At 46.1% G+C, this 142,309-nt stretch overlaps 3 protein-coding genes across 7 annotated transcripts in view; all 3 read left to right on the top strand.

Moving 5' to 3' along the window:
* The window catches only part of LOC130865321 (transmembrane protein 143-like), a 16,959-nt gene extending 7,689 nt beyond the window's left edge, over positions 1-9,270 (top strand). For 2 of the 4 annotated variants that reach the window (XM_057756333.1, XM_057756331.1), the window contains 4 exons: positions 1,617-1,811; positions 3,935-4,213; positions 7,563-7,752; positions 8,169-9,146. In XM_057756333.1, the coding sequence (XP_057612316.1) occupies positions 1,617-1,811; positions 3,935-4,213; positions 7,563-7,752; positions 8,169-8,392 (888 nt within the window). In that variant the 3' untranslated portion in view covers positions 8,393-9,146. Of the gene's footprint in view, positions 1-1,616; positions 1,812-3,934; positions 4,214-7,562; positions 7,753-8,168; positions 9,147-9,180 lie in introns of those variants that run through there. The other 2 variants (XR_009056092.1, XM_057756332.1) reach the window with 2 other exon arrangements.
* A 47,636-nt stretch (positions 9,271-56,906) lies between these two features.
* On the top strand, positions 56,907-69,508 carry LOC130865065 (E3 ubiquitin-protein ligase HERC2-like). Of its 2 annotated transcripts, XR_009056066.1 has the most exons (9): positions 56,907-57,037; positions 60,067-60,259; positions 62,465-62,647; positions 65,587-65,768; positions 66,174-66,321; positions 66,395-66,591; positions 66,881-67,111; positions 67,966-68,156; positions 69,377-69,508. XR_009056066.1 is itself a non-coding variant. In XM_057755915.1 (8 exons), the coding sequence occupies exons 1-8, from the start codon at positions 56,921-56,923 to the stop codon at positions 67,230-67,232; spliced, it is 1,284 nt and encodes a 427-aa protein (XP_057611898.1). In that variant the 5' UTR covers positions 56,907-56,920; the 3' UTR covers positions 67,233-67,292. The 2 variants fall into 2 exon arrangements, 1 of the variants encoding a protein (XP_057611898.1); XM_057755915.1 differs by lacking the exons at positions 67,966-68,156; positions 69,377-69,508 and adding an exon at positions 67,200-67,292.
* Positions 69,316-137,408, top strand: LOC130865163 (E3 ubiquitin-protein ligase HERC2-like). The gene is made up of 34 exons (XM_057756038.1): positions 69,316-69,508; positions 69,779-69,921; positions 70,130-70,211; positions 70,489-70,625; positions 71,825-71,923; positions 72,156-72,257; positions 72,362-72,545; positions 75,346-75,536; positions 76,416-76,460; positions 76,550-76,639; positions 81,034-81,209; positions 82,410-82,521; positions 85,495-85,576; positions 85,674-85,817; positions 87,151-87,241; positions 87,511-87,688; positions 88,829-88,973; positions 100,287-100,348; positions 101,544-101,616; positions 103,235-103,293; positions 108,512-108,552; positions 109,039-109,082; positions 111,631-111,721; positions 112,020-112,071; positions 114,853-114,939; positions 118,362-118,424; positions 118,854-118,933; positions 124,514-124,589; positions 125,580-125,674; positions 126,705-126,761; positions 132,315-132,386; positions 133,685-133,759; positions 135,719-135,782; positions 137,327-137,408. The coding sequence occupies exons 1-27, from the start codon at positions 69,316-69,318 to the stop codon at positions 118,893-118,895; spliced, it is 2,808 nt and encodes a 935-aa protein (XP_057612021.1). The 3' UTR covers positions 118,896-118,933; positions 124,514-124,589; positions 125,580-125,674; positions 126,705-126,761; positions 132,315-132,386; positions 133,685-133,759; positions 135,719-135,782; positions 137,327-137,408.
* The last annotated feature ends 4,901 nt before the right edge of the window (positions 137,409-142,309 follow it).

Here is a 142,309-nt window from a genome sequence, read left to right as displayed (position 1 = left end):
TGCTGGGACCCAGGTTGCTGAGCCACACCCCAAAACCTCAACAGGGGATTCTAGGCAAGTTTTCTACCATGAACTTTATCAGAAGCCTCTTCCTTCCATTCCTTCCTGCCTTTTCTTCTTCCTTCCTTCCTTCCTTCCTTCCTTCCTTCCTTCCTTCCTTCCTTTCTTTCTTTCTTTCTTTCTTTCTTGTCTTTCAAGACAGGGTTACTCCGTAGCTCTGTAGACTAGGCTGGCCTTGAACTCACAGAGGTTTGCCTGCCTTCACCTCCTGAGTGCTGGGATTAGAAGCGTGCGCCACCACCACTTGGCCTCTTTCATTCATTTTTGAGACAGGATATTGCTAAGTTGCCCAAGCTGGCTTTGAGCTTTCCCTGTTCTTGCTTCTTCTTCTTTAGAAGATGGGAAGACAGGCCTTGGCACAAGGTCCAGATTATGTTATCTTTTTTTTTTTAAAATCATATCAGGGAGGTTAGCAGGTACAGCCATGGGAGGGGATGTGGGGGAGACCTGGGAAAGCATTTACTTTCCTCACTATCCTGGAGGCAGGTGCCATCCAAACCACATTGTGCTGGGCCACACCAGGCAGGCCTGGGATGCTGGGAGCTCTGTTGGGGTTCCTGAGAAAGGCAGGGAAGAAGCAGAAGCTTGGGACTGCACAGGATGAGGCCTTCTGCAGGCTTGGTGTGGTGGGCTGTGCGTGGTCTGGTGCCTCCGAGGAAATGGCCCCTGTGGGAGGACTGGAGGCATGTAGGCAGCTTTCAACCAACTGATCACCTTGCCAACCCCAGACATACTTCTGGCTGGGGCTCTGCTGCTGCTGGGATGGCCATGCCTTCCACAGCCTGCGAGGTTTCGTTCTGACAGAGTCTTTCGACAGCCCAGGCTCACTCAGGCTCACTCGTATGTTAATCTCCTGAGCACTGGGATGACAGTGTATCCCACCATGCTTAGCCAATACCTCTCCCAGTCCTCTTCTTCAAGGATTCTCCAGCCAAAGTACGGGAGGCCCAGTGCCCTAATGTACAAATTTTAAAGCACTCACAGTTCATCAGGCCACGTACGGTTTGAGGCTTGCCCAACAAGTAGGAGTAGAAGTTCACGGGGCAGCTGTCACCTCCATTCAGTCCCTCCATGTGCCCTGGCCCTGGGCGGCTGGGAGGTTGCTCTCCACCTGGCAGTCCGGCCTCCTGCAGCTGCCTGGGAGGAGGAGAGATGCACTCAGGGCAGACCTCGGAAGCTGGCGATGTGGGTGAGCTTGTCCGCACATTGTTTTATTGTTTTTTTGTTTTTGTTTCTGTTTTTTGTTTTTCGAGACAAGGTTGCTTTTTGTTTTGAAACAGGGTTCTCACTATGTTGCAGTGGCTAACCTGGAACTCTTTATGTAGGCCATGCTGGGCTTTAACTCACAGAGACCAACTTGAGTCTGCCTCCCAAGTGCTGGGATTAAAGATGTGCACGCCGCCGCATCCAGCTGCACAGTGTTTTAGGTGTGTGTGGCAGGGTAACACTCTCTCTTGGAAGAGAGCATAGCACACCGAGCTCTGGGCTTTCCCAGGCCCCAGGGGTCCATATCCCTGTGTTGTAACCTCCCTGTTTTTCCTGTTGTCTCCCCTCAGGCCTTGTATGACCCCATCAACCCTGACAGGGAGACCCTGGACCAGCCATCCCTTTCTGATCCCCAGCGTCTGTCCAGTGAGAAGGATGTGCTCCAGGCTCTGAAGCCCCTGCTGGCCCAGGCCAACTTCTCTGCACTCTCTGAAGATGCCCTGGCCTATGCACTTGTCGTCCATCACCCTCAGGATGAGGTCCAGGTACCTGTCCCCAGAGGAGCCATGTTTGCTTACCTAGAGAAAGCACCCCTCTTCCCCAGCCACTTTGGTCCTCTGCCGGGAACGGGTTATCAGATGAGGGTCTTGGCCGGGTGCGGTTCTGCCACCTGACAGTTCTGTGCTAAACAGTGTAAAGCTCATTCCGTGGGCTGGAAAGGTGACACTTGTTGCTCTTGCTGAGGACCCAGGGTCTGCTTCCCCCACCCACATAGCCTCTTACAGCTGCCTGTGATTCAGTTCCGGGAGACCCAGCACCTTATCTGGCCTTTCAGGTGGGCACCAGGCATGCCTGCAGTGCACTTACATACGTGAAGACCAAACACCTGTACATATAAAATAAAAATAAAACTTAAAAAAATTCATAGGCTGGTATGGTGGTACACACTTTTAATCCCAGCCTGTGGGAGGCAGAGGCAGGTAAGAGTTGGAGCTCAGCCTGGTCTACAGAGTGAGTTCCAGGCCAGTCTTGACTATATAGTGAAACCCTGTCTCAATGCAACAAACAATAACAATCAAAAAACCTCTCTGTCTTCCCTTCTATAAAGTCAGCAAAGGTGAAGAAATACTAAAATCTTCCAGTGCTACATTTTAGAGAACTTTAAACTGTATTTTTTCTAGACATATTCTGTCATATTTTAGGATGTGATCTGCCAGTGGCGGTGGGACATGGTTTAAGTGACAATATCTTGTCTTTGTAATTGCTTCATAAACGGAAACTCTTAAAGCCAGTGCTGTCGTAGATTCTAAGCAGTTTCTTGTGTGCAGCCCCAACCCTATGCAATGTACAACATGGACCATGCACACTGCATATTCAGCAACAGAAGGCAGGCTCCATTTCTGGGTAGGATGTGTATGCTGGCACCCTGCCCTTAACACCCGGCTCATGTTCAGCTACCTCTGCTTCCTTTTTCCCCCTTGGCAGGTGACAATAGATTTGGATCAGTATATCTACATGCAGTTCTGGGCCCTGGGCCAGAGAGTTGGGCAGATGCCCCACATGTCCAGTGTGGGCTCCAAACATGGCTTCTTCAGAAAGTTGCCCCCTGTGGAGAGGTGAGGAGGCCCTTGTTCCCCAGTTGCAGCAAAGGGGAGCAAGGTTTGAGTTGAGAGGGGATGATAAGTCAGTGTCTGGCTTTGGTGTCTTTGGCCAGGGAGAAGTCCAGAAATGGGAGGTATGATTGTCAGAATGCAGCCTTTTCTTCCCAAGAGGAAGTGTGAACTACTGTCTCTAGAAAGAGTAGGGGAGGCCAGTCATCTTCATTTTCCAGATGAGGAAAACTGAGGGCCAGAGAGGGGAGGCCACATCCCGAAGAAGGTGGCACAGCCATGCTCTGGTCCAATAAGAATATAAAGTGACCTCCCTCCATGGCTGAACGTGTAATCTGCTTCTGACTCCTTGTGATTAAGTAGCTTTCTAAAGGCCATATAGCATGGAGACATGGAGTTTTAGGTGTGTATCAGTCAGAGCTGATTATATGTGTGTGTGTGCATATATATAATAAGTCATATATATAATGATCTGTTAGACTGGCTTTCAGGCTGTGGTCAGGGTAGTCCAATCATGGCTGCCTTTGATGGGAAAGGTGAGAATCCAGTGTTTGTTCAGTCATGGAGGTTTCTGGAGAGCTGCTGAAGAACCCTGAAGTTAGTACTAACCCAGGAATGAGTTTGCCAGTGGGAGTGAGAGCAGGCAGGCAGAAAGCAGAAGCCTCCTTTCTCCTGCCCCTTTATTTATTTGTTCTGAGACATGGTCTCCCCCTATGTTGCTCTGACTGGCCTGGAACTCCCTATGTAGACCAGGCTGGCCTCAAACTCAGAATATCTGTCTGCCTCTGCCTACTGAGAGCTGGAATCAAAGGCGTGAACCCCCAACCCCCAGGCCTTCTATACGGGCTGTCACTAGAGTGTGATTGCCAAGTTTAGGGTAGATTTGCCCACCTCAACAATCCAGTCAAGCACGCCCTCACAGGAGTGCCCAACAGCTTGGGTTTTAGTTGATTCCAGATGTGGTCAAGGTGACAACCAGGAGTTGCCATCACAAGGTGAGACGCTCTGGCCCTAACACCCCTCACCCTGCACTCATCCCCTCATCTCTGGCCCTCAAGAGATATTTCAAGCGTGTGGTGCTGACAGCGTGCACTAAACGAGGGCACCTGGTTCTGAAGAGCTTCAAGGATACCCCGCTGGAGGGCTTAGAGCAGCTGCTGCCAGAACTGAAGGTGCGCACGCCCATGCTGCAGCGCGCCATGCTCAACCTGATGCTGGTGGTCTCGGGAGTTGTGTTCTTCGTCAATGTGGGCATGGTGATACTGTCTGACCTCAAGATGGCCACCTCCCTGCTGCTACTGCTCTTTGCTGCCTTCATGGGCCTGAGGGCCTCCAAGGTGAGCACCCTTGGGTCCCTGCTGCTTGAACTGCCCGGCCAGGCCCCCCAGTACTTTCCGTTATTCCACAACCTGTTCCTGGTGCCCGATGCCCTTACATCCTCCTTACTTCATTCACCAGCACCCTTCACCCCAGACAGGGCTCCTACCCCCTGTGCCTCAGTTTAAGAGCAGAGCAAAGGTGTGTACTTCGGAGCCTGCCGGACTGGATCTGGATGTGGCTGCTGTCCCACAGCTGTGTGGTCTTCAGTCAGTCGCTTGACTTCTCTCTGCACGGTGAGAATGGTGCCAGGGCCTGCGGTGAAGGGTGGACGGGTTGTACAGGGATGGACAGAGATGGCAGGAGTCAGTGTGAGCCTGCCACAGTTCAGGAAGTACTGTCCAGGGTCACTGCTGAGGTGATTATGGTTTCTACAGTGGGACTCTTTGTTTCCCACGTTTCCTTCCTGGAGGGCTACTGTGATCAGTAAGAGAGCCCCAAAAGATGGGTTTGGAAACTCAGGGTCTGGGCCAGGAAGTTGCATATTTAATAACCTTCCTTGCTGAGCTGCAGCATGGAGTTCAGGGCCTCCTCAGAGAGGCGTTGCTCAGGAGCTAGGATTCAAGAACCCAACTTGGTGGCTGGAGAGATGGCTCAGAGGTTAAGAGCGCTGACTCCTGAGTTCAATTCCCAGCAACCACATTGTGGCTCACAACCAGTAATGAGATCTGGTGCCCTCTTCTGGCCTGAAGGCATACATGCAGGAAGAACCCTGTATACATAATTAATAAGTAAGTCTTAAAGAAAAAAAAAAAAGAACCCAACTTGGGTTCTCTTTGCCATTGCATGCCCTGTTGGCTGAGATGGGTGAGAAGGGTGGCATTTCTCAGTTCTTCCGGGTTACAGTGCCCCAGGAGTGCAGCTTGCTGTGAGCTCGGCATTCCGTCATCTACCTGCCAGCTCCTTAGTTCTCAAGTTGCTGTCGGCAGCTTTTAATCCTGCAAATGATGGCCAGGCCATCCGGGCCACAAGGGGAAGCAGGGAGAGGGGTGTACAGCAGGGTTTTAGACAAGGCCCAGCGTGGCCAGGGTGGCCCATGGGCACACATCTAGGCTTCTCCTCAGGTTCGCAGGGGACACAGTTTAAAAGCAGGGAGGAGCCAGGCGATGGTGGTGCACACCTTTAATCCCTGCACTCGGGAGGCAGAGGCAGGTGGATTTCTGTGAGTTTGAGGCCAGCCTGGTCTACAGACTCCAAAGCTACAGAGATCTCAACCCTGTCTCGAAAAACAAAAAACCCAAATAGAGAGGAGCTGCAATGAAAGGGGTGACTGAGAGCAGGGGTCAGCCCAGTGAGGGCGTTCCAGTGTTGTGGGGAGAAGACACTGTCACTCCTCAGCGGGCCTTAAAGGAGCAGAAGGGCCCAGTTTAGCCAGTTCTGGTACTCTGATTACCCGTTTATTCGTACTCCACTGGGCCCCAGCCATGGCCTCCCACCAGAACTCCCAGCCATCTATCTCTGTCCCTAATTATTCATTCCTTCTGGGCTTTAGTGTCCCCGTGTCTGCTGTACCACAGGCCCCTGTCCTGGTCCTTTCCCGTCTCTACCTCTGTGGAACCTTATGCTCTCTGCCTGGCTTCTCAGCTCCTGCCTTGGAGCAGGATACAGACCCTTTGTTTCCACCTTGAGTCTCTGGCCAGCTGGGCCTGAAGCAATGGTTCTCACTGGCTGCTATGGCCAACGTCTCCGAAATCTGCTCTTTGCAGGGCTACCATTCCTTTTCACTGTCTAGTGAGCATACTGTTCAGCGAACCTCATGGTTGGTTACAATCCTTCAACACTCTAACCTGCACCCCAGTTCCTTCTCTTTGTGTATTTGTGACACCTGACCTCTCCTGCTTCCCAAACTCTGCACCTTGTGTGCCGTCCCCTCTGACTAACTATTCTCTCTCACTGGGCTGGCCACCCCTGTGCATTCCTTGTCCCTTGCCCAGAGGCCATCAACCCCGATGGGTCTCTGGACACCCTACCCTATGCTGCCTTTGCTGTGCCGAGCAGGACAGGAGCAACCCGGAGGTTGCAGAGAAGTGTAGGTCCCTCCAGCGGGGTGCAGGCTGTAGAGATGGGTGGGTGCATGGGTTGTAGGAGTGTAGGTCTCTCCAGTGGGGTGCAGACTGTAGAGACGGGTGGGCGCATGGGCTGTAAGAGTGTGGGTCCCTCCAGCGGGGTGCAGGCTGTAGAGACGGGTGGGCGCATGGGTTGTAAGAGTGTAGGTCCCTCCAGCAGGGTGAAGGCTGTAGAGATAGGTGGGTGCATGGGCTATAAGAGCCTGAGGATTTATCTGCTCTCTGCACAGTGTTTTCTAAGAACAGACTGTGGGGTATTGCTCATTTGAAGAGCCTGAGGGGACAGGGGGCATGTTGGCACAGCAGCGTACAGGGAAGCTCAGAGCTGAGCAGGGGATGTGGAGATGAAGCCAGGGAGGAGGCAGGGAGCAGGATGGGCCAGGGACAGCCAAACTGGCCAGGAGGGATGAGGATGGTGGTAGGGTGTGGCCTGTGACACAGAGAAGGTGGGATTACCAGAACAGGGACTGGGTAGTGGGGGAGCATGTTCGCATGGGTGGTGTGCTCCATTAGCCATGAGAGCTCTGCACTTCAGTCTTGGCAGGTGATTACAGGAGACCCAACTGTTCCATGCATGGTGGCCCTTAGCACAGATTCCTGCCTCTGTAGCAATGGACTCCAAGGCAGGGGTAGACTCGTTGGTGTGCGCTCTTAGGAAGTCCATCCACACAGCCATGTTGTGAGGCCCCCAGCTGTGTCAGTTCAGGCTGAACTCTAGGGACAGGTGGGTATAGTAGCTCCGTCCTTACGCTGTCTGTCCTGTGTACTGACTTCCTGGGTCCTTGCAGCACCAACCTTGTAGTCAGACAGTGCTCTCGGGACCACTCTCAGTCAAGGGCTTGAAGCTGGTCGGGGATGGCAGAGGCAACACAAAGGCCCAGGATTACCTTGAGCTCTTCCATCCTGGCTAATGTGGCAGAGGGCTGGGAGGGTGGAGGGTCCAGGCTGTACCCAGTGTTCTGATTGTATCACAACACCCCAGTCTCTGTACTGGGTCACTATAAAGCAAATCTTAGGCATGTCATCTGGGCTATGGAAGAACACTTGACAAGGATGTACTGGTATTGGAATTGCCTAGGCTAGAACTCATGTTTAATATCTTTGCACAAACCCATTAACATGTTGCCAGATAGCAAAGCCGTGGGCCACTGGCAGCGGGGTGCATTTTGGCCTCAGCCCCAACGCAGGCTCCAGGGCACTCTGGTTTTGAGGAAGCCCTGTCTCTAAGCCTGTGTCCCCACAGGTGTTTGGGCAGCGTAGAAGTGCGCAGGCGCTGGAGCTGGCGCACGTGCTGTACTACCGCAGCACATCCAACAACTCGGAACTGCTCAGTGCCCTGGCGCTGCGCGCACAGGAGGAGCACATCAAGGAGGCCCTGCAGGCTCACAGCTTTCTAGCCCACTGCCCAGGGGGCGCCCAAGGCCTCCCTGAAGGTAAGCCCTCTCTGATGCCTAGGTCCTCCTGCCGTTGCTAGGCCTCCCTATTCCCTCCCAGGTCCTCCCCGCTGTCCCCTATGCCAACCCTTCGGTCCCCAACTCCTCCTTACTGTCCCTCAAGCCCTCCTTTCTGTCCCTAGGCTCTCCCTGCTACCCCTGGGCTCTCCCTGCCCAGGTTCTCCTTAATGTCTCCTATGCCAATGCTGCTGTTCCGCAGGCCCTCCCCACTGTCCCCAGACCCTCCCCACTGTCCCCAGGCCCTCCCCACTGTCCCCAGGTCAACCCTGCTGTTTGTTCTCCATGCCAACCTGCTGGTCTTCGGCTTTCCCTGCTGTGCCCCATGCCAGCCAGCCATGTGTCCTTCAGGCCCAGGTCTTGTCTAGCTCCGGCTTGAACATAGTCTTTCCCCGCAGAGACCTCCAAGTGGCTACAGTCTGAAGTGGAGAGCTGGCTTCTAGCCCAGTCAGGCTGTGATGTGGCCTTCAATGGATCTCGGGCCCTAGCCCACCTACAAGCCCTGACTCCCAGCTTGGGCTTGTTCCCACCACCTGAGTTGCCACAACTTGACCCACGGGTCCTAGACACTCCAGAGGCCCCGCAGGCTGCTGCGCCCGGTGGTAGCTACCCCTCATCCTGACCACTTAATCACGTCCGGTACTGGCAGGGTGCCAAGCTCCGCCTCCTCCATAGCAAGGTGTCAATCGCGGCAACTGTATCTCCTGCCCGGACTCTTGGTTGTCGACAAGGCCATTATTTCTCCTAGGCCATTAGTTTTGCTATGCTATGCACTTAAAGAGTAGTCAGTCAGGGCTGCTGGCAGTTGCTAAGCAGCCTCCTGAGGCCAGCCAATCAAAGTCGTGTATCTCAGCTTGTATTTTATTTCTCGGCCCCGCCCCTGACGGGAACCTCACCCAGGCCGGGTGGAGGGGGCGGAGTTTGGGGAGGTTTGACACAGCTGCTGGATTGCAGCTGCTGGAGTTGACCACTGTGAGCCCAGCTGGGCTGTGAAAGCTGTGCCTGGAGGCCCTGCTTCATCTTCCGTTTAGCCTGCACAGGAACTAGCTGCCACACACACCTGGGCGGGGCCCACTGCAGCTGACAAGCCGTTTGGTCCTGGCACATCGAGGGTGCGTACACTGGGCACTTCAACCACGGGCAGCCAATCAGAATTCCTGGAGGAATTCTGCGAATCCATGTGAGATGAGCCATCTGTTCTGCAGCTGATCCGTCCTGGTTGAAGGCAATGGGAACTGCCTGGCCCAAAGAAGACGGTGGGCCTGCAGCATTCCGCCCCAAGATCACTCCAGCTCAGACCCAACCAGCCCTTGCTGCAGAAGCCGCTTTGGTATGGGTCTCTCTACTGTGCAAAATTTATCACTTTACCTTCTTCCAAAGGAATAAATAATGTTTAATAAATCTGGTCAGTGTGGCTGCAGGTGAAATCGGGTGGTCAGAATCCTGGAAAGAGGGAGTGGCGGGGTCCCAGATGGGGGTCTCAGAAGGCACTGGTGTCGGAGGAAAGCTTTGTTTGCAAGAGTCTGGACCTCAAGAAGACCGGGCACGGCAGTGCAGACTGTTCAGCACACAGTGGGACCCAGCCTGAAGCAGGTGAAATCCTGGGAGGCCCAGCGGTACCCACTGCCTGAGTAGAAGGGGTGTTACATTGACTCTACAGTGGCCTGTGTGGGTGTGGGAAGAGCTGGGTTCTGGGAGGGAGGGGAGAACAGTCTGCAGTAAGAGACAACTCTTTCAGTGGTTGGGGCAGAGACAAGATGTGGAAGAGATCACCAGCTCAGAAATGAGAGCAGCCTGGGTCCCTGAGAGAGGCCACACAACTGGAGCAGGGAGAGGGCTCTGAGACAGTTCTAATGCGGTCTTCAGGGAGGAACGGGGTCATCCTGATCTTACCTAGGTCAACTGCCCTCAGGAGGCTGGCTCCAGCTGGCGTCCCAGGGCGGAGAACCTGGCAGTTGAGCTCTGACTGAGACTGAAGAGGAGGGCTGCTGTTAGGGAGGGAGGGAGGAAGGGAGCCGAGCTAGGACCGTGGTTAAACAGATTTTATTCTCTAGACACACAGCATTCATTCACGTTTCTGCAGGTGGATGTAGATGATACCGCTGACCAGGGCGAGGGGGAAAGCCACCCAGGCCAGGGCGAAGCAGTAGCCGAAGCTGCCCCCGCGTGGGGACTTTTCCAGGATCTCCTCAGGGTGGATGGCGTAGATCAGTGCCCCAGAGAACACCGCTGCACCTGGGGAACGGGAGCACAGTGTGAGGCTGGCAGGGCGGCTGCACTGCCCTGGGCCCTCTGCAGTACGCCAGACCTCCACAGGCACCCAGCTGCTGCAGCGTGGCTTTGGGTCTCCAAATGCCCATCTGTGAAATAGGCCGTGGCAACCATCCATCCATGGGATTCTTCTTGAGTTTTTCCATGAACCAAACATACAAACATGAATAGGTAAAATGGGCGGAGTTTCCCAGGGAACCCAGGAAGATGTGTCCCAAACCACCATGATTAACTCAGCCCTTTGCACCTAGAGCCAAAAAATTAACAAAAAAAAGAGCTGTGTGTTCAAATCTCAGTGACCTCTTCTTCATCCCCAGAACCCTTCAATCCTCAAATTATTTGACCTTTAAAAAAAAAAGTGTGTGTATGTGTGAAGGGGGGGGGGGCAGAGAGATGGCTCAGTGGTTAAGAGCACTGGTTGCTCTTCCAGATGTTCTGAGTTCAATTCCCAGCAACCACATGGAGACTCACAACCATGTGTAATGAGATCTGGTGCCCTCTTCTGGTCTGCAGGCAAACATGCAGACAGAACATTTATACATAATAAATAAACAAATCTTTAAAAAAAGTGGACCTTGACTTGATGGCCCACACCTGCACTCTCAGCTACCCAGGGGGAGGCAGGGAAGGATAACTCAAGCCCAGCCAGGACGACTTAGTGAGCCCCTTTTCCAAACAGAAAGAGGGTTGAGAGTGCATGCCTAGAATCCACCAGTGTAGACTTGTCTGGCATGCCAGAGGCCTTTGTTACATCCCCAATATTGAATGAAGAGAAAATGTGAACTCCCTGAACAAGAAACAGCAGTTGGCGGATAGGTTTCAGAGCTTTCCTTTCATGGTATCTCTTCTGTGCCTCCATTCCTGGAACCCAAATCATGTACCAAAACCTTCTTCTCTAAAGTCCCAAGGCCTCCGCGGCACCTCTTGAGAACTGGGGTCACTGAGGCTGTCCTTGGGGGAGGGCCTGGCGAGGTGGACTCCCATCCCCTGATCTCGGGGAAGTGCTTACTGGTGCAAAGCTGGCAGAGGCCAGTGGCATAGAAGAGCCCTCCTCTTTGCATGGTGTAGAGCTGGAACATGAAGAGGATAAAGGACAGGCAGCAGAGGACCAGAAAGAGCACCATGAGCACCTGCACTGCCTTCAGCCAGCCTGTAGGGGGAGACAGTGTGGTCACAGCCCACCCCCCACTTCCCCGCTTGCTGGTTTCTGCCAGGCAAGCTTCAGGGGTCTATGTATCACAGGGATCACAGACCACACAAACCCTCCCTGATGAGCTCCATCCTCACCCTCACCTGCCACCCTTAGACATTTGGGAGGAGGCAACTCCATGCCTTTAGAACTCTGGCCTTTTCTGCTCTCCCCAGCTGCAGGGAACGGCTCTCACACGCACAGCACCGCTCCATGATGGAGGTGGGTCTTGTATTAATCTGTTGCTTTCATTGGTTATTTAATAAAGAAACTGCCTTGGCCCATTTATAGGCCAGCCCTTAGGTGGGTGGAGTAAACAGACAGAATGCTGGGAGAAAGAAGCTGAGTAGGGGGTGGCCATGATTCTCCCACTCCAGACAGATGCAGGTTAAGATCTTTCCTGGTAAGCCAGCTCGTGGTACTACACAGAATATTAGAAATGGGTTAGATCAATATGTAAGAGCTAGCCAATAAGAGGCTGGAACTAATGGGCCAGGCAGTGATTAAAAGAATACAGTTTCCGTGTAATTATTTCGGGACATAAGCTAGCCATGCGGGCGGCCGGGTGCCAGAGACGCAGCCCCGCAGCTTGTATTACAACAGAGTGGCACCCAGCGTGGTAATGAACGCCACATAAAAGCTGAGAGGGCTTAAAAAGGAGAGAGAGAGAGAATTTAAGACAGCTTTTTGCTGTTTGTGGGTTGCGTGCGGCAAAGAAATTGTCCTGACTCAGCAACAGGAAAAAACTGGCTGTTTTAAAATGCCGGCTTTCTGGGCCATGCTGCCATTGCGATCTCTGTCTGGCTCCTGCAGGAGACAGAGCTTTTGAATGGAGCATTTAGAGTAAAGTGCTATGGCTTGCTTGATGGCAATGTGGACTGCTTTGTGCCTGGAACTGTGTGTGGCTCAGGGGCACCAAATGGCTCTGAGGCAGGAGCGGCTCAGCTCCGCCATGCTGAACTGTGCTGGTCTCAGGCAGGAACTACCGTAATTACCATAATAACAGCACAGTTAAGGTTTGGACTGAGCAGGACACAGGCGGTACCGTATTACCCCTACATGGTGCAACTTAAGTTTTTGAGAAGTGCTTAATATTTTAAGAAATGCTCCTGGATAGTAAAAAAATTACAGATTCACAATAGAACTGATTCAGACACTGTTGGATGAATGTACATAGGCTTGAGAGAGAGAAAAATATATATATAAAGAATAAAGTTAATGTCTTAAAAAAAGGGTAAAGTCTTTAAAGAGACAGAGTACAGATAGTTATAGATTAAAAGAAATAAAGAAAAATAAGCCACGTAAAAATGGAAAATTCACAGAGAGTCTGGATACTTTGTATTATTGTGTTTTCTTTAAAATTTTTGACTGTAAAGGAGCTAAGTACAGAGAGACATTTCATTATATGGGCTGCCAAGCTAAACCAGAATGGATATAAGGGTATTATGATTTCAGAATATGGGTCTAAGGATATGATGCTTTGGAGAGGGTCTTCTTTTATTTTCACAGAGGATGCGACCCTGTGGATTTCTTCTATCCCAATATGGTATGATAGACCACGCCCTCCTGAAAGGTTACGGTGAACACCCTCAAAAAATTACTTCACTCAACTGCCAACTGAGATGACCCTGGCACACAGGTTATACAAAGAAAGACCTAATTAACGACGCCCCCATTCAGCAGGAAGCAGTTTGGAGAGAAAAAACTGCGCCCATGTTCCCGAATATTGTTTATAACTGTTCTTTTACATTTAAAGGGGGAAATGATATAGATATGAATAATTTGCATTGGTATGGATTATAAGGTCAATTTTGTTATATGTATATGCATATTTCTAATATTGATTAAGGTATTGTGATTGTGTAGTTCATTTAAAAATGTAACGTATATAGGTTGTTAATGGATAAACATCAATAATAGTCAAGCTTGTAGTCATGTTAGTTAGATTTTCTAGATGTGTATAGATACATTTCAGTTAGATAGGCATTCTTCATATCTTTCAAAGGCTACAGAATATGGCATTTAAATGTTTCAATAACTTAGGACTGTTCATGATAGTGAGATACATCTGCTCCTGGCAGCACCAATCTACTTCAAGAAGAAGATGGGCATCGAAGAGGCTCCTTATGGAGTTTGATAGCTATTTGGGTAAGAAACTGCTCTTGCCTGGACTGATGCATAAGCTGGACACAGAGAACCTGCAGGGAGAGGACTGCTGAACTTGCCTGAAGGTGAGATGGTCTTTTGGGGTTCCTGACTCATGAAAGAGTCTGTGAGACATTCTGCAGGACACAGCAGAAAGTGACTGAACTGTCTTTGGAATTTCCTGCTTGATGAAAATGTCTGCTGGATACTATGGGCCTGAAGGCTGAAGATGGATGCCCCAATGGTACAAAAGAACTTTGGGTGACTGTCCAGGCAGTGAGATGTCTCTGTCATTTCTAGAGTTTTGGATCTCTTGTTTACTTAGGTACTATTATATCCTTCTGGAGTCTTTGATGGAGTTGAAGAATGGTTAGTTATAGTTATAGTTTTCCTTAGTTATGATAAAAGATAAAATAGATATAAATATTGTAACTGTAATTCTTGCTTGATAACTGTTTTGCTATATGTAATCTTACTATGTTAAAGTGAAAGCCTTTCTTTTCTGTTTAAACAGAAAAAAGGGGAAATGATGGAGGTGGGTCTTGTATTAATCTGTTGCTTTCATTGGTTATTTAATAAAGAAACTGCCTTGGCCCATTTATAGGCCAGCCCTTAGGTGGGTGGAGTAAACAGACAGAATGCTGGGAGAAAGAAGCTGAGTAGGGGGTGGCCATGATTCTCCCACTCCAGACAGATGCAGGTTAAGATCTTTCCTGGTAAGCCAGCTCGTGGTACTACACAGAATATTAGAAATGGGTTAGATCAATATGTAAGAGCTAGCCAATAAGAGGCTGGAACTAATGGGCCAGGCAGTGATTAAAAGAATACAGTTTCCGTGTAATTATTTCGGGGCATAAGCTAGCCATGCGGGCGGCCGGGTGCCGGGGACGCAGCCCCGCCGCTCATTATTACAACAGCTCCATTTCCTTACAACTTTGGAAAGCCTTACCTTCTCAGAATTCAGGGAGCTTTCTCCCCATTTCTTAAGCCTGTAGCGTGTGGCCTCCACCCTTTCTGATCCATCAGGACAGAGGCAGTGGCCTTTCCATCCAGACAGGCTCTGGTCTACAGAGCGAGTTCCAGGGCAGGCTCCAAAGCTACAGAGAAACCCTGACTCAAAAAACCTGAAACCAAACCAAAACAAACCAAAAACTCCAAACCCAAAACCAACCAAACAAAAACAGAAAGCAAGCAAGCTGGGCATCTCTCAGACTTAGAGCCTGTTGCCCACAGGATGTAGTGGGAGTGCCACCCACCTTCTCTCCTGCATGGATCTTCAGGGACACACACTGCACAGCCAGCGGCAGCTCTGGTCGGTGTCTGAGCCCAAAGTCCCAGAACTCAATCTGTCCCCGTGTAGGCCAGAGAGGCCGGGCTGCACAGGCCTGGGTCGGGGAACAGGTTGGACACAGGTCAGAGGAGTTGTCCTAAGCTCCTCATGGGGGGTCTGCCCCTCAGAGCCTCAGTTTCCCACACTACACCTTCATTTGGAAATCACTCCAGGACATTCGAGCAGCGTCTTGTTGGTAGGACAAGGTCTCAGTATATAGCCCAGGCTAGCTTCTAGCATGCTACCTAGCCAAGACTAGCATCTAACTTTGCTGTAACCCAGACTAGCCTCCAAATCTCTATTTAGCCCAGGATATATATATACTCCAACTCTCTATGTATAGCCTCTCAGAATAGCCTCTAACTTGTTATGTAGCTCACGCTAGGCTCCTGCTTGCTTTATATAGCCAAGATTGGCTTCTAACTTACTATATAGCCCAGGCTAGCCCCAATCTGCTATGTAGCCCAGGATAACTTCAAATTTCCTATCCAGAATAGCTTCTCACTATGTAGCTCAGACTAGCCTTAACTCACTACACAGACCAGGCAGGCTCCCACCTAGCAGCGATCTTCCTGCCTCAACTTCCTAAGAGCTGAGATTTAGTTGTGAGCTGTTGCGCCCAGCTTGACGCCACATCATTGACCTCGCTGCTCTGTTCCCGTGGCATTGTGCCATGAGAACCCTGGTCTGTCCTCGGCACCCGCAGTTGTCCTGGCTTGTCACTAGGTTAAGAAATCACTCTACCACCATTGTTGGCCTGGGTGATGGCCTCACCCTGTCCTATGCCCCATTGCATGGCTGGAGCATGGCTGTCAATTTCACGTCACAAAGCTGAGGGAACGCCCTTCCTGCTGCTGCAGTGACCTGTCCTGCTACAGCAGGAGGCTTCAGACTCTCCACTCTCGCGGTCAGTCTGGCTGTCACTGCCCACAGGGATGCTGCTTCCTGGTAGGAAGGGGCAGGCATCCTCCCTCTCGTCACCTCTTTGGGGATGTGGGTGTAGTCCTGCACGCGCTCCACCACCACCATGCTGTTCTCCAGATCTGTCCAGCTGCGGACCACCCACTGCAGGGTCTGTGTCACCTGGTTTGAGAAGACACCTCAGCTGGGCTCCTCTGGGTCTCATCAGGTCTTCCTGGCCAAGTGCAAGGGAAGGCAAAGAAAGAGGGACTGTAGGCACAGGGAGGTTGAGGACCTGGGCCCTCAAGGGTGGGACTGGGCTCTGGCCTATAGGACAGACAATAGAGGAAGCAGGGGGCAGCACTGTCCCAGACAGGACCAGAGAAGGTGCCTGGCCTCTCCAGGACTCACATAAGACCCAGTTCTGTGGGTTCCATTCAGGCAGCTTCTACAGAGGGGCCAGGCCTTCCCTGATGTCCATCCCACTGAGCCTCTAAGTGCTTTGCTGGGGCGAATGAGCAGTTCTGTAGCTGGCCCTGCTCTCATTCCTCTCCCTCTGCTGGCTCACAGGGACAGCCTGCCACATGCCCCCCATGGCCTCTCTTGCTGCTGCTGGTTCTGCCCAGAGCACTGACCCTGAAGGAGATGACCGGTAACTTACAAAGATGCTCTTAGAGTAACACCTTCAACTGCTGCTGCGCAGATGAGACAGAGTGTATGTGCACGCATGTGTACAAGAGTGTGCAAGATACAGGGTAAGACGGTGTGTGTAAGGGGAGAATTGTGTATAAGAGTGTGCGAGATACAGTGTAAGATGGTGTGTGTAAGGAGAGAATTGTGTATAAGAGTGTGCAAGATACAGTGTAAGATGGTGTGTGCAAGGAGAGAATTGTATATAAGAGTGTGCAAGATACAGTGTAAGATGGTGTGTGTAAATCATATAGTCATCCGCCTGGAGAGGGGAAGTAGACAAGATTGCAGGGCAAAAACTGGGAACTTGCGGGTGAGGTGGCATGGGGCAAAGGGGAAATGGGATGAGAAACATGAGAAGGGGAGGATGGGAGGAGCTCGGGGGATTGGAATGGTTGGGATACAGGAAGGGTGGATACGGGAGCAGCGAAGTATATAACCTAACTAAGGGAGCCATCTTAGGGTTGGCAAGAGACTTGACTCTAGAGGGGTCCGCAGGTGTCCAGGGAGATGTCCCCAGCTGGTACCTTGGGCAACTGAGGAGAGGGAACCTGAAATGACCCTATCCTATACTGATGAATATCTTACATATCACCTTAGAACCTTCATCTGGCGATGGATTGAGGTAGAGACAGAGACTCAATTTGGAGCAACGGTCTGAGCTCTTAAGGTCCAAATGAGGAGCAGAAGGAGGGAGAACATGAGCAAGGAAATCAGGACCACGAGGGATGCACCCACCCACTGTGACAGTGGAACTGATTTATTGGGAGCCCACCAAGGCCAGCTGGTCTGGGACTGAATAAGCATGGGTTGAAACTGGACTCTCTGAGCATGGCGGACAATGAAGGCTGATGAGAAGCCAAGGACAATGGCACTAGGTTTCGATCCTAATACATGAAATGGCTTTGTGGGAGCTTAGCCTGTTTAGACGCTCACCTTCCTGGACGTAGATAGAAGACCTTCGTCTTCCCGCAGGGCAGAGAATTTGGGCTGCTCTTCAGTATCGAGAGGGAGGGGGAATGGTGTGGGGGGAGGAGAAGAGGAATGGGGATAGGGGGAGGGGAGTGGGGGGAGGGGGCAATATTTGGGAGGAGGGGAGGGAAATGGGAAACGGGGAGCAGGTGGAAATTTTAATTAAAAAAGAATTTAAAAAAAAGATGGTGTGTGTAAGGAGAGAATTGTGTGTAAGAGTATACAAGATACAGGGTAAGACAGTGTGTGTAAGGGGAGAATTGTGTGTAAGAGTGTACAAGAAACAGGGTAAGACAGTGTGTGTAAGGAGAGAATTGTATGTATGTGCAAGATACAGTGTAAGACGGTGTGTGTAAGAGGAGAGAATGTGTAAGAGTGTGCGAGTGTGTAGAGACTATGTGTAAGAGTGTATATGTGTGTAAGAGTGTGTATGTGTGTGTTTGTGGACACAGGCATTCTAACCCAGCACTGCATACTGTCAAGCACTAACAATAAACACTCCACTGGACACCTCTCAACATTCTGCCTGTCTCTCCTAAGAGGTAGAGTGCTGGACCATTACTTGGATGGGCACACAGAGGGTCTTGAGCCACTTGCTTGAGGTCAAACAAGGTTCCCTAGTGCTGGGCAGTGGAGAACACTCCAGCAGGGCCCATCTGTCTCTGTTCTGCCCACCTCCAGCAGGGGTGGATGCAGGAGTACCTGGAGGGCAGCTGAGACTGAGAATCCCACGAGGCCGGCACTCAGGTGAGCCTTGCTCAGCACAGCACACAGAGTGGCCACGAACACCAGACCATTCCCCAGGAGCTCCAGGTTGGCAGCCAACCACCTGTGGAGGAAAGCAGGGCTCAGCAGGACGAGCAGGACCCACTTCTCTGGTCATGGTAGACGCTCAGTACCCACTGGGGGCCCCACAATGGGACCTAACTGCCTTGCCCAGTGACCCAGCCGAGGGCCTGGTACATGTTGGGAGTTCCACAGAGCTTCCTGTTTTGGAGACGTCCTCTCCCTGGTGGGTGTTTGGCTACATGTACACGTGTGTGTGCAAGTCAGAGGTCAGTCTCAACTGTCATTTGTTGTTTTATCTTCGGCACAGTGACTGTGCCTTAATCTTCTGCTAGTTCAGCCAGTTATTGTGTCCGTGCAGTTATGACCTGCTTCCCGGCAGCGGTCCGGCCACTCAGGCTGAGGCTGGTGGGAATTCTGTTCCCGTAGGCACCGGCTCTGCCTCTGCTAAAGGTAGCATTAACTAAATCTCTATCATCCTATTTATAAATAAATCTTGAGCTTCAAAGGCTGGGGTGAAAACCTGCTAGCTCAGAGAGGCTGGGTAGCAACTAGCTGACCTTTTCCCCTTGCTGGTGTCTCCCAAAGAGAGCATCCTTCTGCTCTGCCAAACAAAAAGGCTGCACCACTCCAGATCCCTCCCATTCTGTTGCATCTATCTCTTCTCAGTGCTCTCTGACGCTCTACGATTGCTTTCTGTTAACTAGCTGCTAACTCGGCTTCCTGATCCAAGGTAACTTTATTTAATTAACACAAATGCAAACTCGGGGTTCACAGTGTGATCGAATGTCCCCTAACAGTCATTCCTCAGTTGTCATCCATCTTGAGTTTGTTTTTTTTTTTTTTTGGCTGTCCTGGAACTCACTCTGTTGAATTTAGAGATCCGCCTGCCCCTGCCCCCGAGTGCTGGGATTAAAGGCACACCCACCAGGACCCAGCTCTTCCTTCCTGTTTTAAGACAGGGTCACTCATTGGCTTAGAACTCATCAAAAGAGTTAGCTGGCTGCCCAGTGAGCCTCAGGGACCCACGTGCCTCCAACCCAAGCCCTCTCTCCCAAATGCTGAGGTGACAGGCTCATGCCACTACACCTGAGTTATTGGTAAGGTGAGTTCGAATGTGGACTTGAGCCCACACCCTCTTACTTCAAAGGCAAGCTTGTTACTCATGAGCCGTCCCAGCCCTGGCCTGCCCCCTCATGAGGTCAGCTCCAGCACTCTCTCCTGGGAGCCTGCCCTGACTGTTTCTTTTTCTCTCACACCCACTGACCTCCTGTCCCTGCTTCTCTCACCAGACAAATCGTTTGATTTCACCAACTGTTGTCACCATTAGGAGTCTTGGGCTCCATGGGGACAGAGATCTTGTTTTCTCTGTCTCCAGATTCAGTCCATAGCTCAGCGCGAAGAATGTGCTCAACAGTACATTCTGAACGGGTAGATCCAGCACGCACCTCTCACTGGGCCCTGCTCTACCATTCGTTTGTCTGCTCGTTCATTTAACAGATAGCGAGCAGGTATTATAAGCAGGCACGCTCAGGGAGCTCGGGACCTTGACGGAACAAGTACCTATCATGTCCCTGGGAGCATCACAGGTGATGCCTGGTCCCCCGGCTGCAAGGGGAGACGACACTGTTTCCATTTGACAGCTGAGGAAACCAAGGCTCGGGAAGGGCTGGAGCAGGACCAGGTATGCGGTACACATGTTAGAAGCAGGCTCCTTGGAACTGCTGGATCCTCACAGCTGCCTGAGTGTGACAGCAGATGAGTGAGCGAGGCTCAGAGAGGGTGTGGCAGCACTGATGAGTGAGCGAGGCTCAGAGAGGTCGGGTAACTTGTCTAGCGGCTACCTGCTTGAAAACAGCCAAGCCAGAAGTCGACCCCATATTGTGCTCTCCCAAAGGAGATTAAGGACGGTTGATACCAGCTGCCTTGTCACCAAGGGAACGGGTTGGGACTGTTGTCTGGCAACCGCACTTCTGTTTGTACCTCCAGTCCACTGGATGTCAGAGACCCTGTCAGCTCTGTGTGATCAGGTGGTCTGAGGGGGACCCAGCCTCAGACTGTCCCCAGCTTGTAGGACTGTGCTCAAGCCATTTGACCCCTCTAACCATGCAGCTCAATTTTTGCGGGGAGGGGCTTTCCAGGTGTACTCTCATCCCAGGCTCTTCCTACCTGTCAGCCACCAGTCGGGGAAAACTGACCCTCTGGTTCTCATCCATAAGGGCGTCGTGCTGTGCCGTGAAGGGTCCCTGGGCCTGGAAGGCCCTGACTACGGGACTGCCCTGGAAGGTCTCAGCCATTTGGGAACACACAGATGAGTAGCTGGATGACTCCAGGCGTCTCAGCTGGCAAGATGTGGCCACATAGAGGCTCTGTGGTGGGAGGGGGGACAGGGACGCTGAGAGGGAGCTCTCAGAGAACAGGGAGGAGCAGGTATCCTCTGTTGTCGGCCTGCTTGGTGGTGAGGCAGAATAGAGGCCAACTAAAAGACCTCAGCAAGATCTGGGCTCTGAGCTCTCCGTACCTGAAACCCGGCATAGAGGAGCATGAGCGGCAAGATGGCCACCATGGCCAGAGGTGTGGCCATTGACACCGCTAGGCCGACCTCCAGGAGGCCGAAGGCATAGGTCAGCAGCGACCTCAGCTTGTCCGGGATGTCCACATCACCGTGTCCGTCTCCTTGGAGAAGCGGTTCAGCAGTCTCCCGACAGGCGTGCACTCAAGAAGCCGATGGGACAGCGAGCTACATCCCACAGGAGGCTCCGGAAAAGCAGAGCGGAGGCTTGGACCCCTCCCAGGAACACCGCAGCCATGGAGGCAAACAGTCCGAAGGCTACAGAGGGGCCTTTGAGTAGAACCTGCTGCTGGGTTAGGGCAGGTCTCCCAGCACCCGGTGACTGTCGTATGACCTACTACTGGGGTGTAGCATAGGGTCTCCCCAAACTCATGCCTACCCCAACCTCCAAATGCAGCCTTATTTAGAAATACAAGTTTCATAGGTACAATAAAAGAATATTCTAGGTTTTGGGCAGGGACTACACCTGTGTCCTTCTAAGAACTGGGCACAGACAGGAGGCAGATGTGCAGACACAGATAGAAACTGGAGTGGTCGGCCACAGCTAAGGGAAACAAGGGGTCAAGAAGCCACCACATGCAGGAGAAGAGGCTGCAAGGGGAGGGGACTCTACTGTCAATCATGGTCTCACACTACAGAGAGGGCAGTCACATGACTCAGCTAGCCAGTCAGAACACGCCAGCCATGTGGGTCACTGTGATTGGTTCATGATGGTCACCTGACTTGTAAATGGCCAATCAGAACCTTCCCTGGTGGATGCGGGCTGAGCTGGAGCTAAGTGCTGTGGACTGGGGATGTTGAGGTGGCCTGTTGCCGGCCAGGTACTATTGGGTCTTTGGCACCTGCTCCCAAGGTCCCCCTCACCCCCACCCCAGGCTTCTCCAGGACCCAGCTCCTCTGCTGGCTGGCTGTGGAAGAATACCTTTCCTTGATTCTAGAGACTGTCCAGTTCTTTTGAGATGGCACGTCTCATGTAGCCCAGGCTAGCCTTGAACTTGTGATGTAGCAGAGGATAAGTATAAACTCCTGATTCCCCTGCCTCCACCTCTGGAGTGCTGAGACTTCACAGGTGTGCCACCACCCCAGGCTAACCTGAGGTAGCCAACATGCAGCTGTGTGCCACCCAAACGTGAGTTCAAGTTCATTCCAGCTTAGTTGATTGACAGCTCGTGCTAGTGGATGCAGTGACCGTCTTGAAAGTAGCTTTTCCCAGATGAGACAGCAGGTTTACAGACATAAGGGTCCCTGGTTTACAGACATAAGGGTCCCTGGGTCGGGGAGGCTCATGGCACCTTCTTGATGTCACCACAGTCCTAGTAAATCGTGCTGAGGGTGCTTTGTGTTTGCAGTGCTGAAGCCAGGACCTCACACATGCTAGGCAAGCACTCTATGCTAAGTTCTATATCCTCAGATGCCCCCGTTTACTTAAAATTTACATTTACTTTGTGTGTGTGCGTGTACGTGTGTGTGGACGTGTCCATGACATAGCATGTATGTAGAAATCAGAAGACAACCCATGGAAGTCTGATCTCTTCTTCTGCCACACGGTTCCCAAGAGTTATGTCAAGTCAACAGGTTTGGAGGAGGCTGTCTTTGCACTGGGCCACCATGTCTGTTTTCACTTATTGTGAGATAGTATCTCACTAAGTTACCTGGGCTGTCCTTGAGCCCAGGGTGGCCTTAAACGTGTAACTATGCTATCTTCAGCCTCACAAGTAGCTGGGGATACAGGAGTGTGTCACTATTTCTGACAAATTCAGCTTTCATGATGGGGCCAGACCTGCATGTTTCTTTTTACTGTGGCCATGTTTGAAATGTCGGGGAGTCGGGCTAAGGACAGGGAAGTCTGGAATAGGGAGGATGAGGTTCAACAAGGGCACCATAGATGATCCTTGCAGGGACATGAATGCCCAGTACCCGAGTGTGGGGTTGTGAGGACTGCTACAGAAACAACAAAATAGTGCCACTGCACAAGTCAAGATCCTGATGCAATATGGCAGTATCACTTCGCAGCCCGGTGTCCACGGAAAAGGGCACATGGGAGCCCTTTGCACCTTGCCTTCTGGCAGAGGCAAGCCTGCGATCACTTCAGGAGTTATTGCTATTTTAATAGAAGGAGTTGAGTATGCAGGTGCATACCGGCAGTCCCAGCATTTGGGAGGGAAGTCGGGGATCTGGAGTTTGTGGTCAGCCTGGGCTCTGAGGAAAGACTGCCTCGAAATGAACAATAAATTGAGCTGGGCTGGCAAGAAGGCTCAGCAGAAGGACTCGCCGCCGAGGCTGATGCCTGGGCATACCAACTCTGGGATCTGTGTGGGAGAAGGAGAAAACCCACTCCTACAGGTGTGACCACACGTGTGCTGTGGTGCTCACGTGTCCGTGCACACACTGAGAATAATAAACAAACATGTGTTTTTTAAAAGTTCCTGAGAAGAAAGGAAGGAAGGAGGGAGGAAGAGGAAAGAGGGAGGGATGGAGGGAAGGAGAAAGGAAGAGAAGAAGGAAGGAGGGAGGAAGGAAAGGAAGGAGGGAGGAAAGGAGGAAGGAGGGAGGGAAGGAAGGAGAGAGGGAGGAGGGAGAGAAGGAAAGAGGGAGGAAGGGAGGAAGGAAAAGAAAGAAAGAATGAAAAAGAAAGAGGAGAAAATGGGGCAGTGAAAGAGGCCAAAGAGAGTGCCCTGGGGAGGGGTTGTAGCCTGTGTTCAGTTGTGATGAATGTGGCTGTCTGGAGGTTTGGGGCAGGTGATTGAGGCCATTAGCTGGCTAACTTCAGAGATACCTTCTTGGTAGGGAAGAGCTGTCCTCAGGCTACATCAAGGACCTGGGATGGCTGCTCCTAGAATGTCCTGAGCAGACATCCAAGGACAGGAGGGGGTGGAGTGGGAGCAGAGCTTTGCTCACTGACATAGGGTAGAGCAGGCTGGCCTCGAACTCACAGAGATCCACCTGCCTCTGCCTCCTGAGTGCTGGGATTAAAGGTGTGCACCACCACGCCTGGCCTCATCCATGCCTCTTTTAATCTTTTCTTCTGTTCCTTCCTTCCTTCATCCCCCATCTGCTTTTATCCTTTCTTCACTCTCCCCATGCACACATCTGTCAGTTCATGCCTGAACATCTCCCTCCTCCCTTCCTCCCTATTAAACATCCATCTCTCCACCCATCCCACATCCACATCTGCCCTTCCACCTCATCTTACTCAGCTTCCTGTGCATCACACTGCCACTAAGGGTCACTCTCAGGGTGCCAGCTGTCATGATGTCAGAGGATCTGTCCCCACCTTCAGTATCCACAAGGTCCAAAGACCCTCAGCCTCCCTCGTACACTCGCCCACCTGCTGCTGCAGAAACCCACACTGCCTGGTACATGGTGGCCTGTTGTTGTCAAAGTCCAGCTTCACAGTGAGTCACAGGTGCCCTGGACACAGAGGACTGGTGGGAAGGGAGGCTCCCTCTAGGTGACCCCATCTGTGTGCTCCGCCAGACTCCAGCCCAGCCTGCCCTACAGAATGGGAAGAGTGCAGCCTAGCCCTGTCATTTCCAGCCATGTCGAGAAGTTTTCCCGGGAGCCAGCCTGCCCTGCTCTACTGACTGGCATCACCCGCTTGAAGGACTTGTCTTAGAACTGGCCATGAGGAGCTTAGTGCCTTGTTCACTGGCAGATTGTTTGGGGTGGGTGACTTATCCATCACTGAGCCCATGGGGTATTCAAAGGCAGCCCCACCCGTGAGTTTGGCTGCCCCTCTGCCTGAGGTACAGCAGCCATAGCATCCGGTTTGTCCTCAGCCTGGGCCTCTCTTGCTCGGCACCAGAGAACCCACCTTTCTGGTCTGCTCTTGGGCCTCCCACTTCCAAGAAAACCTCCAAGGTCATCACTGGTGGCCTCAGCATGTGTACCTGCAAGGGTCAGGGATATCAGTGAAGGGCATACCAGGGAATCCAGATACTGGCTGGGACACTCACTGCTGCCATGCCCTAGCCTCTCTGGAAAACACTTCCTAGCGTGGTTGCTGCTGCTGCTCTGGCAACTTTTCTTTGCTCTCGACCTTTCCCTGGGGTCACGCAAAAACACCATTCATTTATTCTCATTCATTCATTCATTCATTCATTCAGAAGATACTGAGCACACGCTATGGAACTGGGAAAATAGCATGCTGCCCCTGCATCCTTATCACACTTGCTCAGGCAGTTTATTGTGCCTAGCCTGTTCTTTCCTCGCTAACTCAAATGATATCTCAGGTGCCAAATTCCCCAGGAATAACCTCCCATCTGATGTTACCCAGGTTGGATCAGAAATATAAGCAGAAATATAATAGCTTAGCCCCAGATCTGTGAACAAGAAGTAGCCGCTATTATGAACCACTGAAATGTGGGTGATGTTTGTTACACAGCACTGTCACAGTAAAAGCTGTCCAATACAAATGTGCAAGTTCTGTGCTCAAGGTCCCATCTCCAAGCTCACGATGACACAGTGAGTCAACAGTTAAGTGTTGTGGTGGTTTGAATGAGAATGAACCCCAGAGACTCACACATTTGAAGACGTGGCCACCAGTTGTTAGAACTATTTGGAAAGGATTGGGGAGTGTGGCCTTGGAGGAGATGCGTCGCTGGGGGCAGGCTTTGAGAATTTTCAAAGTCTGAGTCTTTTTTAGTCTCTGTCTGTCTGTTTTGTGATTTGTGTCTCAAGATGTGAGCTTTTAGCTACCATGCCCACCTGCCTGCCGGCATGCTCTCTATCATGATGGTCATGGACTCCAACCCTTTGAACTCTAAGCCCCAAATAAACTCTTTTCTTCTCTAAATTGCCTTGGTCCTGGGGTCTTATCACAGCAGCAGAAGAAATTAAGACAGTTTTTTGTATTTGTATGTATGTGTAGGTGTGTGTATGAGGGTATGTATGTGTGCATGCATGTGTATTTGTATGTATGTGTAGGTGTGTGTATGTGGGTATGTATGTGTGCATGCATGTGTATTTGTATGTATGTATAGGTGTGTGTATGTGGGTATGTATGTGTGTATGTATGTGTATTTGTGTGTGCATGGATGCAGAGGCTAGAGGACGGGAATATTGTCTACCATGTTTTGTAAGACAGTCTCTCACTGGCCTAGACCTCACTACTCAGGCTAGGCTGATGGGGCAGCAAGTCCTATAGATCCTCCTGTCTCCATCTCGCCAAAGCTGAGACTATGGGCTACCATGCCGAACACTTTACAGGGATGCAGAAGACTGAACTCAGGTCCCCCTGCTTGCAAGGCAAACACTTAGCCAACCGAGCCATCTCCCCAACCTATCATGGAGGGCCAATGCTGAGCAGATGTTTCTAGAAGAGGCAGTGCCCTAGACCAGGGGTAACATTAAAGCAAGGCTTGAGACATGGGGGACAGCAACAGCCAATGAATTCAAAAGCGTGTTCTCTGGCTCCTAGTAGCTTGGCTTCATGGCCCAGCACTGATACTAACAAGCCACACACGAAACCGTGGGCCAGTTTCTTAACTTGCAGGCCTCGGTTTCCCCATGTGTGAGATGGAGACAGGCACCGTGCTGACTCACTGAGCTGTAATGAGTGAAGGGTTTCTCACTGTGTGTGTGGTGGTTTGAAAGAAAATGGCCCCCAGGGAGTGGCACTGTTAGGAGGTGTGGCCTTGTTGGATGGAGTAGGTGTGGTCTTGTTGGAGGAAGCGTGTCACTGTGGAGGGGGACTTTGAGGTCTCTTATATGCTCAGGTCACGCCCAGTGAGGCACCACTTCCTGTTGCCTCCAAGTAAAGATGGAGCCCTCACAGCAACTTCTCCCCGACTGTGTCTGCCTGCACACCACCATGTCTCACCATGATGACAATGGACCAAACCTCTAAAAATGTAAACCTCCTCAATTAAATGATTTCCCTTTACAATAGTCGCCTTGGTCATCGTGTATCTTCATAGCAAGAGAAACCTAAGACAATGTTCATGGCCGATGTTCCTCTGGAAGTTTGTTATTTACCCTCTTGAATACAGAGGGACCCTGGGACCAGATGCTCTTCATAACATGTTTAGCATAGACACTGGGTGGGACTCCCTGAATTCTACTCTGACTATAGACACAGGCCTCAGTGCTGTGTACAAGGACAGTACTGGTTCCCCCACTTTAGAGGGCCCTTGTGAGATCAAATGAAATGTTGTCACTTAGGGGCTGAGGAGAGGCTACATTGGTAAAACTTGTGTCACAGGTATGAAGACCTGAGCTCCCCGCCCCCCAGAACCCACACAAAAAGCCAGGCATGCTAGTACCATGCCTGTAACCCCAGCTCCAGGGACAGAGAATCCCTGGAGCTCACTGGCAGCCAGTCTAGCTGAGTCAGTGCACCTGGGTTGCAATTAGGTACCCTGGCTCTAAAAGCCAGGTGACAACTCCTGAGAATGACGGCTAAGAGTGACCTCAGGCCTCCATCGACATATGCATGCACACTGGTGCACACGTGTGCCTACACACATAAATACACAGAGAACCAAAAGTGTGGCAGAGACACTGTGAGCCCCAGGCAGTGTCCTTGGCTCTTTGTGGGGGAGGGGTGGTCTGTCTGCAGGCCCAGAGCAGCAGCAGAGAGGTCCTCAGGATGAGTGTGGTCAGGGCGCTCCACCCCCATCAATGGGACCCTGGTAACCTCCAGAGGGCAGCCAGAGCCAGGCACAGAGATGCAGTGCTGCCCAGTCAATACCTTCTCCTCCTCCTGCGTGCTGTCTGGCTCCATCCAGAAGTCCCACTAGGGCTCCGTTTCTGTTCAGAAGGTCCTGGTAAGAGCCCATCTCTGCGATGACACCATTGACCAGCACCAGGATCTGGTCAGCCTGGGGCAGGACGTGTAGCGTGTGCGTCACAAGGATCCGAGTCTGGGCAGAGCAGAGACAGAAGTTACATGAGCTGGAGTGTCCCCGAGTCAGAAAGGAGGAACAGGTGGCCCTTCCTGTGTACCTGCCCGTGTTCTGGAGAATACCATGTCCAAAGAGAATAGTGGGTGTCTCAGATCAAGAAGACCTGGGCTTAAAGTGAACCTGAGAGCTTCCCATTCTGATGGGATGGGGCGATCTGAGAAACCCACCTTAAGATCAAAACAGAACGAGTGAAAATACTTTTTAAAATGTCTTTTGAGACAGGTGTCACGTATACCAGGCTGGCCTCTACTCACTCTGTACCCAAGTGTTCTAACTTCACTGTGACCAAAACACTTTAGGGAGAAAAGGATTTATTTGGCTTACACTTCCAGGTCACAGTCCATCGTTGAGGGAAGTCAGGACAGAGCTGCAGGCAGGATCCCGAAGGCAGGCCTTCTTGCTCTTCCCTGTGGTGTCACCTCCACTCAGGGAACTCCCTCACAGCCCAGGAAGTACAGCAGGACCCACTGGGATGCTGCTTACTGGATGGCTCCCCTCACAGAACAAGGCGCACCTGGCTTCACTGCACAACCCAGGTCCCCTGGCCCAGGGATAGTGGGGTGGGACTGCGGGGTGGGCTGGGCCCTCTTACATCAATTAACAGACGTGCCCATAGGCCAATCTGATCTAGGAAATTCCCCAGTCAAGGCTTTCCTCCCAGTGGACTGGGCTGTGCTAAGTCAAAAACCAGTTAAAGCTGGCCGAGACACTAAGGATAACCCTGAGTTTATGATTATCCTGCCTCCAAGTCTCTGGTAGGATTATAGGCATTCACCATGGCTGTTCAGGAGGTGTTGGGGATGGTGTTCAAGGCCTTGCACATGTAAAACTACCACCGAGTGGCAACCCTGGTATGCGAATACAGTACACTTAATACACCAAGCACTAGAACTCAGCCATGAAGTGCTCCTCAGAGCTTGCTTTTTCCTCCTCAAGATTACACAGCAGAAGGAGCCACAGTTCATGAACACCAACTAGCACTAGGAGAAAGAATTGCTACCCAGGAAAAGATCAAAACCCTTTAATTTTTTTTTTAAAGTTAAATATGTACCACTTTGAGATCGTCATAAAACTGAAACATTATAAATAGTTTAACCACAAACCCCCTAAGAAAGAAGTAAGGGTAAGCCACTGAGATTTGGGAAGCTGTTTGTTACACAGTGTTGTTGCAGGAAAAGCTGACAGATACAAAGAAGAAAACTGGACTGGAGAAGGGCTGGTTAGGACAGAACTCACAGGACTTCCTCAGCTTCTCTCTGACACACACTTACCGAACCCTGGAGGAGTCCACTGGGTCCAATGACCTGTTTGAAGACACGCTGGCTGACATGGGCATCCAGGGCCGCCAGGGGATCATCCAGAAGGTACACAGCAGGCTTTCTTACACAGCCCGAGCCAAGCTCAGTCGCTGCTTCTGACCCCCAGAAAGATTCATGCCCTGGGAACATGAGACAGGGACTCATATACACATCTGCTGGTGACATCAGAATGACTGGGTGGCCAGGGAGGCAGAGGCAGGCAGATCTCTGTGAGTTCAAAGCCAGCCTGGTCTACAGAGTGAGTTCCAGGACAGCCAGGGCTACACAGAGAAACCCTGTCTCAAAAAACAAAACAAAACAAACAAACAAAAAACCCAGCACGACATCGGTGAGGGACAGGCCTGCTCATTCGGGGACAGCTCAAGGCAACTGCTCTTGGGTCTTGCTTGTCTCTAAACACTGGGCCAGAACCCTTGCTGGCCTGAGCCTGTTCTCCCCTTCCCAGTGTCCCTTCCGGAGATGCTGGGTTTTTTTGCACTCTGTCTCCTCCCTCTCTGCCCAGTATTTCTTCCCTTTCCTCAACTGCTGACATGTTCCCTGAGGACGCCACTCGCCCCCTTGTCTAACTAACTTATTTTCATTCATTTACTGACTGCCCTTGGCTGAGGGGATCTAGCAGCGAGCGTCCACTCTCCTGACCCTTTCATCCAATGAACACGTGATGGGAAAGGGGACAAGAGCAGGCCTGCCTCAAAGGTGACGCAGGATGTGAGCCCTGTGCGTTCTATGGGAACAGCTTTCCAGCTGGGGCACTGCAGGAAGAGTGTGCTTGGGAGATCAGGTGAGCATGGGGGAGGGGGGGTCCCTGTAGCTGGAGAGAGCAGGAAGTATGACGGGAGATGAGGTAGAGGGAGAAATGGGGTCACACCGGGGCTTACTGAGGCTGCTCAAAACTTTGGCTCTGACTGAAGGCAATGGGAAGCCCTGAGAGTTCTGAAAGAGGGAGGGGGGGACTTGAACTCTTGGCACGACCCTCTGTCTGCTGGGCTCCGAAGGGAGAAAGGATGGAAAGTAGGGGCCTGAGCCAGCTGTGGTGGCTCATGCCCATCGTCTCAGCACTCAAGAGGCTGGGGCTGTCTCAAACCAAAACAAGAGGCTAGCTGGGTGGTGGTGGTGCATGCCTTTAATCCCAGCACTTGGGAGGCAGAGGCAGGCAGATCTCTGTGAGTTCGAGACCAGCCTGGTCTACAAGAGTTAGTTCCAGGACAGGCTCCAAAACAACAGAGAAACCCTGTCTCAAAAAAAACCAAAAAAAAATAATAATAATAATAATAAAATAAAACAAAACAAGAGGCTATAGCTCAGAGGTGAAGCAGTTGCTCAGAATCTGCAAAGATTGATTCCAGCAGTGATTTCCAGTTCCCTAACCCAGGGGCTACTCCACATTTTCTAGGATGGGACAGAGAATAACTTTTGTAAAGTTTGAGGGCCATTTGATGTCTGTCCCAATTTCCTAGCTCTGAAGTAGTCATAGATCATAGGCAGTGAATAGATGACTGTGTCCCAATAAAACTTTATTTACAAAAACAAATAGGGGGCCGGCACTTAGCACATAGTTTTCTGATTCTGTGTGTTCAATAGCTTCAGATGCCTGTGTCCTGTGTGGGGACCATCTCAGCTTAGAGACTTTGGTGAGGCAAAGAAAGGGGAAACAATCTGGCTAACATTACTCAGCAGGGCATTCTGCTCTCCTTTTGTCTCTGTTTTAATTTTTAAAACCAATTTCTCCTTAATAACGGAGCAGCTGCTATGTGTTTGGCTTTGAGCTGGGGCCTCCTTCACGACACCCTTTCTGTCCCTATTGTCCCTCATCATACTATCCCCAGGTCAGGGAGGTATTTGGACCCAGGGGCTCTTCACCTGCTCCCCTATTGGGCTGTGGACTCCTGCAGGGAAGCTGGCCACATCAGACTCCAGAGCACAGGCTTCCAGAACTTTCTGCAACCAGGGCAGGTCCAGCTCCCGCTTGAAGCACACATTCTCCACCACTGAGGTATTCTGGACTCAGGCCTCCTGGGGCACATAGGCCACGGAACCCTGAAACACGCTTCGCAGTTGGTAGCTCATATGAGAGTAGGGGATTGGGTGCTCAGAGGGCAGGAGGCTAACAGTGGTTGACAGGGACCTGGACTGTGAGGGAAGATATGAGGGATCTCTGAGGATACATCTCAGTGGCCAGGGCAGGGAGGAACAGGGTGGTCTTACCTCAATGCTCATAGACCCTTCTACCTTCAACAGCTCCCCGAGCAGGGCAGACAGCAGGGAGGACTTCCCAGCCCCCACTGGGCCCACAACAGCCAGCAGACAACCCTGGGGCACGGTGAGGTTGATCCTGACAACCCAGGGGAAATACAGCTCTGAAAGGTCAGCTTGGGTGTGTACAGAAGCAGGGAACCCCAAACACACCCGCCCCATCCTGCTGTCAGGCCTGGGGAGACCATTAAGAGGATACACAGGGCCGTTCCTCCCCGATCCTTGTCTGAGTATCTGAACCGCCTTCCCTCTCACACCTGAGCACGTCACATGTACACTGTGCCTGCCACACAAGCGCTCACAGACATGCCACAAACATTGGTGTACAGAGTCACATGCACAGGCAGTACACAGATGTAAGCGCATGCGTGTGCCCATGTGTACTACTGTATGCCTATCCACGCACACACGCACATGCACACACAGAGAGGACATGATGTGATTGCTTGGCTGTTGTAGCCTTGCTCAGGCCTCTGCCTCTGCCCTGCCTGCTCCTGTCCATCCCCTGCTGTCAGCCACCACAGGCTCGAGTTCCTCAGTGCTTAGTTCTGCTAAACACCCTACAAGGCCCAGGACAGTCCACAATGAGGAATTCTCAGCCCTAAATAACAACAGAGCAAGACTGAGAACCTGGGCATGCTCTTGCCTCGGGGTCTTTGTTCTCGGCCTTTTTACTGCTCAAGAAGCCTTCCCCTGACCTCTGGACCCTCAGCTGGGATGCCAGCCTTTCCATACTGTGGGCTTTGTCGCTTCCTGGGCCTCCCTCTGTCCCCAGCATCCAGGATAGAGTACATGGCAGGTGCATGCCCAGTGGACACTCGTGGGTGTGTGGGCAGAGGCAGAGAGAGATGGCCAGGTTTCCTTTGTCTTTGTGGGGAACAACGACCTTGGAATTGACGCAAGAGGCATAAAAGGAGGTCACAGCTGATGAGGCTGGGCCTCAGGCCTGTGTCAGCCAGGCGGGGAGCAGAGCAGTATATCCTGCCTGATGGGGGAGGCTCAGGTACACTTTTTCCCTCTGTAGGACTGTAGCATGCAAGAACCCTTGCCTCGGGCTGGAGAGATGGCTCAGAGGTTAAGAGCTTTGCCTGCTCTTCCAAAGGTCCTGAATTCAATTCCCAGCAACCACATGGTGGCTCACAACCATCTGTAATGGGGTCTGGTGCCCTCTTCTGGCCTGCAGGCATTCACACAGACAGAATATTGTATACATTATATATATATATATATATATAATATATTTAAAAAGAACCCTTGCCTCTCTGCACAGAAACCCAGCCTAGTCTAGCCTAGCCTCCAGCCCCAGGTGAGACTCCATTTCTCAGAAGTCAAGAGCATTTCTTTTTTTTTTTAATAGCACATGGGAATAGGTTTACATTGTTTGCAAAGAAATTCTTTTTTTTTTTTTTAGGAAGAGCAACTATTTATTTATTTATTTTTAAATTTTATTTATTTATTTTTTAATTAAAATTTCCGCCTCCTCCCCGTTTCCTATTTCCCTCCCCCCTCCTCCCACATATTGTCCCAATGGCTTTTTCTTAAATTTTGTCCCCTGCCCAGAGGCTCGAATTCCGAAGTGCAGCCCACAGAGCCTCTCGGGTGTCGTCGCTATGGAGACGGTCAACTCCTTTCGGGTCCGTAGGAGAAAGGGGAGGGTGCGAGCCAGCGTGCGCGTTCAGGAGTCCCGCCTCCCGGCGTCGGCGGTTGGCTGTCCTCAGCGAAGAAAGCGGAAGTGGAGGGGAGGGGCGGGCCGGGCTCCGCCGCGAGCCCATTGGCCGCGGCCGTCCCGTGGCCTCGCGCTATTAGGCGGGCGCCGTCGTGCGTCAGCCTGCGCTTCGGGCCGCAGACCGGATCGATGGCTCGCTAGCGCCGGCCGGCTCCCGCAGGGAGGGTTCCCGCAGCCGGCTGGCGGAGCGGGCGGCGCCGCGTCTGGCCGAGCGCGGGCCGGAGCAGGGCGGAGCGGCCGACGACGGGCGGCGCCAGGTCTGGGAGATCCGGGCGAGTGGGGCCCGGGAGCGCGGCGGGCGGAAGGCGGGCGTTGGCGCGGACGACAGGGCCTGTGCGCTTTGGGGGGCCGCGACCGGCCCGGCTCTGCCTTGAGTGGTCAGGCGATGGTTGTAGATCTCTCTGCAGACGGGACTTTTGTTTATTCCCCACACCCGTGACTGCTGTAGGTAAAGCGGCTGATGCACCGTGGTGTCATCGGTCGTGGCCATAGTGAGTTTTCCTGGCGTGTGTGTGCGCGCCCCTTTGGGATTTAAGGAGTGGGGTGACATTGTGCGGTGGTCGACTGTGACCACTCCAGGGCTGGCGACTCCACCTCCAATGGAAGGGCTTCCTCCTCCGGTTCTTGGTCCAGCTTTCCCTCTCGAGCTCTTGTCCCCCGCCCCCCCCCCCCCAGCTCTCCTTTCCCCCTTTTTACCTTCTCTGTCTCTGCCGCGTTAAACTGCAGAACGGTGTGAGTAACCGTTTCATAAGCTATGGGTCTCCAACGTTTCTGTTTGACTTGCAGGCCCGACCACCGGGAGGAAACATGCCTTCTGAGTCCTTCTGTTTGGCTGCCCAGTCTCGACTTGATTCCAAATGGTTGAAGACAGATATCCAGGTGGGGTTGGCGTGTTGTGGTGTTCTTTGTGTGTCCCCGTCTCTATAAAGTTTCTGGTTAAGTAGAACATGTGAGTGGCTAGCAACTAGATGTTGTCTGAGGAGGGTTATTTCTCATAACTTACAATGTAACGTTCATTATGACTGTTGAGGTAGATGGATCTGGTCTGAGGAGGGTTCTTTCTTTTTTTTTTTTTCTCTGTTATTTTTTTTTATTTTAATAAAATTTCCAACTGCTCCCCGTTTCCCATTTCCCTCCCCCTCCTCCCACACATTGCCCCCTCCCCCCGCTCCCCTCCCCCATCCCCCCTCCTCTTCTCCTCCCCCCAGTCCATTCCCCCTCCCTCTCGATACTGAAGAGCAGTCCAAATTCCCTGCCCTACAGGAAGACCAAGGTCCTCCCACTTCCATCCAGGCCCAGGAAGGTGAGCATCCAAACAGGCTAAGCTCCCACAAAGCCAGTTCATGTATTAGGATCGAAACCTAGTGCCATTGTCCTTGGCTTCTCATCAGCCTTCATTGTCCGCCATGTTCAGAGAGTCCAGTTTCAACCCATGCTTATTCAGTCCCAGTCCAGCTGGCCTTGAAGAGCTCCCAATAGATCAGTTCCACTGTCACAGTGGGTGGGTGCACGCCTCGTGGTCCTGATTTCCTTGCTCATGTTCTCCCTCCTTCTGCTCCTCATTTGGACCTTAAGAGCTCAGACCGTTGCTCCAATTTGGGTCTCTGTCTCTCTCTCGATCTATCGCCAGTTGAAAGTTCCTGTGCCATTCTCCTTGGCCTCTCGTCAGCTCTCATTGTCCGCCACATTCCGAGAGTCCGGTTTTATCCCATGTTTTTTCAGTAGCAGTCCAGCTGACCTTGGTGAGCTCCCAATAGATCGGCCCCACTGTCTCAGTGGTTGGGTGCACCCCTCATGGTCCTGACTTCCTTGTTCATGTTCTCTCTCCTTCTGCTCCTCATTATAACCTTGGGAGCTCAGTCTGGTGCTCCAGTGTGGGTCTCTGGCTCTATCTCCATCCATCACTAGATGAAGGTTCTATGGCGATATGCAAGATATTCATCAGTATGATTATAGGATAGGTTCATTTCAGGTTCCCTATCCTCAGGTGCCCCAATGAACTAACTGGGGACATTGCCCTGGGCATCTGGTAGCCATTCCAAGTTCAAGTCTCTTGCCACCCCTTAGGTGGCTCCCTTACCTAAGGTATGAGTTTCCCTGCTCCCCTATCGAACCTTCCTTTATCCCCAATCACCCCGATTCCCCCAGTTCCCCTCATCCTCTCCTTCACACTTTTCTCTCCCCATCACCCCTCATCCCCATCCCACCCCACCCCCAATATTCCAATTTTTTGCCCATCAGTCATGTCTATTTCCCATAGCTGGGAGGATATCTATATGTTTTTCCTTGGGTTTACCCTCTTGTTTAGCTTCTTTAGGATCACAAATTATAGACTCAGTGGCCCCTATCCATGGCTAGAAACCAATTATGAGTGAGTACATCCCATGTTCTTCTTTTTGGGTCTGGGTTACCTCACTAAGGATCGTATTTTCTATTTCCATCCATTTGCATGCAAAATTCGAGAAGTCATTGTTTTTTACCGCAGAGTAGTACTCTAATGTGTATATATTCCACACTTTCTTCATCCATTCTTCCATTGAAGGGTATCTAGGTTGCTTCCAGGTTCTGGCTATTACAAATAATGCTGCTATGAACATAGTTGGACAAATGCTTTTGTCATATAATAGGGCATCTCTTGGGTATATTCCCAAGAGTGGTATTGCTGGGTCCAGGGGTAGGTTGATCCCAATTTTTCTGAGAAACCGCCACACTGATTTCCAAAGTGGTTGCACAAGTTTGCAGTCCCACCAGCAATGGATGAGGGTACCCCTTTCTCCACAACCTCTCCAGCAAAGGCTATCCTTGGTGTTTTTGATTTTAGCCATTCTGACAGGTGTAAGATGATATCTCAAAGTTGTTTTGATTTGCATTTCTCTGATCGCTAAGGAGGTTGAGCATGACCTTAAGTATCTTTTGGCCATTTTAACTTCTTCTGTTGAGAATTCTCTGTTCAGTTCAGTGCCCCATTTTTTAATTGGGTTAATTATCCTTTTAAAGTCTAGTTTCTTGAGTTCTTTATATATTTTGGAGATCAGACCTTTGTCTGTTGCGGGGTTGGTGAAGATCTTCTCCCAGTCAGTAGGCTGCCTTTTTGTCTTAATGACAGTGTCCTTTGCTTTACAGAAGCTTGTCAGTTTCAGGAGGTCCCATTTATTCAATGTTGCCCTTAATGTCTGTGCTGCTGGGGTTATACATAGGAAGCGATCTCCAGTGCCCATATGTTGTAGGGTACTTCCCATTTTCTCTTCTATCAGGTTCAGTGTGTTCAGATTGATATTGAGGTCTTTGATCCATTTGGACTTGAGTTTTGTGCATGGTGATAGATATGGGTCTATTTTCATTCTTCTACAGGTTGACATCCAATTGTGCCAGCACCATTTGTTGAAGATGCTTTCTTTCTTCCATTGTATACTTTTAGCTCCTTTATCGAAAATCAGTTGTTCATAGGTTTGTGGGTTAAAATCCGGGTCTTCTATACGATTTCATTGGTCGACTTCTCTGTTTTTATGCCAGTACCACGCTGTAATAGAGTTTGAAGTCAGGGATGGTAATGCCTCCAGAAGTTCCTTTATTGTATAAGATTGTTTTGGCTATCCTAGGTTTTTTGTTTCTCCATATAAAGTTGATTATTGTCCTTTCAAGATCTGTGAAGAATTTTGATGGGATTTTAATGGGGATTGCATTGAATCTATAAATTGCCCTTGGTAGAATTGCCATTTTTACTATGTTGATTCTCCCAATCCAAGAGCAAGGGAGATCCTTCCATTTTCTGGTATCCTCTTCAATTTCTTTCTTCAATGCCTTAAAGTTTTTGTCAAATAGATCTTTCACTTCCTTGGTTAGAGTTACCCCAAGATATTTTATGCTGTTTGTGGCTATCGTGAAAGGTGATGATTCTCTTATTTCTCTCTCTGCTTCCAGATCCTTTGTGTATAAAAGGGCGACTGATTTTTTGGAGTTGATCTTGTATCCTGCCACATTACTAAAGGCGTTTATCAGCTGTAGAAGTTCTTTGGAGGAGTTTTTGGGGTCGCTCATGTACACTATCATATCATCTGCAAATAATGCAAGTTTAACTTCTTCCTTTCCAATTTGAATCCCCTTGATCCCCTTATGTTGTCTTATTGCTATTGCTAAAACTTCGAGAACTACATTGAAGAGGTATGGAGAGAGTGGACAGCCTTGGCGTGTTCCTGATTTTAGTGGGATGGCTCTAAGTTTCTCTCCATTTAATTTGATATTAGCTGTCGGCTTGCTGTATATAGCTTTAATTATATTTAGGTATGACCCTTGTATCCCTAATCTCTCCAAGACTTTTATCATAAAGGGATGTTGAATTTTGTCAAATGCTTTTTCAGCATCTAATGAAACGATCATATGGTTTTTTTCTTTCAGTTTATTTATATGATGGATTACATTGATAGATTTGCGTATGTTAAACCAGCCCTGCATCTCTGGTATGAAGCCTACTTGATCATAATGGATAATTTTTCTAATGTGTTCTTGGATTCGGTTTGCCAGAATTTTGTTGAGGATTTTTGCGTCGATGTTCATGAGTGAGATTGGCCTGTAATTCTCTTTCTTGGTTGGGTCTTTGTGTGGTTTTGGTATCAGAGTTACTGTAGCTTCATAAAAGGAATTTGGCAATGACTCTTCTGTTTCTATATTGTGAAATACATTAAGGAGAATAGGTATTAGGTCTTCTTGGAAGTTCTGGTAGAATTCCGCATTGAAACCATCTGGTCCTGGACTTTTTTTTAAAGGGAGGTTTTTGATAACAGCTTCTAATTCTTCACGACTAACAGGTCTATTTAGGTTGTTCACCTGGTCCTGGTTTAACTTTGGTAAATGGTATTTATCTAAAAAAGCGTCCATTTCTTTTACATTTTCCAGTTTTGTGGCATACAGGCTTTTGTAGTAAGATCTAATGATTCTCTGAATTTCCTCTGTGTCTGTGGTTATGTCCCCCTTTTCATTTCTGATCTTATTAATTTGCAAATTCTCTCTCTGCCGTTTGATTAGTTTGGATAGGGGTTTATCAATCTTGTTGATTTTCTCCAGGAACCAGCTTTTTGATTCATTGATTCTTTCAATTGTTTTCTGTGTTTCTACTTTGTTGATTTCAGCCCTCAGTTTGATTATTTCCAGTCTTCTACCCCTTCTAGGTGAGTCTGCTTCTTTTTTTTCTAGAGCTTTCAGGTGGGCTGTTAAGTCTCCAATGTGTGCTTTCTCTGTTTTCTTTAAGTGGGCAGTTAGTGCTATGAACTTTCCTCTCAGGACTGCTTTCATAGTGTCCCATAGGTTTGAGTATGTTGTTTCTTTATTTTCATTGTCTTCAAGGAAGAGTTTAATTTCTTTCTTTATTTCTTCCTTAATCCAGGTGTGGTTCAGTAGTTGACTATTCAGTTTCCATGAGTTTGTAGGCTTTCTGGGGGTAGCATTGTTGCTGAATTCTAGCTTTATTCCATGGTGATCTGATAAGATACAGGTGGTTATTAATATTTTTTTGTAACTGTGGATGTTTGCTTTGTTACCGAGTATGTGGTCGATTTTTGAGAAGGTTCCATGAGCTGCAGAGAAGAAGGTATATTCTTTCCTATTTGGGTGGAATATTCTATAGATGTCTGTTAAGTCCATTTGATTCATTACCTCCATTAATTCTCTTATTTCTCTGTTAGGTTTCTGTCTAATTGACCTGTCCATTGGTGAGAGAGGAGTATTAAAGTCTCATACTATTAATGTGTGCGGTTTGATGGCTGCCTTGAGTTTTAACAATGTTTCTTTTACGTACGTGGGTGCTTTTATATTAGGGGCATAGATATTCAGGATTGAGACTTCATCCTGGTGAATTGTTCCTGTTATGAGTAGAAAATGTCCCTCTCCATCTCTCCTGATTGATTTAAGTTTGAAGTCAACTTTGTTAGAAATTAGTATGGCCACCCCTGCTTGTTTCTTAGGTCCATTTACTTGATAAGCCTTATCCCAACCCTTTACTCTGAGTAGGTGCCTGTCTTTGTGGTTGAGGTGTGTTTCTTGTAAACAGCAGAATGTTGGATCCTGTTTTCGTATCCAATCTCTTAGTCTGTGCCTTTTTATAGGAGAGTTGAGTCCATTGACATTGAGTGATATTAATGACCAGTGATTGTTAACTCCGGTCATTTTTTAAGTTGTAAATTTTGTGTGTTCCCCTTCTTTGTGTTGCGCTGGTGAAGGGTCTCTAGTTGTCTGAGATATTGTGGTCATTGTTGGACTCCTTGGTTAGTGATTTTCCTTCTATTACTTTCTGTAAGGCTGGATTTGTGGCTATGTATTGTTTAAATTTGTTTTTATCCTGGAAAATTTTGTTTTCTCCATTTATAGTGAACGAAAGCTTGGCTGGGTATAGTAGTCTGGGCTTGCATCCATGGTCTCTTAGTTTCTGCAGTACATCTATCCAGGACCTTCTGGCTTTCATGGTTTCCATAGAGAAGTCAGGTGTAAGTCTGATAGGTTTACCTTTATAAGTAACTTGGCCTTTTTCCTTTGCTGCTCTTAGTATTCTTTCTTTATTCTGTATGCTTTGTGTTTTGATTATTATATGGCGAGAGGATGTTTTTTTTTTGATCCAGCCTAGTCGGTGTTCTGTATGCTTCTTGAACCTTCATAGGTATATCTTTCTTTAGGTTGGGAAAGTTTTCTTCTATAATTTTATTAAATATATTTTCTGGACCGTTGAGCTGCGCTTCTTCTCCTTCTTCTATTCCTATTATTCTTAGGTTTGGTCTTTTTATTGTGTCCCATATTTCCTGAATGTTTTGTGATGAGAATTTGTTGGCCTTGCTGTTTTCTTTGATCAGCGTCTTTATTTTCTCTATGTTATCTTCAGAATCTGAGAATCTTTCTTCTATCTCTTGTATTCTGTTGGTTATGCTTGCTTCTGTAGTCTCTATTCGTTTACCTAGATTTTCCCTGTCCAGCTGGCCTTCTGTTTGTGTTTTCTTCTTTGCCTCCATTTCAGTTTTTAAGTTTTGAACTGTTTCCATTATCTGTTTGATTGTTTTTCCTTGGTTTCCTAGGGTATCATTCACTGATTTACTCAATTCTTCAAACTTTCTGTTATACTTCTCATCCATTTCTATAAGGGCATTTTTTACATGTTGTTTAAGGGCGTCAATCACTTTCATAAAGTCAATTTTATCTACTTCTTCGTGATTAAGGTGTTCATGTCCTCCTGTTGGGAGGTCGCTGGGTTCTGGTGGTTTCATATAGTTTTTCAGATTGTTAGGTGAATTCTTGCATTGGCGCCTGCCCATCTCTTTCTCCGAATGCTCCCCTATGGATCTTCTTTTACCGGATCAGGTCTCCTTGCCTACTGATGTACCTTCCCACTGATGGCTCTCTGCAGTGATAGCTCTCCTGGTGCTCTAGTGATGTCTCTCCTTGCTTGTTGCAGGCAGGCCAGTGAAACAAAGGAAGTCTCCTCTGCCTACTTGCCCTGAGGATTTGCCCCCAGCGCCAGACAGACTGAGATGGATGGTGTTATGTGCCCAAAGAGGAAAGAGGGCAGAAGGAAGAAGGGTTCCGGATGCAAGCTGGGTGGGACAGGGAGAGGCAGTATGCGGGGTATAGAGCCCCTGCAGGGAGCCCAGGGAGTATAGGGAGGGGGATGAGGAACTTCAGAGTTCCCTGTCCAGGGCTGCTTCCGCCGCCGCTGGTCACAAACTCACCCCACTGCTGTCTCTCCTGGTGCCGAGATCAGATCTCCCTGCAGGTTGGGTAGTTCGTAAACAAAGCGCCTACCTTGGTTGGTGCAGGCGGGCCAGTGAAACAAAGGAGGTCTCGCCTGCCTACTTGCCCTGAGGATTTGCCCCCAGCGCCAGACAGACTGAGCTGGATGGTGTTATGTGCCCAAAGAGGAAAGGGGACAGAAGGAAGAAGGGTTCTGGATGCAAGCTGGGTGGGACAAGAAGAGAGAGGCAGTATGGGGGGGTAGAGCCCCTGCAGGGAGCCCGGGGAGTATAGGGTGGGGGATGAGGAACTTCAGAGTTCCCTGTCCAGGGCTGCTTCCGCTGCCGCTGGTCACAAACTCACCGCACTGCTGTCTCTCCTGGTGCCGAGGGAGGGTTATTTCTTATAACTTACGATGTAACATTTATTATGACTGTTGAGGTAGATGGATCTGGTCTGAGGAGAGTTATTTCTTATAACTTACAATGTAACGTTTATTATGACTGTTGAGGTAGATGGATCTGGTCTGAGGAGGGTTATTTCTTATAACTTACAATGTAACGTTTATTATGACTGTTGAGGTAGATGGATCTGGTCTGAGGAGGGTTATTTCTTATAACTTACGATGTAACGTTTATTATGACTGTTGAGGTAGATGGATCTGGTCTGAGGAGAGTTATTTCTTATAACTTACAATGTAACGTTTATTATGACTGTTGAGGTAGATGGATGTGGTCTGAGGAGGGTTATTTCTTATAACTTACGATGTAATGTTTATTATGACTGTTGAGGTAGATGCTATGTGGTTATGTTTTAATTAAAGTCATTTGTAAGTGCAAGAAACTTGAGAGCTAGTTATGCAATTTTTCAATTTTTATCTGGAGTCTTTTTTTTCTTAAGATAGGGTTTCATATTCCCAGGCTGGCCTTGAACTCTCCATGTAGGTGAGGATGACCTGAAATCCAATCCTTTTGCCTCCACCTCTGGACTGATAGCGTTTCAGGCATGTGCCACCTTGTTGGGTTTCTGTGGTGCAGTTAGGCAAGAGCTTGACCAGTTGAATGCCATCCCAGCTCTTGCCAACACTCTTAGTCAAGACGTGGCTGTTGTCAGTTTGATTTTTCCTCTCTTATTTTTAGACAGGGTCTTTCTATGCACCTCACCGTGGCTGGCTGGCCCCTGCCTCCTGAGTGCTGGGATTAAAGGCATGTGCCACCTTGCCCACCAGTGTTTGTTTCTTCCCGATACTTTTGAGAAGATTGTTAGCTGTGTGGGGAAGCAGTGAAGTGATGTGTAGTAAGTTATCATTTTCTGCGATTTTGTGTTTCTGCTTCTGGAGAGATGAAAGTTTGGTTGAGCTATTGGTTTTACATAGATTACAGCTGTAATGAAGAGGAATGTTCAGATTTTTGCACCAGGAATATGAGAAGCAGAATGCTGGCCTGTGTCTGTAATGTTTAGTAAAGGAATTACAAGTGTCAGGAGATTATGAGATAAATGATCACAGTAAGAATTTTGGGGCTGATTATGAGCTACTTGCTGTTTATACATAGTGTAGAGGGGTACTTTTGGACCTCCGTTACCACAGACATGAAAACGTGTCTGAGAGCCGGGCGGTGGTGGCGCATGCCTTTAATCCCAGCACTTGGGAGGCAGAGGCAGGCGGATCTCTGTGAGTTCGAGACCAGCCTGGTCTACAAGAGCTAGTTCCAGGACAGGCTCCAAAACCACAGAGAAACCCTGTCTCGAAAAACCAAAAAAAAAAAAAAAAAAAGGTGTCTGTGTCCTTTCCTCTTCGGGGGCTAACCACATTAAATAATTGTCAGACAACTCATTTTTATAATAGTTTTGCTTAGAGTTGATTTTGTAGCATTCATGACTGTAAGGTAGTGTGAGCAGCCTTTGACCATGGAGTTTTGTAATCAAGTTTATTGCCTCTTATTGATTTCCTAGTCCCTTCAAACACTGAATGTCAGTAGATAAGAGGTGTTGAGGACTATTGTAGGTGACTGTTGTAGATGACAGGTGTGTTGAGGACTGTTGCAGATGACAGGTGTGTTGAGGACTTTTGGAGATGACTGATGGACTGATGTAGATGACAGGTGTGTTGAGGACTGTTGCAGATGACAGGTGTGTTGAGGACTGTTGGAGATGACTGATGTAGATGACAGGTGTGTTGAGGACTATTGTAGGTGACTGTTGCAGATGACAGGTGAGTTGAGGACTGTTGGAGATGACTGATGTAGATGACAGGTGAGTTGAGGACTGTTGGAGATGACTGATGTAGATGACAGGTGTGTTGAGGACTATTGTAGGTGACTGTTGCATATCACAAGTGTGTTGAGGACTGTTGCACATGACTGATGTAGATGATAGGTGTGTTGAGGACTATTGGAGATGAGAGGTGTGTTGAGGACTGTTGTAGATGACTGTTGCAGATGACAGATGTGTTGAAGACTGTTGTACATGACTGTTGCAGGTGACAGGTGTATTGGGGACTGGTGGAGATGACAGGTATGTTGAGGACTTTTGCAGATGACTGTTGTAGATGACAGGTGTGTTGTTGAGGACTGGTGAAGATGACTGTTGCAGATGACAGGTGTGTTGAGGACTGTTGTAGATGACAGGTGTGTTGATGACTGTTGTACATATGTGTTGCAGATGACAGACGTGTTGAAGACTGTTGTACATGACTGTTGCAGGTGACAGGTGTGTTGAGGACTGTTGCAGATGACAGGTGTGTTGAGGATTGTTGTAGATGACTGTTGCAGATGACAGGTGTGTTGGGGATTGTTGTAGATGACTGTTGTAGATGACAGCTGTGTTGAGGACTGTTGCAGATGACAGGTGTGTTGAGGACTGTTGTGGATGAAAGCTGTGTTGAGGACTGTTGCAGATGACAGGTGTGTTGAGGACTGTTGTAGATGACTGTTGCAGATGACAGGTGTGTTGAGGACTATTGCAGATGACAAGTGTGTTATTCATGGTGTGAAGATAGATAGGATTGAGCTAAGGAGACTTAAGTGGTTTGTTACTTACCCTTTGTTTGTTGTTTAAATACCTCTTTTTTGTTTAACTATTTGTGTCTGCTTTCTTTTGTCTTTTATAAGCAGGTTAGATAGGTGAGAAATAAGTGATTTCTTATGAAATATTGAGAGTCAGACAAACTTTAAAAAACTTTAAAATTTTATTTTCTCCTGTGTGTATATGACAGGTGTCATTGTGCTCGTGTGCAAGGGTACACATGTGCCACCCACATGTGTAGAGTTAGAGGACAACCTCTGTCGGTCCTGAACGTTGATGGTGTTTGAGACAGGGTCACTCTCATTTGCTGCTCTGTGTGGTCCAGGCCAGCTGGCCCATGTGCTTCCACAGAAATTCTCTCTGCCTCCTGTCTTCCTGTAGTATTGGATACCGAGATTACACACATGCTCTGCTGAGCTTGGCTTTTTATATAAGTTCCACAGACCTAAACTCAGGTTGTCAGGCTTCTTAACAATTGCTTTTTCTTGCTCAACCAACTCCTCACCCCAAGACAAATTTGCTTTTTGTGATTGGTATACTTTGAGACACTTGTTGAGGTCAAGAAAATGTTTTAAGGGCTGGGGGTTTATAGCTCCGTGGTAGAGTGGATTCCCAGTGTGTTCAAAGCCCTGGTTTAGATTGTTATCAATGCAGAAAAACCAAAAACCTGAAACCATACCCAAAAAACCCACATCAAACAAAAACAGAGAATCTACTCCCTTTACCTAATGGGGTTGTGTTTCCCGCCTTAGTAATCAAACTGAATAACTGCCAAATGTGAGTTTAGTATTTTGATTCAGAACTAGCTTAATAATGCACTGATTGTCTCTGAAGAGTCAGATATATATAAAATGAATCACTAGTCATTCTTAGAGTACATATCACTTTATTTATTCAGTGGCATACTAGTATTTGACCCTTCTTAGACATTAAAATAAATTTTTTAAAGTCTTCCCATATCTCCCAAGAACAAGTGACTAGGTTTTGGTTACATGTCAGAGGGAAATGTGTTTGGTGATACAGATATGTAAATGGCTTGTGCACTTTCTCTATCATTGCTTACTAAATATGAGGGATTCAGACTGGGCAATGGTGGCACAAACCTTTAATCCTAGTACTCGGGGGTGGGGGGGCAGAGACAGGTGGATCTTTGCGTTCGAGGTTAGCCTGGTCTACAGAGCTCCAGGACAGCCAGAGCTACACAAAGAAACCCTGTTTTGAAGAAAAGAAATATAAGGAATAAGAACAATAATAATTGTTCTTCTCTAAGGCTTAGACCCAGTGTCCCTTTTTGGGATCCTGGCAAACCCACATTGCACATACTCATCTTATGCTGGCCGACTTTGCCTTTTGTGTGGAAGGTGGAGTATGTGTTGTCTTCCTGGATTGGGAATTTCCTTATTTCCTCTTAGGCTTTTGTATTGACATACAGTTAATAAATAGTATTTGTGAAAGATATACGTATGTATTTATACGTGTAAATTTTAGCCAGTTCATTTTTATAAGCTTGTTTTGTTTGAAATACCCAAGAAATGTTAATAACTTTAGAAAGGAAATGCTTTTGAAGTATGAAAAATTTAACATGTGTATAATAACATAGAATCTTGGCATAGATACATTATTTTGGATATTACAACCAGCAGTTTTTAATATAGTGTCCATTGTAGGCCAAGAGCTCACCTGGCTTTCACACACACACACACACACACACACACATACACACACATACACACACACACTTATAGCATTGTGGGCTGGGGAAGTGGCTCAGAAAAGTCAGAGAAGAGCTTGCTGGGCAATTGTGAGGACCCAGCTCTGATTTCCACCACACACGGTGGCTGTGATGACCCTTTTGTCATCTCAATGCTGAAAGGCCAAGGCAGAGTTCCCAAGACAAGCTCAGTAACTGGACTAGCAGAATGACAGGCGCTGGGTTCAAGGGAGGCTTTCTGTGTCAGGAAACAGGGATCGCTGATCTCAGCTTCTGGCCTCCAGACACATTTGTATGTGCATTTGCACACATCAGTCCACCCATGCATGCATATACATGCCAAGAAACTCTCCACACTTGAATGTTTAGCACTCCTAATTTTTATGTAGATTTATTGGGGCATTTAGTGTTCATTACTCTCGAAAAGGCAATATAATAAAAGGGTGAAATGTATGACCTTATTACTGTTTATCTGAGCTGATGGTAGTTTTTCAGTGAGCCAAAAAGAAAATTACTTACAGGACATAGTAGTACGTTATACTTTCAGACTTTTGTTTCTTAAAACTTTTTTCTTTTGTCACTCTTGATGGAAGACTAAGGTTATGTCTTTGAGCATGAGACTAGATAGAAATTTGTTGCTCTTTCTTACATAAGCTACTTACATTTTCTATTTAAGGATTCTTTGAAATGGCACATGAAATTGGATATGCCTGAAGCACTTTTTTTAACCTTTTCATTTTGAAAATAGTGATAGACTCAGAAAGTTGCCAACAACATAGTAAGATCAGTGTGTTCCCTTTAACCAGATGCTCCCAGCGTTATATTTTGTTTCACTGTGGTATACTATGAAAATCAGTAGTTTGCATCCTTCCCGTTCATATGCACAGTTCTGTGCCCTTCTGCCTTAGTGTCAGTTCATGGAGCTGTCACCACCCGAGTGGTGTTCTTGGTGCTACCCCTCTGTGTCACTTCCCTCACAATCTGAGCTCCAGCACTGAGAATCAATCTGGTCTATCAAGTTATCTTTAGATTATCGTATGGTGCGTGGTTTTTCTGAGGTCAGCTTTGTTAACTTAGCATAATGCCTTTAGAGTTTTTGTGTTAACCTGTAGTTAAATTCTGGATCACTTATTTATCTGTATTTGGCACATAGTCATCAATTCAAAATGATTAAGCTCAAAAGTGCACTTAAGAATTGAAGGTTGAGGGCTGGAGAGATGGCTCAGAGGTTAAGAGCATTGCCTGCTCTTCCAAAGGTCCTGAGTTCAATTCCCAGCAACCACATGGTGGTTCACAACCATCTGTAATGAGGTCTGTTGCTCTCTTCTGGCCTGCAGACATACACACAGACAGAATCTTGTATACATAATAAATAAATAAATAAATATTTAAAAACAAAGAATTGAAGGTTGACTATAAATGATGTCATATTATGCTTAGACATGTCAGTAGATCCAAAGGTGTATGCACATGGACATCTGATGAGTGCTGCTCCTAGGTTGTGACTAACTGGCTGGTTGCTGATATGCTGACATAAAAGAGTATGGTGAATGTAGGGAATCTGATGTCTTTGGGATTCTCTTTCCCTGTATCTAAGTATAATCGCCTCAATAGAATAGTATTGTTAATAGACCTCCATAATGAAAGTTAGGGTTTGCTGTTTTTGTGTATGACATTTTGTTGGGTTTGAAGCATTGAGCAGAGTTATTGACTTGGGTGTTCCTATGCTGTTATTAAAAAGAATCTTCAAATACAAACTTGGCTCTGCTGTTCCAGTTTAAGGAACACATGCAAAAGACAGGGCTTCACTATCTGGCTCTTAGACTTCACACCTCACACATCCACAGAGGAGTGCATCCTCTCTCTCTGCAGGACCAAGACTTGACATTCACAGCCTCCACAGAGGAGTGCATCCTCTCTCTCTGCAGGACATAGATGTCACACTGCGCACATCTACAAGGGAGTGCATCCTCTCACACACAGGACCTAGACTTCACACTCACAACTTCCACAGAGGAGTGCATCCTCTCTCTCACACAGGACCTAGACTTCACACTGCACACATCCACACAGGAGTGCATCCTTTCTCTCTGCAGGACCTAGATGCAAACTTGTGCTCCTCTCTCCTGCAGTGAGTTCCTGTTAACTACCTCCAAATTCTTCAGTTTTATGCAGTGTAAAGTAGTTGATAGTGATTTGCTATAATAACTTTTATAGATAGCGTGGCTTTTTATTGATGCTTTTGATTATATGCACTTTGTAAATCTTGTTAGTCATTTTTAAATTAAAAAATATTTTTATTTTTATGTGTGTGTCCTAGTGAGCTTATGCCAGGAGTGTACGGGTTCTCCCAGAGTGCATTTGATCCCCAGGCTGGAGTTACAGGCAGTTGTGCACTATCTGACATAGGTGTAGGGAACCAAACTCAGGGAAAAAGGACACAAACTGGTGGGACAGGCTTATAGCCCCGGCTTCTTGGGAAGCTGAGGTAGCAGGGTTGTAAGTTCAAGTCCTTTCCCTGGGCACCTCAGTAAGGCACTACCTCAGAAATATCCAAGCGCTGTGGGGAGAAAAGGAAAGGCTGGGAAGACTGGAGGTGGAGATCTCAGTGGTAGGGTGGAGTGCTTGCCTCACGTGAGATCTGCCTGGACTTGAGTGAGTACCTCAGGAAGGTTTCTCCTGGCTCCTGAGGAATGAGTAGAAAAAGGAAGTTCTTTGATATCATATGACTATAGACCTGCATAGAAATAGTGGCCTGGTGTGGTCATGGGAAGCTCTGCCTGGACTCCTGTGTGTTTAGGGGATAGGAGCAAAGACTGGGAGAGCATCATACAGATAAAGTTCACACTGCCGTATTTTACATCACTCTATCGGGTCTTTCTTCTGAGACAGGGTTTCTCTGTGACTTTGGAACCTGTCCTGGAACGCATTCTGTAGGCCAGACTGGCCTCGAACTCACAGAGATCTGCCTATTTCTGCCTCCCTAGTGCTGGGATTAAAGGCGTGTGGCATCATCATCATCTAGCCTACTTGGGTTCTTTCTATAGAACCTTTAATGCTTTTTTCTGCTGAATCAGTCACCGATACCAACCTCTTGAATGATTCTGTCATTTGCATCAATCAGTTACTCTGGCTATAGGTTGGTGTATTTTTGCTAAAATGTGATTAAATGTTGAGCATTATAAATGTTATGCTAGATTTTGTTTTACATCTTTATTTTTGAGGTTAATTTTATGTTTCCTAAGTTGACTTTATAAATTTTTGATCCAACTGCCTCAGCCTTCTGAATGTCTGGGACAACAGGCATCCATTATAGTACCTGGCTGTGGATTTAATTTTAGCTTAGATTTTTTGAAAAAGGGATAAACAAAGGTTGGTGAGAATGGGGTTATGGTTAATGTACAATATGTATGTGTATGAAAATAAAAAATCTGAATGAGTTTTGCTTAGGCATATATGTCATTTGCCTCAGATCAGTTTTGGTTCCAAGCTCTGTCTTAGTGCTTAGTTAGGTTGGTCCATATAGCCTTTACTCTTAGATAATTTGTCTGAACCATTGCGGCTGGGCCCTTCCTAAGACTAGTGATGCTTGGCTGGGGGATGCTCTCTGTTGCACTTGGGTTGTGCTGCTTGAGGACATGCTTCATGTCTATCTGTTGGCTATCGGTTCCTTCACATTGTGTTCCTCAAGACGTCCAGCCCGTGCCTTCCAAGAAAAGATGACTTGCCACGTACGCAGCTTCTGTCCCTTGCTCTCCTGGGGCGATGCCAACACATTTCGATCACACACAGGGACCTGATGACAGAACAAAAAACTTCCTGCCAAAGTCCAACGTGGGAGCTCTGGCTCTATAGATTGGGGCTGACTCAAAGGCTGCTGCGTCGCTGTAGGCCCATCTCCCCAGTGGGGACTCGTGGACACTCACCCTGGAGCCTGATAGATGTGCCCGTCCCCTCTCTTGGTGTCTGTGCACTATGTCTATAGTCTCGAGGAGGGTCCTTGTAAATCTCGGTAGTTTCAAGGACCTTCTGAGACTTGTAAGTTAATTACTTCTCAGTTTTCTGAGCTTCCCCTCTTCCTTTCTGGGTGGAAGATTTCAGTTCTGAAAAACTGCTGCATAATTGTGGTGGTGGTCTGAATGAGTGACGCCCTTCATAGGCGTACGTATTTGAACATTTACTTGGTCCGCAGTTGGTTGCACTGTGTGAGATGAAGCTTTGCTGGAGAAGCGCTGCGCTGTGGGTGGGCTTTGTGACGTTCAGCCTCATCCTACTTCAGCTCTGTCTTCCTGCTCAGCTTCCTGCTCCCATTGCTTGCTCTCATGCTTCTCCTGCCATTATAGACTTCCTCTTTTTAAAAAAAAAATTATTTATTTTTATTTTATGTGCATTGGTGGTTTGCCTGAATGTATGTCCATTTGAGGGTGTAAGTTCCCTGGAACTGGAGTTGTGAGTCACCATGTGGGTGCTGGGAATCGAATTCAGGACCTCTGGAAGAGCAGTCAGTGCTCTTTAACTGCTGAACCATCTCTCCAGCCCCATTATAGACCTTCTTTCCCAAGGCAAAATAAGCTCTTCTGTAAGTCACTTTTGGGTCACAGCAACAGAAAAGTAACATAACGGTCTTACACCACCCCGGTGATTAAAGAATGGATTTATTCCCTCCCTCCCTTCCTCTCCTTCCCTCCCTCCCTCCCTCCCTCCCTCCCTCCCTCCCTCCCTCCCTCCCTCCATCTTTCCCTTCCTTCCTTCCTTCCTCTCTCCCTCTTTTCTTTCCTTCCTTTCTTCCTTGTGAATGTAGCATCTGCTCTGGCTTAGTCTTTAACTATTGAAATGTTTCATCTTTTTTTGCTGTTTTCTGTTTTTGAAGCTAGCCGTCAGCTTTCTGTGTAGCTGAGGTTGATCTTGAACTTCTGATTTCCTGGTCGTACCTTCTGAGCGCTGGAACTGCAGGCATGCATCACCATACCTGATTTATGCAGTGTTGGGGATTGAACCTAGGGCCTCTTAAATACTAAGCAAGTGTTCTCCTAGCCCACATTTTTACAAATTCACTTTTGAATGCCAGTGTCTCAACAATCTAGACTGTATTCTACAGCACTGATAGGTGATAGACTGATAGCCAGTCTGTGGCAGTCCTAAAGTGCAGTTGGGGCTGAACATATTGCCCACTGTCTCTATTGGGATGTTGGCATTTCCTGTATCTATCTGAGATTTCCAGATTTAGCCTTCTCTCCTGGAACACTCTGCTGAGATCTAGGTTTATATTCATGGCATATTAGTGGGAGAGCCGTTGATGGTGAGTAATTTATTCATTGAGAAAAGGTTCATTTTGACTAGGAGCTTTGAAGATTCCACTTCATGGCTGATTGACTTGATTGTTAGGAGCTTTGAAGATTCCACTTCATGGCTGATTGACTTGATTGTTTTTTCTGTACATCATAGGGTAGCGTGTATAGCAAATTTGATCATCATATCAGCCAAGAAGCAGAAGGAAGACACATAGTTTGGGGTCCACAGTTTCCTAAGTAACTAACCAGATGCCCCAAGTAGGATCACTGTCCTAGTCAGGGTTCCTTTTGCTGTGATGAAGCACCTGGAAAAGCAAACTGGGGAGGGAAGGGTTTATTTGGCTTACACTTTCATGTTGCCGTTCATCAATGAAGGAAGTCAGGACATTAATTCAGGCAGGGCAGACCTTGAGGCAGGAGCTGTTGCAGAGGCCGTGGAGGAGAGCTGCTTCCCATGGCTTGCTTAGTTGCTTTCTCAGAGAACCCAGGACCACCAGCCAAGGGGTGTCATCACCTTTAATGGGCCTTCCCCGTCAATCATCAATAAAGGCTTGCCGACCTGCATCCTGATCTTATGGAGGCATTTTCTCAATTGGGGTTCCTTCCTCTCAGATGACTTCAGCCTAGGTCAGTTGAGTGTGAACAAACACTCTAGTCCCTTTCTGTAATAGTAGCCCTCTGAGGACCAAGCTGCAACTGAACTTTGCGGGACACTTACCTAAACCGTAGCATTTACGTAAATCTCTACAGTTAAAAGTGAACCAATTCCCATTCCTGTTTTTATTGTCTGTCTTTCCTTACTTCTCACACCCGATCTGAACACTGATCTGAACTTTCCTTGTCGTGGTTGATTGGCTCTTGGCTCTGACTCTTTTACTTTATGTTTTCATAGTTTCTTCCTCTTTCTCCCCCTTTAGACATGGAGGCTTGAAAAGCTCCTGGGTTCCCTTGAGATCCGAGCATGAAGGTTGGATGTAACTCCTGTAACATAGCACACCACCTGAGCCTCAGTACCTGGCCTCTTTGCCTGTAACCATGTGTGTGCACACACTCACACACATTCCTAAATTTAGCCTGCTCAGTCTATATAATGTTACTTCTGTGTTGTTTTCAGGGCTGACCACTTGGTACTGGGTAACTAATTGGTGTGCTCTGCCTGAGGAAGACTGTGTTCCACCCTCAGCACTCCTTAGTTCCTGTAGCTCTTGTACAGGGTCGATGTCCTGTGGGCTTTTCCTTCCATGTTAGCATGTTTGTTGTTTTTGTTTGGCTCAAAAGGTATTTTTAAAAAAATAAACCTGGGTTATTTTGCTTGTTTCCAGTTACAGGTTTTGTTTTTGTATATTGTAACTTGAATTAAAGATAAATGTTTATTTTATCTGTATGGGTGTTTTGGCTGCAAGTATATTTATGCATTAACAGCAAGCCTGTGAACCACCATGTGGGTGCTGGGAATCCAACCCAGGTCCTCTGGAAGAGCAGCCAGTGTTCCTAAGTGCTGAGCCAATTCTCCTGAAACAGTTTATGTTTCACACTTAGAAGGAACACTCACTGCTTTTTATATTCTTTGCTTCCTCCATGTTCCATAAGTGTCTCCTCATACATAATCACTATGTCTTATTTTTGATTTATCTCTTCAGAGCATGTGTATGCATGTATGCGCCTACTCCCCTTTTGCATGTCACATGAAATTTAGTATAGTGATTATCCAAAGCAGTCTTGAGGGAAAAGAGCAATTCTGGAAGTTTCAATACTTAGTTCAAGTTATACTATATAGTGATAGTAAGACAGACACCATGATAATGCCACAAAGCCTGGCTGTTAGAGTGCAGCAAGGAGCCACACAGGTAGACACATAGCTAGAGCCGTCAGGTTTCCAGAACGATGCTGAAAGCTGTGACTCTACGGGGAGAAGGCTGAAACTTGTCCTCTGCCTTTTATCCTGTGTGAAAACCAGTGAAATGGACAAAGGCCTTACTGTGACACCAGAAACTTTGAAACTGCTAGTGGGAAATAGTGTGGAGATACTTGAAAACACAGACATAGAGATTATTATTTAAAATAGTACCTCAGTGGGGCTGGAGAGATGGCTCAGTGGTTACCCATTCCTGTACATAAAACCTGCCATTGTGACACATTCCTGTAATCACACAAGGAAGATTAGAGCTGGAGGCTGGACTAGGATGCCTAGTAAGAGCCTGTTTAAAAAAACCAAACAAAAACCCAGATCCACTAATGAAAGTCAACATGGTGTACAGTGACATAATGTGCTCTTTCACCGTCCTGTTTTTGTTCTTTGATCTTTGACATGTTACTTGGTTTTAAGTAAAGTAAATAGTCCATTGTTTTGTTATTGAATAATTGAATAAAATAAGGGGAACCAGGGTTTTTTCTCCCTCTATATATAATTCTTTAAGACCCTGTTGCTGAAGACACTATACATTTTGCACACAGAACTTGAAGAAATTGAGCTAGAACTGACTTGAAAGCCCCTCTGTGAGGACTTACTCTTATTGTATCTGAAGATATATTGTAAGCTTCCAAGGGACAAAAGGAATCAGTAGTCCTACCCAGCCATGAGACCTGCAAAACACAGCTATCGCAGGCCCACTAAGATACCCCGTGGTGCAACAGTTGAACTTTGATTTTGGAGTAGCTACCAGCTGCCCAATTGTGTTTGCAACCAGCTTAGTAGGCCATTCGTGCCCAGTACTGTAAACCTACTCAACTACCTGTGCCTGGAGTAAACTGATGTAATTTTTAACTGTATTCCAGTGCTATCCCTGTATCTACAGGTGAGTGTAGTTCTCACCCCTTATCAAGGAAGTTTCTTTGGTAGCAGACAGAGGCAATTACAGAAATTCACATCTGGTCAGACTACAGAGAGAAATAACCGTGATTGACACAACAGAACACCCTCACCTAAGGCTAAAGGAACATCATGGAAGAGGGGGTGGAAAGGTTGTAAGAGCCAGAGGACCAGGGGCCTCCTATGAGATAGTGTCTCCTAGATACAGAAGGGATGTTGTATCCATAACAATGCAGCAGTGGTGTTCTCTAAACAAGTCTCTACACAGTGTTAGCACCAGTGGATATGACAGTGTGGATGGGGAGATTTCACAAGGCCCCACCCCACATCAAGAGCTATGGGTAATCAATGCCTGCTGAGAGAATCAGTTTTCTTCAGTGCTGAAACCCCTGATAGGTTATCCGCTCCCAAGGTCAGTTCTAAACACATGAGCAACATTAAATTGACTTAGTAAGTAGTGTATATTTTATATGTGTGTATAGATATGTGCAATATATGATATATGTAGATAGCAATAATTGCAGAAGAGGAGGTCATGAATTGAGAGGGGCACATGAGTTGGAGTAGATTGAGTACTCATAACATTTTCAAAAACAAAAAAATTAAAATAAAAAAGATTTATATGGATCTCTCTTTAAGTTTATCTTTTTGTATTTGCCAGCTCGCATTCACAAGAGATGGACTCTGTGGTCTGTGGAATGAAATGGTTAAAGATGGAGAAATTGTGTACACTGGGACAGAGTTAACCCAGGATCAAGAACTCCCTTCTAGGAAGGGTAAGAGCTTTTAATGAATACTTTTTTATTTTGTAAATATCATTGTAATTGCATTTTAAAGTAATATTTTAAAAATGTGTTTGTGCCTGTGTGTGCGTGCGTGTGTGTGTCTGTGCGCATGTTTGTGTGTGTGCATAGGTGCTATGGTGTGCATGTCGGGACAACTTGGGAGTTGGTTTTCTCTGCTGTGTGAGTCTTGTGGATTGGACTCAGATCGTCTGGTTTGGTGGTAAGTGCCTTTACATGCTGGACTATTTCCCCCTCCCCCTTTAAAAATTGCACTTATTTATTTGTGTGTGTAAATTGCGTTTTCCAGAGACTGTAATATGCTAGAAAAAGCATTTGAACTTTGATCTTGATACTTTGTTCTCCTTTTGATGATTTTTGTCTAGATGTTAGTTAATATGCCAAGCTGTCTGGAGTTTTTGTTTGTATTAACTAGTGTATAGCTTGTAGGAAGTCATGAATAGCTTCTCCTTTAAATTTTGAAACAGATCTTCCTACTAACTATAGATGTTGATTATTGTGAGATTGGGTGCAAATTATTCATGAGTAAACCTTTGTCAGGGAGGAGTAATCCTGTTGAAGCCTCTAGTGCTCAAAATTCACCATGACTCATGTGTTCTTGCTGTGCCTGGCCATTGAAATCAGCACCAACACTGAAAAAGGACATGGATGCCAGCACTTACTCCAGATTGTCTATCTGAAAAGCCTGGGTTGAGACTCACTGCAGAGTCTGTTGAGTGTCATTCCCAGTATAAAGGCATTGGTACTGTTAGAATGTATGACTTTTCTCCCTGTGGAATGAATTGGTTACAGCTGACTGGAAAGTGTAGGAGGAAAACTATTACTAGGTTATGTTTTTGGTTACATCATCTATTAGAGTGAGCTCTGTTTCTTGTGTTTATGTGGAAGTTTCCATATACATGCAGACTCTCCTAAATGTATATACAGTGAGTGGATGCAAATTCATCCCCACAGTCTTTGGCACTGTGCCTGTTCGCCGTTGTCTCTCATCTGCCTTCCTCACATGCTTCCTGCATATTGTTACCTTGAGTTTTTTAATTTAAAAGTTTTCCTTTATTAGTGTGTGTTTGTGTGTGTGTGTGTGTGTGTGTTTATATTTGCAAGCAGGTGCACATGAGGAGGTCAGAGAATAACTGCAGGAATCAATTCTTTCCTTTCATCTTGACTTTTGAGGTAGGGTCTTGTTTCTGCTTCTCTGTGGCCCCAGGTTAACTGGCCCCAAAGCTGAAAGAAACAAATACGAAGCAAAATTTACTTTTTGTATCAAGCCTAGGGATTTGAGCTTGCTAGCAAACACTGTGGTCATGCTGGGCAGACACTCTGGGCTGTGCTACACTAGCCTACAAAACTTGTTTTCAGTAATAAGGCCTCTTAGTATTTAGGATATGGAGCAGTTAGGGTTGATGTACAGAAAACGTTAGCAAAACAGCATTTGAAGTTCAGCACACAGGATTTTGCAGAACTCTTAATTTTGTTTTCTTTGAAATTGGTCAACTTACTCCTCTTGGGCCTTCTCTTTTGAATCATTGGCAACTGTCTAGGACCTAGGCTCAGTGGTTTGAACAGAGACGCCTTGGATATATGGTACAAACGCCCTTCAACAAATTGGCGCCCATGTGGCCAACTAAAATCCACTTAAAACCTGAGAGGGCTTGCAAAGGAATTCTAGACACTTTAAAAAACAAAGTTTAGTTAACAGAAAATTTGTGATTTGGTTGGTGTGAAACACAAACATATACTCTAAGATATAGTATATATGTATATATATGTAATTTATGTGATTATTTTAGTTAGAGCCTTTTATGACAGGACTTGTTGACATTTTAGGGCTAAGATTCATCCCATCTTCTCTTCACAGCCATGTGTGGGATTTCAAGGCACGTATTACTGTTTGAGGCTTTACAGTGGCTTAAGGTGGTAGTTTTTTCAGCTTTTCTTTTGTGCCTCAATGCTCCTGAATTATATTTCAATGATAATGGTCCTTCGAATGTACTTATTATTGGTGTGTGTGTGTGTGTGTGTGTGTGTGTGTGTGCACGTGCCATGGCAGGTATGTGGACATCAGAGGACAGTTACCACTTTTGTGTGGGTTCTGGAATGGAACTCACATTGTCATCTCAGTGGTAGTGGTCTTTATGGCAGTGGTTCTCAGCTGGCAGTGGAGGAGAACATCGGACAGTTAGAAAATGATTTTAGAGTTATCTCCCTAGTTCTTCCTGTGGTCGTCCAGCAGTTTTGAGCCACTGCATTAAAGCAGTTAGTGTGAAATCCAAATAGATAAATGCTAAAGACATTGAAATCTAGTAAGACATTGAAAAATGTTAAAGAAAGAACTTCATGCTTTAAAGAATTTGAAAATCCCTTATATTGTATTCTTTCATTATTGAGTAAACTATACTGAATCATTTGCAGTTTTTTTAAAAAAATAAAATATCGAGTTACTGATGTATGCTGTAACTTCCCATGTTTGGATAGAACGTTTGTAGAGATTGGCAAGAAATGCTCCCCTGGCCTCCTCTCTTTCCTTCTCTCCTTCCCTTCCTTCCTCCTATCCTTGTTTTGAGTCAGGGCCTCTCTCTGTAGCCCAGGCTGGCCTGGAACTTACTGTGTGGCCCAAGATGGTCCTGAACTCATGTGCTGGGGTTTATAGGCATGAGCCACCATGCCCAGATTGACTGTTGCATTTTGAAAACCAATTATGGACATAAACATTTTTAATTCTCCAGATGATGGTGCTGATACTCAGAATGGAACCAAGAAAGAAGATCTTACTGACAAAGAGAAGAAGGAGGAGGAAGAGATGCCTGCACCCGTGTATAAAGTCAAATCAATCCTCGAGAGTTGGGTGTGGGGCAAGCAACCAGGTATTATACTTTCTGACATAAGTGGATCAGGTTTTTGTTTGTTAATGGAATTTTCTAAAATTAAAACCCATATTACAGTAAAATAATGTCTGATATAAAGTATAAGAATAAAATGTATCTGATAAAAATATAACCATTATAACTAATTTTTAAGCACACAGTTCATATTCTGGTACAAAAGTATTACCACCCATATCCATTAAACTGTCCTCTAGCCCTCCAGGCAGCTACACTTCATTCTTCAATAGTACTCCATATAAATAGGCTTAGTCTTTATTCTTCTTATCTAGTTTATTTTGCTTAGTATGTATTTAAATTTATCTATGATGTAGCCTTTCTGGTTTTTCAAGACAGGATTTCTCTGTGTAGCCCTGGCTGTCCTGGAACTCATTCTGTAGATCAGGTTAGCTTTGAGGTCAGAGATCTGCCTGCCTCTACTTTTTGGGTGCTTAAATAATATTTCACTGTTTGTGTTTGTGTGCCTACTTTGATTATGTTCTGCACTAGTTGGTAGACTGTTGGGGTGCTTCTCTCCACCCCTTTTTTGGTAATAATAACCTTTATTTAAAATAACTTTAATCTAGGAAACTCATTGATCCAGACTCTTCTGGATTTTAGTCTTCATTGAGAAGTCAGATATTATTCTATTGGGTCTGCTTTTATATATTTCTTGGACTTTTTCTCTTACAGCTTTTAATGTCCTTTCTTTTTTGTATATGTTTAGTGTTTTGGTTATTATGTGTCAGGGCAGTCTGTTTTCTTGCCCATTCTCTTTGGTTTTCTATATGTTTATTGGACCTTGATAGGGATCACCGTCTTTAGGTTGGGAAAAGTTTCTTCTGTGATTTTGTTGAAAATATTTTCTCTGCCTTTGATCTGAGTTTCTTCTCTTTCTATTATGTTTATTCGTAGATTTTGTCTTTACATAGTGTTCCAGACTTTCTAGATATTTTGTGCCTGAATTTTTTTGAATTTAACTTTTTTCTTTCCTTTTTCTTTTTGCCAGGGTATTTATTTCTTTTATCTTGTCTTCAATGCCTGAGATTCTATCTTTCATCCACTCTGTTGGTGAGGCTTACCTCTGACGTTTTTGTGTGACTTCCTAAATTTTTTAAATTTTAGTTTTACTTTCTTTTGGGATTTTGAGTTGCTGCCAGGTGTGGCCATTGGGAGTCCTGGGTAGGATCTGTTCCTTGGTATTGGGGCCTGATATGAATGCCTGGAGATGAGCTAAAAGGGGAATGAGTGGGTCCACAAGAAGGAAAAAAGCTGGGTCTACCATGAGGTTTGACATAGAATAGAGTTAGAAAGGGTGACCAGGCCCCTTCATGTGGTCTGCTACAGGCTGGGATGAGACTGACGAACTTGCCATGGGGGGAAAGTTAAGATCACCTACTGGGTTCCCAGGCAATGGCGGCCAGTGAGTTCCCAGGTGAGAGTGTCCTTGGGTATTGGAGGCTGACACAAAGGATGAGGCTGGGTGAGAAAGGCTGGGTCCTGCCAGCGTCTGCAGAGTTCCCGGGGAATGGAAGGGGAGGAAAGACACTTGCAGATGGTTTCCTGCAGGGTTGGGGGTGAGACTCCAGTATAAGTTCTTTAAACTTAGTGCTGATCAGTTCTTCTTGATCTTTGTGCTGTGTGTGTGTGTGTGTGTGTGTGTGTGTCTGTCTGTCTATCATGTGTGTCTCTGTGTGTCAGGATCCTTCTGTGTAGAACAGTCTGCTTTGAGCTCATGATCCTCTTTAGTGCTAGGATGATATGATGTCACCACATTTTCTGGTGTGTCTGTAAAAACATAGCACATTGGACGCTGGGAAGATGGCTCTGCTGTTGAAGGAGTACTTCCCCTGATGCTGAGAACCCGAGTTTAGTTAGTTCCCAGCACCCGTGTTTGCTGCTCTACAACTGCCTGTAACTCCAGCTCTATGGCACCTGCTGCCACTGTACCCACATGTGCAAACCCACGCTCAGACATGCAACTTACATATAAGTGCAATTTTTAAAATAGTAAAAGTAGGACATTGCGGCTAATTACAGGCTCAGCTGTTGTTCGGCATTCTGACAGGTCCTACTTGTGACAGTGTTGAGGAGGACATGAGTGCTTCTGCCCGGGGAGCCTCTGCTTCAGTGTTGGAGGAAACAAGGAAGGAAACCACTCCTGTTCAGCTCCCTGTTTCAGGGCCAGAACTGGCTGCTATGATGAAGATTTGAACCAGGGTCATGAGAGGCGTGGACTGGAAGTGGGGTGACCAAGTACTCAGAGCTTTCATTAACATCTTAGCACATCTAACACCAAACAGTGGAAGTTGGAATAGGTGGCTATCTGAACTCAGGACTTACAAGATTAATAGGTGACTTATTGATTTCTGAGCAATAAAATAGAGGCAAAAGACATGAGGACAATATTTTCCTTCCCGTGATGTCACATAGATTTTCTCAGACACACTGCTAAGCATGGGTTTGGTCTCCGTATTCTTAGAAATTAAATTGTCTGAGATCAGGTAATGGCACCCTGTCAATACCTTTCTCTCTTGGGATACTTGACAGAATATTGCTAAAAGGCCTAGTGATTGAGGTCATTGGAAAGGCCACTTTGATTGCTGGGACACTCACTATGCTTTGCTCAGAGAATCCCTTAGTTGACAGAATTCTTTTCTTTAATAAAGGAACATGAGCTTGTGATTTCATGGCATTTAAAAATGATATGATTGCCAGGCAGTTGTGGTGCATGCCTTTAATTCCAGCACTTGTGAGGGAGAGGCAGGCAAATCTCTGTGTTCAGGACCAGCTTGGTCTACAGAGTGAGTTCCAGGACAGCCAGGGCAGTTACACAGAGAAACCCTGTCTTAATCCTCCCACCCCACCCCACACAAAGTAAAAACAATGATAGAATCTATACATTTTTTTAGTTATATTTGGGTCAGGAGGAGGCTGAATGAAAATCTCTGTACAGAATCAATACAGGAACCATGGTGGGTCCAGAACAGGACAGTCACTTTCTTACCTGGTCTTTGGTTTTGCTGTTTCAGGATGGGCCTCCGCCAGGCTTAGGCCGTGTAATTGGTGAGCTGGGAGAGGATGGCTGGATCAGGGTCCAGTGGGACACGGGCAGCACTAACTCATACAGGATGGGTAAAGAAGGAAAGTATGACCTCAAGCTGGTGGAGTTGCCAGTGTCATCACAGCCCTCTGCAGAGGATTCAGACACAGAAGATGACTCAGGTGGGTGACTCACAGAATCCTTTAGGTCAGGGTAGCGTGGCAGATTGTTCATGAGTTGGGTGGCTGTCCTTTCCCTCTGCAGAGTTAGAAGTGGTCAGAATGCATTGGAAGACATTGCTCTGCTTGCCCCTTAAACACATGATTCTGGTATAGATGGGTAAAGGGGCTCGGTCCAGTAGCCTGGACAGACTGACGCATCTTCACCTTTATTTTGTGCTTCCTGATGCCCTTCCAGAGTGGGGTGGAAGATAGAGTGCAACATGCTTGTTAAATTGGATCTTAACGTCTTTTTATTTGTTTTTATATGTGTGTTTGTGTGTCTTACTTGTATGTGATAAGTTAGGGGACAATTTGTTGGGGTCACTGGTGGCAGGTATCTCTACCTGCTGAACCTTGAAACAGTAACAACAACAAACCTATTTATGTACTTATTTTGTTTGAGGACGCTTTGTTTCTTCCTCCACCAGCTTCAAGGTATGGCCCTGTTGTAAGGAGAGTGGGTCGCTTGTTTGTCCCGGCCACCTGGCTAGCTTAACCTGAAATAACCACACAGAAACCGTATTAATTTAAACATTGCTTGGCCATTAGCTCTAACTTTTTATTGACTAACTCTTACATATTAGTTTAACCCATCTCCATTAATCTGTGTTTTGCCACATGACTGTGGCTTACTGGCAAGATTCTAACCAGCGTCCATCTCAAGCAGAGAATCCATGACTTCTCTCACTCTGCCCTTCTTCCCAGCATTCAGTTCTATCTTTTCCTCCTACCTAAGTTCTGCCCTATCAGGCCCAAAGCAGTTTCTTTATTCATTAACCAATGAAAGCAACACATGAACAGAAGAACCTCCTACACCATGGCCCCACCTGCTTCCTTTAAGTTCTTCCCTATTCCTTGATAGTTGGAGGGTGTGCTAAGAAGAGAGCTCCTGGCGTCGAATGTGAGAGAATCTGTCCCATAAACTGCAGTGGGCTCAGAGCGTGCACATTTAGTCTAAGATGACAAGTGCTTATCTTGTGGGTGGGTGTTGGCTATACTGTCAGAGCATCTGAGCTATAGTGTGTGGCTGTGGACCACTTGTAGCCCCTTCTTCTTCCCAGCTGTATGGGAGTATTTGTCATTGTGGAGTGAGCCAGGGAAGAGGTGGCTGTGTGACAGAGCCGTGGCCTCCTTGTCCCACAGCTGGACTGACTGGCCATGCACGTGGCTGCTCAGGGGATGCTGCTGCTTTGTCTTTGCTCCCATTGTAGTTCCTAGACATTTGATAACTTGTCGTTTTTGTTTGGTTGGTTTTGATTTTTTGAGACAGGCCTTCTCTGTGTAACAGCCTTGGCTGTCCTGGAACTTGCTCTGTAGATCTCGAACTCACAGAGATCCACCTGCCTCTGCCTCCCAAGTGCTGGGGTTAGAGGCGTGCGCCACCACTGCCTGGTGATAAGTTTTCTTTTTCAAGATACAAAACTTTGGAATCATTTTATTGCTTATATAGTAAGGTTGCTTAAACACAATATTACTCTGAAATCTCATTTTCTAGGGTGGGGTAGATAGCTCACTTCGTAAAGTGATTATTCTTATGTAAACATGAGGACCTGAATTTGATCTCCAGCAAAAGGTTGGCATGGTAACATGCATGCTTGTAATCCCAACTCTGGTTGGTGTAGATCTATTGGCCAGACTTGTAAACTTAATCAGCAAGTCACAAGTTTCTGTGAAAGCCCTGTCTTTACAAACAAAATGGATGTTACCTGAAAAAAAGACACTGGAGGTTTTCCTCTAGCTTCCACACTCTCTCTGCACCTGCACCTCCTCCTCCTAAATCTCATTTTCTTTGAGGAAGATGGTAGCAAAAATGGTCAGGTAGCCAGTGGCAGTGGCAGGAGGCTTAGACAGGAGAATCTCTTGGACCCAGGGACTTGACTTAGACTGGGTAATATTGTGAGAGTCTCTTGGGGAAAAAAAAGAAAGGAGAAAGAGAATAAATTTTAAGTTTCCTTTTTTATTGTGAAGGTCTGTTTCATTTTCTAGCATTAAAAAGAAGTTTGTTAGATCTCTGTATCTTCTTAATTTTTCTGTGAACCTAAAACTATTCTAAACTTTGTTCAGTTTTTGTAAAGAAAAACAGAGTGTGGTATTAAGTACCTTAAATGACACCTCCAGATGATTTTATTCAGGACGGCTGTTTCTTGTTTCCACTGTCCTTTTCAGAAGCTGAACCAGGAGACAGGAGCATCCACCCCACAGCGATGATGCTGACCAGCATTATTAACTTACTGCAGACTCTGTGTCTGTCCGTCGGTGTCCACGCTGATGTCATGCAGAGCGAGGCCACCAAGACTTTGTGTGGACGGCTGAGAATGGAGGTGGAAAGCGGAACAACAGATGAGCTATGTATGACATGAGTCAGTGTGAGAAAGCCTCAGTGTGCATGCGTGTGTGTGAACCTCTCGTGTCTGTATGTCTGGGGGCCAGTCTGGGGGTGAGACTGTGAGTCAGGTGTGTGTAGTGAGGCCCCTGTGACTGCTGGACCTCAGCATTATAGACATGATGTAGCAAACAACAGAAAATTTCACTAGGGCTGCTTCCTTCTGAGGCTACCAGAGAGAATGTGTTCCAGGCTTCTCTAATACTGGTTTGCTTGACAGTTCTTGACTTGTAGGCATGTGAACATAGTCTTTGTCTTCTTGTTTACACTCTCCTCTGCATGTGTGTGTTTGTGTGCACGTGCTTCAGATTTCCTCTTTACAGGGCTACCAGTGGACCTCACCCGGTCTATTTACATCTTCCCCTTGTGAGATGCTAGAGTCAAGGCTAGCACTGAATGAGGGCGGGCATGGGATGGGGGAGGTGTATGTGTGAGGACTACTCAGCCTCTAGTGCTGCTCCCTTAGAGCTCTGGAGACCAGGGATCCTCACGGCAGGCTCTCAGCAGAGCCCTGCTCCTTCCCTTTGCCTTTTCTTTGGACATCTTGTGCTGCAGACTTCACTGCTGGTCTCCTTGTCTTCTGTGCACTCTGCACTACTTATGTCCTTCTCTTGTGGAAATCTTTATTTGCTTTGGGCCCAGCCCCTTCCTGCATGTTATCTCAGTCTTTAATATTAATCCTCAGAGACCTTATTTTCAACTAGGGTCAAATGCTGGTGTTCTGACTGAGTACCAGTGTAAAAACAGCAAATATCACTTGAACTTGGGTGGATGTTTCTGGTTGCCTGAAAGTATGTATGACTGTCAAAGGAATTTGGAGCATGTGTAGCTGTTAGCATGCTTGTGAGTGTGAATGCACACAGATGTGTTTGGATACATTTCTGATGCGTGCGTTAGCTCTGTGTGAGTAAATGCTAGTGTGAGACAGAGTTTGTTTGCCACCGCTGAGCGTGTCAGTCAGAATTCTCTAGAGAAACAGAACTGACAAAATGAATCTATCAGTGTGAAAACAGGGTTATTAGAGTGGCCTACAGACTATGGTCCAGCTATTTCAACAGACAGACCAAGCATCTAGTGGTTGTTTGGTTCACAAGGCTGACTGTCTGTACTGGCCTTCAGTGTATGCCAGAACCACAAAGAAGTAGGGTCTAATGCCCATGAGGGCAAGAACTTCAGTGAGAGAGAGGAGCGTGAAAGAACAGACGCTTCCTCCTTCCATGTCCTGTAAGTAGGCTCCACACCAGAAGGTGTGGCCCAGATTTACGAAGTGTCTTCCGACTTCAAATAATTCCATCAAGAAAAATTCCTGCCGGGCGGTGGTGGCGCACGCCTTTAATCCCAGCACTCGGGAGGCAGAGGCAGGCGGATCTCTGTGAGTTCGAGACCAGCCTGGTCTACAAGAGCTAGTTCCAGGACAGGCTCCAAAACCACAGAGAAACCCTGTCTCGAAAAACAAAAAAAAAAAAAAAAGAAAAGAAAAATTCCTCACAGCTGTACCTAGCATCTCTGCTTTTAGTTAATTCCAGGTCGTCGGTTAGCAACCAATAATAGAATCACACTGAATGAGTGATCTTGTGTTGGAAGCATGAAGTTATGTGTATTTGAGTGTTTCAGTGTGGTTGTGTGAGTATGTATGTACGGGAAGGTCTGTGGACAAGTAGCTGCGTCAGATGTAGTGGGAATGTGCTTGTGTGTGTCCCACTTGTGTGGTTGCAAGTGTGTGAGAGTGTCTGTTCCTGACTGTGAGTGCAAAACCAAGTATCGGGAATGAGCATGCATGAGTGTCCGTGCCAGTGAGAGTGAGGGCGTGTGGGTGTGGGCTGGGGGGTAAACATAGGCACAGATGGCTGTGATAATATGGGAGCAGGTGTTGAGTGTTAGCTGAGCACATGCATGCTATCAGTGTTGCTGTTGTGAACGAACATAGAGCAAAGGTCAGACTTTTGAGTGTGTCACTGGGAGGAGGCTTGTTTGTTGATAGAGGGAGAAAGTGAGCACATATATGTGCATAGGTGGATGAGTGCAAATGGATGTGTATGCGTATTTTAGCATGAGTGATTGTCTAAGCATATGTCTTCTGTGTAAATAGGAGGGATGTGTGCAAAGTGTGTCCTTTGCTTCTGTATGCAGTGTATGATTGTGAGTCTACTAGTGATTGCAGTAGTAGTAAAGGTGAGAGCTTGTGTGAGTGACTGTGGCAGACAATATTTGAATATGTCTCAGAAATTTGGAGTTAGTGTCTAACTATATATGTGAATGTTAGTATGTGAGCTTGTGTCTTAGCTAAGACATGGGTCTTAGTGAGCTCGGAGGGCAGGAATGCAGTATGGGCTGGGGGAATTGAGTTGCTGCTGCCGCTGCTGTTGCCATGGGAACTCAGACCACAGGCTTCACATCCTAACTTGAGAGAATAGAAAGGCGGACATGTTCTTTGGACACTGGGAAGTCAGGAGGAGTAGAAAACCTCGTTCTCGTGGGCATATTAGAATGTCCCTCTAATCCAGTCACTGGAGAAGTAGAGGTAGGATCATGTGTTCTGGCTACATAAGAAAAAAACAAAGTAAACTTGGATTGGGCATTTTATGATGTCAGTCAAAATTGTGGGGACATTTAAGGCACATGAGATTAAGAAGTATAATAGCTGCACACTGTAAATTACTGCTGTTAGAAGTGTAGAAACAGGGTAAGTAGGTTAACTAGTCTGATCGCATGCATTTGAAAGGGTTAAAATGATGCCATGAAATGTTTTTTGAGCCAACTTAAAGCCTTTCTCCACTCCTGTCTGAGTCCCCTTGTAAGGCAGCTTATTGCCCAAAATGAATTGGTAGGTAATTTAACTGTGAGGGTTGTGCTCACGCTTGGTTTCTGGACTCTTGGTTCAAGCGTGCCCTGTCTCCTCTGGCAGCTCCTCCAGACAGACTGGTGTGCAGGGAGCAGCACCGGAGCTGGTGTACACTGGGCTTCGTCCGGAGCATCGCACTTAGCCCACAGGCCTGTGGGGCCCTCAGCTCCCCAAAGTGGATCACGCTGCTCATGAAGATTGTGGAGGGGCATGCGCCCTTCACTGCCGCCTCCCTGCAGAGGCAGGTAATGTGCTGCTAGCCAAACCCAGCTCACTGAGGGCAGTCCTGAGTGAAGCTAGACCTGGCAACCATGCTTCTTCATGGAGAAAATAGCCACAGGTGCAACAGGAACCTCCTGGCCTTGGCTGCTGAGGGTCTTGATTACTTCAGTCCCTTCAGTTGCTAAATAAGCTTCTTCGTCTTTTCTCAGTTGTTCTCGTCTGCCCATGAAAACAGTAGCACGGTTGCCAGGAGTTAAGTTTAAAGAACAGTTTCACTTCAATTCATGCATTTTGAATTCCTGGTAGTCTTTCCTGTTAACCGTCTGATTAATCATGAATGTCAAAGTTGCAGATGGTTAATTTCATTAAGGGATAAAGAAAAGAGAAGGTAACGCTGTCTGATATCATTTTGTGTTGTGTTTGAGCAGATCTTAGCTGTCCGTTTACTACAAGCAGTTCTTCCGTCATGGGACAAGACGGAAAGGGCACGGGACATGAAGTGTCTGGTGGAAAAGCTGTTTGGCTTCCTGGGCAGCTTGCTCACTACTTGTTCTTCTGATGTCCCATTCCTTAGAGGTGAGTGGCGGTGCGTGTCCTTGGTGCCCCTGTTTAGTGAGTGCTGTGCAACTTGGTTTTCTCTCTGCTTCAGAATCCACATTGAGGAAGCGGAGGGCACGACCGCAGGCTTCCTTGACTGCCACTCACAGCAGCACTCTGGCTGAGGAGGTGGTGGGGCTGCTCCGCACTCTGCACTCGCTCACCCAGTGGAACGGCCTCATCAACAAATACATTAACTCCCAGCTCTGCTCCGTCACACACAGCTGCTCTGGGAAGACTCCAGAAAGGGTGTGTTCCAGGTTTCCAGCAGTGTGCTGGGATCCTAGCGGTCAAGTTATCTTTAAACACGAAGCATTTTTATTTCATGTTTACTTAAGGGCATTTTGATGGAAATAACTATTAAAGAAATTAACAATTCAGATAGGCATGGTGTATGCCTGTAGGTTGAGGCAGATGGTTTGCCTGAGCTCACAAGTCTGGGACAATGTAGTGATGCTCCTAAAGTGAATTTATACATAGTGAATGAGATAAAGGACTTGAGTTTAGCTACACTTCACACTCGCTGTCTCCCTTCTAGGCCCTGCTGGAGGACTACTTCCCAGACTCTGAGAACCTGGAAGTGGGGGGCCTCAGGGCAGTGCTGGCTGTGATTGGAGGGATCGATGGCCGGCTGCGCCTGGGAAGCCAGGTCATGCATGATGAGTTTGGAGAGGGCACAGTGACTCGCATCACCCCGAAGGGCAGAATCACTGTGCAGTTCTGTGACATGCGCATGTGCCGAGTTTGCCCGTTGAATCAGCTCAAACCGGTATGTAGCTTGGTGGAGCTCTCGAGTGTTAGGGGTGGCACTGAAACTGGTGTGTATGTCAGAACCTGTACTTTATGTTGTCTTCTAGGAAGCTGTCTGTGTGAGTCAGGAGTTCACGTAGCTTTCCTTCTGCGCTAGCTTGTGCTTCTAGGAAAGGCCCGTCTCAGGGAGCATACAGCCAGGGACTTTTAGACATAAAAAGAGATTGACATTCTATAAGGTAATTTTAAGTATTTAAAATAAGAGTTTCTAAAATGTATTTTTATTGAATAATTTGGCTTCTAAAAATGATTTTTTAAAATAATAATCTTTAGTTAGAAAAATGCTTTTAATCTTGATTTTAATCGTGGGGAATGCCATAGCTTAGCTAGCTGCTGTAACCCAAGTGCCCATGCCTTAGGACAGTAGAGAAGGTTATATAATTCTATGTAACCCAAGTGCCCATGCCCTAGCACAGTAGAGAAGGTTATATAATTCTATGTAACCTAAGTGTCCGTGCCTTAGGATAGTAGAAAAGGTTATATAATTCTATATAACCCAAGTGCCCGTTCCTTAGGATAGTAGAAAAGGTTATATAATTCTATATAACCCAAGTGCCCGTGCCTTAGGACAGTAGAGAAGGTTATATAATTCTATGTAACCCACGTGCAATTTGACTATGTTTTTTTTTTTTTTGGTTTTTTCGAGACAGGGTTTCTCTGTGGTTTTGGAGCCTGTCCTGGAACTAGCTCTGTAGACCAGGCTGGTCTCGAACTCACAGAGATCCGCCTGCCTCTGCCTCCCGAGTGCTGGGATTAAAGGCGTGCGCCACCACCGCCCGGCTAAAGATTTTTTTTTTTTTTTGGTTTTTCGAGACAGGGTTTCTTCATCAGCAACTCTTTGAAGGATTTTGTGCCCTTTCTTCAGCTCCCTGCTGTGGCCTTTAGCCTAAACAACCTGCCTTTCATGGAGCCTATGCTTTCTGTCTGGGCTGAGTTGGTGAACCTTGCTGGAAGCAAATTGGAAAAGCACAAAACAAAGAAATCAGCAAAACAGGCCTTTGCAGGTCAGTGCATAGTGTTCCACGGTAAAATAATCTGAACTGGCATTGCTTGTCGTTTTATCAGAGTGGGTTTGTGTGACTGTTGGAGCCTTGGAGTTCACGTAGCACTTGTGGGCTATAGTTAGGAAAATAAAGTACCTTTTAGGTTTGCCGTTGACTTCAGATGTGGAACCCCATCACTTTGAACTGCCAGCACCTATTCTTAGCAGACTTTTAGGATATCGGGTTTGTTTCTCTGCTCATGACATTCTCAGGGTCAGCCCTAAAGAACTTTGTCTTTGGATTCTCTTGACTTTGTCTCTAACTGTGGTGGGCAGCTAGCTTCCTTAAAACCTTTCCTCCCTTTGGGTCTGGGTAACCACTCTTGGGATTTTCCTCTTCCTGCCCTTTGGTTATGCTCGGAGTTTGTTTCTGTTTCTCTTGCTCTTTATACCATTGAAATCTTGTGGTTTCCCTCGTAACCCCATCTCATTCTGTCTCCTCTTTGAACATACTCTCCCTGTTTACTCACCGTATTTGTTGTTGCTCCAACGTCTGTGATGGTAAACACCTTTAATTTTGAGTCTGCAGTTCACAGCTCTGAGTGGACGGCCTGTGAATATAGCAGCCCTTTGTCTCAAATTCAGTCTGTGTTCTCCCAATTGTCTCCGTTTTTGTTCATCATAGTGAACAAACTGGTCTGCCCGCTGGTCCAAGTTTAGTGCTCAAGGACTCATCTAATTTCATTTTCTCAACCTACACTTGCCGTGCTGTCCCTAAGGCCTCCTACATCCCCTGCTTAGGAAAGTTGCTTCTCTCCTGCATAGGCTATTTTGTGGTCCTTGGTCTGCTGTCAGACACATGTGGCACGGCTTCCTATCACTGCATCAGAGAGCTCATCCTAGGGAAATGACTTCAGTTAAAGTAGATGCTTTTGACAAAATTCCTCCTAGGAATATTGCAAGAAAATATGAAAATGTTTTATTTGTGTCTGGTTGAAATTTCAGTAATTTGGGAAACATTTAATGATAGCAGGAAATGCTTACATGGTTCTAGCCTTCAGTTCAATGCATTAAGATAGATACCTAGGGCGCCGAAGGAAGGAGACCTAGGGGTCAGAGGTCACAGTTGTTGGTAATCGGTTCATTCCTGAAAGCCACACCATTGCTTTCCCATTGTAGCGATGGCACGCATTGTGAACATGAGCTGGATATCTGGTTCTGACTGGTTCTTTTGTTCCATAGGACAAGTAGACTTGGACCTGCTACGCAGCCAGCAGCTGAAGCTGTACATCCTGAAAGCAGGGCGGGCGCTGCTTTCCCACCAAGACAAACTAAGACAGTATCTACTGTCTCAGCCCGGGACTCTACATGCAGGTATCTTCTTAACAGGGAGTTTTACGTAGATGTGACAGATACTCTAGTGGAAACATGTACAAGGAGCATGAATTAGCAGTTGATAAAAGGAGAGCGCGTGCCTGGTGTGTGGGCTGGCTGCGCTGCAGATGCAGTTGTCAGCTATGAGACCTGTGTGTCTGAGGACTGATGCCTGGCTGTGTACAGTGCAGGCAGGCCAGCACACTACCTTCAGTAGAGGTGGGTTGGCTGTTGAGAAGTAGGATATACAGATTTTGTTTTCAAATTCAGATGATGGAGCAGCTGCATCCCCTGACCTCGGGGACATGTCACCTGAAGGGCCACAGCCTCCGATGATCCTCCTGCAGCAGTTATTGTCCTCAGCCACCCAGCCATCTCCTGTGAAAGCCATATTTGATAAACAGGAACTTGAGGTACACTTGTCTAACCTTGATAGCTGTAACTCAGTATGGTTAACTGTGAATGACTGACTGACTAGCTCTAACTGAAGCAGTCCCCTTCCCTAACGTGCTTTATTAATTCATTTTGAGATGCACTCGTAAATCTGTACTCTGCAGTGCAGCTCATGGAAGATGCTCAGATGGTCGAGGGCCCTTCTCCTAACCTTCCTTGTTTGCCTAGGCTGCTGCCTTGGCCCTCTGTCAGTGCTTGGCTGTGGAACCCACACCCCCTTCCAGTGCAGGCTGTGAAGACTGCAGCTCCAGTGAGGCCACCACCCCAGTCTCTGTACAACACATCCATCTTGCCAGGGCGAAAAAGCGCAGGCAGTCGCCAGCGCCTGCTCTGCCTATTGTGTGCAGCTCATGGAGATGGGATTTCCTAGGAAGAATATAGAGTTTGCTCTGAAGTCGCTCTCCGGCACATCTGGGAATGCATCTGGTTTGCCTGGTATAATTTTTCCCTGTATATGCTTGCTTGTTTTTTGGGTTTGAAGTACAGTGCTATTGGTCTTGAAGGTAGCTGAGTGTTTTTGCTCTTAGGTGTGGAAGCCTTGGTTGGGTGGCTACTAGACCACTCTGATGTCCAGGTTACAGAGTTCTCGGATGCGGACACAGTATCTGACGAGTATTCAGACGAGGAGGTGGTGGAAGATGTGGACGATACCCCATACCCTGTGGTCAGTGGTTCCACGTATCCTACCAGTCTTACACGATGATTCTGTGTTACTTTTCTCCATCCCTCAAAAGAGCCAGTGCATGCCCTGTGGCTAGTTGTGCAAGCTTTACCCACAGCTCTGCTATGTAGAGAACAAAGTTGTCTTTTGCCGCTGAGATAATGATTGGTTTTCCTCTATTAAATTCCTCTTAGTTTTAGAAGCCAATGAGAACAATTGAGTGCTGTTGGGTAGAAGACACTGGACAGCCGTGTCTGTTGTGGTCACAGTTACTCTGCAGACTGAAAGAAGGAGGATTGATTGAGCTGAGAGTTCAAAGCTGTTCCTGGCAGTATCATTAGACATTGTCTGGCTAAAATACAAATAAATATGCTGAACCCTCCATAGTAAGAGGATCATGAGTTCAAGGATGGTTTTAGACTAGCCTTGGAAGTATACCAATACTCTGTTTTTAAAAGTCAAAAATACGTGCCATAGTGCTGCATGCTTGTAATACTACTTTGGAAACTGAGGCAGAAGGATCAGGAGTCAGAAACTAGCCTGGGATGCATACTGACAGCCCGTGTAAAGACAACCATTTAAATACGCAATCATATTTTGTGTGATATAGTGATTTTTTTATTTGAAACAATTGTTTTATAAAATTCATTTTTAAAAGCTCTGGAAAGTTTTGTTTATTGCAAACTGTTAAGATTCATTTTGCCTAGAATTATGGCTAAGAGGTTAAAAGCACTTGTTGCTTTTACAGAAGACCTGTGTTCAATTCTCAGCACCCACATGATGGCCTACAACCATCTGTAACTTCATCTGTCCTCTGTGATGCCAGGCATGCTTGTAGTGTACATACATCTATGCAGCCAAAACACTAATATAATATATTTAAAATTTTTTACAAAACTTTATTTTACATACTGTGCTATTGCTGATAAGGTAGGAAGATTTTTATAATGAAAGTACAGTATTGTCTACTGCATTTGTTTATATTATGGATTTCAGTACTTTTGTTTGTTTTTGTTTTTGTCAATAGGGTCTCATTGTGTAACTAACTGGCCTGGAATTTACTATGTAGGCCAGAATGACCTCAAATTTCTAGAGATCCATCTGTCTCTGCCTCCTGGGATTAAAGGTGTGTGCCACCATGCCCAGCTGACAGTCTTTCTTATGTGTCTTTTTCAATTTGTTTATGTGTTTATGTCACTTAGGCTGCTGGTGCTGTTGTGACTGAGAGCCAGACTTACAAGAAGCGTGCTGACTTCCTGAGTAACGATGACTACGCTGTGTATGTGAGAGAGAACGTTCAGGTGGGCCTTGTTCGTCTTTCATCTGCTTGAGCACCGCCCATATGCTGGCGCACAGGCCAGCCTGATGGAGGCAGCTCCTCAACGTTCTGTCTTCTTTGGTGACTCTAATTTGTGTCAAGTTGACAAACTAACCAGCGCAATATTTTTAGCTTATTTCTGGGTCCTAAATAAAATCTTTACATTGTATCTTCTGTCTAGGTGTACTTTACTGCACTTTGCATTTCAATTTCAGGTGGGAATGATGGTTCGATGCTGTCGAGCATATGAAGAAGTGTGTGAAGGTGATGTGGGCAAAGTCATCAAGCTGGACAGAGATGGATTGCATGACCTCAATGTGCAGTGTGATTGGCAGCAGAAAGGGGGTACTTAGTGGGTTAGCTATATTCACGTTGAACTCATAGGTGAGCACACTCCTTTTTAACACATTTTATTTCTTAGAGACACGGTTCCCAGAAAGTTAGCACTAATCATAGTGTGTTTGCCAAGAACTCCTTAGGTTATCCCCCACCGAATTCTTCTTCTCACATCAAGATTGGTGATAAAGTACGGGTCAAAGCTTCTGTAACCACACCAAAATACAAGTGGGGATCCGTTACTCATCAAAGTGTGGGGCTCGTGAAAGGTAACAGCCAACAGAATGCTTTGTTACAGACTATAGTTTCCCTTATTACTGTGTGCATTAACATTTCTTTTTACCATGCTATAAAAGTTTGATTAATATGTCTGAGAAATACAGTAAAGGCCAGGAATAAACAGACATAAAAATAGCCAGGTTAGGGGAGCAGTTGGAAATTTTAATTAAAAAAGAATAAAAAAAAAAAATAGCCAGGTTAAACAGACGAGTGCCACCATTACTTTATGTTGCTTTCCCAGGGCTTGGCCATCGTTAGAACTTCCCAGGTCGCGCAAGAACAAATGACTTCTTTTATATTTTAATTTTTATTATAAGTATTTTTCTTTACTTAAAGGATTATTTAGTCAGGCGGTGGTGGCGCACGCCTTTAATCCCAGCACTTGGGAGGCAGAGGCAGGCAGATCTCTGTGAGTTCGAGGCCAACCTGGTCAACAAGAACAGGTTCCAAAGCTACAGAGAAACCCTATCAGTTTTTTTTTTTTTTTTTTGTTTTGTTTGTTTTTTTTTGAGACAGGGTTTCTTTGTAGCTTTGGAGCCTGTCCTGGAACTAGCTCTTGTAGACCAGGCTGGCTTTGAACTCATAGAAATCCACCTTCCTCTGCCTCCCAAGTGTTGGGATTAAAGACATACACCACCACTGCCCAGCTGCTTAAAAGATTCTTGTGTATCAAAACAAAAATATGTTTAAAAAAGCATTTATGGCTGCTAAATCAGTGTTTTGACAGAAGATTGTTCTTAAAGGATGGAAAGTTTTAGCATTGTTAATGTGGTTTATTTCCTAATATATGAAGGGACTAAGTTCAGTTTTTGACCTTTATAATTAAAAACTCGTTAGTATGGAGATTATAAGCACAAATAGAAGATACGAGCATCTGTACCTTCTCATCGGTGCAGCCACAGAGAACTCACTCTTGCTCTGCTGGAGCTGGCTGATGACTAAGTGCCGTCTCATTGCTAAGGAGCGTTCTTTAAGGAATGGGAATGCCTACAGCACTTACCACAGAGCTGCAGTGTTGAGCTTAGGTTTATGTTGACTGTAAAGTTGTCTCAGGTAGTTTCTGTCCTGTGCTAGCTGTCTCTACTATGTATTTCCAAAACCATCTGTCCATCCAAACAGACATTAGCATTTAACTCCCTCATCTTGTCTTTCCTATTCCTGCTGCCTTAGCTAGGCTTCCTGTGGCTGTGATAAAACACCATGATCAAAGAAGTTTAGGGAAGAAAGGGTTTATTTAATTTTGCAGTTTACAGATTTATAAACTGAGCAGGAACCTGAAGGCAGAAACTAAATCAGAGGCCATAGAAGAGTGCTGTCTGTTTGCTTGCTCCCATCCCAAGACACAAACAGATGCTTGCCCACCCATGTTAATGGCTGCATCATTCACATGGAAAACCAATCTTTTTTTTTTTTTTTTTTTTTTGGTTTTTCGAGACAGGGTTTCTCTGTGGCTTTGGAGCCTGTCCTGGAACTAGCTCTTGTAGACCAGGCTGGTCTCGAACTCACAGAGATCCGCCTGCCTCTGCCTCCCAAGTGCTGGGATTAAAGGCGTGCGCCACCACCGCCCTGCTGGAAAACAAATCTTAAATGGCCATGAATAAATACACAGATAAAAACACTTGATATACATATTCAGTGGAAAGTTGTGACTATCAACTGTGTAAGACACATTCTGATGAAACATTACAGCACAGAAGAACCCTGAAGACAGTGGGGTAAACTGAGCCTTTAATCAGCAGGGTTGGTTTGTCAGATGTTAGTGATCAATTCCTATTTGAGCTCACTTTTATCAACTGTCATTGACATAGGTGTATGTTGAGCTGTAATCTAGTGAACAGAGGACAGAGACACCTCCCAAATGTGACGTCACTTCATAGTTCACTCTTGTCTGTACTTCCTGCTGGGATTTCAAATGCAGCTCGGCTCCTGGAGCTGCTCACAACCCTCTTGGGCCTTTCTGATAGCAATAAAGGGAGCTGTCAGATCCAGGCCGCGTCTCCTCTGCACACTTCCATTTATCCCTAGCCTTCTTTAGTTGCTGGCCTTAATTCTTTTCTATTTCATTATTTCGGTACTTTCAAACAGAGGTTTGTTTACTTTTTTTTCTTTTGTCTTATTCTTTTTTTTTTTTTTTTTTTTTTTTTGGTTTTTCGAGACAGGGTTTCTCTGTGGTTTTGGAGCCTGTCCTGGAACTAGCTCTTGTAGACCAGGCTGGTCTCGAACTCACAGAGATCCGCCTGCCTCTGCCTCCCAAGTGCTGGGATTAAAGGCGCTTTTGTCTTATTCTTTTAGTTGGGAAAGGCTAACTGAATTTCAGAATTCACCATTAATGGATGTGTAAATACAAAGTTGATCTTTAGCGCTGCATTTATAAAAGTATTATTATTATTCTTATTTTTGTAGTCAAGAGACTGATTCTGGGGCATCCTGTATACCACACACACATTCTCCCACTGAACTACTCTCTCAGATCCTAAAAGTCATTCTAATAATATTTTTTTGTGAACTGACACAGGTTGTTTGGAAATACATTGCCCTGTTATTATCTGAGAAGATTTATGTGGAATGAATTACAGCATTATACAGACCTCATTTCTCAAATTGATACAAAGTAATATTGGATAGCTTTTTGAAAGCCATTTTTGGTATTAACTAACGGCTCTTTTTAAATTTAAAGATATTTGAAACTAGCATAGTTAGAAGCACTTTGCTGTGTAGTCCTCTGGTTTCTCAGACATGGGGGCTCTGTCCAGTCCCATAGTGTCTGTCCTCTGTCTGACCATGCAATAGGGCAGTCTGCAGTCTTCTGTGGCCGTTCCGGAAAGCAGCTGAAGCTCTGTCACAGCAGTCAGCCTGGAATGCTGCTAGACAGCTGGTCGCGGATGGTGAAGAGTCTGAATGTGTCGTCCTCTGTGAACCAGGCCTCTCGTCTCATTGATGGCAGTGAGCCCTGTTGGCAATCATCTGGATCCCAAGGGAAGGTAATGTTTGTGGGATGTGTCAGGAAACACTCTGATTTAGAAGGTGGATTTTAGACCTTTGCATTGAACTGAGAACTTTTAGCTTTGCAAATACCCTCTCAGCGCTCATTTTAAATTTCAGGTCATTAAATAATTTTAAACATACAGACTAGTATATTGTGTATTATTGTTAGATTTTTAAACACTGTGAATACAGATTTTATTAAGTGACCAGTTGAGTAACCAATTATTTTATATATTTTCATATGTAAAATGTTAATTCCTATTATACTCCAGGTTACAAGTTTTTCTGGCATACAAATGAGTTTTGGGGATTTCACTAACACTGTTTGTACCTTGTGTGCCAGCAGGGCAGATGTGATGGGAAGGGAAACGTTTTCTGTGACCCAGTCTAGATCCTGGTCAGAAGTCTGTAAATGTACCATTTATGTGACTTGGACTGAGACTGCTCAAATCAGCAAGTGGTGGGAAGGGATGTTCTTTCTTCCAGAGTAGGGGTGAATCGTCACACTATATTTTACATTTAAAACTCAGGTTCAGGCTTCAGTGATATTGTTTTATATTACTTTGTTTATTGGTGTGTGTGTGCGTGTGTGTGTGTGTGTGTGTGTGTGTGTACGCACGTGGAGGTCAGAGCTCGTGGTTTTCTACCATGTAGGTTCCTTGGGGTTGAACGCAGATCATCAGGCTTAGCAGCAAGAGCCTTTGTCTTCCGAGCCATCATGCTAGCGCCTAGTGAAGACTCTTTAGCAGCTAAATATAACTTAAATTTCGGTAACTGAGCATCTATTTTTTTTTTCTTCCCCCTTTAAAAAAAGCATTGGATTCGTTTGGAGATTTTCCCAGATGTTCTTGTTCATAGATTAAAAATGATAGTAGATCCTGCAGACAGTAGCTACATGCCATCCCTGGTCGTGGTGTCAGGTAATTGAATTCGTTTCCTCTAAAAGAAGCCTCTCCTAACGTTTAATAAAGATTGCTTGTTTGATTTCTTTACTTTTCTTTCCCCCCAGGTGGAAGTTCCTTATAACCTAATTGAACTAAAGACTATTAATATCAACCAAACTGACACCACCGTGCCCCTGCTGAATGACTGTGCCGAGGTGAGTTGAGTTGTAGTGACCTGTTTCTTTCTGTGTGATTGTGTGTAGCCCATGGATGGCAGCTATGTGTTCGCACTTAGATGAGTTTTTTTCTTCTTAAATGATTTACGTTCCTTAATACCTTATTTTATACAATTACCTCTGGGAAAGAAACAAAACCAACTTCACTTTTCCCTATTTTTGGTAATAAGCATATGTTCATATTCCTAGTGCTCTCTAAAAAAAGCTTTGATTGGAGTTTTTCTTTCTTTCTCCCTCCCTCCCTCCTTTCTTTTCTCTCTCCCTTCCTTCCTCTCTCTCTCTCTCTCTCTCTCTCTCTCTCTCTCTCTCTCTCTCTCACAGGGTTCTCTGTATAGCCCTGGTTGTCCTAAAACTGGATCTGTAGACCAGGCTGACCTCAAACATACAGAGATCTACCTGCCTGCCTCTGCCTCCAGAGTGCTGGAATTAAATGCATGTGTGACCACCGTCCCTGGCTGAAGTTGCTCTTTACATCCATACATATTTGTCAACACCTAATATCTTTTCCTTAAGGTAGATTTTCTGACAATATTTGTGATATTGAAATTGCTTCTTTGTTGATGTGCCTTTGCTTCAACTGCTGAACCTGTGAAGTAATAATAAAATATCTTGCAGAAAGAATCTGGGTTTGTTGTGTCTCTTGAAAAGTCCGTCTGACAGATTTTCTGTACACATGTAGGATGGTTGTGCCCTCTGCACATGGTCTCTTTGCTGTGCAGAGACTTCAGCTGGCTGTGCCCTCTGCACATGGTCTCTTTGCTGTGTGAGACTTTAGCTTCTAGTCATTCTGCTTCTTAGCTCTGGGGCTCTTAGCTCTACTGTTGGTGTTCTGTGTAGAAAGTTCTCATGTATAGCTATACCAAGTGTTTTCTGTGCATTTCCCTTTAGCCATTTCAGTGTTTCCAGTTGCTCTCCTGTTCACTTTAAGTTGCGTGTAGGGTGAGAGATAAAGATCTCATTCTTCTACAGGTGGGCATATAGCTGTGTCAATCCTCTGTTTACTAAGTTTTTTTTTCGGTGTTTGTTTTTGACATCATTTCTTGAAAAATAGCGGTGTGCATTTATTTCTGAGTTCTCCATTCTGTTCTGTTTGTCAGTGTGTTTGTTTTTGTACCAGGACCATGTGGCTTTTGTCACTGTAGAGTTCAGTAGAATAATTTGAGGTTGTATATTATGATGCATCTGGCAGTGTTCTTTCTGCATAGAATTACTTTGACTACCCAGTTTGTTTTTATATTTCCATATGAGTTTAAGATTTATTTCTACTTCAGTTAATACATCATTGCAGTTTTGAAAAAGCTTATATTGAACCTGTTAATTATTCTTGGTGACAGAGCTGTCTTTATGACATTAGCTCTGCCAAGACAGGAGCCTGGGCGTGTTTTAGTCACCTAGTGTTGTCTTCAGCGTTTGTATACTTACCTTCTGCTGAGAGTTCATTCCTAGATTCTCTCCCTCTTTTAAGAAAATATGGTATACAGGATTTTTTCTTTTGAGTTCCTTTCTTAGCAAGTTTACTATTGTTGTATAAATAAAAGCTATTACTATTTGTGTTATCATTTTGTATACTGCATTTACCAGGTCTTCTAGTTTCCTATTAGACTCACTGTGTCTTAAGTATAGAGTCTTGCCATCTGCACACTAATATTTCAAGTTTTTAATCCCTTTTTATTTCTATCTTGTTGCTATAGCTGAGATGATGAACATCATATTTTATAAGAATGGAGGAAGCAGGTTCTCTTGTCTTGTTCCAATTGTAGAGGAGATGTCAGTTTTCCCCATTTAGTACGGTGTTGACTCTAAGTTTGCCGTATCTAATAGCCAATATTACTATATTGGGGTCTGTTCCATTTATTCCTAATTTCTTCAGGGACTTTTATCTTTAGTTCAACTCTGTAAATTGCCTTCTCTGTATTTATTGAGATGACGATGTGGTTTCTGTTTTTAAGTCTATTAATATGTTATATTATGTTGATTGATTTGCATATATTGAACCAACCTTTCATCTCTGGAAGGAAACCACTTTGATCAAGGCATATAATCTTATTAATGTGATTTCGACTTTAGTTTACAAAGGCGTTTTTATATCTGTTGATAAATAAATTAATCATGGTTCCTTTGGTTTGATATCAAGGTGATAGTGATTTAGTAAGATAAAATTGATACTATACCTTCCCCTTTTGTTTTGTGAAATGTTCATAAATGCTGATGGGTGTCAGATTTCCTTTACATATTTGCTATTACTCATCAGTAAACTCATCCAGTTCTGGGCTTTTCATTGTGAAGGGTTACTTATGTACTGCTTCCACTCTTTTAAAGTTATGAATTTGTTTATATTGTTAACATCCTGTAGATTTAATTCCTGTAGGTCATATGCACTTAGAAATTTTATCTCTTGATTTTCAAACTTGGAACACACATTTTCAAAGTATTCTCTAATGATCTTGTGGGCTTCATTGGTGCCTGTTTTAGTAATTTCTTTTTCAGGTTATCCCATGGGTGATGGAACATTGTACACTTGTTGTAGGAGCTTGAAATTTTCCTTCCCCATTTCTTCAGTGAGTCACTGTTCATTTAAAATGTATTGTTTAGTCTTAAAGTATTTGTGTGTTTTCTAAGGGTCACTGTGGGGTGGGTTTTTCCCATCGCATTCAGGGATTATTTCTGCTCTCTGTCTGCCTGTAACATCAATTTTTAGAGAATGGCAGGATACCTGTTAAATCCACTTTCTCAGTATTTTATAGAATTTGGAGCCCAAAATTCTGGGTATTAAATACTTACCTATAAATTTTTACTTAAAAAAATTAAATAATTGTGTCCTCTTGAATTGTTCTCTTTATTAGCATATAGTGACCCTCTGTGCTTTATCACACCTATCCTATCATCCATCTATCTATCTATCTATCTATCTATCTATCTATCTATCTATCTATCTATCCATCGTGTGTGTGGGTTTGGGTTTGGGTTGATAGATTTCTCACTTTTATTTCATATGAATTCAGCCATGTGGGTTGTCTTCACTTGGGTTTATATTCAGGGGGAAACTGGCTGCAGTAACATTTCTGATGTTTGGACAGTAGTACTAGTATTAGCTGCAGGAGTGAGTTCTGTGTCCCTTACTTGTCCCTATAAGATTTGGAGACAGGGACACTAGCCTCCTGGTTGGGAAGAATGTTGCAAACTCACAGGGATTAAGAGTATCAGTATTTTAAGTAGTCAGTGAAGGAACTGTGGAGAAAAATAGAGTAAGAAGGAAAGTATGTGGGTTAGAGGTTTAAAAAAAGCAGTAGAAAACAATGTATATTAGATTTAGAGAAATGAGACATGGATCTAAGAGCCTTTTCCAACATGATATAAACCACAGCATATTAATCGACTACTTAAGGTACAAAAGTATGAATATGGAAGAATTAAATTCTTAAAATGAAAAAAGATGTATGTGTATAAAATAGGTTGCTAAAATCAAAAGATTACTGATAAAAAGCCATACTGGATAAAAGAGAAGAGGTACTGTGTTCTCAGGAGTGCTTCTGGACCCTGGGAGGGGAGAGTCTGTCCCTGTGTTGTGTGCATCAGGGTCTACCACCAACTCCATGGAGCCCCTGTACCTCCTCCTTGCTGTGACCTGGCTGGGGCTGTCACAGATCTTAGCTTTGTACACGCGCCTGTGCTTCTGCCCCTCTACACCGTCTAGCTTGGCATTTGGTGCTTCTGGCCAGATGCTGTACCATGCTCCGGGTTTTACAGCTCCTTCCCTGAGTCTGATTCACTTGTGTGTGATCCACAATCCCTACTCTTCTTTTCCGGTCAGGCACAGATTTGGCTCAGTCTCTGGCATTCTTTACACTTCTCCACTGCCTGGCTGTGAGATTACCTGTTACTTCTCCAGGCAGTGGTGGGGAAGGAGGATTTTAAGTATTGGAAGCGTTCAGTTTCAGGTTCTTCCACCTCTTTCTAGGGTGTAATTTCCCGAGGTCTAGTTAGCTTGATGTTCTGACTCCAGTTTGAATTTCCAGCAGCTCACACTTGTCTGTCCTGGCAGCTCTCATGCTTTCCCTGGGAGCTAGGAGTCCCTTCAGGGCACTTGCTGGCAAGATTCAGCCCTGACCATGCTCCTTGGTGTGGTCAGATGAACTAACTGGCTTCTTTGGGGGCAGGAAATGAAATCCCACTCTGTCTTCTTCCTGTTTTCTGTAGTTCTTTATGTTATTTCTCCATTTTATTCTTTGATTTCTCCTTTTATCTTGGCCTTCTTCTACCCAGACTGGTGAAATCACAGATGTATTTTGTAACCTACAATCTTCCCAGAATGTCAATGTCAGTGTCTGTCTTCTGAGTCTGAGGTGTCTGTAACTTGTCATTTTCTCATCCAGTATCACAGGTACATTGAGATCGCAATAAAGCAGTGCAGGAGCTCAGGGATCGATTGCAAAATTCACGGTCTCATCCTGCTGGGACGCATCCGGGCTGAGGAGGAGGATTTGGCAGCGGTTCCTTTTCTGGCTTCAGATAACGAGGAGGAGGAGGATGACAAAGGCAGCACTGGGAGGTGAGAGCTTCTTCCTCTGGGACTGGCTGCCTTCTGTCCCATCCCCAGATTGTGAATCGTGCCTACTAGGATGCTTAGTCGAGTTGTCAAAAATAATATCTTGCAAGAAAATAAAACATAAAAAATGCACATTAAAAAAAAAAAAGACCATTAGAGAGAAGATTGGGGAAAAAAAGCTTACTTTTGTTTTTAATCTGAAACGTTCTGGTCCTGTTTTGGTTTAAATCCCTGTAGCTTCCTTTTGTTTTCTGTGCTAGATCATGATTTTCGGTAGACACGGTACGGCACATTCTATTGCTAGCTATTTTACTGTTAACTTAAATGTTTTAGCTTTTCTTTATTATGGTAAAATACACTAAGCCTGATTTTCCACTTCTGCAGTTTTAAGCTTACAGCTGGGTGGCATTAAGGACATGGACGTTGTTACACTGCTGACTCTGGGCTGTCTCGAGGCTCTTGTGTATAATTCCTGTGCAATCCTAGGACTTCTTCTTACCTGGCTCTGTAGGTGGGGATGCCTGCTGCTGTGCTGTCATTCTGTACGTGTGTGTGCAGCAGCTTCTGTGGGTCCGTCCTGCGGTGGACGGTGACACTGGACAGACTCCCCTGCACCAGCGTGGTGTTGGAGCTGGGAAGAAAGGGGTTGTGTGGGACTGCAGCGGAACATTGTCCCGACAGGAAAGCTCAGTGCTATGAGACAGGCTGTGTCGGGGGACGAAGATTCTTCCATTGTGTGTTGTTCCATGTCGTGTGTGACAAGGACTACTTTAGGCTTCCTTTGGAGTCCTGACAGAAACATTGTGCTGATCGCTTTCCTCACAGTTGAGCTTTTGCAGATGGGTTAGTGCGTGTGGGGTTGTTCAGACAAACGTGCAAAACACATTTCAGTGTCTCCAACACTGCTCCTGCCGTGCTGGCTTCCTAGTAGGGCCAGAGCCTTCCATAGGCGGTGGACGCAACTCAGGTGACCAAACGCATTTTGCTGTAAGTGACTTTCAGTGATGTAAGGAGACAGAGAGCAGCTCCGTCTGTACTGCTGCTCAACACATGCTCTTGTCATCAGTGCCACAGCTCTGGAGCACTTGCCTGTATACAGACTGGTGGTTTCATGTGCTAAAGCAAGTCTTTGAGAAGGACTCCTTACTTGGAGGAGCTCTTTATGTTTTAAATGCTTTGTTTCTACCTTTGTTTCCTGTCTAGTCTCATTAGAAAGAAGACTGCCGGGTTGGAGTCAGCTGCTACAATAAGAACCAAAGTGTTTGTGTGGGGCCTGAATGACAAGGACCAGCTGGGTGGGCTCAAAGGCTCTAAGGTACCTACCCCGTTCCCTGTGCCTGACGGCAGTGCTTGCGGCTTCTGCCTGAGGCTCAGCAAGGCAGGCTCTTTAACCCTCTTTCTAGATGTGGGTTCTGAGTTCAGACTGTGAGCTGCTTCTCTCCTTTATATACAATTGTATGGAAAGAATGCTTTGTGAGCACAGAGAAATGGAACAGTAGATCTGTGCACACTTGTCATTGTGGAGTGGCTGTGGGTAGAGACCCCCTCCCCCCTCCACTCATTGACACACTCATTTTTTTTAAAACGGTTATTTATTATGTATACAGTATTCTTAGTATTCTGCATGTATGCCTCCAGGCCAGAAGAGGGCACCAGATCTCACTACAGATGGTTGTGAGCCACCATGTGGTTGCTGGGAATTGAACTCAGGACCTTTGGAAGAGCAAGCAGCGCTCTTAACCACTGAGCCATCTCTCCAGCCCTCACTCATTCATTTTTGTATCCTGATCATGGTTTCCCCTTCTTCCCCCTTTTACCAATTCATTCATTCATTCATTCATTCACTTATCATTCATTCATTCATTCACTTATCATTCATTCATTCATTTTTACATCCTGATCATGGTTTCCCCTCACTCCTCTCCACCCAGTCCTTCCTTTCACTGTTGATTAATCCTGAGACTACTGGGCAGTGGTGCTACACGCCTTTAATTCCAGCACTCAGGAGGTGGAGGCAGGTGAATCTCCGTGAGTTCCAGACCAGCCTGGTCTACAGAGCGAGTTCCAGGACAGGCTCCAAAGGTTTTCTGTGTCTTGAAAAACCAAACATTTGCTTCTATGCTTATACTTGATTTCACAAATAATTGAGTTAAAGGCTAATTTTTGAAGTGCTTACTCACAAAAAAGGTGACATTTTCCAAATAAAAAAATAGAGTAACTCTAACAAACAATGCATCTGAATTAGGACTGAATTAATTGTACATTGTATCTTGTTTGATGAGGTCCAAAAAACCCAACTTACTCTAATTTTTAGTATTGGGGGACAACTTCACCTGATGAGATCTGTTCTTTTTAGTCTCTGTGGTGACAACATCAGTCATGTGCCTCTGTCACCGGTATTACTAGGAAGCAGAGACTGCTGGAACTCACTTACTTGAACTAATTTATATTGTTATTTAGGCAGCCTTAAATGACATTTATGTCCTGAGGTCACAGATCCCCATTTTGCAGTGGTTAGGTATAGGTATATTGATGGTTAGGTATAGGTCAGGTATAGGTATATTGATGGTTAGGTATAGGTCAGGTATAGGTATATTGATGGTTAGGTATAGGTCAGGTATAGGTCTTATCTGGACCAGAGCCTTTTTTACCTCACACTTCCAGGTTATAGTCCAGTCCATTCATAATGCAAAACAAATCACCATATAATAATACAGGGTTTCTTAGGCAGGATTTTTAATTTTAACCACATCTATCACAGTGAAAAGCAGAAACATGTAATTTCCTTCCTTCCTTCTTTCCTTTCTTCCTTCCTTCCTTCCTTCCTTTGAAGGAAACAGGGCTCACTATATATCCCTGGGTGGCCTGGCACTAAGCCTGCAGTCTGGGCTGCCCTATACTCACAGAGATCCTCATCTGCCTCTGCTTACCAGACTTTGAGATAAAGGATGTGCCACACCATGCCCAGTTAGCACAGTTTCTTATGTATGTGAGTCACAGTCAGAGTGAGCAAGGCTGTGACAGAACACCTCAAAGAAGCACTCCCATGAAGACAGGTGTGCTTCGGTCCACATTTCGAGAGGAACACAATCTGTCATGGTGGCAGCAGCTTACTTACTGCATCTGAGCAGATCAGGAAACAGAAGACTACAAGCAGTCTGTGGTGCTGTAACGCTCCAGGCCAACCCCCAAGTATCTCATTTCTTCCACCTAACTCCCCCTTGTTGTAGAGTCTCCAGTTCTCCAGAATAGACCACGACTGGAGAGTAAATGTTCAAACACATGAACTGGTGGGGCATGTTGTCCTCAGGTCATGGCATGCTTATTTCTTCTTAGACCTTTCAGTACAAAAATGTTCACAGGTACCAAGGTAGACAGGTTTAGAGTTGTGACTTCTCTTGTCCTCATTTCAGACTCCAAGTGTTGTCCACAACTGGCTGCTCTTTGTATGTTTTCATGCATATGGCAGTTCCTTAGGCACCATATGCTTTCATTAGTCCCAAACTCATTGCTTGGGCTAGGTTGGCTGACCAGCAAACTCCAAAGGATCTAGCTACATTTCTTTCCCAACAATGAGTAAGCACAGGACAGCTGCCTTTCTTCTCCAGCATTGAGAGTATAAGCACCGAACAGCACCACAACTGGAGGTTTCTCTCCTGCCTGCCAGTTCGAGGCTTAATATTAATTATAAAAGTTCGACCAATGGCTTAGGCTTTTACTAGCTAGCTCTTACATTTATATTAACCATTTCCATTGATCTGTGTATCTCCACGTGCCCCATGGCTTACTGGTAATGCTCTGGCATCTTACTCCTCCAGCAGCTCCTGACATTGCCCAGACTCCGCCTTCCCGCCTATTCAATTTGGCTTTCCCGTCTCTCTGTATTCTTCCCTGCCATAGGCCAAAGCAGCTTTATTCATCCACCAATAAAGGCAACATATATTCGCAGCATACAGAAGGACATTCCGCATCACACCACACTTGGTTCTTTTATTGAACTCTGGATTGGACTCAAATCCTCATCCTTGCATGGCGAACCCTAGACTGAGTCTTCTCCCCAGCCCCTGATCTAATTGTGTTTCTGTACTGCAGACACACTATCAGTAAATCTAATTGTATTCTTTCATCTCTAAAACACTTTAGTTTGTACTTCTAAGAGCTAAGGACTCTTGTGGTTAAGGTAATCACAGACTGACAGCAATTCTGTATATCATCTGTTAAGATCACTTAGGGGTGAAAAAGTATAAACATTCTCTTTTTCTTCCTTTGCTTTAAAAAATCCTTCCAGATCAAGGTTCCTTCATTCTCTGAGACTCTGTCCGCTCTGAATGTGGTTCAGGTGGCTGGTGGATCTAAGAGTTTGTTTGCAGGTATGATGATTTTAGTATTGGTAAATTATGTTGAACACACATTAAACAGTGTGGCCTTTATGTTGTGAGAGCTGAGACTTCTGACTGCTCCTTGCAGTGACTGTGGAAGGGAAGGTGTACTCCTGTGGAGAAGCCACAAACGGCCGGCTGGGGCTGGCTATGTCCAGCGGGACGGTCCCTATTCCTCGGCAGATCACAGCCCTCAGCAGCTACGTGGTCAAAAAGGTAGCGGTCCACTCAGGTACGAGCCCAGCACCAGTGCACAGGGGCCTGATGTGCCTCTTGCTTTGCAAGTGTTTCAAGCCCTTCAGGAACTCTCTGAAGTATCCTTGTGTTCTTTTTTAAGTTTTAGTTAACTAGTCTGAAGAAAGAGGTAGATGATGTGACTCAGTCTAAGATTAGTTATTAGTACTTAATAAAGCTTTTTGGAAGCCATCATTGTTGGCATTTCAGGTGTGTGTTGTGCCTCTCAGAGGATTTGTGCTCAGTCCTGGAGCGCTTGTGTCTGTCAGACCCTGCACTTTTTAGCTATGAAACTGTAAAGTTCTGTCACTTAAATAGGGTATCTTACTATGAAAACTCAGTGGCTCCCATGAGATTCCCCAGAGCACCAATGAATTCTCAGTGTGAGAAAAGTGGTTTTCAAGCAAGTTCACTGCTGCCCCTCAGCTTCCGCTTTGGCATTACTGAAATGTTCTGAACACCGTGCCAGGTCCTGAGGGATGGAGCCGACTCTGGATACTAAACTCAATTCACACTTGTACTGGTTAGGATTCCAGAGGACCTATGTGCGAAACAAGGACTTACTCTTCTCCTCTGTTAAGCTCCTGGTAGGGTCTGAGCCCATCTGTAAGACATCTGCCTGTGAAGAGCACTGGCCCTTCTGGCCTGTTGCTGTGGGAAGGTGGCTGTAATACTCTAGCCTGTGCAGCCCTTCTCTAGAGCTGGACTTGTTGTTGCCCCTGATAGTATATGGAGTTGTCTGTTGCTGAGTCCCTGCTGCCGGGAGCCCCGTCTGCTCTGCCTTGGAGCTCAGTGGTTTGTAGATCCTTCCCTGACTATGCAGCCAGAGCTCACGCCTGTAACGTGAGGCAGAGCGCTGGGCTGGGAGAGTGTCGGGGAACAGCGTAGCTGATGTGCTTTCAGAAGAGCGGGTACAGTGTCTTAGCTGCCGCAGTGGGGCTTGTTCAGATAGTCCGCTGCCGGGACATGTGGTGGAGCTCTTGTCAAGGTGTTTGACAGTCTGCTTAATGATGTTGTCCTGTCTTCACTCCTTATCTTAGTTTGGACTTTTTATATATTTAAAGTAATGGACTTTACATGAACAGTCATTATTATTTTGCTTCTTTTCAGGTTAAATATTTTTAACAATTTTTAGTTTACTAAAAGGTCATTTATTTTACATATATGTCACCCAGAAAGCTTTCTGTGATAACTGTGGTGATGGTTCTGTTATTCATTTAGCTAACACATACACATCGAGCACATGCCTCCATATGCCAGGCAGAGTAGGTAGCACACGGTGAACTCTTTAGAAATTACGTGTTGACAACCTTCCCCTGTGTATGTTGCAGGTGGCCTGCACGCTACAGCCTTAACAGTGGATGGGAAAGTGTTCTCGCGGGGTGAAGGTGATGATGGGAAACTTGGACACTTCAGTAGAATGTAAGACTCTTCCTCAATCTTGCTCATTCCTAAGAAACTGTTAGCTAGTAATAATAGGGTATTTTCACAGTTGTTTACAGAAAATTATTGATAGAAGTTATTTATTGATATAAATATTATTATTAAAAACCGTAGATGGATACACTGTAGTTTGATCCACTCTCTTTTTTAAGGTTTGACAATTAGGGTGACGTATATTTTTTGTTGATCAAAGATGGGCCGTCTCTGAAAAACAGCTTGGTAAAAAGTGTACTTTACTCTTGCCCTAGGAACTGTGACAAGCCAAGGCTGATCGAGGCCCCGAAAACCAAGCGCATCAGGGACATAGCCTGGGGCAGTTCTCACAGTGCAGCCCTGACGTCCAGCGGGGAGCTGTACACCTGGGGCCTGGGCGAGTATGGCCGCTTGGGACACGGTGATAATACCACACAGCTGAAGCCCAAAATGGTGATTATACACATTTTCATTGCTTATAAAAGCTTTTTCACTTTGTTTTTTCAAGTGAAGATAAGCCTCAAGTCTGGGTTTTTAAAGACACGAACAATATACTGACTTTCAGTCTGTGGAAAAATTCCCATTGCTTTCCCAGTTCCCGGGCTTCATTCTGTTTTTGCGTTTGTAATCGAGTAGGTGAAAGTCCTTCTTGGTCACAGAGTAATCCAGGTTGCGTGTGGAAGCCGAGATGCACAGACACTGGCTCTCACTGATGAAGGTAGGAGCTGGTTGAGATGCTGAGTGTCCTCTGGGTAGGGATGTAAATACTAAGAATTTACCTGAGGTGTTTGATTTTTAAACCCAGGTTTGGTGTTTTCCTGGGGTGATGGTGATTTTGGAAAATTGGGCCGAGGGGGAAGTGAAGGCTGTAACATTCCCCAGAACATTGAGAGACTAAATGGCCAGGGTGTGTGCCAGATTGAGTGCGGAGCTCAGTTTTCCTTGGCACTCACCAAGTCAGGAGTGGCGTAGACATGGTATGTAAGCTTCCTCAGTGTCATTGCCAAAGGCAGACTGTTTGGAGAGCCCTGGCTTTGCCCTGTGCCCAGCCTCGGCTGCTAGTAAAACTGTTACTTTCTTACTCATTTGGCATCTTTTTGTGAAAAAAAAAATCTATGTTGAATTGAGATTACTGATAAAATTATGAAAAAGGAAGATCTTACAGTTCATTTTGTAAAGAAATCTATAGACAGTTTCACCCAGTTTGTGTGAGGTTTATATAGCTTTAAAAAAGTTGTGAATTACGTTATACTGGAAGCTACATGAAATAAGACAACGAAACAGACTTCTAACTTCCTTATGTCATATCAGGCAATTATCAAGTTGAAAAGACATTCCAGATAGCGCTTGGGAGGGGGGTTGGCGGTGTGCTCTATTCCGTCTCTTTATAATCCATAGTAACTGAGTTCTTATGTGACACATGACAGCACGAGAGGTCTTCCCCGCCAAGTTAGTCTGCGCTAATTTGGATGTGGTATATATTCTGTGTGATGTTATCACTCCACTCTAGAAGGTGTGCGGTCGTGAAAGTTTTCCTGTAGCATTGCCAGACTGTAACCATGTAGTGATCCGGAACTGCTGCTTTGTCCCCAGGGGGAAAGGGGACTACTCCAGACTGGGCCACGGCTCAGATGTGCACGTGCGGAAGCCACAAGTGGTGGAGGGACTGAGAGGGAAGAAGATCGTGCATGTGGCGGTCGGAGCCCTGCACTGCCTGGCGGTCACAGACTCGGGACAGGTGAGGCTCAGTGACCTGTGGTAAGGGCTCTAGGAGTGCTCCGCGGGTTTAGTGCTTGTCTTGTCCACACTGGAGGACGCGCTAACACCCAGCCTTCGGAAGTCTGGAGCCGGAGAATAGCTAGTTGCAGGCCAGCCTACGTTACATAGTGAGTTCTGGTGGGCCAGCCTGGGTCACATTTTCAGCATGCCACACCAAGAAAATAAAACAACAAATATCCCTTAGACTCCTGAAATGCTTAGGTGAGTTTAATATTAGGTTAGTGCAAAAATAATCACGGTTTTTGTGTTGAAATTTGCCATTTGATACTGAAATATATTCTAAATAAGTTTATTATGTTTATTATACATAATTCTTACTTTTTTATAATGATTTTATCTGTGGGTGTTTATGTCTGTCTGTCTGTCTGTGTGCACACATGTATAAGTCAGACGGCAGCTTTCCAGAGTTGGTTCTCTCACCATGTGAGGGTTGGAGATTGAGCTCAGGTTGTCAGTCTTGTCCACAAGGACTTAATGCTGAGCCTCTCAACAATCCCTATCATACATCATTTTACCTCTCTCTCTCTCTCTCTCTCTCTCTCTCTCTCTCTCTCTCTCTCTCTCTCTCTTTCTCTCTCTCTCTCTCCATACACATATACATATATGTATATGTGTGTATATATATATGATGACTTATACTTGTCATTTATTTTATACTATTGAAATGATACTAGACAAAACCAAGTTTTAGTGATTTTCTTACTTGTTTCCATTTGCAAAAATGTGTCTTTTGGCTGTAATGGTTTCCATTTTGATTAATAAATACTTGTTTTGAACCTGTTTACAGTAATTTAAAATTCATGCTTCAAAACTGTAATCTGTTTTGCGCCAACCTAATATTGGAGAGCTGTTAAGGTGGAGCAGAGTTCATCTTGTTTACTGGTGTATTGCTTAAGTGTTAGCACAGGTTGGGGGGGGGTCTTGGCAAACCATCCTTTACATTGTGAAGTCCATGCTAGAATATAAAAATTATTGAAAATACTCCCACCCCTAAGGTATTAGCAGCTTTTACTTTGGGGGGGGGGGAACCTGATGTTTGATAGAAGCTATACCTATATAAGAGAGGCTGAGGCTGTACATAGATGATAGAGGCTATACCTACATAATAGAGACTGTACTTATGATAGAGGCAATAGCTACATAAGAGAGGCTGTACTTACATGTTTGAGGCTACACCTACATAATAGAGGCTGTACATATATGATAGAGACTGTAGCTACATGATAAAGACTGTGCTTACATAATAGAGACTATACCTACATAATAGAGACTGTACTTATATGATAGAGGCTATAGATACATAATAGATGCTATGCTTATATGATAGGCTACACCTACATAAGAGAGACTGTAGTTGCGTGATAGAGGCTGTACCTACATAATAGAGACTGTACTTACACAATAGAGGCTATAGCTACATAATAGAGGCTGTACTTACATGATATAGGCTATACCTATGCAACATAGGCTGTATTTACATGATAGAGGCTATATCTACGTCAGAGAGGCTGGACTTACATGATAGAGGCTACACATACTTTACTTTGGAAATACAGGATTTCGTAGATATTATTGATTTTGTTGTTTTAAGAAGAGTATGCCATGACTAGCCCATGGAGCCATATTTTAAATTTGGTTTATGAAAACAAAATTAACATTGTTTTTTTTTTTCCATCTTTTTTATTCTTTTTTAATTAAAATTTCCAACTGCTCCCCGTTTCCCATTTCCCTCCCCTCCTCCCACACATTGCCCCCTCCCCCCACTCCCCTCCCCCATCCCCACTCCTCTTCTCCTCCCCCCAGTCCATTCCCCCTCCCTCTCGATACTGAAGAGCAGTCCAAATTCCCTGCCCTACAGGAAGACCAAGGTCCTCCCACTTCCATCCAGGCCCAGGAAGGTGAGCATCCAAACAGGCTAAGCTCCCACAAAGCCAGTTCATGTATTAGGATCGAAACCTAGTGCCATTGTCCTTGGCTTCTCATCAGCCTTCATTGTCCGCCATGTTCAGAGAGTCCAGTTTCAACCCATGCTTATTCAGTCCCAGTCCAGCTGGCCTTGAAGAGCTCCCAATAGATCAGTTCCACTGTCACAGTGGGTGGGTGCACGCCTCGTGGTCCTGATTTCCTTGCTCATGTTCTCCCTCCTTCTGCTCCTCATTTGGACCTTAAGAGCTCAGACCGTTGCTCCAATTTGGGTCTCTGTCTCTCTCTCGATCTATCGCCAGTTGAAAGTTCCTGTGCCATTCTCCTTGGCCTCTCGTCAGCTCTCATTGTCCGCCACATTCCGAGAGTCCGGTTTTATCCCATGTTTTTTCAGTAGCAGTCCAGCTGACCTTGGTGAGCTCCCAATAGATCGGCCCCACTGTCTCAGTGGTTGGGTGCACCCCTCATGGTCCTGACTTCCTTGTTCATGTTCTCTCTCCTTCTGCTCCTCATTATAACCTTGGGAGCTCAGTCTGGTGCTCCAGTGTGGGTCTCTGGCTCTATCTCCATCCATCACTAGATGAAGGTTCTATGGCGATATGCAAGATATTCATCAGTATGATTATAGGATAGGTTCATTTCAGGTTCCCTATCCTCAGGTGCCCCAATGAACTAACTGGGGACATTGCCCTGGGCATCTGGTAGCCATTCCAAGTTCAAGTCTCTTGCCACCCCTTAGGTGGCTCCCTTACCTAAGGTATGAGTTTCCCTGCTCCCCTATCGAACCTTCCTTTATCCCCAATCACCCCGATTCCCCCAGTTCCCCTCATCCTCTCCTTCACACTTTTCTCTCCCCATCACCCCTCATCCCCATCCCACCCCACCCCCAATATTCCAATTTTTTGCCCATCAGTCATGTCTATTTCCCATAGCTGGGAGGATATCTATATGTTTTTCCTTGGGTTTACCCTCTTGTTTAGCTTCTTTAGGATCACAAATTATAGACTCAGTGGCCCCTATCCATGGCTAGAAACCAATTATGAGTGAGTACATCCCATGTTCTTCTTTTTGGGTCTGGGTTACCTCACTAAGGATCGTATTTTCTATTTCCATCCATTTGCATGCAAAATTCGAGAAGTCATTGTTTTTTACCGCAGAGTAGTACTCTAATGTGTATATATTCCACACTTTCTTCATCCATTCTTCCATTGAAGGGTATCTAGGTTGCTTCCAGGTTCTGGCTATTACAAATAATGCTGCTATGAACATAGTTGGACAAATGCTTTTGTCATATAATAGGGCATCTCTTGGGTATATTCCCAAGAGTGGTATTGCTGGGTCCAGGGGTAGGTTGATCCCAATTTTTCTGAGAAACCGCCACACTGATTTCCAAAGTGGTTGCACAAGTTTGCAGTCCCACCAGCAATGGATGAGGGTACCCCTTTCTCCACAACCTCTCCAGCAAAGGCTATCCTTGGTGTTTTTGATTTTAGCCATTCTGACAGGTGTAAGATGATATCTCAAAGTTGTTTTGATTTGCATTTCTCTGATCGCTAAGGAGGTTGAGCATGACCTTAAGTATCTTTTGGCCATTTTAACTTCTTCTGTTGAGAATTCTCTGTTCAGTTCAGTGCCCCATTTTTTAATTGGGTTAATTATCCTTTTAAAGTCTAGTTTCTTGAGTTCTTTATATATTTTGGAGATCAGACCTTTGTCTGTTGCGGGGTTGGTGAAGATCTTCTCCCAGTCAGTAGGCTGCCTTTTTGTCTTAATGACAGTGTCCTTTGCTTTACAGAAGCTTGTCAGTTTCAGGAGGTCCCATTTATTCAATGTTGCCCTTAATGTCTGTGCTGCTGGGGTTATACATAGGAAGCGATCTCCAGTGCCCATATGTTGTAGGGTACTTCCCATTTTCTCTTCTATCAGGTTCAGTGTGTTCAGATTGATATTGAGGTCTTTGATCCATTTGGACTTGAGTTTTGTGCATGGTGATAGATATGGGTCTATTTTCATTCTTCTACAGGTTGACATCCAATTGTGCCAGCACCATTTGTTGAAGATGCTTTCTTTCTTCCATTGTATACTTTTAGCTCCTTTATCGAAAATCAGTTGTTCATAGGTTTGTGGGTTAAAATCCGGGTCTTCTATACGATTTCATTGGTCGACTTCTCTGTTTTTATGCCAGTACCACGCTGTTTTCATTACTGTAGCTCTGTAATAGAGTTTGAAGTCAGGGATGGTAATGCCTCCAGAAGTTCCTTTATTGTATAAGATTGTTTTGGCTATCCTAGGTTTTTTGTTTCTCCATATAAAGTTGATTATTGTCCTTTCAAGATCTGTGAAGAATTTTGATGGGATTTTAATGGGGATTGCATTGAATCTATAAATTGCCCTTGGTAGAATTGCCATTTTTACTATGTTGATTCTCCCAATCCAAGAGCAAGGGAGATCCTTCCATTTTCTGGTATCCTCTTCAATTTCTTTCTTCAATGCCTTAAAGTTTTTGTCAAATAGATCTTTCACTTCCTTGGTTAGAGTTACCCCAAGATATTTTATGCTGTTTGTGGCTATCGTGAAAGGTGATGATTCTCTTATTTCTCTCTCTGCTTCCAGATCCTTTGTGTATAAAAGGGCGACTGATTTTTTGGAGTTGATCTTGTATCCTGCCACATTACTAAAGGCGTTTATCAGCTGTAGAAGTTCTTTGGAGGAGTTTTTGGGGTCGCTCATGTACACTATCATATCATCTGCAAATAATGCAAGTTTAACTTCTTCCTTTCCAATTTGAATCCCCTTGATCCCCTTATGTTGTCTTATTGCTATTGCTAAAACTTCGAGAACTACATTGAAGAGGTATGGAGAGAGTGGACAGCCTTGGCGTGTTCCTGATTTTAGTGGGATGGCTCTAAGTTTCTCTCCATTTAATTTGATATTAGCTGTCGGCTTGCTGTATATAGCTTTAATTATATTTAGGTATGACCCTTGTATCCCTAATCTCTCCAAGACTTTTATCATAAAGGGATGTTGAATTTTGTCAAATGCTTTTTCAGCATCTAATGAAACGATCATATGGTTTTTTTCTTTCAGTTTATTTATATGATGGATTACATTGATAGATTTGCGTATGTTAAACCAGCCCTGCATCTCTGGTATGAAGCCTACTTGATCATAATGGATAATTTTTCTAATGTGTTCTTGGATTCGGTTTGCCAGAATTTTGTTGAGGATTTTTGCGTCGATGTTCATGAGTGAGATTGGCCTGTAATTCTCTTTCTTGGTTGGGTCTTTGTGTGGTTTTGGTATCAGAGTTACTGTAGCTTCATAAAAGGAATTTGGCAATGACTCTTCTGTTTCTATATTGTGAAATACATTAAGGAGAATAGGTATTAGGTCTTCTTGGAAGTTCTGGTAGAATTCCGCATTGAAACCATCTGGTCCTGGACTTTTTTTTAAAGGGAGGTTTTTGATAACAGCTTCTAATTCTTCACGACTAACAGGTCTATTTAGGTTGTTCACCTGGTCCTGGTTTAACTTTGGTAAATGGTATTTATCTAAAAAAGCGTCCATTTCTTTTACATTTTCCAGTTTTGTGGCATACAGGCTTTTGTAGTAAGATCTAATGATTCTCTGAATTTCCTCTGTGTCTGTGGTTATGTCCCCCTTTTCATTTCTGATCTTATTAATTTGCAAATTCTCTCTCTGCCGTTTGATTAGTTTGGATAGGGGTTTATCAATCTTGTTGATTTTCTCCAGGAACCAGCTTTTTGATTCATTGATTCTTTCAATTGTTTTCTGTGTTTCTATTTTGTTGATTTCAGCCCTCAGTTTGATTATTTCCAGTCTTCTACCCCTTCTAGGTGAGTCTGCTTCTTTTTTTTCTAGAGCTTTCAGGTGGGCTGTTAAGTCTCCAATGTGTGCTTTCTCTGTTTTCTTTAAGTGGGCAGTTAGTGCTATGAACTTTCCTCTCAGAACTGCTTTCATAGTGTCCCATAGGTTTGAGTATGTTGTTTCTTTATTTTCATTGTCTTCAAGGAAGAGTTTAATTTCTTTCTTTATTTCTTCCTTAATCCAGGTATGGTTCAGTAGTTAACTATTCAGTTTCCATGAGTTTGTAGGCTTTCTGGGGGTAGCATTGTTGCTGAATTCTAGCTTTAATCCATGGTGATCTGATAAGATACAGGTGGTTATTAATATTTTTTTGTAACTGTGGATGTTTGCTTTGTTACCGAGTATGTGGTCGATTTTTGAGAAGGTTCCATGAGCTGCAGAGAAGAAGGTATATTCTTTCCTATTTGGGTGGAATATTCTATAGATGTCTGTTAAGTCCATTTGATTCATTACCTCCATTAATTCTCTTATTTCTCTGTTAGGTTTCTGTCTACTTGACCTGTCCATTGGTGAGAGAGGAGTATTAAAGTCTCCTACTATTAATGTGTGCGGTTTGATGGCTACCTTGAGTTTTAACAATGTTTCTTTTACGTACGTGGGTGCTTTTATATTAGGGGCATAGATATTCAGGATTGAGACTTCATCCTGATGAATTGTTCCTGTTATGAGTAGAAAATGTCCCTCTCCATCTCTCCTGATTGATTTAAGTTTGAAGTCAACTTTGTTAGAAATTAGTATGGCCACCCCTGCTTGTTTCTTAGGTCCATTTACTTGATAAGCCTTATCCCAACCCTTTACTCTTAGTAGGTGCCTGTCTTTGTGGTTGAGGTGTGTTTCTTGTAAACAGCAGAATGTTGGATCCTGTTTTCGTATCCAATCTCTTAGTCTGGGGCACACAAATTTTAAGGACCATGCTGAGGTAGTTGGGCTTTAACTACAGGGCAATGAGAACTTGTTCAAGGGAGGAGTATTCTACAGGATATGACGTTAAGCTTGCACACAGACAAGATTGTTCAGACTGATACAGTTAAAGGAAGAAAGGAAAGGGAGACGTAGGAAGCAGAGGTAGAGCTGGAGCCATTTGGCATCCCAGCGGGCAGTGACAGTAGACTGGGCCCAGCTTGGTCCAGGAATTGTGATCAGTTTAGGATACAGAATTGAGGAGACTTGGCAATTGATGATCTGCTGGCTGGAGGAGAGGGAGACTTCAGGGACTCTGGGGACATTTCCTGGGTCTGTCTGTCATGGCCACTGCTCTTTCCTGTATGGTTGGGAACACTGGAGGAAGAGTGACGCGGACAGTTCTCCCCTCCCAGAGTCTGAAGAACTTCAAAGTGATGGTGTTGAGTCAGTGAAGGAGTTTATGGGGCTTGAAGCTCAGAAGAGAGGCCGGAAGTGGAAATGTGGGAATGATTGACACTCAGACTTTAAATCAAGCCATGGGCTCCTTATGATTGCCCTGAGAACCAGCAGAGTGGGAGGGGCCAGGCTGGAGGAGTAGTGGTCAGAAGCCAGAAACCCTAGGCAGGGCTAGAAGCTCAAGAAGGTAGTAGCAGAGGCCACCCGTGGAACTTTGCTGAGATGCCCAGTAAGATAAAGTCTGGAGATCCTTCCTTGTCTGTTGAATTCAACAAACTGCTGACCTTCAAGAACTTTTGGTGGAGTGGTGGGAACAGAAGCCAAAGGACAGGGACAGGTGAGTGAAAGGCGTTTTAGAGATGCCACCTGGCAGTGACTTGGGGCAGTCACCTACAGGGATTCTTCCAGGATTCAGGTAACAAATGATCAAAGTGCAAGAATTTGAAGACTCATAAAGATTCAGGAGACATGGGTCCCCGTGGCCAGAGAGAAATGAGGGAAGTTGGCCTGATGTAGCTCTGCCTCTGAAGCAAAGAAGAAAGTGAACAGGAACTAGGAGTGTCCGTGATTCTCACAAGGAGCACACAGAAATTCCAGCCACCCCGGAGAAGCACGTCCTTGCATGCTCTTGTTCCCACATACCCTTAAGAGGTCCCCAAATGTCAAGTAAGTGTTAGAGCCAAAGGAACAAAAATGAGGAAGTGCTGTGTCTCAGGTTAAAACAACTGGTCTTTGGAGCAGAAACACCAAGACAAAACAAAAATAACCGAGCTTTAAGGCTGGGCACAGTAGCACACAACTGTAATCTCAGTGCCCATGAGTCCGAGGCTGGGAGATCACATATTCAAGGCTTATCTGAGATTTATCATAAGACTCTATCTCAAAACAGATACAAATAAAATAAAATTTGCTTTTGCCACCCATTATCAGAAAAGCTTTTAAAATTTCTGCAGATTTAAAGGCAGTCCAAAAGGCTGGTGTGGAACAAGTCTGAACCCCCAGTGCTGGGGTGGTAGGGACAGGAGGGTCTTTGGAACTCACTGGCCAGTTATTCTAGGCTCCTCAGCAAGTTCCAGGCCAATGAGAGACTCTCTCTCAAAATAGAAGTGCATAGAGCCAAAAAAACAACACCTAAGGTTGTTCTCACACAGGTACACAAATACCCACTACAACACACACACACACACACACACACACAAAACACACAGAGAGAGAGAGAGAGGGAAGGAGGAAGGGAGGGAAGGAGGGAGGGGGAGAGGGAGGGAGAGCAGTCTATTTTCAGAAATGCCTTAGTCTGAAAATGCCTTCAGATTAAAAAGATGTAGATCTTGGGAGTTCAATTTTCTGCAAGGAACAAGTCCTTCCTCCCGAACCTTTAAGGTGAAGACAGGACAGGTGGCAGGCTGATGTCAGAAGTGCCTGGAGGCAGTTGTGTATGGGCAATCCCTCAGGAAACAAAACTTGGGGGAATAGCTTCTCCGTGAGCCACCCAGTTCCCAGCTTGATGTCCTGATGTCTAGGGCACAGCCCAGCTCTGGCTGGCCCCAGGGACCAGCAGGTCTTCTCCATCAGCACCTCCTCCTCTCTCCACCTCCTCTTGCACAGCCCTCTCCCCAGGTGGTGCCATCCAAAGTAAACAGGTAGACAGGTCTGTGCATCACTACCACGGCCATTAACACCCACAGCTTCCCTGGTATCCTGGGTGTTGGCCGCCCAGCCCCTGACCAAGCTGCTTACATAAAGTTCAGCAATCCCCTGCCCCACAACCAAAGGCTCAGAGGCCCCATCCTGTATCTGGTGTGCCATGTGGACAGAGGGACTTCCCAGCTGGCGAATTATCCCAGTCAATCAGCAGGTACTGTTACCAGCATCCGGGTGAGAGACATTCAGGTGCAAGAGCTTCTGATCTTCACTCCTGCCCTTCTCTCTAATCCAAGACTGGGAGATGCTTTCTGGATGGGTGTTCTGTTGTAAATGCAGGCAAGGGAGGCAGGTGGCATCAGCATGGGATGCTTGGGGTTGTGGAATTCAGGGCCTTCTTGGCATGGCAGCAAGCAGTGAGGTTCTCTTGGAGGTGTGGGGTTGCGTATTCCTTTGGACTTGAAGGACAGACTACAGCTCCTGTAGGAAGTGAGGTAACAATGGAGCTTCATGGGCAGAGCATCAAATTTCACACCATCTGGCTCCCTAGCCTTGCTCTGTGGAACCATGGGTACCACATACAGCATCTCAGTTCTGGGAGATCTAGGGAAGAGCTTCCCACACCAACCTTTTCCCAGGGACTCCGTTGCTGTGGGATAATGGCTTTTACCCTATAAATATTTCTTTCTTGTACTTGTTTAATAAAATGCTAATTGGCCCATAGCCAGGCAGGAAGTAGAGGCAGAGCAACAAAAATTCTGGGAAGAGGGAAGTTTCAGTCTGCAGTCATCACCCAGATAGAGAGGTAGCCAGACACAGAGCAAGCAAGATGTGACTGCCTCGCCGAAAAAGGTACCAAGCCACATGGCTAACACAGACAAGAATTATGGGCTAATATAAGTTATAGGAGTTAATAAGAAGCCAGAGATACTAGTCCAATCAGATTATAATTAATATAGACCTCTGTGTGATTTCTTTGGGACTTAACGACTATGGAAACCGGGCAGGACAGAAACCTCAGTCAACACTCAATGTTAAAACAAAGGTGGGGTAGGTGTGGGCATAAGGCTTTATGTTGGTATCATTTAGCATGGGTTTGTTTGTTTTGTTTTGTTGAGACAGGGTTTCTCTGTGTACCCCTGGCTGTCCTGGAACTCTCTCTGTAGACCAGGCTGGCCTTGAACTCAGAGATTCTCCTGCCACTACCTTCTGAGTGCTGGAATTAAATGTGTGTGCCATCACCATCCAACTTAGCACAGGTTTTGTTTTGAGTCTCCATAGCTTGAACTTGACCACTGCTGGCTGTGGTAGACATTCAAGCATCCTGGGATCTACCCTTAGTAGCTAATCAACCTTGAGCCAGTTACTAATTCTCTGGGAGTTTTAAATTTCATATTGATAAAACTTGACTAAACTCACCATTGCTGTCATGGTCACAGTGATTCAACCCTGAGCAATTAGTGGGAAACAGCATTGAGCTTGGACCAGAAGAAGGCTGGGGTGGGAAATTAGTCGAGCTTGCTTCTCACGTTGTCTGCTGTTCTTTAGAGGTAGTTCCCCGGGACCGTGCACATGGCGTAGAGAGTCGGAAGGAGAAAAGTCAGAGGAAGCAAGGGATTTAAATCCAGGATCCAGTAGCAGGCTAGAAATGTCCTATGGCACTCTTGAGACAGATATCAAGATTGTGTTACAATAGGAAAGATCTGCAGAGGCTGGCATACTGACATGTGGCTTTAATCTCGACACTTAGGAGACAGAGTCAGGGTCAGGCAGATCTTTATGAGCTGGAGGTCAGCCTGGTCTATACAGTGAGTTCCAGGCCAACAGGGGCTATATATAGCCAGAAGTATGCTGGGATGAGGAGTAAGCCTCTTGGTTTCCCTATCTGTCTTGTCTTCTCCTTTGCCTCAATTAAGCAAGACCCCTTGGGAAGTAACAGCTGTAACTAGGTACATCCACAGTCATGGCTGCTGCAAGTCCCCATGATTAACTCATTACAGTATCATCCCCCTTCAGACCATTCTGGGATATCTTTTGCCATCCCTGCCCAGTCCTACATCCCCAAACAATGGCAGCTATCTGTCCATCATTAAGATTCTAGTGTATTCTGTTACTTGGCAGCATGGCAATCTAATAACATGCCCACCAGGATGTTGGGTGATGGCTGCCCCTCTCAGACAACACTCTGTACCTTCATCTGGGGATTCTACCATAGTGGAATATATTGATGGCATCATGGTGTCCCAAAGGGTGACAGCTAGACGAAAGGACTCTGCTTTTCTAAGTCAAAGGATGCTACTGCTGTGGGCACGTAGACAGGGTGTGGGGGACAGTGTGGAGGGTACCAACTTGGGGAAGAGGAAATCTCAACTTTTAAAACCATCCCTTATACAGCGACACATACATAAAACCCAACTATTTCTGCTTACTTGCTTGTGTGTTTCTTTTTATTCATTTTCAGGGCCCTCCCAAATTCATGGCTCTGCTGGAGAGAACACATTGGCATGGCAGCCACAGCAAGTGGTAAGATTTCACCCTGGTGGGAGAGGTGTGTGTGTGTGTGTGTGGTGGGGCACAGGATGTGAGCTCTCATCTTGTAGGAAAAAATCTAAATTTCAGAGCAGGCTGATGGCTCCTCATTGAGGCCTTAATGGAACGGGCCAAAGGAGCTGCTTCCCCAGGCGAGCTGGGATGCCCAGCAGAACGTTACCATGGCTCCTGAGATTTGGGTCTCAATATCCTCGCAGACAAGTGGGTAGTTCCCAGGAGTCCACAAGCATTACGAATGGGTGTGTTATCACTGTGAACCTTGAAGCAGATGTTGTAAGTTATCCTATGGCATCTGGGCGGGATCTTCCCAGAAGGTCCACGAGATAAGAGACGAGAGTAAAGGCTGTGTGTCTCTTACTGTAATCAGTAGTTCATGAGAAATTAGCTTACATTTGTGAGATACGATGAGGGTTCTGTGTGCTGCCTGTTTTTCCTGCCAGTGTCCCTCCCCTGGTACTTTCCTTGTCCCAGCAAAACCACTCTGGATTCCTGGCACCAGGATGCTGAGAGGCCCATGCCGCCCTGGGGACTTGCATACTGGTCACCATGTTTCCCCTCTGCTCTCAGTGATCACTTTGGGCTCAGGACGCTCGAATCTGGAAGAGATAGAGGAGGCTGCTGGGTTCATGTTTACCCAGTTTCCTTCAGCAAATGTACACCATGCCTCATGTTCTTTCTCATGTGAAAATAAGAGAGAAATAATATTTAATAAAAAGAAAGGAGGAACTAAATTAATTTTCTTACATTTAGTCTCAATAAACTAGGTCCTTCGAATATTCCTTCTTTTAAATTAGAATAAAAGTCCACAGCAAACATTACTATTTTCACTGTGTTTGTGTGATGCTGGGAACACTGCCGTTGTGTATCCATGGCTGTCCATCTCCAGAGCATTTCACCATCCCAAGAGTTCATTTTCATTCTCCATCATCCGCTCTCTGTCCCCACCATTCTATTCCAGGACGACACATGTCATTTGCTAAAACCCTCATTACCATGCCCTCTCTCCCCAGGGGAAGTGGGTATGGAAGTTAGGAAAATGTGCCCGTGGGCAAGTGTTGTTTGTGCATTTTGAACCTACATAACCCAGAGCAGGGACGTTGCTACACCAAATATTTAACAGGCGGGGCTTCTGTGCACAGAAATTGATGTTTTGGGGGTTTGCTTTCAGATGCAGGCCCTGAAGAATTTCCCATTCCCATGCAAGGCGAGGATGTTCGGACTGATTATGACTTCTAAGTCAGGTATGTGTCCACTGGCCATGAGCAGGAGAGCTCTCTGGTCAACAGAAGCCTTCTTCTACTGCTCGGCCACTTCATCCTCCCTCAGCCCTTCACCAGACCCTTTCAGTGGTTCCCAACCTGTGGGTCCTGACCCCATCTGACGGTGGTAAATCAGATTTCCTGCATGACCGGTGTTTATATTACAATTCATAACAGTAGCAAAATTACAGCTATGAAGTAGCAATGAAATAATTTTATGGTTGGGGTCACCACGACATGAGAGACTGTATTAAAGGGTTGAGACATTCAGGCTGCGGAGAACCACTGCTCTATGTCCTCAGTTATTCCCGTGGAGAGACAGGGACAGCCGGCATTTAGAGGATAAAACCAACTTGGGAACAAGCTCTAGTATCTTGACTCCCTTGAGGGATAACGTGTCCTGGGGATTGTGGGGTGGAAGCTGTCACTCATGTGGCTTCCCCGTTCCTGCCACGTAGTCACAGTGGCCATTCTAGCCATTTCCCCTATTATGAGATAGGTTTCTCTAAGACCTGGATTCATAAACCAGCTTTACATGTTAAGTGCCTGGCTGAGTTTAATGGATGTGCATGCTGGTGCGTGCGTGCGTGCGTGCGTGCGTGTGTGTGTGTTCTTTTGTACTGACTTTATTAGGGTTCCCATTTAAGCTTATTTTAAGAAAAATAAACTGAGGTACTTTTTAGAAAATGGTATCTTTAGCCAGGTGGTGGTGGCGCACACCTTTAATCCCAGCACTCGGGAGGCAGACGCAGACAGATCTCTGTGAGTTCAAGCCAGCATGGTCTACAAGAGCTAGTTCCACGACAGGCTCCAAACCTACAGAGAAACCCTGTCTTGAAGAAACAAATTAAAAAACGAAAATGGTATCTTTTAGAAGTTTATTTATTTACTTAGAACCCATGTGCAAGTCAGGGTTTCTCTCTGTAGCTCTGACTGTCCTGGAACTGGCTCTGTAGACCAGGCTGGCCTCGAACTCACAAAGACCCTTCTGACTCTGCCTCTGAGTGCTGGGATTAAAGGCGTGTGCCACCACTGCCCAGCTTGAAGTTTATCTTTAAATCCTCCATAACACGGCCAGGATGTTTGTCCAGTGGTTTCCAGGGAGACTAACATGTGGGTCAAGGAGATAGGTATCATTCACATAGAATTTGCATCCAGTGTTTCTGTGTGGTCCCTGAGTTTGAGTGCTATTCTCTGGTAATCTTCAAGCTACAGTTAAGCATTGTGCACCCAGGTGGCCCTAATTTGAGTCCGTTGCTCTGTTACTTATTAACGGTAGCTCCGAAGTGCAGTCTTGAGTTAGTTGGAGGTGAGAGGCAGGCAGAGGGTCAGGTGAGAAGATGCCATGAAAACCATGGGACATGGGCTTGGAGAGGCCAAGTCCAGGTTCATGGTGTGAACCCTCCAAAGGGGGGGGGAGCCTTAAGTATGGGTTCTGGGGTTCCCAGTAAGTACAGGATCCTGAACTTGGCAGCAGGCTTGGCCTTAGAGGCTATGTTGGGACTTTGGGGTGTGGGTCTACTCTGTGCATCCACATACGGTGTTCTCTGCCTACTTTGTGGGCCTGTCTGACCTTCCACCTGGGTTTTTATCTTCGCAGTCCACACTCTGACACTGTCAGACATTAAACTTGTGGCAGCCATTGGCAACCTGGGAACTGTAAGTATTTAATATAGCTTGGCTTAGGGGACCCTTTGGTATTGGTGACACCATGAATAAGCTCCTGACGTCTTGGCAGAATGTTCCATTTGAGGCCAGGGTTGGTGGCACAAATCTGTTATCTGAGCACTTGGGAGGTAGAGGCAGAAGAACCATAAATTCCAGGTCATCTTCAACTCCATAATAATTTGGAGGCTAGCTGGATGATGGTGGCACACGCCTTAAAGAGAGGCAGAAGCAGGCAGATCTCTGTGAGTTCAAGGCCAGCCTGGTCTACAGTGTGAGTTCCAGGACTGCCAGGGCTGTTACACAGAGAAACCCTGTCTCAAGAAAATAATAACAATTTTGGAGACTGACCTGGGCTGTTAGACTTCTGTCTCAGATAGTGTTCCATTTGGGGGAGAGCCCTGTATGAGCCAAAGACATCCTCAAATATTAGAAGGAGAACCCAGTCTTTTTTTTAATCAAATGAATGCCTACAATCACCACAGAAAAAGGAATTTCTGGGTTTCTTATTAATAAGTTAAATCCACTGATAAGTATTACCCAGAGCCTTTGCCATATGTTCTAAAATTTATTGTTTCCGTTTTTACACACACTCCTCTTGTTGAGTCTTGTTGAGCATATTCCGTTTATGTCACGTACCTCTTTACATTTATCGTCTCTGTGTTTCTCACCTCTCTTCCTGCCACTAGTCACCCTTGTCCCCTATTTTCCCTTTCGCTTTCTCTTTCCTGTCATGTACTCATTCACGATTTCTATGTATCTATGTAAGATACAGGAACTACAAGCGAGAGAAAATATTTGACACTTGTCTTTCTGAAATTGACTTAAATCACTTAGTATGATTGTCTCCAGTTGCTTCCATTTTTCTTTCAACAACATGACTCGATTCCTTATGGCGAGAAAATTCCACTATGTGTAGAAATCACATTTTCCTTCCCCACTCCTCTGCTGTTGGGTGCGTAGGCTGGTTCATAACTGAGTTGTCAGGAACAGTGCTGCAACAGACAGCGATGTGCACGTATTTTAGACGTGTTGACTTTGAATCCTTTGCGTAAATACCCAGGAGTGGTGTAACTGGGTAAGACGGAAAACCTATTTTTAATTATCAAGAAACCTCCATACTGAATTCCACAGTCGTTACACAGAATTGATAAGGCAATCTTTCAGGCTTTTGCTTTTGTAAGATCAAGGAAATTTCATGTCTATCTTGTGTGTGTGTGTGTGTGTGTCTTTAAATACATGGAAGAGCTGGAGAGTTGGTTCCATGCTAAAGAGCACTTGTTGGACCCAGAGGACCCAGGTTCAATTCCCAACACCCACATGGTAGCTCACAACTATCTGTCACTCTAGTCTTGGGCACCCTTTTCAGACCTTGATGGGTACTTGGACCCTCCGCATGATACACAGACACGCATGCTGCAAAATTCTCATAAAATAATTTTTAAATACATTAATATTCATAAAAACGTATAATTGTGATCAAGATGAATTTATACAGCTTGCTATCTTAGCCATTAAAATATTTATTTATGACAGCTAATACAAAGAAAATGTAGGGAGTGGTGAGAAGAAAATATTGGTATTCAGCAGAGACAAGCAGCCCCTTGTGTCGTCCCTCACTGTACCCCCCACCCTCCAGGAATTCCTCCTTCCCCACTCAGATCTCATATGTTCTCTTGCCTTCCCACCCCTTTCTTAAAGCCTCTTTCTCCTCGCTTTAGTTTTCCTGCTGCTCCCCACACTCTCCTGGACATAAGGAACCTGCATTCTGCCCCAGAAACACGCACATCCTGTGTAAGCAGCTCTCCACACAGAAGCAAGGAAAAGGTACCAGCCTAGCTGTCCATAGACACATGCATGGGTGATGGGCGTGTGGGACATATACACAATGGAGTTCTCCACTCAGCTCCGAAGAAAAATAAAAATTTGAAATTTTCAGGAAAATGGATAGAACTGGGAAACACTTAAGTGAGATAACCCAGGTCCAGCATGACAGAGATTACGTGTTCCCTCACATATGCAGATCCAAGTTTCTGTATGAGTCATTTTTAATTGTGCAGCTCAGTAGTATAAAGAATGTTTTCACTGTATAACCAGTCTCCAGAACATTCTTCATCTTACCAAATGGAACTCTTCACCCATTAAATAATAACTCATCTTGCTTTTTCCCAGCCCCCGATAAACCACATTTCCATGTTCAGTTTCTGTGAGTTTGACTAGAGACCTCACATCCTTAAAATCATGAAGTGTCTGTCTTTATGCAAACAGCTTATTTTGATCAACATTATTTCCTCCTGTGCCAGGTGCTTCCTTCTTAAAGGTGACTAATATTCCATTGTACGCAAGAACATGCCATATTTTGTTTATCTGTTCATACATGGACGTGAGGCTGTGTCATCTGGCTGCTGCCAATCCTGCTGAAAACATTACGTACAAATGATCTCCTCAACAGTCCACTTCCCATTCTTTTGAAGAGATACTTTTAAATGTGACACTAGATTATACGATAATTATACTTTTAATTTTTTTGAAGAAGTTGAAAGTGATGGTGCATACTTATAATCTCAATTTAGAAACCAAGGCAGGATCCAAGCAAACTTGAAGTCAACCTGGGTTATATAGCAAGTTTCAGGCCAGGGCAGGCTGGACTATACTGTAATAATTTGTCTTAAAACAAAAAGAGGTTAACATTTTTGAGGAGCTGTTGTACTGGTTTTCATAGAGGCTGCTGTTCAATTTACATTCCCAGCAGCAATGCACAGAGTTCTAGTGTCCCATATTCTCACTTATTTTCTATTGTTTCTGGTTGGTGGATTTGTTTCCTTTTTAAGGATTTTTTTAGACTTTATGATGTGTCTGAGTGTGTGTATAAACATACATACATGCGTGCACACACACACATAGTGAGTAGCCTAAGAGACCAGAAGAGGGAATCAGATCTCTTGGAGCTAGAGTTACAGGTGGTTGTGAGCAACCCACCATGAGTGCTGGGAATCCAACCTAGGTCCTCTGGAAGAGCAGCGAGTGTCCTTAACCATTGAGCCATCCCTCCAGATCCATGTTTGCTTGCTTTTTAACAGTCACGAATTGACATCTTATGGTGGTTTTGACTTTAATTTGTCTAATGATTAATGGTCTTGAGTACCTTTTGCTTGCTTCTTATTTGTAAATTTTAAGCAGCGTGTTTTATATGGTCACGCAAAGGTGGAAAGAAGGGACTGAGCAGAGAAAATCATCTGGGAGAGCCTAGAGAGTTAAAACACACACACACACACACAGGCAAAACTAATGGGAGACTGAGTTTTTAAAGCCCTCGATGTTCACACTTTTGCTTTGAACTCCTGGGCTGTCTGAAATGAAGACGTACTTATTTGGGATTCTCTAAAACTTTTTAATTGCTTTAGATTTGGATTCCCTCTCAAACATTTAACACTAAGGCCTGCAAATATTCACACAATTTATTTTCAATTGCACCCGTGAGACATGTTCCATGCAAGAAAAATCCAAATGTACAGTGGAAGAAAAAGGAAAAGATCTATTCCCAGCCAGTACCTCAGCCTCCCTTGACATGTATGTTCACTTACATGCACACACAATGCAATACACTTGATGGCAGTATATAGGGACGTATGTGACCGTGTGAAGCCTAAATGGTATTATAACACGACCGTACATCTGGAAATCCTTTTTCTCCATGTTTAACTATCAAAGACATATCCATGCCAAACAGTGAGAGCTATGATCCACTCTGTTGCATTTATTGTGGGAAACCCTGTAGCTATGGCTTGGGACCATGAGGTCATAGTGTTGGCCAGGCATTCAGCAAATAAGATTGGGGAGAAAGAACACTGGCCATTCTCATGGTTTCGGGACCTCCCAACCGAACTTCCTCACATCCTGGCCTGGTCCTCTTCTCTCTTCTTTCCTTCTTTCTTCCCTTGACCCCTACTTCCCCTCTGAGTACAAGATGCGCTCCATTAGCTAATTGCAGAAGCAGCAAATGTGTGGTCCTACAACACTGTGTCTTTAATTCAGTCATCTGCCCACACTGAAGTCTGGAGGTTTCAAATATTTTGTGTTTCCAGTGTCTGAAATATGAGATCTGGCAGCCATAGGTTCCTGCTCCTCAGACAGCAATATGCTCAAGTTGGCAGACAGCGCCCCCTGTGGTCTGACCCAGACTGTCCAACCTACAGGGCCCAGGAGGCAAACTCCCTTGATGCCTAACCTGCAGCTCTGCTTCACAGTCCCCGGCTTGCATAATCCAGGGATTTTTTTTGTTCAGCTTGTCACCTCTTCCTGGAAGATGACCTTCCCAAGTCCCTCTTACTGACAAGTGAGATATGTGGCCCCCAGGGAGAGGGATTTCATGGTTACCCTACACTCTTAGAGAGCTTTAAAGTCAGGACCCAGTTCCACGGGCTGGCCAGGTTGGAACTGATGCCTGGGACAGCTGTACTCCTTAAAGCAGCTGGGGTTGTGACAATGAGGATATAACTGTCTACCTGTGGCCACTCTACCTGGCATCCTGTCATCTAGTAACTTTGACAGATCTATGCTTAAACGTATCTGAACTTTGTGTGTATTTGTGTGTCCACAACTATGAAAATACTAATACTGATATTTGTAGAGTGCTTTCAATGTCCCGACCACAGTTCCTAGTCTCTCTGGGAGCTGGCTAAGCATACGGCCCTGTCCTGTGGGGAGGGTGAAATTGTGTCCCTTCCAGCATTGTGATTAGGACTTCCCCAGAAAGGAATGCCCTGTGCTACCCAGTATTTCATCATGGGGAAAACAGAAGCTGGCTTGATTTGTTTAACATTCACCGAGTGCTGACAATATTCCATTCCCTGTTTCTGGGTCCAAGGAATACAGTCGAGTGTGAACAGATGAAAACACCTACCTTTGGTGGCTCTTACTTTCTAGTCAAAGGGGGAGAGCTAACAAAGTTACCCCTAGATTTTGGGGGTTACAGCAAATTGGTCCTTTGACTGTATGGAATATAGCATGACTTATGATGTGTCTATATTCTCTGAGGAGAGCCCCCAACCATTCTGTCATGAGGGTCTGACAGGCGAGCTATGGGGAGCAGGGTGTGTCTTCCTCCCCATAGAGTGAACAACGTGCACTTGGTCCTCCTGTGGACTTGTACCTTCCCTGTTTTGTGCTAACTTTCCCTGGCTGACTTACTCACACCAAGTGTCTCTTTCAGCCTCCAGCCTCCGGCGTGGTCGACACGGAGAAAACTCACAGGTACCCATCCTGGCATCCTGGCATCCTGGCACACAGCCAGCAGGGACATCCCACACATGTTCTCCTCTAACTTCTTGCCCAACTGATGGGGGACACCAAGGACAAGAGAGTCTAAAGACTTTTGCTTCAGACACAGGGACAGAGCAGTGGACAGGACCAGCTTCCAGCCTCCCAGCACCCTCCAGAACCTTTGACTCCCCATGGTTTCTCTGGGTGAACAAGAAGTGGGAGAGGCCAGAAAGATGGAATTCCTGTGTCTGTCCCAAGGCCTCCTCCCTCTCCTCTGGGGTGACCTTGCAGTGTATGGACCAGAGTTATTTTATACTGGACTCTGTCCCCTTCTGTTTTGGGCCTGACTAGAAAGCTGGGGAAGAGGCCCAGAGCCAGGGTAAACCAAAGCTTGTTAGGAATGGCCTATGGTGGCCAAGGAAAGGGCTCCTGTGGGTGACAAGTGTAGTCTAATATGTTTATGCCCACCTCTTACAGTATAGAGAATGAGCCACAGCAAGCCTGCATGGCAGTCACGACAGGTGAGTCCTCGGTTTCCGGCCACACTCCAGGTTGTCCCCAACCCCATGACATGGCAGACATATTGTTAATAAAGATGACTGGTCATTTTCTCACCAGTGCCTGGGAAAGGAGGAAGGTGGATAAGGGAGGCAGGGAACAGAAGGTCACGTGTCCTGAATAGAAAGCATGAGCAATGTATGGGTTAGGATTAGGGATAGGAAAGAGACTGGATGGCTGGACCAAAGTCTTGTGGGTTCATGCTCCTCTAGGACCTCAGAGATGGATTCATGGCACTTACCTGATAAAATGTCCTGGATCCTCCCTCCGGCCCAAGGGGAAGACCCTAGTCTAATTTTCCATTTATTTGTAAAAGAAAACCTCATTCTATAGTTTCTCTCTTCCTCTCGCTGGCCATAAAATCATATCCTAGGTTCCAGAAAATAAATGATTGTGATTAACATGTTGGCCTTTTCTGCAAACAACCATGCAGTTAAATCCATTCTCTGTGATCTGGGCTTCTTCGTTTGATACCAGAGGACCTTTGTAATTCTATCAACTTCTCCTACCCTGGCGAGTCCCTTGATGCTGCTGAGCTAGGCTGTAGGGTGGGGTAGAGTGTCCCATGCTTGCTGCTTGTGAGATGAGCTAGCCATGCAGATGCTAGGCTGAGCTGCCACCCCACTGCAGGGATGAGCAAGGGGGTAACTGGGTGCCCTGTCAGCTGAGCCTGGGCATCAATACAAAAGACTTGTGATAATATTAGATTCTTAGAAAGGACTTTGCCCATGACCCAGCAAGGAAGGCTGAAGCCACTGTCCAGCCCTCCTGTCACCTGACTGACAGGTAAGGGGCTAGTGAAAGCTAAGGTGGTCAGAAGGTCTCCTAGTCAGGGGTCAGAGTGTTCACTAACTCAGTGGCTGTCATAGCGGTCCCAAGGCCCTGATGTCTTTCCATTCAGTACGGTATGAGAGAAATGAAATGGTTGATTTGTGATGCCTGGGTGTGCTCTGGACTCTGCTAATTTGCCTGGCTTCTTGTTTGCCTCTATTTCTCACCCCTCCCCCCGCCAAGTCCTATCACCTCTTTTAGGCACACAGTGATCAGGAATCCCAGCTGGGCAGAGGGTGGCAGAGGCGACAGGGAAGGCAGAGCTTGTGTCTGAAACCCCCAGCATCAGAATGTCAAAAGCTGAGGGCACCCCGAGTAGGGAGGGGCAGTGCCGTGTCTGAAAGCATTACCGACAACCATGGCAGGAGTTCCACAGAGAAAGTGGTCCAGGGATGTCCCAGACTCCTTCCGTGTATGATAGATGATGGGTTGGTCTGGGCTTAACCTCCTATCCTCTGATCCCAGGGCTTTAGAGCACTTTAGTGACCTCCACAACAAGGAACACCCTTGCCCGTCATGGGAGCATTTTTGCAGATGGAAAAACTGATTGTCGAGCAGATAAATAGACTTTTCTAAGGTTGTATTTTCAGTAAGTGGTAGGGTCCCTGGAAACCCCCTTAGACTTGCCTTTGTTCTGTCCCCTACCATCATGAAACCCCAAAAGAAAAACTAAATAGCAGTATACTAGAAACAAGCAGAGTAGAGAAAAATGATAAAGTGTGTACAAAGCTTTAAGGTCAAGTTCTTCCAACGACTTTTTCCCATGAAAATGTTCACGTGTTTTCATCAGCCTTTCACAGCCATCCTCCCACACAGAATGGAGTGGTCCCCATGTGTACACATACACCATTCTTACCATGTTGTACTGAGATCAAAGCCCTACGTTTCCCACCCATGGCCCTGGGATCCCGCCAGCTTGTCACAGCTGAGAAAACCAGACTCATGTGTCTGGGTTAAGGATGGCAAAGCCAACTCATATATGAGTTAGGTGGTCACCTGAGGTCACGAAGCCAACCAACCAGTTTCCTGGCTTTCAGCTCAGGTTCCCTTTCTCTCACTGCCTGTCACCTGTGGAGTGTGTCCCCTGTACAGAACTCTTTGCATCCCTCTGGATCTTGCTTCCATGGGCTCCAAGGCTCTTGGGATTGGGCACAAAGAAAGAGAAGTGGAGAAAGGCATTTCCCTCTGCCATCCGCCCTCCCTGCTCTGCCCTCTCCTCTCTCAGGAGCAAGACACAACTTAAGTACTCCTGACAGCACTATTTTTGGTGGTTCTCTGGCTGTCAACTTGGCGACATGTCCTCTGTGTGTTCCCTGGAGCTTTCCTACCTTGCTGTCACTCACGGGGAGCAGCCCAGAGCTCTGGTTCTAATCCCAGTGGCTCCTGTCAGCTGGGAGACCTGACACAGCCTGCTTGATGTCTCTATCCCAGTTTCCCCAGGAGTAAATGAGAAAATGCCTGGAGAGCATTCAGCCTCAGGCCCACCTACCTAGACAGATGCCTAATTTAGCTCCCTTTAATTTCCAGGGTCTGCCTCAGGTGGCTGGGGCAGGCAGGGGCGGGCAGGGGCAGGGTGACCTTACAGCATGGGGTAAAGGCTGTGCCCTGTGACGGGGCATGGATTCTGTCTTGTCTAGAGAATCTCTCATCTTTAGAGGTGACCCCTGGCTCTCTCTTTAGTTCTTTCAGAAATCATCAGACATTTCAAACCTTCTGTTCTGATGCCCGTGTGCTCTCCTGGGAAAAGTGGCATAGACCACAGTACTGCCGAGTAAGTCACGTTCTTGTCCCTCTCTGGCGTCGTGCACTCTTGCTAGCCTTGGGTATGCAGGGACAGTCAGAGAGGTTCAAAATAGAGGTCTTTATTAAATCAGTGTCCAAATACCTTCTCCCTGCTGATTTCAGATGACTTTGAAAGGCAGGGCAGGTCTGCCCCTCAGAAGTCAGGGTGGTTCAGGGGCGCCCCAGCCTGAGAGACTGACGGCTGTGCTGAGGTGACAGGGTCAGCTTCTTGACCATCAACAATGTGTTTTATTGATTGCTCTTTCTACTCCCCTGCCTCTACACAGAGACTTGTGGATTCAGGCTAAAGAGCTGGTGAGACATTTGAAAGAGAACCCGGTAAGAGACTTTCTCACTCTGGTGTGGGCGGGCTGTCCAGGTTTGTTACAAGACAATGATACCAAGACACAGAGTGGTGATGACCCTGGTGCCAACTTGCCATGAGCACAACTCAGGTATCTTGGCTTTTCAGAAAGTGTCCCTTCCACTGTAATGCCCTGAAGGTCACTAGAGAAAAGAGTGAGTAGCTCTGTTTAGAATGTTTTCCTGTGTAGCTCCTCAGAAAGTCAGCTGATGGACTAAGTGACCTTTCACATAGGGTGGAGGTTAGGTTTCAGAGAGAGAGAGATAGTCACTTGAATGTGACCTGGACTTTCTGCTTATCACTGCATGGTGCTGGGTAAGGCATCTAGTCTCCCCTAAACTTTGTTTTCCTAGTTCAGGAATGAAGGAGCAGCAAGAGAGCCTGATTCATGGGGTTGTAGTGGATTGATACGCCTGGCACCGTTGGTGCTCATAAAAGCCGGTAGTTATCATCGCCACTGTGGCAATGGTTGCTGCAATGAAAAGTTTGCGGCACTGGGAGGTGGCTCAGTCAGAAAAATGCTTGCTGCGCAAGCTCGAGGACCTGGGTTCAATTCCCAGCACCCACGTAATAACTAGGCAGAATGGTATGTGCCCGTAGCCCAAGCACTGGGGAGGGAGGAGACAGGAGGATCCCTGAGTCATGCTGACCAGCCAGACTAACCAAATTTGAGAGCTTCTGGGTTCAGCAAGAGACGCTGTCTCAGGAGAAGAGAGTGAAGAAGATCCCTAACATCCATCTCTAGCCTACACAAACACACGATGCACGCGCACACAGGGAGCAGATGACCTGACAAGAAACAACTCAGGGAGGAAGAACTTCCTTTGGCTCATGATTTGTGAGGATGCAGTCCACCATGGCTGGAAAGGCATGGCACTCAGGATGTGAGACATTTAGCTGCAATGTGTCCCTCAGTTAATAGGTAGAGAGATGAATGTGTGTCCCTCTGGCTTTCCCTTCCCTCCTCTTTTATTCAGTGTAGGTCCCCAGCCCAGGGATGGTACTAACCATATTTAGTGTGGCTCTTCCCACCTCAGGCCTCTCCGGAGCTTCCCTCACAAGCAAGCAGAGAGGTGTGTCTGCTAGGTGACTGAATCCTGCCCAAGCCAGGGGTGGTGGCTCATATCTGTACTGCCAGCACTTAGGGGGCCAAGCGAGGCAAATCTTAGGCAATTGAGACCAGCCTGAGCTAGATTTTGTCTCAAAGAAAAAAAAACATAAATAGCCGGGCAGTGGTGGCGCACGCCTTTAATCCCAGCACTTGGGAGGCAGAGGCAGGCGGATCTCTGTGAGTTCGAGACCAGCCTGGTCTACAAGAGCTAGTTCCAGGACAGGCTCCAAAACCACAGAGAAACCCTGTCTCGAAAAAAAGCAAAAAAAAAAAAAAAACAAACCATAAATAAATAAATAAATCTAGTCTCACTGGCAATGGTTAGCTATCATTCATAATGAGAATGAGAATGCAATTGTTCTGCATAATAGCTGGGCAGTCCTGAATCCAACCCTGTGATTTTAAGGATGGAGAAACTAGAGTTCCAGGGAGTCATGTGACAAGGCCAAGTTCACGAAATCAGAGTTAAACCCTAAAGAGCAAAATTCACAGTGTTCCCTGGCTACCCAGTGCTGCCTCAGAAAACAAGTTTGTATTGTATCCAAGTATTATGGTCACTAGGAAAAAATCAGAAAGCAAACATAATCGTAAGGCCGCCCTTAAGCCTATGCCCAAATATGATGACTGATAATGGCTTTGTATGTGTTCCCTTTCCTGTATTTTCTAATTATGTGTATCTGTATAAAATGAGGCATTAATTATGTATATCTGTATAGAATGGGGCATTAATTATGTATATCTGTATAGAATGGGGCATTACTGGATATATATGCTTTTTGTAATCTACTTTTCTCAGCTTATCTGGTGATATTAACTACAATTTCTGTTATCATTTTAGCAGCCACATAGTGGTTCACTTACATGAATGTGGCCTCGCTTACACAATAATACACTGCAGATATTTATGCTGCTTGCTAGTTTTCATTCCTACAAGCAAGGCATCATTGAAGCTAAATCTTTAATGGTCCTTCTTTCTTTGAAATACCCTTTGAGAGCTAGGTCTGGTGGCACAGGCCTATAATCATAGCTACTTGGGAGACTGAGGCAGGAGGATTGCAAGTTTAAAGCTTACCTGGTTACAGAGTGAGGTTAAGGCCAGCCTGGGAAATTTTGTGAAATTCTATGTTAAAATAAAAAGAGGTTGTGTGTAGTTCAATGGTAGAGTACTTACTTAGCATACACAAGACCCTGGGTTCAATGTGGTATTGAGGGGGGGAAAAACATACATTTTAACAAGGTATGCCACTTAGTATCACAAGGTCCAAATTGCCTTCTAGAACAATTGTTCCACATTAGACTATCAAGTGCTACTTTTGACTAAATAAATAAATAAATATAGAAATGGAGGGAAGGAAGGAAGGAGGGAGGGAGGGAGGGAGGGAGAGAGGGAGAGAGAGAGGGAGAGAGGGAGGAAGGAAGAAGAGTCAGGGAAAGAGAGAGAGAAGATGAACACCCAAGCCAGTGGTAACTCATACCTATAATCCTAGTACTCAAGGGGCAGGGGCAGGAGCATCCGATGTTTGAGGCTAACAAAAACAAACCCATACCAGTGACTTAAGGGAGCTGGTGTGTGAGACTGAGAAACATGGACAGACAGACTCCTGGCCCAAGCTTTTACCACCGTCTCTTTGCTTTTATGCTTCAGCAACTTGACTTTGAGAATGACTGGAAACTCATCAATGTGTTCTTCAGTAACACAAGCCAGTGTCACCTGTGTCCCTCTGCTCAGCAGGTAGGTTGCAGGCTGGGAGGCCGAGGGGTTGCTGGTGAGGAGGAGAAAGGGCTGACTCTGTCTGAGCACCATCTACTGAACCGGGGATGAGACTCCTGTTTCAGAATTAGGACAGGTGGATGAGTAAGTCCAGTGCGAGGGTGTATGGACGGATGGACAGATGGACAGATGGATGGATGCTCAGGAAAACAAATGAAATAATATATATTTGCTTTTCTTCCTCCAGTATTTTAGTGGGGTAGCCTATGCGGAACATAAAAACTGACCATCGTAACCATTTCTGTGTGTTATGATTTGGGTGGGATGAAAGCTGATGTGAGTGTGCCTAGTGTGCATTTATGACCACCACAAGAGCTGAGAATGCTTTTCAATTTTGTGTTTTAAATTTGTAAAAGAAAATTTATTGTTGTATTCATTGTTCAAAATAATGGAATCTTGTGGCATTTTCACACACACATGATGTACTTTCATTAAAACCCCCAAATACCCATTACCCTCTCTCCTTCTCCCTCCCTGCTCCTGCCAAATAGTTCTCCTTTTAAAGTGTTTATCTAATTATTTATCAATTAAAACTCAGGAGTCAGATTTGGGGATAAGAACCTCAATGATCAGAGACACAGTGGCAAAGTGACCAGACCAGTGACCTTCTATCTCTTTCATTCCTTCATCCCCCAAAGGCCAAGAACCTCTCTATGCCCTGTCATACTTCTTCCTGGCTCTCTATCTGTCCTCAGTCCTCCAAAACCTCTATGGTTAATTTTGGTCAGCAAGCAGCTATCTTTGCCCTCTGATTCAAAGCAAAATTTATTGTCATAATGTGATCAAGTATCACACAATGCCTTCTATGTGTGTAGGTCCTCTCCTCACCCTGACGTTCCCTGTGCTGTATAGGAGTTTTTACATTTCATGTGATCCTTCTAGGGATTTTTTAATGCCCACCAAGCTCTCCTATGAGGAAAACAAATTCAGGCTTAGATAAACTGAGTTAATGATCTTTCTACACTAGCTCCCTAGTTGTTCAGAATTGTTTTGCCACTCTTCATCTGAGGTTTACAGAATAGTGTAGGATGCATGCCCTTGCCTCTCACCCTCAACCTGTGCGTTCCAGCTTGGGCGAGAAGGCTAGTGTTTACCGAAGGCAAACAGCCTGTGGATATTACCGTTCAGGCTCATTGGCTTTTCTGGGAACAAAGCGTGTAGTTTTGTTTAATATTTGTATAGGTAGTTATATTGCAAATTGTGACTTCAGTATTTATGGAAGACCAAGTCCAGCCAGCCGAAAGAGTAAGGGGTGGCTGGGGAGCACAGGGTGTGGCGGTATAAATGGCGTGTGGACTCTTCTTCAGGAGTCTAAAGTCCAGCTGCCACCAAGCCATCTCTGTCAGTTACCATGACTACCAAGCCCGTTGGTGAGCCAAGTGACAACCGTCCGTGCCTGGGATGACTGGATGAGCCCAGCTAGAGTCCCCCAAATAGCTACAGACAAACCCTTGACCCAGGAGTTTCTAAAGCAGGAGTCACCCTAGCAAGGGCAAGGGGAGGGGCCGCCATGTTCCTCCACATCCCCTAAGGAGGGTGGATCTCCTGAATAAGATACAGATGAGCCTCAGGGATGACCCGCCCAGCAGGTCCTACTTACTCCAGGGTCTTAAAGAGGCACTATCTGAAAGACATGGGGGGGAGAGAGAAATGGACGCCAAGCAGTATTCCTTGTCAAGGCATCCCGTTTATTGAAGCAAGTTTGATGTCTTAAATACTCCTCAGAAAGGAGCTAGGGCAAGGGGGAACTGAGGAAAGGGGGAAGGGAAGGAGGGGCTCGGTAGCTAGGCAACTAAGTGGGGCAGTTTGGTAGCTAAGCAGGGCAGTTACAAGGTCAGTGGCTAGAACACCTGCTGTTAGTGATAAGCAAGAAGCTATGAAGACACTCTGTGGTGCTTTCCAGAGCTTGAGCCTCCACGGTCAGCACGTAATGTTTTGGCTAACTTTAAGTTTTCAAGTTTTCTTGTCTCAAGATTTTTTCTTCAAGGCCCTGTGAGATGTGAGAAAGAAGAAGCCTGAAATGGCTCCTGACACAAGGGACTCTACACCAGGAGGTGGGGGGGGTGTGATGCTCCGAAGAATTCAGACAGAATGCTTCTCACTGGCTGTTGCAACAGATGGGCTGGGCTGCCTCTGCCAGCCTCTCACCAAAGCAGGGCAGAGGAGAGACAGGGAGGGGCCTATTCCTCTGCCTTGGGTGGCAGGCGGCTCTCCCGGCAACCCCCATCTGCTAATTGGTGGCTGTCTCTAGGGCCCCTGCCCTTGTCCCCCCAGGTAATAGCACAGCTTTTTGCACTTCCTTGTCTTGCCATCTGAGCCACATTGCCTCAGGGGACAGCCAGTCTGGAGCCCGCTGAGGACTGCTCATTGTCTAGTACTTTTTATTTCTGTTTCACATTGAAATGCTAACCAGGGGTCAAATTTAGAGTCCTCTCACTTGCTCCTTTTTTCACCTGCAGAGAGGGGGAGAAGGCTGCACTGGTGGGGAGGGGGCAGATGGATTTATGCCTTCCAGTAAAGAGTCCTTCTCTCTGGGACCCTTTCTCTGACTTGGGGCAAACACAGCACAGAGGAGCATCAGGATAGGGTATGAGGAGGAGGGATCTGGCAAACAGACATTCTTGTATTTCTGGTCAGGAATCCAAAATCCAAAAATGTTTGAGCATTTCAGGCACAGGTTTGGGATTTTCAGATAATAAATGATCAGTTGATAAAATCTATGCAAACACCCCCCTCCATCTGAAAGACTCCAATGTCAGAAACACTTCTGGTCCCAAACATCTCCAATAAGGCATATTTGGCCTGTGTCCTGTGGAAGTTAGGGGGTTTTGATGTTTTATTGTATTATATTTGCTTATTTTGGGGTGTGTGTGTGTGACACAAACCATATGTGTGGAGGTGAAAGAACAGTCAAACAGGCCTCCAGGCTTAGCTGCCTTTCAGTCTTTGAGCAATCGTGCAGGTCTCCTTTGGGAAGTTCTGAGATCTGTTTAGGTCCCTAGATCCAGGCTGATCATGTTCCCTCTTCAGATTTGATTTTTTTTCTTCAGATTAAAGCAGCTCCCTCAGCCCTTGAGAATGCGTCCCACCCTTTCCTGGGAGCATCAGAGCCACTGCGGTGTTTCTCATCGTGTTCCAGCCTTGGGCTTGTCTGTCTCTGATGTGGAACACCTCCCTAGTGGGAGGCTGACTGTACTCTGATGGATGATGGGTTAGAGAAATAGAGACTGGACCTAAACCCCACACTAAAATGAAGTGGCTCAGGGAATCATGGTTTCCATTCGGCCCCAGCCACAGTCTCTGGGGGGTCATCTGGGTCTGGGTCCCTGGACCTCATGCACTCCCTGTTGCCACCATTGTTCAGTCCAGTTCTTCTCTCATAGAAAAGGCATCTGGTGAAGAACATGGAAAAGCTGTGTGAGATGCTGGATTACATGCACCAGGAGGTGAGACAGTGGCTCCCCAACCCCTGGGGCCTTGGGACATGCAACTTGAGGCATGCATCATTTTGGGTGCCCCTCCTGAAGCCCTTCTCGAGGGAAGCTGAGGAGGGATTTGATTGGCTCCCAGTGGCATTTGTTGGAGTGGGGGAAATGGACTTATTTTGAGAGAATAAAACCCTGAGTCATGGAGAGCTCTGAAGACCCCGCCTTCTCGCCATCTTACAAAGGGGTGCTCCTGAGAGGGGCTTGGCAGCTCTTAGGGAAATCAGTGCCCTTGCTTTCTGACTGAGGCTAGCCTCTCTGGAAGCTTCGGGTTCTGAGCATCCAAGAATGGATGCTCACGTTCCCCTGTGCTATGGTGCTTCCCCAGGGTTGGGGCTGCACTGACCTCCAGAAGAGGAACAGCTGCTTTTTTTTTTTTTTTTTATCTAGGTTGTTTCCAGGTTCTGGCTATTACAAGTAATGCTGCTATGAATATTGTTGAACAAGTGTCCTTGTTGTCGAAGGATGAGGTATTATCTTTATTTATTTATTTATTTATTTTATTAATTAATTAATTTAATTATTAAAGATTTCTGCCTCTTCCCCGCCTCCACCTCCCATTCCCTCCCCCTCCCCCAATCAAGTCTTCCTCCCTCCTCAGCCCAAAGAGCAAGCAGGTTTCTCTGCCCTGTGGGAGGTCCAAGGACCACCCACCTCCATCCAGGTCTATTAAGGTGAGCATCCAAACTACCTGGGCTCCCACAAAGCCATTACGTGCAATAGGATCAAGAACCCATTGCCATTGTTCTTCAGTTCTCAGTAGTCCTCATTGTCCATTATGTTCAGCGAGACCGGTTTTTGTCCCATGCTTTTTCAGACCCAGTCCAGCTGGCCTTGGTGAGTTCCTGATAGAACATCCCCATTGTCTCAGTGTGTGGGTGCACCCCTCGCGGTCCTGAGTTCCTTGCTCGTGCTCACTCTCCTTCTGCTCCTCCTTTGGATCGTGAGACTTCAGTCCAGTGCTCCAATGTTGGTCTCTGTCTCTGTCTTCTTTCATCGCCTGATGAAGGTTAATATTCAGGAGGATGCTTATATGTTTTTCTTTGGGTTCACCTTCTTATTTAGCTTCTCTAGTATCACGAATTATAGTCTCAATGTCCTTTATTTATGGCTAGAAACCAAATATGAGTGAGTACATCCCATGTTCCTCTTTTTGGGTCTGGCTTACCTCACTCAGGATAGTGTTTTCTATTTCTGTCCATTTGCATGCAAAATTCAAGATGCCATTGTTTTTTACTGCTGAGTAGTACTCTAATATGTATATATTCCATACTTTCTTCATCCATTCTTCCATTGAAGGGCATCTAGGTTGTTTCCAGGTTCTGGCTATTACAAACAATGCTGCTATGAACATAGTTGAGCATATACTTTTGTTGTATGTTTGGGCATCTCTTGGGTATATTCCCAATACTGGTATTGCTGGGTCGAGAGGTAGGTTGATCCCGACTTTCCTGAGAAACCACCACACTGCTTTCCAAAGTGGTTGCACAAGTTTGCATTCCCACCAGCAATGGATGAGAATGCCCCTATCTCCACAACCTCTCCAGCAGAGGCTATCATTGGTGTTTTTGATTTTAGCCATTCTGACCGGTGTAAGATGGTATCTTAAAGTTGTCTTGATTTGCATTTCCCTGATTGCTAAGGAAGTTGAGCACGATCTTAAGTGTCTTTTGGCCATTTGAACTTCATCTGTTGAAAAGTCTCTGTTCAGCTCAGTGCCCCATTTTATAATTGGATTGATTAACCTTTTACGGTCTAATTTCTTGAGTTCTTTATATATTTTGGATATCAGACCTTTGTCAGTTGCGGGGTTGGTGAAGATCTTCTCCCAGTCAGTGGGTTGCCTTTCTGTCGTAGTGACAGTGTCCTTTGCTTTACAGAAGCTTCTCAGTCTCAGGAGGTCCCATTTATTCAATGATGTCCTTAGTGTTTGTGCTGCTGGGGTTATACGTAGGAAGTGTTCTCCTGTGCCCATGTGTTGTAGAGTACTTCCCACTTTCTCTTCTATCAGGTTCAGTGTGTTTGGACTGATATTGAGGTCTTTAATCCATTTGGACTTGAGTTTTGTGCATGGTGATAGATACGGATCTATTTTCATTCTTCTACAGATTGCCATCCAGTTTTGCCAGCACAATTTGTTGAAGATGCTTTCTTTCTTCCATTGTGTACTTTTAGCTCCTTTATCGAAAATCAGGTGTTCATAGGTTTGTGGGCTAAAGTCAGGGTCTTCTATTCTATTCCATTGGTCGACTTCTCTGTTTTTATACCAGTACCAAGCTGTTTTCAGTACTGTAGCTCTGTAATAGAGTTTGAAGTCAGGGATGGTAATGCCTCCAGACTATCCTTTATTGTATAAGATTGTTTTGCCTATCCTGGGTTTTTTGTTTTTCCATATAAAGTTGATTATTGTCTTCTCCCGATCTGAAGAATTTTGATGGGATTTTGATGGGGATTGTGTTGAATCTATAGATTGCTTTTGGTAGAATTGCCATTTTTACTATGTTGATCCTCCCAATCCAAGAGCAAGGGAGGTCCTTCCATTTTCTGGTGTCGTCTTCAATTTCTTTCTTCAAAGACTTAAAGTTCTTGCCAAATAGATCTTTCACTTCCTTGGTCAGAGTTACCCCAAGATATTTTATGCTATTTGTGGCTATCGTGAAATAGCAATAAGACAACATAAGGGGATCAAGGGGATCCATATTGGAAAGGAAGAAGTTAAGCTTTCATTATTTGCAGATGATATGATAGTGTACATAAGCGACCCCAAAAACTCTACCAAAGAACTTCTACAGCTGATAAACACCTTTGGTAATGTGGCAGGTTACAAAATCAACTCCAAAAAATCAGTTGCCTTCCTATACACTAAGGATAAGGAAGCAGAGAGGGAAATCAGAGAACAGCTGCTTTTCTAAGATGCACAGCTGGAGGATGGCAGCTTTGGGCCAACCTCATGAAAACCCTGAAAAAGGTGCCCCCCCCCCAAATGAGGCCCACAGGGTTGCAGTGAGCCCAGAGGTAGCTGTGGCCACCTCGGCAGTTCGGCGAATGTTTGTGTCCCTTCCTGTCTCTTATGTCTCTTCGTATCCCCTAAGTTCCCAGAGCATTTGTGAATTTGGTGGATCTCTCTGAGGTTTGGGACATGTCTCATCAGCATCAAGAGACTGGGTTCAGGTAAAAAAGAAAAGAAAAAGAGACAGAGACAGACTAGTTCTCATATGTTGTGTGGTTATGATTGCCACATGCCGGTACTGCAGGGCTCTCCACATATGCCGATGCCCTGGGGAGACCCACGCCTGGAGGCTGGAGGATTCAATATATCTAGCTCACATACTGATGAGTGCCAGAGTCAGTGAGAATGTTGAAATATTTAATTTGGTTGATGCAGTGATAGAGCCCACTCCCACCCTTGCAAATGATTTGCGAGTTTCAACCACAGTTGGTAGCGTGCTTGCCTAGCATGCAGAAGTGGGACTCAGTCTCCAGCACGGCATGAAACCAGGTGTGGTGATACACATTTGTAGTCCCAGCCCTTGGAGATGGAGAGAGGGGCAGAAGGGCAAAGCTGTGTGCAGCAGCTGGAAGCAAGCCTGAGCTACTACATGAAATACAGTCTTAAACTACCACAAACCCACGCGAGTTTGCAAAATATCTCTGCAACAATAAGTATTAGTGAGTAAGGAAAAAAATAACCAAAATGTATTTTAATATCTCAGAACTTGATCCCTTGTATTTCTGAGATTTCTGGTAGGATTTTTGCTTTATCTTCAGAATCTGGTATTTGAGTCTAAAATGAAGCTTATATGAAAGAAATCAGAACAAGAACAGTTGGGGAAGGAAAGGAGTTTTGATGGGAAAGGAGGTACCTTGATGATGGGATGTGGGCTTCTGAGGAGGTTGGAGAGCACATGGAAAAGAGAGAAAGAACACCTTCATGTCATATCCTGACCCTGTGGACAAGGGCTCCATGGGTACCTTCCACCCTGAGCTGGTGATTTCTGTCAACTTGACACAGGTTAGACTCCTCTGAGCGGAGGGAACCCTAACTGAGAAAATGCCTCCAAAAGACCAGGTTGCGGGCAAGCCTGTAGGGCATTTTCTTAATTAGTGAATGATAGGTGAGGGTCCAACCCACTGTGGGTGGTGCCATCCCCGGGCTGGTGGTGCTGGGTTCTATAAGAAAGCAGGCTGAACAAGCCACAAGGAGCAAGCCAGTAAGCAGCACCCCTCCATGGCCTCTGCATCAGCTCCTGCCTCCAGGGTTCCTGCCATGTTTGCATTCCTGATTTTCCTCAGGGCTTGAGGATTTGTAAACCAAATCCCTTTCTCCCCAGATTGCTTTTAGTCACAGTGTTTCCACAGCAATGCTAACCTTAAGAGAAATGGGTACCAGGCTTGTTGTTTTGGGGTGGGGGACTGTGGGAACACTGTGGAAATTTGGTCTAGAAGAGTCATTCAGTGTTGAAAGGGTGGCGGGTTGTTGAGAGAACATGGAGGATGAACCCGAGAGCCAGACAGATGACAGAGGTCTGGCTTGTGAAGTTTCCAAAGGAAGTTTGAGAATTACTTAAAGGCACTGTCGGGGTCATTGCCTATTTTGAGTCGAGAATCTGTGATTCAGGTCAGCTGGGCTTGGAGAATCAGCTGAGATTGACAAGCTATCAGAGGTGAAGTGAAATTAAAGTGCTATCTCTGCTTTGCTTGGACAATTGATGCTGGGCGGCTGGAGCTGAGAAATTAGCGGTGATTAAGAAAGAGACCGGTATCACTGAGGTGACGTCTTCTGGGAAGACTTGGCTTGAGAGCACAGAGAAACTTGTGTTCCAGAGGTGGTCGTACTCTGTGCTGGCAACCAAACTTGGTAGTGTAAGAGTCACGCAGGTGGTGCTGGTTTTGAAGGCGTGAAGGAGTCCCGGAGAGCAGCTGAGGTTTGGCGCTGTGTGGGAGGGATGGAGTGCCTGAGGAAGAGCCTAGAAGAGAGAGAGGTGAACGTGCAGCCCCATTGCAGCCAGAGACCCCAAAATTTTGGAGACGCCAAGGACAGTAGGCCTTGGAGTGGTCTGGGTTAGAAGACGATCCATACCTACTGCAGAGGGCAGAGCTGGGTAAGCGACCCAGGCCCTTTGGAGGACCCCAGGAAAGTGTGAGTGGATCCCAGACATTGAACTCTGAGTTATTTACACTGAGTGTAGTTTTGCTTTGTTCAGAGTGTAAGTGTGCCCTGGTTTGTCCCTTTTAAAGTAAGAAAGTATTTACCTTATTTTGATTTTATAGGAGCCCACAGTTGAGAGAGTTTTATGGAGACTTTAGAATTTTTTCTAAAGATAGTGAATTTTAAGTATTTGATTTTATAAAGTCTGCGAGATTTTTTACTTTGTAATGTCTTATAATATGATGTTGATTAATATGAGATTTAAGAGATGGACAAGAGAGGAAAGGTTATGGCTTAACAGTGATGTGATTGTGTGTCAAGTTGGCAAGGGGTCAGTTGTGCTAACTGGTTTTGTGTCATCGTGACACCAGACTCATCTGAGAGGAGGGAACCCTAACTGAGAAAATGTCTCCCTAGGATGGGGTTGTAGACAAGCCTGTAGAGTATTTTCTTAATTAGTGATTGATGGGGGAGGGCCCAGCCCACTGTGGGTGGGACCATCCCTGGGCAGGTGGTCCTGGCTTCCATAGAAAGCAGGTGTGCAAACCATGAGGAGCAAGGCAGCAAACAGCTCCCCTCCATGGCCTCTGCATCAGCTCCTGCCTCCAGGTTCTCTCCCCAGTTCGAATTCCCACCCTGACTTCCCTCAATGAACCGTAATTCAAAATCTGTAAACCAAATAAGCCCTCTCCTCCCCAAGTTGCTTTCATCACAGCACCGGTAACCCAAAGATACACCCCAACCTTCATACTGTCTTCTCCTGCACCCTCGAAGGCTACAATTACCCCTCCCCTCTCCCTAAATAACTCATGCGCCCCAGTCACTCTCTCTGTTGGAGGTCCTCTGGGTAGCCCTATTCCACCAGGATATGTTATCATGCATGGCTTGCTTTGATCTGCAGCCCAGCACCCGAGCTTCGCAATTGCTCAGAGGAGACAACCAAGTTGTCCAAGGCTGTCATGCAGTGGTCCTATAAGGTGAGCCCCACTTGGAACCTGGGCTGCTGGTTCAGGGGAACATGGGAGGGTGGAGGAGAACAGGGAGGGTGGGGGACAATGGGCTAACCAGCTCTAGCAAGACTTAGCTAAATTCAGGGCTGCTGGGAGCCAAGGAGAGGCACCCCCATAGTTCTCCCCAGGAGGAACCCATACGGTTAGAGGCACAGCTTGTGCAGGAGTGGGACATCATGCTGACCACAGCTAGTGAAGAGTTGTGCCAACCGTTCTTTACCACCATTGGTGCTGGTTCTCCAGTCTTTCTTCTCCAAGGTGGAAGCCCCCTCGGTGAGTGAGTTATGTGAGGCCTTGAATATGTGGACAGTAGATGGGGAAGAAGCCTGGGCCATGCGCCTGTCCCGGCCTCCTCCTCCCCAGAAATCCCCACTGTACACACCATACAGATGGTGCCTGTATGGAGGCAAGTCATGGTTCCTGATGCCACACACTTTAGTTGACCAAGGAGGCCCAGTGGAGTGTGGTGGGCTCAGTGGAAGCTGCTATTCTGGCTGGCAAACAGCTCAGAATACAGAGCCCGCTGACCTGTGTTAACAAGATGGCATTCCGCCACAGTTGTAAGTTCACAGTTGTGTGGCACTGTCCACTCTGGGTATGATTGAGTGGGAGCAAGGGACACTGGTGGCACGTGCCTTTGCAGACCTAGCCTCCACGGCGTGCAGGGCTGCCTTGTACTTCTTGAGTTTCCGGAGAACCGTCTCCAGATCTTTGTCTGGTACGCCCTGGTGCTGGGGCTTCAGAGGCAAGGGAAAACTCTTTTGCAGTCCTCAACAGCCCCAAAGTGTAAGGCAAGGGGGGCCTTCCAAGCAGCACACAGTTGTCAGTCACGTGTAGAGGTGGTTGAGTGAGGGTTTTGGTATGATGTGTAGAGCTGATTGAAGGAGGGTCTTCATATGCCAAACAACTTTGGCTGGTGTGGGCTCTTGAACGGGCACTCTTTTGTCCCTTCTCCAGGAAACCTGGGAAGGTCTCCTGGTCTCCAGCAAGTTCAACAAATATGAATCCTTCACAGTGGTTTTCCAGCCTTCTATGAGGTAGAACCACCTTCGGTGAGTGAGCCATGCGGGGCATCGCGAGTATGGATACTAGATGGTGAGGAAGCCTGGGCCGCACACCTGCCCCTGCCTCCTCCCAGCCCCCTTTCCTCCGCAGAATCCACAGCCTTCCCTGAATACCGGGTGTGCAGTCTCAGGAACAATGCCACCGTAGTCTCTCACCCTTTCCCATGTGGTTCCCTCATGGGGTTGCAGAGACCCGTGAGGCAGATTCTGAGAGGCAGGGCCTTGAGGCTGATAGCCTGGCCTAAAGCCCTGTGTCGGGAATGGGCCTACTGTGTGACCTCATACAAAGAGTTTGGCTTCCCCATGCCTTGGTTTCACACCTGTAAAACAAGGACTGTTATTAATATCCCATCCGTCTGGAGTGGATGTCACAAGCTAGCATGTGGAAGATTTCGGGTCCTATGGCTTGAGGAGCCCTGGGTACCCCCTCCCACCTTTGTGATTACAGAGGTTGCTGTTTTCCAGACCATTCCCTCTAGCTTTTCCTTCTGTGTGCTCCTCTACCTCCATCCCTGGAGAGAGGCATTTGCGTCTTCCTCCCCAAGGGAGGAGGATTGTATAGCCCTGAGAGACGGACATGCCTGCCTAATGGGGTCTCTGTAGCCCCTGAGCCTTCAGGGCTGTGTGGAGGAACAGCTGCCAGCTCCTACCTGTTGGCCTCACTGTGCCACCTCCAAGACTTACTTGCTGTTTGAAGTCATGGTTCATACTGGAAAGGACTCCCTGCCCATGCCTCACTGCCCCAATGGAGTCACCTCCCAGTCACCTGCTCCTGTTCTGCGTTAAGTTTTGGAGGCTCTATAACAATACAGAGAAACCAGAGACTCACCCTGTTCCTGCCAGCCCTAACCTCCAAACCCTAACTCCAGACAGCACTCCTATAAATGTACTGCTCCTTGAGGAAGGGCTAGAGGACAGAGCTGGATGGGCCAAGGCCCTGTCCACATAGGTGGACAGCATCATATCCTCGGGGTAGGGGTGGGGTGACAGAGTCCTTTCTTACCTCATTCTCCTCCAGGAGAGGTCCTCGCCCCAGGATCCCAGCATGCTCACCCTCAGGATCTGGAACAACATGGTGAGTGTGGAGATGTGTGGCTCATGCCAGCCTGTGGGCTGGTTCACAGAGGGACAGCCTTGACTTACCAATGGTGACCTGGTACAGAGCTCCATCCTGCTTTCCCCAGAGGCAGGGCCGGGCCCCTAGAGTTGGGTGGTTGACTGGCTTCAAGTTGCATTCAGGGCACAGGCTCCCTGAGGTTCCTACTCGCTTTCCTCTCTGAAGTGGCACCATGCAGGTTTAAAAGTTGTAGGTGGTACCTGGAGCCATCACGGTCGTCAGAGAGATGGCCTGGGCTGGAATTAGATCCTGCCTTTCATGCCTGCATCAATTCAGGTGTCAACCCCACATACAGGAAACACATCACACCTGACCCCACACGTTCAGTGTATCTCACCCTCCATGTCTTAGATTGTGTTGCTCTCCCTAGGATAACAATGATGGGCTTTCCCGGGTCCCCAAAGGTTTCCCAGGGACTTTGGGAGGTACCCCAAAACTTGGTGCCCTTTCAGGGTGCTTCTTTTGCCATTGTTTGCCCATCCTTGCTGCCGTATCCTTAGAATCCCAGCAATATGAATTGGGTTTTGTTCTTCCTTGGATTAGAAGCATCTCATTCTTTTCCTCCAGCTGGTGAGCTGCATGGAGTATACTGAATTTCAGTTATTCCAAGGTGACCCGTGGAGATTGGATCAGGGAGGTTAGGGGACGGTGGTAGTGACCCCATGTGTGAAACACTTTGACCTTTGGCAGTGAAACCCAAGGCTTTTTCCAAAGGCACTTGCTGGTGGGGCAGGCACTTGGTGGGATAACCCCTAACCGGTGGTTCTCAACCTTCCTAACGCTGTGGCCCTTTAATACAGCTCCTAATGTTGTGGTGACCCACAACTATAAGATTATTTTTGTTGCTACCTCATAAATGTAATTTTGCTGCTGTTATGAATTGTAATGTAAATGTGGGTTTTTTGTTTTGTTTTTTTTTTTTTTGGAGCTAGAGGTTTGCTAAAGGGATTGTGATCCACATGTTGAGACCTTTTATTCCATGAAGGGCAGAAAGCAGACCCCGGGCTTCATGACCTCCTGTGACCTGTCAAGGAGACAGGGTTGACTGTACCAGCTCAGCCTCAGGCCTCTGCCACATCATGCTTCCTCAGCCGACAAGTGTCTGACTTTGCTCTGCCCTGCCTGGTGCTAGAGGGTACAGGACGACCAAGTGTGGCCCCTGTCTTCATGGAGCTCAAGTTATAGCTGGGAGGGTACCAGTCATTAGAACAGGGCACAAGTGTCCTGGCCGGCAGGGCTGGGCTGGCAGATCCTCAAAGATAGTATGGACCGTGAGGTCAGGAGGGGCCCTGAAGACAGAATTTGAGGTGAGTTTGAAGTGATGTACAGGAGGAGGGCAGGGCAGGCACCCTTGGCACCAGGGCCTCTCAGCAAAGGGTGTGGGGATAATGAGCCAAGTGCATCGCCGAGTGGCAGGAGGGAGGCTGGCCTATCTGAGAGGCAGTATGGGGATGATGGGACTCAGAGTGCAGACAGACAAGCCCTAGAACTCAGGATCAGCTGAAGAGAGCACAGCAGGGCGGGACCCTTTCCCTTTCTCCTCTCCTCAGCGTTGGCGGCAGTAGTGGCGACAACCACTTTTATCAGGCGGTCCAGTGGCATTCCCGGGCTGCCGACCCAATTTCCTCTGGCCTGCTCAAGGGTCACAAGGAGCGAGTGCCCAGAGGGAGATAAGAGTTTGGGGTACAGCAAGTGCCAGGAGGACATCCCGGAGGAAGTGACAGTTGTCCTAAGTGGCAGTCACTGGCCTCTCTCCAGTCCAACACCAGCAAACCCACTAAGTTTCCTATTAAGTCCTTCCAGGCGCCTACAGCCCAGAAAGGGAGAAAGGAGTGTTTCAGTCCCCCCGTTTCCCCACTGGCAAAATACCAGGCCACCACCACTCTGCTGGAACCCACCCACAGCTCCTGCAGGCTTGAATCTGCCCATGAAAGATCTGGAATGTGACAGATTGGGCGAGGCAGAGGGTGTCAGAAAGTGGGTTTGGCTCCAGTCCCACTTCTGGCTGCTGCTTGACAGAGTCACGCTATTCTCTACCCTGCCAAGAGAGTACAATGACCTTCAGCTAGGGGAGCCTGTGGGCTCCCTTCATGTCTTTCAGTTCTGCGGTCTCTTAGAGTATGGGGAGGCTGGAGCCCTTGGTTTGTGTGTTTATCTTACCCCAAACCATGGAGGCCATACCCAGGGTTACATGTTCTATGCCACATTCAAACACAGAGCCTCAGGGGGAGGGCTTTCCTCCTAGATGGGTAGCAGCGGGTGTGGGGGTGGTCAGAAGTGCTATAATCTCAGGGACCTTCACCTGCCGTTCTCCTGACTACCCATCTATGTTGAAAGGGATCTCTGCAGCCCACAGAGCCATGTGTGACGACACACAGGCCACATCAGCATCTGTCTTCTGTGCCCTCAGAGGGCAGGTGTGAGCTCTAAGCGCTGCACATATGCGGAGGTGGTGAGTGGTTTTGTCTGCGCACACCCGGACTAGAACTCTGCTAGGTTCCTGATCTCCCTGGTCCCAGCCCTGGCTGCATCTTGCGCCCCCTCTACAAAGCTGAATATTTGTGTTTGGGCAGAACTCATTCTCTCTAGGTCCTTTCTGCTGCTTCTTCAGCAGTTTCTGGAAATTCTTGTATCATAGTAGTGAAGGGACACACCCTTGGGGACATTCAATCCCAGGGCCTCCCAGTAATCACAACACTACGCTGAGTCTCGCGGCAAGATGCTAGCGCTACCAGGCAGGAGGGGAAATGTGGGAAGTAGTCATACTTCAGAAGAACTCATTCCAGATCCGATTTCTAAAGTTATTGCTCTTATTTATCGAGGGAGGGGTGCACTGAGCTATGGTGTGCGTGCAGAGGCCAGAGGACTGCCTGCCACACTCACATCAGGCTTGGTGGCCAGTTTGCTGAGCCATTTAACCAACCCCCAGAGATGATTTTCTTACGATTACCCTCCTCCGTCCCCATGTAAGCTAATTTCACAGTGGCAGAGCAGAGTGAAGGAGACCAATGAAGAGAGTGGAAGATGAAGCCATAGCAAGGATGAGACCAGGGACAGATGTTGGGGGCTGGGGACGGGAGACGGTGCCTTTGGGTACAGCAGCCCCAGGTGGTAGACGAAGGAAGAGGGGCTATTTGAAGTAATCAGGTTTTCTCTCTTCTCTGAGGATTCAGAGTCAGAACCAGTGTAAGAAAACTGTATGACTGATATGGGAACATTTAACGTGAGGCTTGCTGTGGCCTTGGCCTTGAGACATGATCTCAGTCTGTAGCCAGGCTGACTTCAAACTTAAACAATCCTCCTGCCTCGGCCTCCCAAAATTTGAAATTATGGGTGTGTACCATCATGCTCATTTAAGATGAGGTTCTAAACAGAAGCAGGTTTAGTGGACAAACCTATAAACTGCTCTTCTCTGGGGCCCTTGAAATGGTTTGCAGGGTTCTGTTGAATTCAGCTGTCAGGATAGATATGGTTTCTTTCCAGATTCTCTCTGGATTCTGACATTCTTGAAAGACTGAGGGAAAATTGAGTGCAGTTGATCCAGCCATTAGCCAGGCCCCATGAGCGCTCCCTTTTTCCTAGGACGGTCCACCATCAAAATAAAACTGAAAGGAGTTTGAGAGCCCATTTCTTCCCTGCCACTCCTCTAGAACTGACTGTAATTATGCCCCCCCTTTATCTGCCTCCTCCCATCAGATCAGAACAAGCCACAAGTCCTGAACGTTCTTCTGGCTTCCAGGTATCTGGGGCACAAATGCAGAATTACTAGATCTTGAGGGGCTTCTGAATCATTGTGGTTTATCTGTGTGACAGCTAGAGGGGGTGTCCAAGCCAGTAACCAACCACATCCCTGTCAGAGTCCTTGTCGGGGGGGGGGATGAGGGACAAAACTGCTACCAGGGCCTAGCACTGTGGTGTGGCAGGGCTGAGAGCAAAGCAGAAGGCTCCCAAACAGGAGGGAAAGGCATGGGTCGAAGACCCTTCAACCACTGCAGCAGGTTTTTAAGTTCCCGGCTTCCTCCCTCTCCTTCTGTGTCTCTGTCTCTCTGTGTTTCTGCCCCACCCCCACCATATCCAGGATCTCATGTAGCCCAAGCTGGCCTTGAACTTGCTACTTGAGAACGACCTGGAGTTTCTGATCCTCCACCTCTGCCTTCACAGTACTGGATCACAGGCATGCATGACCACACTAGGTCTTTATTCAGGGCTGGGGATCAAACCAGGACTCAAGCACTCTTCTGAGATACATCCCCAGTCCATAAAAAGAAGTTTTAAAAACACTCGCCCACCTTGGGTTGAGGATGTGGCTTTGTAGTGGAGCATTTGCCTGGCATGTGGAGGGCCCCGTTCTTGACACCCAGCACTGAAGAAAACCTAAAAAAAACCCTTCATCTCGTTCTTCAGTGACCTTCATTCCCCTTTCTCCGGTGCTTTTGCTGCAGTTATGACCTGCTGGTTCCACCTGCTGCTCTCAGCGCCATCTGTCTGCTGTCGGGTGGCCTCTGTGGCAGTTGTACTGATGCCATTTGTTCTCAAGTTGCTAGCCAGTCTGTTGTCTGCGAGGGTGGGGGCCAAGCTGCGTTCCCTGTCACTCCGTCTCTGTGGCCCAGCCAAACACTGGGGCCTGTTTGACTTCATAGGCAGCTGTGTAAACTTCAATCCAGACTTGTTTTTTTTGTTTTGTTTTGTTTTTTTTTTTATTGAACCTGGGTTTGTGTACATGTTGATTGATGGTTCTCAACCAGTGAGTTGCAACCCCTGGGGGGGGAAACATTTCAGATATCCTGTATGTCAGATATTTACATTACAATTCATAACAGCAGAAATAGTTATGAAGAAGTAATGAAAATAACCTTATGACTGGGGGTCACCACAGCATGGGGAACTGTATTAAAGGGCCACAGCATTAAGGAGGATGAGAACCACACTGTAGATTATAGCTGCAAGAAGGGGAAAACTGGGGCAAAAGATACAGGCTTTTCCCACGCTGCTTGGGCTTGTCCTTCCTCCCTGTCTCTACTGTCTTTGACATGGAAATCTTTATCAGCGTCCAGCCAACTGGACACTGAGGGGAGGACACGATGCCAAGTATGGTAACCATCCTGGGGAAGCCACGTGACCCGCTGTGATAATCTGGTTGGACTCCAAATAACAATGTCTGTCTGCCTTGGATACCTGCTCCAAACCATGTTCAGTTTCTCCTACTGCACTCCTGGGGAGGTGGGCTAGGAAGTCCCATCAAAAGCCAACACCCCCCAAAACCCACCAATCTCACACCACGGTCTTCAAAGGAGAGTACTACCACATCCCTAGAAAGATGTAGGCCACACTTCCCTGAGAGTTGAGCTACTTACCCCTCAGTCTAGGATGGAGCTGGAAATGCCCACAAGGGCTACTGACCCAAGAGTCAGACTCAGAGAGCTCCCTGGCTGGAGGAACCCATCTCAGGAGTGCCATGGAAGGCTGCTACCTACACGAGGCCTCTGTTTCAGCTGTCACCTTCTCTTCTAGATGAAGCCAGTGGGTCACAAAGATGAACTGTTTGATGCATCGGAGAGAGAGAGGCTGGAATGTCTGTCTCAGGTAGGAGACACTGGGCTGGGTGAGGTGAGGTGTGGGTGACAACGTGGACTTCACTGAAAAGTGGGGTGTTACTGAGACTTTAGCCCCGAGAGTCTTGGGCCTGCTGTTCTGGACCTGAGCACAGGTTGTCCTAAAACTGATTCCTGTGCACTGTGAGAGCAGAGTGAAGACCCTTCATACCTGTGGGCATCACAGGAACAAGGCCACAGCTCACCTGGCCTCCAGTTATGGTCCCGCTAGCCTTCTTGGGGCCCCAGGTGCCACATCAAGGCCTTCCTATACCTCGGGAGGCAGAGCTGATGAGGTCCTAAGGAGTCTTGAAGGCTGTATCCTAAATATGTGCCCAAAATGTAATAAATCTATAGATAATCTTTCCAAAGACATGGATGAGGAAATAACTAAACATCAATGATGGAAATTCCTTCTCTCGTGGAATGCAGGTTGATTTGGGGGGAGGGTTGCTTTCTTGATAGCAGAATTAGTAAGTTTATTGTGATTAGGCAAACCTCTTTTCCTCTTTGTTCTGACTTCCAAGAAGCCTAAAATGAGGTCTTCTGTCTGAGATTTCTGTGTTTAACTGGGTGATACAGACCACTGAGACAGAGAGGAAGGAAGTATCAGAGATGAGTAGCTTGCAAGTGGGCTGTTTCAAAGCCCCGGGGACCTTCTTCAGGAGGCCATCAGGAAACAGAAAGAGAAGGGGCAGGGAAAGGTCTGGATTCATGGAGAAGATAGGTGTGAAAACTCAGTGTTAGAATCCAGCCACTGCCCAGGCCATAACACCCTCAGCAGCCTTTTCCCAGTCACAGAAACTGACAGATACCTACCAAGTCCCTGGCTAACAGAACCCTGGGGCCAGGGTCTCTGCACTGGGAAGAGAATTTATACCCAAGGGGATGGGGATATTATCACATACCTTCTTCCCCAGCCCTTTCCCTGACTTATGTCCGGCTCACAGACTTCTACTGTGAAACCAACCCCCAATCTCATTCTGCACCAAGGCTCTGTACAACTCTTCAGAGACCCCACCAGGCTGTCTCTCTCTGGGCTCTGAGCTGTCCTTGGAGCCCTCACCATGTATGTTTTATCTGTCTGCTTGTCTGTGACACTCCTTTTTTTAAAAAAAAAAAATAAACTCCTTACTCCCCAACACCCCTCCTCAGTGTCTCTCTTGGACCCTGCCCCCACCTGAAACCTTATATCATGAACGTTTCAGTTAACCATATCGAAGATGATGGGCTTGATTACTATGGGATGGGGAGCTCTGGGTCATGGCTATATGTTACCTTTGTCTACAGGAGAGCCCCTATCTGTTCACCTACAGAAATAGCAACGACCAGGCCAAACAGCTGAAACCCATAGGAAGACTTCAGGTAAGGGCAGGACAGACGTGAGTCTTTGTAACCTTCCACATGGTTCATTGTGTCCTAAAAACTCCACTGGCCTCTGGGCACACCGAGAGCTGTGGAGTTCTGGAAACTGCAACAGGTACCTGAAATTCAGCCAGGGAAGACTGGGGGGCAAAGGACCTCAAGTGTATGTGTGGCTTGCTCTTGGTGGCCCGGATCAACACCATCTTAGACCTGACTCCATGTAGCTCTCACAGCTACATGAGGTAGTTGGGGTTCCATGGCACTGTGGCAATTTGAAAAGAGACCTCGGATCCTCCACTAATCTTTGGCTAGTCCTTGAGCCTTTAATCTGAGGAGGAAGAAAATAGAATTGTCAGGGTAGAGGGAGAAGGGAGCTGAGGTCTGGAACCAGGTAGTTTGGGGACCAGATAGCCTTAAAGTCCAACCTTACCTGCACTGTACACATCTGGATTGTGGCTTATCATCTCAGAGTCACCTGGATTCTTCCCGCTGAGATTAGATAGGACACTTTGCACTCCTCAGGGCTCAAACACCGAAAGACTGACGTCTTTGCTCTCAGAGAACCAGGACAAAGGTGGATAAAGATGACTTGGTCCTTCCCTTTCCATGGGAGCATTCGCTCCAAGTGGTAGAGTGAGCTTCTACTCTTAAGAAATGCAACGAGAAAGATTCCTGAGTTACCAACGGGCCCCATATTTTCTAATATCATAAATGCACCTAGAAGGAAGCAGGCATAGTGAGATGAAGCCACTGGCTCTACCTTCAAATCCGGAGTCTTCCAGATCCTGGCTGTGTGTGGATAAGAAAGGCCCTCAACCTCCCCGCGCCTTTGGTTTTCATTTGGGAAGTTGTGACTGTGATAGTCTCACCATGTGGAGTTACAAAATGTATTAAGAAAGAGAAAGCATTTACTCCAGTGTCTAGAATGCAGGGAATCCTATCAAAGTGTTGCTATTGGTTTCTATATATTGCTGTTTTCCCTCAGGATGCATTATTAAGTCTCTCTTATAACTCTAGAACGGAAGCTCAGAGGGGCAAGGACTCGGGGCCAGGGCCGAGTCGTGATCTGTTAGGTGATGAAGAAGATGTATAGGTGAATCCTAGACATGAGATTTTAAAACATGAATAAAGCACACTGCTAGTCCAAAAGCACACAGTTTGGTAGAGAAATGGACACACCAGCCAGTAATTACAAACACTATAGTAACTGGAATTAAAATTTTGTGTTGGGTCTTCTGCGAATACAGAGGAAGAAAAACCAACTCAAAAAGTTAAAGATGACTTTCCTAAAGATGATCTCAACTTTGAAGGATGACTAGGGGTGAACCTGGGAGGCAGAAGGGTAAGAAAATGGAGAAGAGGAAAGAGTTGGAGGAATGCCTTAAGCAAAGGCTCAGAGGTATGGGAGGGTATCAAGACTTTGGTCAAGGACAGACTAGAGTCGGGAAGTGTTAGGATAGATGGATTTTATACTGAGGTTAATATATGGCAGCAATTTATTTGTCCAATCAGCGAATAGTATTTCCTAGATGCTTGGCACCATTGTCATCCTGGAGGACACAACAATAGGCAGCATGGACAGAAGGGCCTGGCTTGGCTGAGAATCTAGGCAGGGGAAGGTCACAGTTACATCTTCCTGAGAGAGAGAGGGAGACCATTGCGAAGGGAGAGGAGGGGACCTCCAGCCTAAAGGAGGTGGTACTGATGAGGACCTGCAACACTGTAGACAGGACTATTAATGGCTTGAGCTCAGGTGAAGGAGGAGGAGACAGATTGGAACAATGTGTTATGAACAGTGAGCTATGAGGTTGAAAGAGAGAGAGAGATCTTAACAGACTAGTTCTGTTCTGTTTTAATTGTGAGTGGTCGTTTCCAGTATATAGGGCCAACCCCCAATCCTCTCCCCCAAGTTCTAGTCCAGTTGGTGCATTTGTTCATCCCCTGCGTGTCTCATTTCAGGTGAGAGAAGGCACAGAGTTTAGCTGTTTGGACAAGGACCCCTCGGACACTGTCCCCACCACAGGTACATGGTTATTTGTTGGTGGGTTTTCCCCTCCCTTGAGGGCTGGAATTCAAGTCAGAGCAACTTTAAGATAGCAAGGACTCCCAAGATCAGGGTGAAGGTGGGTGAGAAGGTCCAGGACAGGTGTTTATGGCCCTGCCCGAGGCCATGAGGTCATGTTTATGTGTGATTATTATTTAACTAAAATAATAGCATACTTATCAGAAAGCTTTGACTGGGCATTGACCCCATGTCAAGCCATGTTATGTAAGGAGCCTAAGGATTGCTGAATGCATTGTTCCTATCTTATAATCTTGATGGGTGAATTTGTTCTTTAAAAAAATTACTTGTAAACAGAAAGCAAATTAGCCAGTCCATACTTCTTACCCAAGGAATGTGGAGAATGTGTTCAAAGTCCGCACAGAATGAGGATGCCCAGCAGATTAAAAAAATTGCCATTGCTCTCTATATTTCCTTTCCCTTTCTTTCTTTCTCTCCCTCTCCCTCTCTCTCCCTCTCTCTCACTCTCGCTCTTTCTCTCTCTCCTTCGTTCCTGCCTTCTTCCCTATCTTCCTATCTCCATTTCTCTCAAGACAGCATTTCATCTGTATAGCTCTGACTATCTTAGAACTCACTCTGTAGAGCAGGCTGGCCTCAAACTCAGAGAGCCACCTGCCCCTGCCTCCCAAGTACTGGTGTCAAAGGTGTGCGGCATCACTCCTGACTTCGCTATATTTCTGAAATGCTGCTGGACTCTGAATAGGAGCCTCACAGAATGTTCTAGGCAGTCATTAACATCTTCCTGAAGAGGAAGCTACTTAAGTACTGCAGGTTTTTCTGCGGGTGAAGCAGCTTGAGAAACGATGCCCATACATATGGGAAGTCATGTGACGGTATTAGTGGGACCCTGGTGACTCAGAACCTTAGCTAAGACATTAGTGCTGTAAGCTCTTATGCTGGCCATTGGAGGATAATTAGATACACTCATTTCTCAGTCTGCTTGCTTGTTGATTTGTTGGTGAATTGTTGGGTAGCTCCTGTAAGCCTTTCAGGAGTATCCATCCTGGCTGATCTAATTTAGCTTCTGACGTGGATTACTGAAAAGGGAAAATTGAATTTGGAGAAGTCACAATACCTACAAGGAATCTTACATCTGTTGTAACATTGTCTCCTTGTGTTGTGAGCAGAGCAAGTCAGGACCATGGTTTAATTTGCCTTTTCCGAGCATCTTGCTTTTTCACAGGCAGATTAAGACATATAATTGTCAATTTAAAAAAACAGAGCCTAGATACAAAACATATTCTTTTTCAAAGCTGTAATGTAACAGAATAGGCGTTTGTGTTTATTCTGGTATCTAAAGTACAAAGTACCTGAAGCCAGGACCTTAAGAAGAAATCTATTTAGCCCATGGTTTTAGAGCCTGAATATCCAACATTAGATGGCCTGTCTGTTTGGCTATGCCCCTTGTGGCAAAGTTAAAACATGGTACAGAGATGGGAAGAGAATTACTCAAATCCAGAGGTTAAACTCACAGACCGTGTGCTATGTAAATTATTTAACTACAGGCAGGCGGCAGCATAGGTTGGACTCAGCAGGGGCGGCGAGGAGGGGACATGGAGTGGTCCTGTGCGTGGAGGGCAGCTAACAATGGCACTGTGTGCGGGTCCTGCTGCTGGGCGCAGGCAAGTATGGCGGGCGTTTGCACTGGGCGGGGCCGGGGCGGGGCCGCAGTGGGTAGGCTGGGCTGGAGACAAGTCATGTTTCCTGAGCTCCATTCGCTCACTCGCCAGTTCCACAGTGGTGGCAGAGTAGTTGCACACAGAGGGCTGCTCTGGGCTGTGTGGAGGGGAGGGAGGCCCCAGTGAGAGAAGTCGCTGGTGGGTATCCAAAAAGCCTCATGCTTGGGCGCCAACTGATGGGGGCGTGGTCTACCGATAAGTTAGAATTAACCAGACCAGCATAATATAATAGATTCAGCTTTTAATAAATGGAGGAAAGAAAACTTACACAGCCAGGGTTCCAACGACCAGGAGCACAGGGAGCAAAGAGGAAGAGGCGAGCGCACCTTGATGTTTTATTTGTTTTTTGTGGCCCCAGGGGGACATACCCTAAAAAGAATGTGATTGGCTGAAGTTTCCCATCACCCTACCATCCTCCTCTCTTTGTTCTTCCTCCTCCTTCCATTCTCCCGGATATTGCCTTCTATATATTCTCTCTGCCTGCTGACTCTGCCTGTCTTTACTCCTGTCTTGCTATTGGCCATTCAGCTTTTTATATATGAACCAGGTGAGGTCAAGATCATGATGGGGAAATCCATAGTGACAGCTGACCTGAGCTCATGAGAACTCACAGACTCTAGACAGATAGCTAGGGAGCCTGCATGGGATGAAACTAGGCCCTGTGCATATGGCCAACAGTTGTCTGGCTTTTATCTGTTTGAGGGGACCCTTGACAGTGGAACAGGAATCTGTCCCTGGTGTGTGAGCTGACTCTTTGGAGCTAATTCATTATGGTGGGATGTCTTGCTCAGGCTTGATGCAATGGTGAGGGTTTTTATCCTGTCTCAACTTCATATGTCAGACATTGTGGACTCCCCATGGGAAGCTTTACTCTTTCTGAGGAGTGGTTGGTGTTGAGGTGGGGGAAGGTGAGGGTATTGGAAGGAGGAGAGGAAGGGGTTATGGGACATGAATAAAAATTTTAAAATAAAACAAGAAAAAAGAAAAATCAATTATGGTGAGCATTGAATCAAAATAATTATATAGTAGTTGATGGTAACATCTTTAAAATTACATCTATTAATATGACTTACATACATTTATTTAAACCAGAAAAAAGAGTGTTGTATTTCTTGATTAGTTACTTGATTGTTAGATAATCTCTTTCAAGGAAAAAAAAGCCCAGCCTTATTCTGTCATAAAATAACAATATTTCCAGTACATGAATCTCACAATATCATGTATTCTTTTCTGGAAAGTCATTTGTATCACTGGACACACAGTAGCATAGGCATTGAGTACAAGTTTCTGAAGACTCAGAAGGACGGGGTCATACCTCCAGAGCAACGTTGAGTAGGATGAAATGATAAGGTTCATCCAGTATACGGCCACAAAGACACTCACCAGAGCCAGGATGGTCCAGGTGGCTCTTTGCTCTGGGGAGTGTCTTACAGAGAAGCTGCTTCTGTGGAGATGCAGTGATCGCCTATGATGCCGGAACAACAGAAACACCATGTATGCACTAGAGAACATCATGAGCCCCACAAAGAAGACATCCCTGGAAAATGTCAAGATAAAAAACAGTCCCCTCCTAATGGGGGTACTTGGAGATATCGAGCAGTATTCACTGATCACAAGGGGATTTGTCTGGCTTGTGTTGGAATAACCTAGAGTGTACAAGATGACATTACTACTGAAAGACAAATTGAGAAACCAGAAAAACAAGAAAATATACATGATATAATTTGTAAGTGTTTGTTTGGTTTTAACCACCCAGTCAGTGTTTGGGCTGATGATGATGGCCTGTAACACACTCAGGAAGCAGGTGATACATATGGAGAGGCCCCTCATCACCCTGTGCAGGTAAAACAATGCCTTGCATTTGGAGTCATTCTGTAAATTCAGTGACTCAAACAGGTTTGGAGACCAAAAACCTAATACAATGAGCAGCATCACAATATGAATGAGGGCCAAGTGACATGTGATCAGATCCATGGGCTTAATTCTGTAGTCTTGAAGGACCATGAAGACATGCAGCAAAAGAAGGAAGGTGCTGGCTGAGATTCCAATGCCAATTTGGAAATAACAAATGTTCTTAATGATGACATGAATGTACATTTCATTTATCTCCATGACAGAGGGAAATATTCTGTATGTAGAAAGAAGGAGATGTAGGTTGAGAAAGGAAGGAAGAAAAAACTCAATGTCATCATTAAGATTTTCTTTAAAATAATTAACAATTTTTGAGAATTTTGTACAAATGTTATTATATTTTCCGCTTACTCCTTGATCACCCATCTTCCCTATGTGCCCAACTTTGTGTCATCTTTTAAACCCATAAAGTCCAATTTGAAATTTTATTTTATTTATAGATATGAATGCTTTGCCTGCATTTATTTCCATATAACACTTGTGTGCCTGATACCTACATAATCCAAAAGATTATATAGGATCCTCTGTAACTAAAGTTACAAGTGGCTGTGAGTCTCTATGTGGGTGCTGGGATTTGAATCCAGGTTGTCTGGAAGAGCAGTCAGTATTCTTAACTTCTGAGCCATTTCTGCAGCTTCCACATCAAGCTCAATTTTTGTTGTCCATATACTCCTGGATGTTCAGCCATTACTGGAGCACGGTGACTTATAAGTGAATACTAAGAAAACTGACCCTTCCTCCATCCACAGCGATCAATTGCCTGTAACCCCTTTGCTAGGAATGGTCCTTCCTGCCCACCTCCCCTCTGCATTCTGGGATTTGGTTGGTTTAAATTTGTACAGGTGTTGTGTCTGCTGTCATAACTGTGAGTTTAAACTGTGTGGCCTCCTGGCTGTGTGCAGAAGGCACTGTTCTAATCCTCCAATACCTCAACTCTTGCACTCTGTCCCCTCTCCCATAGTGACCCCTGAGTGCTTGGAGAGGAGTGTGTGATACAAATGTACCTTTTAGGGATGAGAATTCCTTATTCCTTCACTCTCAAGAGATTGATCTTATGTGAGTCTCTGTGTTACTCACCATCTACTTAATATAGAAGAGTTGAGAGCTGAATTAACCCATGGTTATAATGACAAGTCAACAGAAAACCTGTTTAACACTAGCAGAATAGAATTTATCAGAATAACGGCAGTAGGGCCCACGAGCTATCCAGCCTGAAATGGTGCTGAGTGTGGTTTCTGTCCTATCGCAGTTTCCTCAGAGATTAAACCTTCCATCTTGGAGGGAAGCTCCTTAAAGACTGGATGTTGAAGGAGACATAAAACCACTAATATCTTCAGACAGGATTTTTACTGAAAGGAGAAACAGCTGGATGGTCTAAGGGAGATCAAGCGTTCCTTCTTGTAAGAAAACTCAAGCACAGGAAGTAAACAGCTCAAAATAGGGTCAGGAACTTTTTAAAACTGGCCAAACTCTCCAGTCCCTTCCCTTCCCAAGCATATAGAAGCAGTAAGGACTGCTGAGACACCTTCAAAGAGGGTGAGGCGACCCGAACAGCCTGGAAAGGATACTTTTCTACCCATGAGCTGTATGCAGGGCATGTAGTGAGCTCCAGATTCCCAGCTTTGGGTGATGTAAGGTGAACTTCGGTGGTATCTGTCATTAGTTCACTGTCTAGAGTGATTAGACAATTGTTTGTGTCTCCCTTGTATTGTTACACAACAATTTCATTTTGTAAATTAGGCCTTAAAACTGATCATAAAGTGGTTGATTACCCCAAAATCCAACATGATGAATTTTATTGTGTTTACTTACAGGCATACAGGTAAGGGGTTCCTTATAGGAGTAGAGATGACTCAAAGACAATAGACAATAGACAATCATCACAAGAGCAACTGTGTTACCTGTTTTCTCTTCTATCAGGTTCAGAGTATCAAGTGTTATGCTGATATCCAAAAATCATCGTCATATGTGCAGTTTTTGACCATCTTTAATACACATCAAGGTGATTTTCTAGAAGCCTTTCTTGAGGTTCCACTTAATACACCATTGCCCTTGAAACACCTCTGGCTTCAGTAAATAGAGATGACGCCCCTTGTATTTCAGCAGAATATTTCTGCTAGAAATTAGACATTTAGCAGTAATGTCTAAGTACCTTGGACACTGCTACTGAAAAGAATGACAGGCACCAAACTGCACTATATTGCTAGGATTCAGGGCAAACTACTTTCTCAAATTATCCTAGTTAATCTTTACAACAACTGATTATATATAATTATACATAGGCACATTTATATAATACATTACAAGCCTCCACTAAACTGGGATAAAATAGTTGTAGCTATATAAATAACAAATATAATGTTTCTATGCCATTTCAAGATCTTCGGCTCACCTCTTTCAGTCATGCATCCTTCTGTAAATGGTGTTGAAAAGGCTTGAACTGCTGGATCATCAGACGGCATCCTCTATAAAGTTCACACGGTCCTGGCTGCTGAACTTGGGCAAGAAAAGACCATGGTTATCATGGGGCAGAGGCAGGAGCTACCATGCAATCATTTTATGGTTCCTCTTGGAAATTTGTCTACACCCACAGGAACTAATAACCAAACATTTTAAACAATATGAATGTTCATCTAAAGGCATTGTGTGCTGATTATCTGATTTTTAAAGTTCACTTTGTGTTCTGCTCTCAACACTGAAGCATCTTGGAATTTAGAATAATACAGACATGACCTGTGAACAATGTGTAAGAAGCAGTTTCAGAGAAATCACCTATAGGTTAGTCGTAAAGAAAAGGAAATTGAGTCTCCTTAATATGCCAGGGAAATCAAAATATGGACACACCAATTAGTATTCACTATAAAAAGAAACAAGCATAGATTGCTGATCTCAGGATGA

The sequence above is a fragment of the Chionomys nivalis genome, chromosome 23 (genome assembly GCF_950005125.1).
Source record: "Chionomys nivalis chromosome 23, mChiNiv1.1, whole genome shotgun sequence".
NCBI lineage: Eukaryota > Metazoa > Chordata > Mammalia > Rodentia > Cricetidae > Chionomys > Chionomys nivalis.
Note: the sequence above shows the minus strand (reverse complement) of the source record. Positions and strands in the feature narration are given on the sequence as shown.

What these genes read in the sequence shown, in the direction of transcription:
- LOC130865163 (XM_057756038.1), top strand. Translation starts at nt 69,316, where the DNA reads ATGGCACGCATTGTGAACATGAGCTGGATATCTGGTTCTGACTGGTTC. An exon ending in ATCTAAGAGTTTGTTTGCAG is followed by an intron (nt 85,577 to 85,673) that starts GTATGATGATTT and finishes TGCTCCTTGCAG; the next exon opens with TGACTGTGGAAGGGAAGGTG. An exon ending in CTTGGACACTTCAGTAGAAT is followed by an intron (nt 87,242 to 87,510) that starts GTAAGACTCTTC and finishes CTCTTGCCCTAG; the next exon opens with GAACTGTGACAAGCCAAGGC.
- LOC130865065 (XM_057755915.1), top strand. Translation starts at nt 56,921, where the DNA reads ATGGAACCAAGAAAGAAGATCTTACTGACAAAGAGAAGAAGGAGGAGG. An exon ending in CCGCCTCCCTGCAGAGGCAG is followed by an intron (nt 65,769 to 66,173) that starts GTAATGTGCTGC and finishes GTGTTTGAGCAG; the next exon opens with ATCTTAGCTGTCCGTTTACT. An exon ending in CTGGGAAGACTCCAGAAAGG is followed by an intron (nt 66,592 to 66,880) that starts GTGTGTTCCAGG and finishes TCTCCCTTCTAG; the next exon opens with GCCCTGCTGGAGGACTACTT.